The 108595-nt window shown below is 41.1% G+C and overlaps 1 protein-coding gene across 5 annotated transcripts; it reads right to left on the reverse strand.

Moving 5' to 3' along the window:
- Window positions 1–22540: 22540 nt before the first annotated feature.
- CC2D2A (coiled-coil and C2 domain containing 2A) lies at window positions 22541–97291 on the reverse strand. 5 transcript variants are annotated; one of them, XM_075569188.1, is made up of 37 exons: window positions 97188–97291; window positions 96281–96492; window positions 92610–92690; window positions 91649–91724; window positions 91112–91203; window positions 90414–90515; window positions 81863–81961; window positions 80452–80616; window positions 78638–78791; window positions 78140–78276; window positions 75966–76097; window positions 74931–75140; window positions 70975–71081; window positions 65831–65971; window positions 64598–64754; window positions 63850–64076; window positions 62017–62194; window positions 60564–60720; window positions 60131–60278; window positions 58396–58534; window positions 52421–52624; window positions 52017–52109; window positions 50953–51044; window positions 45244–45411; window positions 44482–44587; window positions 43927–44036; window positions 42819–42915; window positions 40748–40846; window positions 40133–40309; window positions 32120–32323; window positions 31488–31577; window positions 30541–30654; window positions 29117–29251; window positions 27198–27320; window positions 26951–27009; window positions 26616–26793; window positions 22541–24811 (listed from the first exon to the last, which is right to left on the reverse strand). In XM_075569188.1, exons 2-37 carry the CDS (start codon window positions 96320–96322, stop codon window positions 24623–24625), a joined length of 4782 nt encoding a protein of 1593 aa, XP_075425303.1. In that variant the 5' UTR covers window positions 96323–96492; window positions 97188–97291; the 3' UTR covers window positions 22541–24622. The 5 variants fall into 5 exon arrangements, with proteins under 5 accessions (XP_075425303.1, XP_075425312.1, XP_075425296.1 ...); XM_075569197.1 differs by having other exon boundaries at window positions 63850–64067; window positions 81863–81964; XM_075569181.1 differs by having other exon boundaries at window positions 63850–64073; window positions 81863–81964.
- Between the last annotated feature and the right edge of the window lie 11304 nt (window positions 97292–108595).

The following is a 108595-nucleotide window of genomic DNA, read 5'->3' on the forward strand; positions in this document are numbered from 1 at the left end:
GTTTCTGTTACCATTTTTAAATACAGATGTGCGGAAGAGTCTTTCAGATAAACACCCACATAAGATCTAAATGATGTATTCCTACTGTCCCCTGATAATCTGTACATTTCCATTTGTGGCTAGTGCACTTTTGTGGCCAATGCTATTCTGTTAACTTGCAGTCCCATTTAGGCAAAGACTACATGGGTAATCCAAGAACAGTTAACTCTGGATATTATGGCTCCCTCGCGGGGATTGTTGGTGCCGTTATATCAAACATTCCGTTATATATTGAGAGTTCATTTTATAAGGGGGTATAAATAAAAAATGGACGTCAGTGCTGCCAGTTTAATAAAAAAATTGAAAAATAAAGAACTTGCATATGTAACATAAATAAAACATAATGTAAAACTGCACTATATAAAACAACATTGTACTTGTACATTGTAGTTCTTCATTTCTCTCCAGTCTTTACTATGTCAATGTTAGGAGCCATTGTTGAGGGGTGCGCAAGTTACTGTATGCTACAAAACGTGTTTTACTGCCAGAGCTGTGACATTTTGATTTGTGATTACCCATTTCGACATGTGCCATTAGATAGATATTGCCGTTATATCCAGAGTTTACTGTCTCTTCCTTAGAAATACATTTTTCTTAATGTGAAGTTTTACTTCTGTGGGGAAAAAATGCTATAAAAAAAAAGCTGTGTGTGCTGTGCATGCGCATAGTAAGTGAAACTTCTTTGACTTTTGTCACAGAAATTGTGTTTGTGATGTTTTAATTAAAAATCAAAATACAATTTCTTTGACAAAACGCAAATAAATTTGGACTTAGAATGTGTGTGCTCGGCACACATCCCCTGTATTTGCTATTTGCACTAAGCGTGAATTCCTCGTGCGTGTGACTGTGTGTGTGCGTGTGACTTTGTGACCCCATCCTGCACCTCGCATATGCCCCTGCACCTCGCATCACCCCCCTGCACCTCGCATCACCCCCCTGCACCTCGCATCACCCCCTGCACCTCGCATCACCCCCCTGCACCTCGCATCACCCCCCTGCACCTCGCATCAAACCCTGCACCTCGCATCACCCCCCCTGCATCTCACATCACCCCCCCTGCATCTCACATCACCCCCCTTCACCTCCTCACATCACCCCCTTCACCTCCTCACATCACCCCCCTTCACCTCCTTACATCACCCCCCTTCACCTCCTCACCTGCACCTCCCCTCACCCCCTGCACCTGCGAGCACGGCGGCAGAGCAGTGTGGTAGGAGGAGGGATGGGCACAGGTTGTGTTGTCCCGCAGTGCCGGGGATCAGGGCAGGGAGGACGGCACATACGGCGAGGAGGCCCATGTGAGTGTGACGCCCCCCCCCCCCGGGGAAGAACACCATGATGCCGGTGGGGGGGTGTGGGGGGAGGAATAGAGGGGGTAATTGGGGGGAGAGGGGTGGGGGAAGGTTGAGACGCGGCCGCACCGGGCCCGCCGTATGCGTGGGAAGCAGCGCGCTCAAACTCCCCCGCTTCCCACGTTACCCGAGCAGGAGCGCACGATAATGTCTGCGCACATGCGCGTCACATGCTGACAGCGCAGCGGCCGTCATGATCCCGGGGTTCCTCTTCTCCTCCAGCACCGGCGGCACTCAGTCAGCGGGACTCGGGGAAGGGGAAGCATGAGGCAGGAGAGAGGCTGAGCAGCGGCTCCTCTCACAGCCGGAGGACTTGCGGGGCTTCCGCCATCTTGGTACACCCACAGTACCGGAAGCTCTGCGCACGTCTTTGGGTAACGGCGGTCGTTAGGAGCTGCGCCGGCGGCTGTTGCCGCCTCCGCTGCTTGTCACAGCGGGTGGGGGGGGAGGGGGAGTCACGTCACTTCCGTTTCATTTTCGTCTCCTTCGCTCCAGTTTTGCCCCATGAGAATAGGTGCCACTAAAGAAGTTTCACTTCAAAAAACCCTCAAGTATTAGGATACTGTGGAAACATGAAATATATCTGCTATTATTGGAATTTGATAGTAACTGAAACTGCCACTAAGCCTCCTCATACAATGTGTGCTTCCATACAGGAAAGTTTCCCATCCTCCATTTGTCTTGTTTGCCAACTTCTCTCTTGATCTAAGTGAGAGGCACATCTTGCTTATCTAAATAAGTTACGTAAAGCACATGATGGTGAGATGAGACTTATTTTTGTTTTATTTACTACTTTTTTTTTTTTTTTTTTTCAAAAATAGAGGTACAAAAAAAAGAAAAAAGGATGTGGGGGAAATATGATACAGTATTACATATAATCTGGTGATAACACAATAGGAAGGGGAGGTATTAGGGGAAGGTGACAGCATTTGAAACAATATAACATAGTGTGCAATTGGTTAAATACAACATAGATCACTCTGTTAAAGATATTCTAATCTAAATATGGGGATATACCTGCATGTCGCAACCAAGGAGCCCAAGTCTCAGAAAATTGTGAAGTCGAACCGTTCAGGTAGGCTGAGAGTTTTTCTATATAGACTATATGCCAGATGTTATTGTTTATTTGGCTTAAAGATGGGGGAACAGATTGTTTCCAATTCTTGGCGATTGTGCACCTAGTAGCGTTTAAAATTTGGGAAACTACATTTATTTATTTTTTAATTAATTGGCCATTGGTTTTCCATATATATATATATATATATATATATATATATATATATATATATATATATATACTGTCATTAAGGTTATGGTGGGTAAAAAAAGTGACAAAAACCCTCCACAGTAAAGCATAAAGCAACTGTAAATATTACTGTATGTTCATTTGCATGTCTTAGACAGGGTTGCAGACCTGTCTAAGACATGCAAATGAACATACAGTAATATTTACAGTTGCTGTATATATATATATATATATATATATATATATATACATATACATATACATATACATATACATATACATACATACATATATACACACATACATATATACACACACACACACTGAATCCTGTGAGACTGTAATTCCTAGGATCCTGTGTGTTAGGGCAAACACTTCCCTCCATGTTTGTTGAATTTTTGGACATGACCAAAATATATGCAGTATATTCCTCGTTTCACCACAACCACGCCAACATAATGGGGAAACACCTGGGAGAAAAGAGTTTAACCTAGGAGTCATATACCATCTAAATATTACATTTGAAATATTCTCCTTAATCACAACACAATGAATTTTTGGAGGCGGCTTCCCAGAAATCTTTCCAGATACCAAGGTCCAAACTGGTGTTCAACTAGTTTTTCCCAAGATATATAATTATCGGGGGTTTGGCTATTTTTGACGGGGAGTCAGACTATGGTGTTTTCTGGATATAATGCCCTTTGTAAGGGGCTGGTGTAGACACCAATCCTTGTATAAGGTTAAAATATGGGATCGGTTTGGTTTGTAGATGGATAAGATAGTGTCTAACCTGAAGAAATCTGAAAAATTCAGAGGAGGGAATATTGTCATTTGTTATTAGCGAGGCAAATAGAGGAACTTTACCTTGGATAAGAATATCATTCACTCTTAAGAGCCCTTTTGGACCCAGGGGTTAAATTGCTGGTTACCTGTGTACAAAGGGAGAGAGGGGTTGCATAAGGGATAGGATACCAGTTAATTGGAACCTAGATTTAAGGGAGTCCCAGAGATTACAGGCAAAAGATATTACCAAGTTCTTGTAAATCTCAACTGGTCTAGATTTTTTTTATTAAACCGAAGGAGATTCTTAATTTTAAATGGGGAGCAAATCAATTCTTCTAGTTTGACCCATCTTTTGTCAGTTGGGTTTGAATGCCAGCTAATTAATTGCCCTAATTGTGCAGCTCTGTAATACTTTTGTAGGTTTGGGAGGGCTAAGCCTCCCTCTAACTTAGGTTTATAAAGGATGTCTTTGCTGGGACGTCTATTTTGCCATACAAATTTCAGTATTTTCTTTTGAATATTATTGAGATCTTTCTGGCAAATTTTAACTGGGAGAGTTTGGAAGAGGTAAAGTAGTCTAGGTAAAATATTCATTTTAATAATGGCTATCCTCCCAAACAGGATATTATATATGGATTCCAATTGCCAGATCTTTTGCAATTTGGTCGGGGGGAAAAAAAGGTTAAAATTTGTATTATATAGAGTTGAATAATCTTTTGTTATTTGGACCCCATGGTATTTAATATGGTTCGAGTTCAACTTGAAATCAAAATTAAGTTAGAGTAGTTTTACCATATCTTTGGGAAAATTTAGACTAAGGGCCATAGATTTGGAATGATTAATTTTGTATCCTGAAAGGGAAACAAATTTCGATAAAACTTGGAAAAGATTAGGGAGTGAAGTAAGAGGATTTGAAAGCGTCAATAGTATATCATCCGCAAAAAGAGGTATCTTGAATTCCTCCTTTCCAACAGGAATACTCGTAATATCGGGATTCATTCTTATCTGGTAGGCTAATGGTTCTATGGCCAAAGCAAACAACAAGGGGGACAGTGGACACCCCTGTATGGCTCCATTTAATATTGTAAAAGGATCAAAGAGTTTTGTTTTCACTATGGCCGTTGGGACAGAGTATAGCATGTTTATGCTATTTAAAATTTTGGTTGTGTATCATCTGAAAGTGTGGCCGTCATAAACTGCCAATCCAATATATCAAACGCTTTTTCTGCGTCCCATGAAAGTAATAAAGATGGGCATGTGGTTGGTTTCGCCACATGTATTAAATTCACTGTTCTCCTTGTATTATCAAGGGCTTGTCTGCTCAAGACAAAACACACCTGATTCGGATGGACCAATCTTGGAAGAATACCATTTAGTCTAGTGGCCAAAATGTTTGCGTAGAGTTTAAGATCTGTGTTTAACAGGGAAATAGGTCTGTAGCTAGAGCACATCGGGTCTTTCCCTTCTTTTGGGATTACCACTATGGTTGCTTGTAGCATATCTCTAGGTGGAGAGAGGCCGAGAAGCATCTCATAAAATATCTTGGTTAAATGTGGAAGTAGTATTGTGGAAAATTTCTTATAGTAAAGATTTGAAAATCCATCCGGACCAGGGGCTTTCCCAATTTTCAAGAATGTAATAGCCTCCAAAATTTCAAGGGGCTCTATAGATTTTTCAAGATTTATTATATCATTCAGTTCCAATGTGGGGAGTCGGCATTCTATTAAAAAGTGCTGAATCTTTTTTGCTCTTTTATTTTTAGCTGAATCTCCCACTGGGCAGGTAAATTGTAAAGAGATGTATAATATTCTTTAAAAGCATCACTTATAGTTTTGAGGCTGAGATAAAAAATCCATTTTTGGTGTAAATATTATGGATTTTAGCTTTTACTTGTTTTTGCTTTAACTTACATGCCAGCATTCTATCTGCCTTGTTACTTTTTTGTAGTATTTCTGTTGAGTCCATCTTATAGCTCTTTCTGCTTTTGTCACCAACAAAAGATTTAGTTGGCCCCTTCCTAAAATTATTTGCCTATAGTTTTTCTGTGAGGGGGTTGTTTTATGGATAGATTCTAGTTCTGATCATTTTTGTGTTGGTGTTTCGATTTTGTTTTGTTCTTTCTTTTTTCGAGATGCCAGAGCAATCAGCTTACCTCTAATCACTGTATTATGGGCCTCCCAGAGGGTAAAAGAGGAAACCTCGTGGTGTTATTTATTTCAAAATATTGGACCAGTTCCTCTTCCATTAATTGAAGATTGTGGGTTTGACAGTAGAGATTCGTTTAAAGACCACAACCTTGTTTTATTTTTGGTTGTGAGGCCTCCCAGTTTAGTTAGAAGTGTAGAATGGTCTGACCAAGCAAAGGGGGCAATTATTGCTGAGGAAATATCACTAATTTGTTGATCTATTAAGATATAGTCTATTCGTGAATAACTGTTATGGGGATGAAAAAAAAAAGATGTCTTTTACCTTATTGTTCATTAATCTCCAGGAGTCTAGCAACATCAGATCCTTGGTCATGGATACAAGTCCACAAGTGGAGGGAACTATCTTTTGTGGTGGTAGAAGACTGGGGAACTTATCTAGGTTTGGGTCCATTATTGCGTTTAAATCTCCTGCCAGAATTAAAAAGCCTTTCTGGATAGAATATATAAAATTTGTTAGCTCCTGGAAAAAGGATTCTTTATATTCATTGGGGGCATAGATATTAACTATTGCTAGATGGGTAGAGTCCAGTGATCCTGTAATGATTAAAATTCTCCCAGGAAGGTCGCTTTTAATTTTGTCTACTTTGAAATTTAAAATTTTATGGAAGTGTAGCCACACCATTTTTTTTTTGTAGAGATGATGAGTGATTAGAAGATAATCACTACTAAACTGCAATGATTGATCCTTTTTCAGATGTTTCTTGTAACAAAATGATATCTCTTGCTAGTCTTTTAGCCTCCGAGAGTGCAATTCATCTCTTACGGGGGAACGGGGGGTGTTGTTTAGGCCCTTGGTATTATGAGAAATTATATTAGTCGGCATGGTGGTGTTTGAGAGGTTTATAATACAGGTGAACAGAGTGATAACTTATGTATAACAGAGAAATCAGTGTATCAACTTTCATAAACAGTCTGGAATGAGAACATATACATTGACAAATACACATTGTTATTCAGTAGTGACAAATGCTTATAAAACTGAATGTGTGGAGAGTGTGGGCATAGTAGGGTTGGGTGAAAAGATGACTGGTTTCCAAACTATGTTTGGGGGAACCAACCATAAGTCCCGTGGTGTGAGTCTATTGCAGTCACAGGGTAAGTGAACATTGGGTGGTGGAGGGAGAGAGAGAAATCAACAGCCAAATGCTGCAGTGCTCCTTTGTTTGGGAGCTAAACCTTCAGGAAGAAGAAAAAAAAACACCCCAAAAAATACAGGGTAGATTTTATGGGTGGTCGTACACATCAGGAAATAAAAAAAAAAAAAAGAGGGGGGGGGGGGGGGGGGAAAATAACATCATAACTATTTAAATCACCTTATCCTTAATTTTTCACACATTGAGTAGATCAGGCTGGCAGCCAGTGTTCGGCTATCTCAAAATCTATAGTCTATGGGGAAGAAAAACAACAAAAAACCGTGTAAAAGATATACATAAGATATTGGGAAAACAGTTCTGAGATAAACAACATATCGACCTGAGACCTATATCCAGAACATACCTCTGCCTGGAAAACAGTTTTGGGTTAGACCATCATATACTAACCGCTCCAAGCTTTCAACTTAGATCAAACTGACTGTCAAACCCTAGTTATCGCGAAACCTATCATTAACTGCGAAAAACAGTTTTGTAGCCTGTAATATTAATCTAAAACATTTCACAGCATGGGAAACTATCTTCGGCAGTTTCTTATAAACAGTCCATATTTGAGAATGGTTCAAGTCGTCAGGTGGACTCCAGATGTCGCAACATTTAGTTAATGTTAAAATACATTTCTGGAGTGGGCAGCATGTCCAGTTACAACTTAGAACACCGCTCAGCTAGCATGCCAAATGAAAGAGTAGCTTAATGAGTAGCCAGCACTAATTTTTCAAGTGGGCTGGGTCTTTGCTCGCCGTGTAGTTGGGGGTCTTCACCCATGTCGAGTGCTGTGATTTAGGAGAGACTGGTCTGCTGGGAGGCTTCCAGGTCCTCTGGCTCAAGTAGACCCAATGATCTCGGTTTCTCTTCGCCCTCATCTGGTGAGAGAATAGGCATTGTTTCTTGGTAGGTAAACTATTTTGCATGGAAACCAAGTCCACGATGTGGTCTCCTATAGATGCTATCCTCTCTGATACTGTGACGAATACTCTGTATCCCGGAGTGGAAGGAGCTTTTGATGTCTTGAACAAATGCCAGCATTTCTTTGCGAGTAAGCGGGGCATCTGTCTCTTCAGAGTCTGGTTATGCGTCTTTGCCTGCGATAGACGCTTGATCTTTGGCTCCTGTATTTTGTTTTTTAAAGAAGAGGGAGGCCTCACACGGGACCACCTGTTTTTTGTTGTTGTGGCATGTTTGTTGTTAGTCGTCAAATTTTTGTCTATAATTAGAGCCAGGTTTGTTTGGGTGATGTAAAAAAAAAAAAAAATTAAGTTGAAATAAGCCCCCTCATTCCTGAGGTGTTTTACACACACACACACACACACACACACACTCTCTGTCTCTCTGTCTCTCTCTCCTTGCTTTTGATTGAGCCTTTGTTCCTTGGTATTTTGGTCTTCCCTCTCTCATCAGGGCTGTCCTTATAAATTGGCTACTGGGCCCAGAGCAATTTATAAGAGATATTGGGGCTCAAGATAAGGTTTAGTTGGAGGAGAGGGAAAGATCCTTGTTTGCACTTTCTCTCACCTCGTTGTTTGCAGCCAGTATCTTTCTCTTTCCTGTGCAGTTGCAGCGAGCTGAGCGGGTGGACCAAGATGGCCGCCAGCCTCCCCTCAGCAGGGCTGCACTGACCGGCGCCCTCCTTCCCCCGGGATGGATCTCCCCCTCTCCGAAGCTCCCGGGTCACAAGGGGAAGCACCCGCTCCGGCTCTGCTGCACATCTGTTTAACAAATTTGGCGAGTTTGAAATTTGGGTCTTATGAAAAATTATTGTAACATTGAGGCGATGAATAGGGTGCAAGTGTGTTTTATTGCTGTTGGAAAGATCAAGGCAGTTTTATAGAGGGAGAAGCTGCGTGGTTTGTCTTGATTGGGTGTGGGATGGAAAAAAGGTTTAGAAAAGGCTTTACCTGGGTTAATGAGCGTCCATTGAATGATGGTGAAGGGTGTGTGTATAGAAAGCAACAGTGCACTTATTTGTGCTGTGTTGCATCAGGATTTTTTCTTTTTAATCCTTATTAAAAGTTTTGCTTAGCAGTGTACGTTTTAAGCAAAACTTTACTGCCTCAGAAACGCAGTAGGCTGCAGCTACATGCTCATTTACAAAATGTAATTAAGTCAAATAAAATGTTGTTTTATGCAACATTTTAATTGATGAAGGCGTAACAGTGTAGAATTACATTCTAGACGACATACCTGTGTTTAGTCATATTTAAGATGATTACTATTGTGTATACATTTGTATATTAATCATGTAACCATCATAAGGTTGTGAAGTTTAATTTAAGTTGTGGTATAGGTGTCCATTTTTATGGCCTTCCTGGAACCATGTCTGTTTATAGGTTAAAACAGGGGTGCGCAAAGTGGGGGACGTGGCCCCCGGAGGGAGGGGAGGAGAATTTCCAAGGGGGTGCGGTGGCTACAGAGGTCCTGTGCTCACCCCCAAGGCATTTAAATTAAATGCCGGGGGACCGCGCAAGGCCTCTGCAGCTTCTCCTACCTGATCTTCGGCGATGATGACTCTTAAGGGGTTGCGTTGCCATGGCAACGTGACATCACATGACCCCGCGGCATCATTTGATGCTGGAGGAGGGGGGGGGGGGGGCACAGGGAGGCAAGCAGGAATGGTGAGGGAGGGGGCACAGGGTAAAAACTTTGCTCACCCCTGGGTTTAAAGACATCTTGTACATTGTCAGAGAGTCTGAGATGTTTGCAAAACATGAGTTTGTACTGCTCATGCCAAGCTAGCTCCTGCTTGGTATAGGTAATATAATTCACTAACGCTTTCTAATAAAGATGGGTGATGTTTTGAGCTAAGGGATTAGTGCTGGCAGAGTAATGGAAAAGTGTTGGAGAAATCACTAAAAACCCATGTTTCCACTGACTTTTTTTCTTCAAGTGTTGGGCTCCTTGAACACTCCTTGTTTTTCTTTTAAGATTTCCTAGTATCAAGCGGCCGTGTACCAACTGTTAAGAACTAACATGGTTGTCATGAAAGGCACATCTGTGAGCACATGACTTGTATATGTGATCAGGGTTAATACACAGAGATTCCTAGCTTTTAACCCCTGCATTGTCCCTCAAATGGATAATGTTTGCTTTCAAGCCGTCACACTATAGAGAGTAGAAAAGAAGCGTGTGCTCCAGATACTCAAATGTATTGACAAAATACAGTATTAAAAATTCACAGGGCTAGAATGTGCACATGCATAAGAAAACATCACATCACTGATAACTGACACCAAATGATATTACATAAAACCCACGATATGTCAGTCCTCCAATACAAGAGAGCAGACAGATCACCCTATATTAGGAAGAATGTGTTCAATGGATAATAAGTTCAAAGATAGATACCCCTCAATGGGAGGGAAACAAAATGTTCCTTGATATATAGTTGATATTAGAACCTCTTAAGTTCACTGCTGTCTTAATGATCCAAAGTAATAATCGCCTCACTTACCAGCGTTTCAAAAGGAGTGGCAGTTTTAAAAGTGCTGCTGGTTTTCCACGGGTAGTAATGGTGTGAATAACATTTGGTGATTCAAAGGTGGTATAACAGTTCAATAATATTGTATTTTATCAATAAATCTGTCTGGAGCAAGCGCTTCTTTTCTTCTCTATATACTTTAAATTTGGATTTGGTCATCCATAGAAGCAGCTTAGACTTCATTATTAATTCCATCCTCATATATACTTGTATTCAGATTAATATCAGCATCCTGAAAAATGTAATTCACTAGATCACATTTATTATCGTCATGCACATTCATTATTTATATCAAGCACCGATTTCCCCCCCTTTTTTTTGTTTGCTATATTTCTATCTGCCACCACCAAACCGATATCAAGATGTACAAAATATGTTAACACACAAATCTATTGTAGCAAAATGTGTCTGAACATTAATCACTCTTCAAAATGTGCAAAGTTCAATCAGTCGAAAAGACAATATAAAGAATGCTTAAGTTACAGGGAAAAAAGGTTGTAAAAAAAAAAAACAGTACAATATAAATAAAAAAGGGAAAATATGAAAATCTAATTTACATTATAGCATAACATTGGTCAGATTCCTTCAGAGAGGATTTAAGTTGGAAATATGGAAATTCAGGTGTGCCATAGCCAAACACACCCTCTATAGGGAATTTCTGATTAATATTCCCAAATGCTAAGCTTGTACCCTAAACGTCTCTTGCATTGCAAACAGCATAAGGCCACTTTCTGGGCGTAAGCCCTTAACAATCGTGGTCTAGCATTCAATTCGCCAGATTGCAAACGTTACAAAGATATGCTTGTAATTCTTGTGACTAATATCAGATCCGTGATATTTTATATTTAGTAAACTTACACAAATTTTGAGACCGTCTTTGTGACCACACCCTCTGGCATTCCCAGACACTTTCAGGAATCTCTTAAAATTATATTAAAAGATTTTGTTTGTCCACTGTCAGAAATGACTTGTTACCCCCCCCCCCCCCCCCCCCCCAATTTCCTAAAACCAGACATTGGCCTCCGATAACTTCAGTTCTAGACAAACACATAAAAACCAGGAAGGGTCAGTGGCCTGACCTGCAATAAAAATAATTGTTTTGGTTTTGTTTGTTTTTTAAGGCCAAGGTGTGCAGCGCACAGCAAAAGATGATAAGAGCAGGTCTTGCAGTAAAATTCCTTTATTGGTAAGTCATCTGGATGTGGGACAGCAGCAAACTTCAACGCGTTTCGTTCTGGGGAACTTTTTCAAGAAGTGCTGTATGCTATATTGTTGCAGGTTTAAATACAGCTGCCCGCCGAGTTTTCGCGCCCAAAACTGACGTCATCCGCATAGTCAGGCCATGATTCATGCGTGTCGCGCGCCGGAGCTGTTGTGAACGTCTGCAGTCCAAGCCGCACTATCCACGCTTGGCACGTCATGACGTCATGGCCTGTATTGAGACCAATGGGGTGCGTTCGTGCCGCGCATGCGCCGCGCGCCGAGTCACTCTGGGAGCCTCTGCAGTACCCAGCCGCGCTCATCAATGCCGTGCGCCTCTCTGGATGGCCCCACGTTGAGAGCATGCCTCTGGGGACTGCGTGTGCCTCCCTCCTGCTCCCCGTATTGGCACATGCGCAGACGCTTCCTCTAGCTACCAGAGCATTGAGGGACCAAAAAGTGTAAGAGATACTAACATGGGTACCATTAAATGATTAGATTAAATCACTACGGGCCACTAAAAAATCACTAGGCAGGCAGCTGCACATAAAGATGCACAGAAAATGTATAAATTTTATATTTAACAAAACTATTCACTAAACAATTTCTATAAATATTTACAAAAAACTTCATAAAAATATATAAACAATACTTTAAGGAAAAAGAATAATATAGACAAAAAGATATAAGTAAACATATATGGTGAAAACATAATCTAACGCTACTATGTGTTTGAACAAATATTATAGTATAAGGATTATTTTTATTATTTAAAAAGTCTAGAGAAATTAAAAACAAGTTAAAAAGGTATAATTTGGTCTTGTACCTATATCTGAAGGGCAGCAAGATGCTTGCTCCTATATGTGAGATGGAGTTTACATATTATTGAGTAGATACCTTTGTTTATATATGTAGTGTGGAGTACTATGTAGTAGGCATATGGATTTTTTAAATGAAATATTTTTACCTATTTGGCATTGTTACAGTACTATGGTTACATGCATGTTGGTATAGATGAATATGTAATTTATAACAAATTGTTAGGTACATATTCATTTTAGGAGACACCAGATTACATTGATAACAGTAAATGTACTCAATTAGACATGTCAACTCCTTTAGTACAGATAAGTCAAATAGTCCAAGGTTTGGCTGGATACAAGTGGGGGTAATAAAGCAAAAGGCAATAGGCTGTTGGTATTTATTGTGTATATATAAATTGTACATATTTTTTTTTTTTTTTTTCTCTATCTTAGATATTAAAATATATATACTCTGAATGATCTCATTTAAGGAAATGATTGAGGTTCCATTCCACATTCATCCCATCTGGATGTCTAGTTTTTAAAGTGAAGATCCAATAGGATTCTCTACAGTCTAGAGCCTTTACAACATTTCCCCCTCTTTCTTTTTTCATTATCTTTTCAATACCCATAAAAGAGAAGCTATTTATGCCTCCCTGTCTGCATTCCGTAAAATGCTTAGACACAGGATGGTTAATATCTTGTTTTCGAATCAATCTGCAGTGTTCCTGCATCCTTGTTTTCAGGGCCCTTGTGGTCCTTCCGACATATCTCTTCCCACAACCACAAGTGATAAGATATATCACAAATGTGGTATTACAGTTTATAAAGCTATATATGGTATAGCATTTATGTGGGTTGTGGGAAAAGACATGTCGAGCAGGTTTCATGAAGTTGCACATATTGCACTGATTGCATCTAAAGGATCCTTTTGTGGAGAAACTTTCTGGATCTTTCAATGGTGTTGATATCACGCTTGGTGATAGAAATGTGGCCAATGTCTTAGCTCTTCTATATACAAATTTTGGGCCTTCCTCTGTATATCCACGAAGTATGGGATCCATTTTTAATAATTCCCAATATTTATTAACAATTTTATTTACATGATAACTGGATCTATTAAATTGGGAAATGAATAAAGGACAGATCCCATCTTCATTGGCCTGTCTTTTCTTACTATTCTTGTTGCGAGAACCATCCCTCATTCTGGATCCAGAGGGTAATACAGTTTCACGTTCAATTTCCGTGACTTCCTGCAAGGTCGTTTGGAGGGTCTCCCGGTCATATCCCCGCTCAATGAATTTTTTGGTCAGTTCCCCAGACTGAGTGATGAAATCGCTGTGAGTTGAGCAATTTCTCTTGAGTCTGAGGTACTGACCCTTGGGTATTCCCTTGATTACAGATCTGGGGTGACAGCTGTCCGCTCTAAGAAATGAATTTCTCGAATTAAGTTTCTTATATATGTCGGATTGTATTTTTTGGTCAATATCTATGTAAAAGAGAATGTCCAGGTAGCTTATGTGATGTGAATGATAATTGACAGTAAGGTGAATATCTAGATTATTATCATTTAAGTACTCAATAAATTCTAATAGAGTGTCTGTGGTCCCGTGCCAAATAAAAATAAGGTCATCAATAAAACGTTTATAAAAGATGATGTTGTGCCTATAGGTGTTCGTGCTACTATAAATAAAGTTATTCTCCCACCACCCCATAAAAAGGTTGGCATAGGAGGGGGCAAAACTTGTCCCCATTGCCGTACCCCGAAGTTGCAAATAAAATTCGTGCTCAAAAAGAAAATAATTGTGAGTGAGTAAAAAAAGAATTGATTCCATAATGAACGTGGTTGTGAGTATAGAGCTACCTGGACATTCTATAAAGTGGCGGACAGCCGTCATGCCCAGATCGTGTTGTATGATTGTGTATAAGGAGACCACATCCATTGAAACCCACAAATAATCTTGATCCCATGTGATTTTTTGCATTTTGGTGAGTAGGTCCCCTGAATCCAAAATGAAGGAGGGCAATGCCCTTACAAAGGGCTGCAGATATTCATTAACATATTGAGACAGACCATCTCCCAAAGATCCAATACTGGAGACTATCGGCCGACCAGGAGGGTTGACCAAAGTCTTGTGGATCTTTGGGAGATGGTGGTATATGGGAATAACAGGATGGAGGTTAGTAATAAAATCTGCTTCTGTTTTGGTCAAGACATGTGTGGCCGTCCCCAGATCTATCAGCTCAAGAAGTTCCTTCAGAAAATCGTTCGTGGGGTCCCGGGGCAATACAGAGTAGGAAGACACATCTCCAAGTTGGCGAAATGCTTCCTTGAAGTAGTCAACCCTACTCTGCACTACCACCGCCCCCCCTTTGTCTGCATTCTTAATGACTAGCATGGGGTTGTCCTGCAAAGTCTTGATAGCTATTCTTTCATCCTTGCTTAAATTGTCATACCTTGAGTGGGTGAAGGAAAACCCCTGAGCCAACAGTCTGAGATCACGGACCACCAGGTTCTCAAACATGCTAAGATATGGACCTTTAGCAAACGTGGGGTAAAACACGGACTTATCTTTAAGTTTGGACCCCCAGTCTCCTATTGTGTATGTTTGTGTGTCGTCTAATGTGTTACCCTGGATAAAAAGGTCTTCCATATCTCTGAGAGTGCATTCATCTCTAAAGGAGTCAAGGATTCCTAAAGGGGGATTGGAAAGAGGGTTAATGACATTACAACTGGATATATCATGTTCTTCATATGGAGTTGTCACATTTTGAGAATCACCTCCCTTATTCTGGTTATGGAAGAATTTTTTTAGCGTAAGCTTGCGTACAAACTTATGAACGTCTATCACTACACCGAAGAGGTCAATCTCCATAGTAGGAGCATATTTTAGTCCTTTATTTAATAGTGAAATCTCAGCATGCGACAACTCCATACCTGAAATGTTAATGACATTATTAGAGTCAGTTAATAATTCTTTTTCCTCTTGTTTGCTCTTTTTCCTCCCATGTCTTTTCTTCCCCCCCCTCCTTGTCCTCTTTCGTCTCTCCTGAACATTTGATAGTTTTTTGACTGTTGGTCGGTTTGATAAGTGTCATTCTGTTTGGTAGATGATGATTCCCCCCGAGAGGTGGTGCTTTCTGATGGGCGTCTCTCCTCTCTGGATTGGACAATATTCCCTCGTTGTGTATTATTTGATCTATTTTCCATGTCCATAAATGATACAGAGTGTGAGGCGGTTTCCACATCAGATAGTTCAGAATCTGCACTTTGATAATCAAAATTACTTGTTTTGAGAATGGATTTACTGGGAGTTGATCTGCGTGGTTGATTATTAGATGTGTCTCGAAAAGAACGGTCAAAAACAGGACCTGTTCTCTGCCAATTGTATATCTGGTTTTTCTCGTAGTCTATTCTATCACGATCATATTTACTTTGTTTACGAATCATTATTTCTCTCTCAGCATCCTCCACAGTTTTAGCCAAAATTTGATCATATTTAGAAAAGCCCTCAATGTCCTTAAATTTCCGCAGTTTATCCTGTAGTTCTTTAATCTGTGTGTCTAAAGTTGTTTTCTCTTTGATCTTATGTTGCAATATTAATTCCATTAGGCCAAAGGAACAAGTGTTTAATGTAATTATCCACTGTTCCTCAAATGTTTTATCTGGAAAGCCAAAAGTTGGCGCTTTCTTCATTCTCAGGCCTCTGGGAATTCTCTTAGTTTTCAGGTAGTTTTCTGTGGCAACAATATCCCACCATATCCGGGTTTTATATATCAAAAGTCTTTCTAGTCTTTGAAAATACATTTTCAGATCACAAATATCATTAGTGTCCGTTTCAACCACGTTATCAAACACACGGAGGGCTTTCTTCCTTCTACATGAGTCATCTCCACAATTAAAAGTGTAAGCTGTAGGTAAGTTAGTTTCCTGTACATCCTCCATATCATCCATTATAGGTTCTCACAGCCAGATTATAATATAGTCCATAAAATAGATAAGCAATGCACAGACCTGCTCTTGTTTAAATGTATATAATTGTATTCTTCAAATCACATTTCTTCAGTAAAAAGCCAATCCATCAAGCACGAGCAACCATAAGTTGTTTGTTTTTTAAGACAACTTGCAACTAAAACCAACTGTCCCAGTTTATTAAAATAATGGCTATTTTGATGGTCTTATGACAATGATGTATGTACTGGAACATCACTAATTATAATGAATCTGGAATTATTTATGCAGAAGGGAATTGTCAGATTAATTAATCCCCTCCACCCAGGGCATTAATAGTTGTAATAACTTGTTCTTATGGGATTGCTACTATATGCCACATGTATGTTTTTCTGTTGCCATTATTAATCTATCCGTATGATTGTCATGCCTTGTACTTATGCACCTCTCTCTGCCTTGCCATCCAGCCTCCCATAGATCCTCTGTGCCTGTGGTCCCACCCCTGCCTCCACTCCCACTGAACTAGCTTGTCCCTTCCCTGGTGCTCGCTCAAATATTACATACTTTGAACAGAATGCATCCTCTGGAGCTGAACCATGCTATTTTCCAGGGACACCAAGATGCTTAGCAGTTTAGATACTGGGTTTAAAATCCCCCCCCCCCCCCCATGGGAAATAATATGGACAAACTAGGAACTTTGTTTCAAATAGCCCTCCACAAATAGCAATATATGTGTCATAGTGTGAAGTGCATCAAATTTATCAATCAAATATTACAATAGTGGCTACTACAGATCAGCTAGATATCAAAACAAATAAATCCCTAGCAGATGATTTCAAAAACCTATGTTAAAGCACACACAGATATACACACTAATAAAAGTGATACTGATTCAAATAGTGGGGGAAGATTGTGGAGCCTAAAAACGTGCTCAAATACCAAAGCATGAAACTGGCGAGTGAATATAAAAATAGAAACTGGATCAGATAAATACTCTTAAAAGGTATCAATCAATGGTGCATAAACTATACTGCTGAAACCCTCAGAGGAACTGTTCCCAAAGTTCTTCCAACACGTAAAAATGTGTCAAAATCAGGAGCGCTGATTCCTGAGGAAGCTGACAAGTGAAACACGTTGAGTCTGGTAGTAGAGGGAGACCCAGTTCAGTCGCGCAGAAGGCATTGAGCACAGGACTGGAAGTGTCCATGAGCGCATCGCATGGGATGCTGAAACATGCAGAGGCGAAGCCCATCTACTCTACAAAGGATCCCTGCTTACAGATTTTTCTGTTACTAGTTTTAAAGAATGTCCACCATGTGAGTGTGCATTCTGTTTTAACTTGATATATAAATTATTCTTTTATACCATCTGCACTATTGTGTTCCCGTAAGATCTACCTGCTGACTAGACCAATCACACTGCTGCTGCCACACATTGGGATATTTTTGAAGTGAAACTTCCTTAGTGGCACCTCATTCAAACTGGGGCAAAAAAGAATTGTGGAGACAGAAATGAAACGGATGTGACGTCAGTGCTGGCAGTTGAGGCCGGGCTGTGTTCTGGCTTAGCCCGACCCCAACACTGACATCACACCCGCTCCACAAATCAGATGCCGCTCCTAATGGCCCACGCTCCCCCCACACGGCTGCAGACATATCAGCGCTGCTCCTAACGCTACTATACGTCCCAGTGACGTCAGGCGCTGGTGGGGGAACTCCGTCAGCTGTCTGAAGCTGCTCCGGTCCCACCGCTGTTATTCCTCTTATGTCAGAAGCACTAGGGCAGGTGAATGGGAGTGATGCGCTACAGGCTATGCTCAATGATAACCCGACGATAACCAAGTCCCCCTGCCCCCGGACCAAACACTCATGGCCCCGGCTTTGCCGCGGGGCTGGACACTTCCACGACGACTGCCACGGCGCCGCTGTTCCGCCGCCATGCCGCGCGCCACGCATGCGCAGAAGTGGCTGGCAGCGGCGCCGTTCCCCGCCCCACTGCCATGCCGCGCGCCACGCATGCGCAGAAGCGGCTGGCAGCGGCGCCTGGGAATAGGGTGGTTTGAGCGCGCCGCCGGGGGGGGTGGGGAAGGGGGGAGCTTGAGCGCGCCGCCGGTTTGTGGGGAAGGGGGGAGCTTGAGCGCGCCGCTGGGTTGTGGGGAAGGGGGGAGCTTGAGCGCGCCGCCGGGGGGTGGGGAAGGGGGGAGCTTGAGCGCACCGCCGGGGGGTGGGGGGGGTATCTGCTCAGAAGACTCAGACTGAGCCCCCCGGGTCCGCAGCTCCGTCGGGGGTGGGGGGAGTCAGGAGAGAGGGGGCAGGACACAGACAGAGAGACATACGGTACACACAGAGAGATACACATACACTGACAGACACGCACACACTGACATACACACATTGACTGACACACACATTGACTGACACATACACACAATGACACACACACACACACTTACTCTGACGCACACACACACACTGACTGACACACACACTTACTCTGACGCACGCACACACTCTGACGCACGCGCACACACTCTGACGCACGCGCACACACTCTGACGCACGCACGCGCACACACTGACGCACGCACACACTCTGACACACACTGACACACGCACGCACACCCCAGTGATGTACCGAACACCGCCCCTGAATGATGTGCCTATTCCTTCCCCCCCACTGTGAGCTCCCCCACCCGCTCAACATTCATGATGCTGGTACTGCTGCCAATAAACACATACACACACACACTGACGCATGCACACTTTGACGCACGCACACTTTGACGCACACACACTGACTCACACATACGCACACACACTGACTGACACACATACGCACGCACACTTTGACGCACACACACTCACTGACCGACACAGAGAGACATTCACACAACACAGAGAGAGAGAGAGACATACACTGACACACACACACACACACACTGACCGGTACAGATACATACACTGACAGACACACACACACAAACAAACACATACATACTCACTGACTGACACACTGACACATGTGTGCCGAGCACGTGCGTTATAAGTCAGTTTCTGTGACAAAAGTCAAAGAAGTTTCACTTACTATGCGCGTGCACAGCACACACAGCTTTTTTTTTTATTTGTGGGGGAAATGTGTGTAGTTAAACTTGTCCAGACTGAGACCACCAACCACACTAAGAACGTATTACAATGCACTCCCCTGTTTTCAAAGAAACAATGTTTTCCAAATCTCACAAGTTCAACGGCCAATAGGAAGCTGCAACATCATTGATTGCAGCTTTCTACTGGATGATAACGGTGGCCATGTTTCCTCCGAGGGGCATGTTCACCAGTATGAATCTCAGCCACCAGGGGCTCCCCAAATTTAAGAGTAGCACACACCAGAGAAACCCCATATTCCAATTATGTAAAAAAAAAAAAATTTGATTTGATGGTATTGCTGCTTTAATGGTTTTATATTTAAAAATACAATCTGAATGAAGACTTGTTTTGTCATGCTATGGTGTATAAATTCACAAAAATTAAAAAGTTAGTACAACTTGTATTACTGAAAAAGGTCAGCTGGTCAATTTTTCCATGAACTTTATGTGCCATATTTTCTTAATAATCTGGGACAGAGTTGGAGGCGGCGGTTTCCAATTGGCTGCTATGCAGCATCTGGTGGCAGCTAGAATCTGTGCAATCAATTTTTGTTGCACCTTAGACCAATACTGGATGTTTCTATTAAGAAGCACTTCCCAAGGGGATAATTGGAGGTTAGTGCCTAGGGGGTGGAGTTCACCAGTAGATTAACCGGTTGCCACATGTTGGTCACCTGAGGACAGGTCCACCAGATGTGTAACATTGACCTCAGCTGCCACATCCCCTAAAACAGTGGAGAGGCCGAGGGGTAGATCTTATGAAGTCTATAGATGGTACCTATACCCAACCAAAGGACCTTGTACCCACAATGAGAGAGTACAGGACAGCACTAGGGGACCTGTTCTTTACCAGGAGCCAAAGAATAGACTATTGGAGTCGGAGCTGTCACTTACCTCTCTTTATCCACCCAAACTTTAATGTCATTTCGAACATGCCAGAGAGTAAGCTGGGCCATTTGGGGCGCCCTATAGTATGACAAACCATGGGATGGCCAATACCCCCATCTCCTTGGGACAAACCAAGATCTCCCTTCGAACTCTAGATTTTTTTTTTCTATTTGCCCATATGAAGCAAGATGTTTTACGAAATAGGTATAGTATCTTTGGGAGGAGATCCATTTTAATTGTCTGGATCGTCCAGTCAATGGGATTGCATATTTTGTCCAGGTTTCCATGCTTTTTATCATAGTTTTAATTGATTGTGGGTAGTTGGCTTTATATGGGGGCCTTTACCATCATAATGATGTTTATACATAAATATTTACGAGAAGTTTTCCTCCATTTAAACTCAAAATTACTTTTACGTTTTATCATCTCTTGTGAGTTGTTTAGGGCTAATGCTTCAGATTTATTATTGATCTGGAGGCCCGATAATGCTTCAAAATTTTATAATATCTTAAAGACATTGGGGAGAGAAGTCAGGGGGTCAGTGAAGGTCAGAATGATGTCAGCAAAAAGCGCTGTTTTGTGGGCTTGGACATCTACCTTGACTGCCGACTTGTGTTCATCAACTCTCATAAGTGCCGCTAGGGGATATATATCTATATAGTGAAGAGCAGCAGTAACAGAGGGCCTCCCTGCCTAGTTCCTCCCCTTATGGGTATCACCTCAGATCTGAAGCCAGCACTGTTTATCTCAGCCGTAGGATGACTATAGAGGCTTTCAATTGAAGTCAAAAAGCTGTTTGGTACACCAAATGATTTCAGGATTTGGAAAAGGAAGCTCAAATCCAATGTCTAATGCCACGTCCAAGGCTAGGATTACAGTAGAGCGACCGGTGGAGTTGGCCGAATGAATCAGGTTGATTAAGCGTCTTGTAATATCTGAAGCCTATCTTTGTGGCACAAACTGGGCGAGCCATACTAGGAAGGAATCGACTTAGTCTATTGGACATGATTTTTGGATAACATTTTGATGTTAGTGTGTATTAGTGATATTGACCTTTTATTTTCACTCCAAGGGATCTTTCCCTTCTTTTGGGATCAGGACTATATTGGTCTTGGGCATTTCCTTAGTAGTAGGGGCACCTTTCAGAACCTCATTACAGAAATCTACAATATGGGGAGCTAGTATTTTTAGCAAACTTCTTATAATAGGGGTTAGAATAACCACCTGGACCTTGGGTTTTGTTTGGTTTTAATCCCTCTATTACCTCAACTATGAATGGTTCATTTAGGACTTTCTGGGTTGCACTGCCTAATTTGACTAGAGCAATAGCGCTCAATGTGTCCTTCAATAGTTCTTGGTTTATATGTTCTTGTACGGGGCCACTTACAAAATGTTTGGAATTAATCCAGTTTGAGCTCAGAGTTTGAAATTAAATCCCCAGAGCTCTGCCAGATATTATTCAGCTTGTTGGCTAGCATACCATCAGCTTAATTCCCATTTTCATAGAACCTTTTGAGGAATCCAGCTCATTGCTTTTTCTGTGGCTTCTATCAAACCTAGATTAAGTTTCCCTCTAACTTCCATGATCTGTATCAGGAGTTTATGTGCCATCTCAAGCCGATTTAATTGGGCCAACAGGAGGTTTATTTTTCAAACCAGAGCCTTTTTCTGTTTGCCACTATCAGAATCCCTCTAATGGTAGCCTGGTGTGCGATCTACAACAGGGAGGATGAGATCCCAGGGGTGCTATTTGTCTTAAAATAGTGACATCATTCCCCTCGCCTGTTTGGGTCCAGCAGTAGGGCTTTGACTGGTCGGTCAGGCGGGCCTGTTATGGGCACCAGCTCGCCCTGATTTTACTCGAACTATAATTAGGAGCTACAAGTCTAGGAGCGGTGTTTAATTTTAGTAGGGTGAGGCCCTGTAGCACTGAGTAGTCACATCCACCCTGTCTGAAGGCAGGCAGACGCCCACACGCCATTACCCGCTCATCACTAGTTAGTGATTAAATTAAGGTTATAACGCCCCTCTGGTGGTGTCTTGGCTAGTACCATTATCGTGTGCGTGTGCGTGTGCGTGTGCATACACATCCACAGACATCATGCGATCTAATAAACATAATATGCTGGAACAGCTTTATGAGCTATGCTGACCCCTCGTGCTCCTTTAACCACTTTACTGTCGGAGTAGCCAGAAACTTTGTGATGTAGGGCACTTCTATTTCCTCTGGCAGCGAGGGGCCTCATTTTGATAAAACAAAAAGACCTTATTTAAGAACAAAAAGAAAAACACCGTAGTCAAACTGCATTTAAACTTTTCTTTATATCCAATGCCAATCTCCTATAAATATATGAAAATATAAAACCGCATTCCAATAAATACAATTGTACATGATTTAGCAAAAGCACACAGTAATTACATTTATTATATACAGTTCTACAAAAAGGTTACCCACAATCTCACCCCCTAGCTGTCAAACATATCACGGTGCCTCTAGTAGTCAGGGGATCATTAGTTATGTTAAATAAGTTAATTATATGGGTAACATCATACTAGAAAAATATACAATATTGTGATGTGGTGTGAGGTGTGCACACACAAAAGCAGCATTGTAATAGAAAATTAAAGCTTACAATTTTATAAATAAGTTTCATCTAGATTAAATATTAATGTGCAAATGTATGCACTTTATCCCCATAAAGAACATTTTGTCAGCATCTCTCCTAATTCATAGCTTCTCCTTAACGTCACACACCTAACCTCAGAAGTGATTTGAATTATTGGGTTAATATGCTTCCAAACCTTTTTTGAAAGGCATCAAATCATGTAAATATATTTGTGATGATATGGAAGGGTGTGGTACTGTGGTACATAAGAGCACACTGAACAAGTGGTGGTGATGGGTGAAGGAGCTGCAATGCCGTTCTGTCTTTCTTGATAGCGAAAGGGCATTCATAGATTAGAACTTGTATTGTCCCACTTTGGTAAGAAATTATTTGTCAGTTAATCTTTTTTGATCCAGCCCAAGTTCCATGTAATTAGATTTATAAACATCCCACCCAGTAAAAGAACCAGTTAGCAGATATTTTCCTTATAAGCCAAGAAGACAATGACTCAGCCCTGAACATATTTGAAACTGAAAGGAGATCCAACTGGGTTGTATTTATCTGAATTAAGGAACGTAATTGATCTTGGGAAAATATTGTAAGTACTTAATGAGAAAGAAAGTGTGTTCTTATATGTGGCAGATCTAGTTATGGATCTTTGGAAGAGGGTGGATAATTTGCATAAGTTTCTGGTATGTCTTCCAAGCAGACCAAGAATAGAGTTTTGCAGGCACAGGTTAGGAGATGGGATTAGGGAAATAAACCTATCCAAGGTCCTGAACTGGCAGTTCATTAAATAGGCTCGTTCACTGCTGACTTCTAACAGCAAAGGGATCAAAATAGTTGGAAAACCATTTAACAAGCAATTTGAGCAACACTCCCCTTATTTTATGTAAAACCGCTGCAGGAAAAGTAGGATTACTAGTGTTTTATAATGATAATGGCTTGCCACAGGCACAGACTTATCTGGGGGAAGGGCTTAAATGAGATTGCTTAGATCAGGGGTGCTCAACTCCAGTGCTCAAGCCACCCAGGTCAGCTTTACAGGATATCCCTGCTTCAGCACTGGTGGCTCAATCAGAGGCTCCATCTTTGACTGAGCCTCCGATTAAACCACCTGTGCTGCAGGTCGGATATCCTGAAGACCTTACCTGTTTGGTGGAGGGGGAACTTGAGGACTGGAGTTGGGCACCCCTGGCTTAGGTAGCTACAGTTAAATTAGAACATTTAGTGACCATCGCCCACACATGGGCCAGGTGCCCAGTGGGTGCGCCACACACCACAGCCCTCTATGGGGTGTGTACACACACACACACACATACATATATAAATAAAGCGTGGTGATGTGTACGCTGGCAGGGGACAAGAATTCAATCCTATGGTAGCAAAAAACAAATATTTTTAAAAAATCGCCTGCTTGGATTCTGCTTTAAGAGTTGGGGGAATAAAAATGTGCCAGACTGGCACCGTTCCCTCTTTATTTTTTTATGAGCTAATTAAGTCCAACATGTTTAGGTGGCATTAACTGATCTGCATTAAACTTAAGAAAAACGTTTCACACATTTCATACACAAGACCTTCACTCTGCTTTATGGAGCATATTGCGTCACCTACATGTCTATCCACCTTCCGTACTGCACACGGCCAGATAATTCAGCTACGAAAAGCTTACAGATGCAAACCCAAATATAAACAATAGATTTTTTTTTGGCAACGTTAATAATCCATATTATAGCGACCTCCATTTGAGTCACTACGTGGTTGTCTTCAATTTCCAGTTCATCGGTTTCGGATAAGTGACGCAACGTAGATCCACACTGAAAGGATGCTTTTTGGATAGGGGTGAACATACACGGCCAGTGCAAATTCTACATTGGGCACCTCACTGTTGTGAACTCCTGTGCTGTACATAGCCTCTATGAGAGGTCTCACCTCCGAGAATGCCATATGGATAGGAAATCCAGAACACTGGAAGAAAAGACCATTACTCATCATTACACAATACAGATGGTCCTCGGTTATCCGCCGGAATCCATCCTGCAAATCACCGGATTGCAGATCCAATGTTAATCTGCGGCGGTGAGTGTCTGAGAATCCGTTCCGACGTCAGATAACGTGTTCAGCGGAATACATTATCTGGCGTCGGATAATCCGTTCGATCGATAACGGACCGTCGGATAGCGAGAACCACCTTCATAGATATTTAGTAAAACAACTTTACATAATGCATATGACAAGAAATTGCACTGTGTGGTGTTTTAGTCATTTTCCTGCTTAAAACAAGAAGTAGGTGAAAGAGAATTCAATTCTTAAAAAAGGAACAATTCATGCTCATTCGGGGCGTGTGTGCACAAAAAAAAAAAAAGTGTTTTTTTTCCCCCTGAAAATTAAATTAGACCTGCTGGCGCACGTATTGAAAATGTATTGGACCGCAAAGGGTTAAACATACACACACATTTTTAAAGTGCAACTTGGATTGTCCATTTATATTGGTAATTTCTCTTTGTAGTACTTTCAATTGATAGAAGTGTTTAGATAATGAAATACAAATGTAATTCACATCACACACCCTTTTCGATCTACAAAAAATATCAGTTGTACCAAGCACACATTTAATGACTGTGAAGGAGCTTATATTTAGGAAAACATGCCTTAAGCCTGTTCTTGTGTCACCATGCTATATTACCAGTTTTTGGTACTTTTTGTGTGCCGGATCTTTTGGAGCTGTAGAGCAGTATTCTTTATTTTTTATGTTTTTCATGTGCATATTCACAGCTCCATTTACTATTTACTCTATTTTATATACAATATAAATCAGTAAAATAATTTCTCTCTAAATTGCTGGATCTCTCAGTATTTTCTTTTTGAGTGTGGGTAATGCTGCTCAATAAGAAATACGATTTCTCTCAAACCATACGGCAGTTTCCAAACGTAAAAATAAATCTATGACGCTTGTTCTGTCTACAGTTTAGTTCTCGTCCTGTTTTTGTCTGTTGCCTTAGCAAACCCCTGCCCCTCTCCACCCCTCAGGCTTTGGGACGTTCCCTTTCTCCCTGTCCCTTGGTCCAGTCCAAACTATTTCCTTCCAGCTCTGTGTTGCAGTTCTTTCTTTTTAGAGATTGCTGCCTCTGCTTAGCTTTCCCCAACTGTTCTCCCTGTGAGAGCTTTTTTCTTACCTATTACTTATTACTTATTTATTTATATACATCCCCAAAACATTTTCTCTTTTTTATTCCGGTTTATGTTCTTTGAATTTCTGGTGGTTTTATTATAAGACATTTTGTATAGAGGAAGGAATTGAGTCAACTGCCTGCCTCAACTCATTAGCCAAAGTAAGCCTGGGACAGAACATTACTTTTTGAAAACTTACTATTTAGCTTATGAACATTAGTCCAAATGATATCCGTGGTGGCATACACTACGTGAAACATATTTGCAATAAGGAACTCAAGATATTTTTCTTATCAGATAAACTGGATGCAAATTTGTCACAATTTAACGATACAATTGTATTTTTTTTCAACCGACCTGTAGGTCACATATTGTACTGTGAACCACTATAGTTTTCTGCCTTGGAGAAATATTTATGTTATGCTGCTAAATATCAAGTATTGTTTACGTCATAATTTGGTGCCTCATAAAATAAAATAACCGGTATTGTGCATTTTCTAAAAGTTGCTTTGTGACCTGAACGCACCCAAATCTCCCCTCGTGGGTTAATATTCTCCACATGAACTTATTGGTTACTGAAATGCATAGAACGTGGGCTCACCCTATAATCCCCAAGCTGTCTCTGTAGTTCTGCGCGGTGATCGTCTTCTACTTCTTTGCCTTGGTTCTGCTCCAGAATTGGTAAGAATTGCCGGAGTGTGGACGTACAGTATCTATTCCAACGAGTAGGGTGTCTTGGTCTCCACTCCATGATTTTCTCTTTAAGCATCTTCTCAATCCTACACAAAATCGTCGGGGGTAAATACAGGTAAACCCTATGCAAAGAGCATTTTGTATGAAACAGTTTTGTTGCACAAAATATATTCTGAATGATAACTGGGTAATTCTGCAATGTATCAATCAATACCAATGCATAAGTTATTATTTGTGCCTTACCGGTCTTGAAGTTCCATAGCGGTAGTCTTGTCTGCACGTTGATAAATTAATTCTTCTGGCTATAAAATGTATACAAAAATATATCAAATGTAAGATCATCTGGTTAAACTATAAAAAAAACTTTTAGAAAGTGGGCAATATCGGTTATTAGAAATATCAAGTTCTAAAGAGGGGAGAGAGATTCATTATAACAAATCTACGGATTAAAAGAATAATAAGATGATCAATAAGACAATATATGGAATACCTGCACGCTTGCAAGTCCAGGATTCGGATAACTTCGTGAGAAGAATGGTTTCCAAAGTTTAGGTCTGTTTATATCAAAGCTCATGCTCATTGGTGAATCGTATTGTTGAATGTTAAACCAGATCTTAAAAAAACAAAAACAAAACAATCGTAAAGGAAGCATCAGAAATAAATACAACAGATATATGTTTTAAGTTTACATGGTTAGAAGATGAGACACAAATGCACTCCAATTTCTATTCCATTGCTCTGTAAGTGCTCAAACACTTGCATTGATCATGCTATATTGGACTGTTCGCATTTTGTACAAGACAAGGCACCACGTCCCTGATACAGTTGTATAGTATTGTTGCACTATAGAGCTGTAATGGGCCTATTCCAGGGAGCAAAGTTCTAAAGCGGATGAATGTATAAAATCATGGCTGAGATATACTGTACTTGACAGAGTTGTGGCATATGGCGTATACTATACAGTACGTGCTTGGAATGCTAAAAAAAAAAAAAAGAGACCCAAAAGTCTGCAAGAAAGATAAACAAGGTGAAGGATGTTACAACGATGTATGCCAAGAGGTACACAAAAACTCAGTGGCATAATACTGGCAGCCAGTGCTGTCTGATCACGTATAAGTGGGGGAACCTAGCAGGAAGCAAGGTATTCATTAGGTGTTAACAGCAGAAAAAAAGCTAATCTAGAGCAATATTATTTCTGCATGTCACCTTGGCAGAATAAAATTCTGTCACAAATTGTATATGGCCTGCAATATAAAAACAAACTTTCCAAGAATTGATAATTGGCATAAAACATGAACACCATGGAAGAAAGGAGGCAACAGAGATAGGATGGAACATGTCAAACACATATTTTATTAAGACACAGGACTGAAGCATGGAAAGGGGAATGGTAAGAAGGTGGCACTGTAGGTTCCTGGGAAAGATGAGCATTAGCTTAGGAAGAAGAAAAGGCTGGGTGGGGCAAGCTGCCTTTATCAGACATTGATTTCAATGGTAGAGGAGGAAAACGGTGTGTGTATTATAGGCTAAAAAGAAAGTAAATCATTGAAATCTGCTCTCTGATCGCGCAGGAATAACCGAAATTTTATAAAACCACTTAACATTGTGATTAGAGATCAATCTGAAAAAAAAGGAACAAAGCAATGAAAACCAAAATGACTTTTTTTTAATAGAAAATAGTTATATCAAGTCTTCACCGTAACATATTAAACATAAAATATGTATTTAAATACTTTAAGTTGGAACCTGGGTGATCCGACTGATTGCTTCCCACCTACACCACCTACACCCTTCTTTTTCCCCTCATGCTGTTACTGTACCTCCCACCTGCACTCTTCCTCCTCCTACTCCTCCTCCTCCTCCTCACACCCCCAGACGCTCTGTCATGCAGCACACGAAATTTAGCCTACAATAATAAATTTGGCTCAGGACAGGGCATTACCTTGGCTTTGCCTCAGGCCTTTCAACTCCTCCACAGAGCCATTAATAGCCAGGTAATACACTGTCCTCGATTACTTAGGCAATAATGTATTTTTTCTTTCATTTTTGTTCAAAATAAATAAAAGGCCTCATGTAAACTTACAGTACATCACTTTCTGCTATACTTCATGCAGTTACATTTGTTAAATTTATTTTACTATTTCTTCATGTTACACCAAATTACTTTGATGGTGTAATATAGTTTGGTGTAAGACCGCGCACTCACTAAGTTTCATCTCTGGAGCACCAATTTACAGGTTGCCTTTGTATCCTTGCAGACTGTAAATAACTAGCTACATTGGAAGAATACAAAGAAGTCTAGAACACCTAAAAATGTCGCAAGTTCAGAGTTTCCATTACAGATCATACTCGTCAGTACAGGATCTCTGATGCCAATGTTATTGGGAGAAATAAAGGCAGCATACTTACATTGTCAGCATTGATCAAACAGCCAACACTTTGCAATGGGCAAAAACTATCATATTGGCTGTAAAACCGTCCATTACTGGGATTCCATATAATGTAGTGGTTCTGCTCCAACGTGAGCACATGTGAAGTTGGTCCCTAAAAGGGATTACAAAAAGGAATATTTCTACATCATGCAAGCTGCTTCCCTGGGAGAATTCAATGGGTTTCCTCAAAAAAATAAAAAAAATCTTACAGGCACATAAAGTAACAGTATTTACGGTCTTAAGGGATTGTTTTCCAGAATTGTATTTACTTGCAGATTTGATCATACTTGCAAAAAGTTCCAACTGTGAATATGTTTGATACGGTCATTGGAAGTGTGTGTCATGTTTTAGAGGTTTATATAATATATATCTATATTTTATATTAAATGTCTATTGGACAGCTCAAATTAATTGTTAATTATTTCATTACCATCATCTCACAGAACGTTAAAGATTACGGGGAAAGATCAGCAACTAAAAATATCACTTGTGAGCATAGTCACATGTCTGACCGGTCTGCAACCCTGCCTTTCCCCATTATCTCTTAACATACAGTGCTCCAATTCAGCTAGGGATTCTGGGAAATAGCATGCAAATGAGGACCCGGTGCCACCTTTTCCTTCAAATCCAATTTAACATGGACCCCTATAAGCTTATGCTTGCTGCATTACACAGCTTTTCAGGACAGCGTGGGTTAAAGAAATGCATGGCGAGTGCACATACTCACAGCTGCCTTTTGGGTTTCATCAGTGTGAGGCTGTGATGTTTCAACCACACAAGTTATGGTGGGTTAAAAAAATAAATAAAGAGACAAATCACAGAGAGGATCTCTGACAGACAATTGGGACACGATTATACATCCTGTTTTTGAAAACGCTCATACATTGTTGGCAGATTGTTATATTGCACCAACATGCAGCTGGACATACAGCACAGATACAAACATTCCGTGGAACAATAATCTTTAATGCACAATAGAACAGGTCTGTTCTACAGGGGTGAATAAGGCTACTACAACTCTGGCAGAAATTATAACATAGGAGACGTACGTTTTCTACTGTGTCTGATGCATTTAGCCACCTACATTGTCATTACAAAAAGGTAACATTACATTTGGATCATGAACACTTGGTTAAAATGATTACCAACAGTGCTCCTTTTTCTCTGAACAAGACATGCCTACTGTAAAAGGGGTTAATGTGCTCAAATTAATTTATACACTTGTATATAAATCATGGTATATCATCACAAAAGTGATATATAATAAGCTATGCCACCAACAGATATTTCCTTAACTGCAGCATTGGCAAGAAGTAGGGGACCAACCCAAGGAGTAATCTATTCTGTGAACTGCACAGGATTTAATCATTGCTCATGTTAATCTGAAGAACAGAACTTTACCTCAGGAATAGCATTTCCAATGATGAGCCATGCCTTCTTCCCCATGGCCAAAAAATAATTGCACAACAGGACAGCGTGTTCTTCTTCATCTCCAGACAAAAGGTCAAGGAATTGCTGAACAAACAAACAGGAACACAGTTATTTCCGAAGTCAGCCACTTGTGTATCAGACACTTTCTTTGTATTTCGTGAAGCAAAAGGCATACGTTTTCATTATCTTTCCCATTTATTCAAATACATTTTACTCTGAATGTCAATGTATTGGAATAAATGTAAACTATTCAGTTAGAGCGCCATATTTAGTTAGCAGTGTTGCACCATCAGATGCCTTACAGAGCTGGAATACACCTTATGGACCATTCCCTTCATAGTGCTGTAAAATGTGTCTTCTGGTGCCAGAAGGTAACTTAGGAAGTATCACTGCTTACTAAATATGACCCGTGTTCCATCACAAGGGTACACAAGTGGGCAATCTACAGAAGTCTGAGACAGGCCAATAATCCTACATGTAGTATTTATGTGAGCAGTGATGATGTCAGAATAAAGTTACATCAGTAAGACACTTTGTAGGTTGCGATACCCTTTAATGCTTTTTTGGGCAGTAAACATAGTATTTATGTAGACATTAGCTGAAATGCAAAAGGCCATTATTAGCGGCATTAGTCTCTCTCCTTAACCTTTTACATAAACTTGAATTATTTTCATAATGTCTAGCATTTTTATTAGATCACTGAATAGGAAGCTACAGAAAAAAAACGCTCTCTCCCTCCTCCCCCCACCCCCCCCAAATAATTTTGATATTCATATGCCGATTGACACCACATGAAAATATGGGACAGTGACTTTTTCCTAAGGTTTGCTTTCATGTTTCTCGCTCTTACTGTGCACTTTCTTTTATCCATACAAGTAAATAGTAGATTAGAATAAATGGACAAAGCTTTTACTTACATCTGATGTACTCCATAAATTACAAATTCCAGCAAACGACACATTGTCCGGCAAGAAAGGAATCAGCGAGACGTAGCGAGCGACAAGCTCCTGCCGTTAAAAAGACAGTAAAACAGATACGAAATGTACAGAAGTAGTTTACACCGACTGAAAGCTGCACAAAGTACATATCGTTTGTCCAGACCTTTGTCTGTGCCCCAAATTCTTCAATTATAGAGTGCTAGCTGTGAGGTTGATTGTACAACCAATAGCAATGATCAGGGTTATAAAGTCAATGTAACAAGTATTTTCCATTTCTAAATGAATCAGATAGCAAAGCGCATTTTGTACTGTATTTCCAATCCCGTTATATTTTGCCTTTGAACTCTGTCCTCCAGCAGAGTTCATTGACAATTAAATGTTGGTCCTTGCTATGATGGCCTCCGCAACTGACGCAGACCATGTCAAATCCTTTTTTGAGTTTGCGTTTTCGCTGTACACGTTTCTCTTATGGATCTAACATGTCTGGTAACATTCTGTGTTATCCAATTGAAACTAGAGAAAATGCAAGGAAGTTTCAAGGCGCTTCGATTCATTTTGTGAGCCAAAGTAATACAATGAAGCCAGTTTTAAAATGTTTGGCATATACTTACAGTAGCTGCTTGTGTATTATTTGGATGTTCATCAAGAAACTCTTGTGGGGGGTTCAAGGACTTTATGTATCTAGTGACAAAAACAGTTGTTCCGTTGATATCCGTTACAGTGGTCAGGCACTGCCGGTTTGAAAACTTTAGGGCGGCTTCACTTTGGTACTTCTCTGCAGCCTGAAGCAACTTGTCATCTTCACGGCTGTCAAACTTTAGGGGCAAAAATAGAAGTTAGAATATTAACGATTCTAAAACCAGCCCTCTTCCATTCCCAGTTTATTACACTTGCAGAACACATAATGGCACTGGGCATGGCCTTTGTGTTTGCATCAAAAATAATCATAGAATTGAACACCCAAACCTAAATAGATATACACCTTATAATTGTTCTTCCATAGCCATATTAACCTAGATTATTTGATACAGTCAATGTTGTTCTGTGTGTGTACCTACACTAAACAGATCACAGTCGAATTGTTGGTGGTTGCAGTAGACAGAAATACAATGGCCTGCCCAAGGGTCCCAAGTTGCAGAGACTATGATATAAAGCAGCCTTATGTACTTCATAGGTGTGATATTTAAGCCAAAAAGCTTAACTGTCCAATTTACAATAACATACATCAGAAAACACAGAGCATTACTACTTTAGTTTGGGCTAGTAAAAGACGCATTCCTAAAAACAGGAAATTAAAGAAGCGTGTAGCAATTCCAAGGTTGCAGTGATTAGGGCAAAAGACAGGGGGGTGCCCAATGCTACATCGGTGATTAGGGCAGAAATATAGATCCATTTTGCTTTATATGCAAAAAAAAAAAAGGCGATGAAACAAAGAGGTGATCAGTTTAAATTGGGAGGCCTGTAGCCTCCCTCAAAAGATGTAATTTCTCCAGAGATCATACAGATAGTCATTGAAAACGTAGGAAGTGATATTCTATAGGTTCACGATTGTCTATACCATCGAGCCGGCAGCGGGTGCCTTCCCTACAGGCGCTACCATCTATCCATGCGCGGACACTCACCACCCTGCTGTACAATTTGGCAAATATCTCTTTCCGTGAAAACCAAGACCATTTCGTGATGTGTATGGGAATCTTGTAACAATGTATCTCTTATAATGCAACACTCATCTCCCTATGTGGGGGTGGGGGGGGGGGAGGTGAAAATTAAACTTTGGGGCCTTTGAAAATGTCAGCAAAATAAAAATGGCACAACATTTCTCAATACATAAACAATAAAACAGACTGGGCTTCAGGTAAAGCATATTTGTCTGTGCATTGTTTTTCTTGTGTTGATAAACTTTAGATGTAATAATTATACCGATGTAATGTAGACATTTAAAAAAAAAAAAAAAATTCCACATGATTTCTCTCTCCAGGACGCACTGCAGACGTGTCCTCCGTTTATACACAGGATAAAACACTTTAAGCAATGCAGTTGTATACTATATATCGATTTTACCAAGGCTTCTTCCATCAAATCACCATGACATCATCACTTTGTTGAATTGACACTGAAGATTTGAATAAGTCTAAGTATATTTCTAGGAAATTCCTCCAGCAGCAGCAGGAAGGGTAGCGCAGCACAGCCGTAGACAAACAGGGTGTAGACGTAGGTGGTGACTAAAAAAAGTTTTATTTAAACAGACATGTGTAGCTGATGGATCCTCTGACGCGTTTCAGCCCTCAGGCCTTTGTCTACGTCTACACCCTGTTTGTCTATGGCTGTGCTGCGCTACCCTTCCTGCTGCTGCTGGAGGAATTTCCTTGCTGTCTACTGCCGTCATGCACGCCTGGTAACCAGTGCACATGGAGGAGATCACCGCTGGTCAGGTGACAGCCGTGCGCGATGCCGCAATCACGCCGGGAGTAGCGGTGCCACATCCACAACAAGCATCTTACCTGAGGCACGATATCGGGCATTTCCCCACCTCATCTACACCGGAGGAGATCACCGCCGGTCACTTGACCGCCCCACGTGACGATCCAGTCACGAAAGGGTTGGCGGTGCTACATTTACATCACTGCTACGGAAGATTCAATCCACGGCGTTCACTCTCCTAAACCGTGAGTTTTAAAGCAACCATTGGTGCCCAGAGCTGGGCCAGTTGCCATCTGATAACTAAGGTCTAAATACATTATGCAACGGTTACTTTACTCATTCTGATGCACCTGATAGGATATACCTGTGTATCCGTTTCTACTAAGTATATTTCTAAATGGCTGTATCAGAGGCAAACATCAGTGCCAAGACTAATAAACAGTAATAATATTTTGGCGAAGCACAAACTGCAAAATCCAAAACCCATTATGGTTTTTTTTTTTTTTTTTTTAAATAACCATTTTTTCCCCCCCAACCCAGATCGCACCTGCCAAGGCGGACACAGAATAACCACATGATCAGCCAATGTTTTATCCAAATTTTTGCAGTTCTGCTCTCCAAATGAGCTCTACATAAACATCCTGTACTGTTGCAAGTCCTGAACAAGACCTGGCAAATTCTCTCAATCTTACAGAACAAAAAGCTCTGTATTAGATCAAAGCGTACATATATCCCAGATCTGTGGACAATAAATAAAACAAGGAACTAACAAGTATGTGAATGCGGTGAAGGCCTTTTCAACTATTAAATCAATTTAATGCTTGCCTTATTGATAAAAAACTGTTTGTGCAAGCAGTGCAATTATGGTACCGAATGTGCTTATGTATCTTGTGTAGAGTATTAAACCACATTTGACAGCCTCAAGGTAAACGAAATCCCATAAGATATGAGACACAATGACAAGATGTCCGTGGTGACAAAGGCACAGGTTGTTCTGTAGACAAGTTTGAATCCACAAGAAAATCTGCTAAAGAGCAAATAAAGAATGAGCACACCAGGAGTTGTGGCACAGTTATTCAGCAATGAAGGCAGTCTGGATTCTCTCGGCCGGAGATAAATCAAATGGGCCAGCAATAAAATATGCTTAAGACTAAGAAGTGAGAGTTCTTCTCTATTAGAAAAAGACATTTGTTTTCGCCCACCTCCTCCCCAATTGTATTTTCTGTACCTCTCATACCTCCCCCCACAAAAAGCAACTCAATAAACATCAAATTAAAAAAAAGAAAGCATGAGAATATGATTTGGTGAGGGCTGTTACCGATCCTATTGCAGAGGCTTGGCATCCGTTTAGTGGCAGAAACTTAGGACGTTTCATTAAATGAAACACACACACACTTTAAATGTAACATTTTCATGACAAGCAAATGTTTGAGATTTACATTTTTATCCGTCTTTTGTTGATCAGGTTGTCAATCATTAAAATTGTAGTCATTATGATGCAATCATTACGCACACAGTTAAACGGAAGGATTGGACATGTATAATTTATAGATTTTTCACAAGATAGAAATAATGAAGACATTTAATACTATCCTAGCTCCTGTTTCTAGTTTCAAATATTTAGGCATATGGTTTGACTCCCATTTAACATTTGGGTTGCACATTGATACCCAAAACCTGTCAAACTAGGTGTACTACAGTATATACTGTAGGAACAAATCCTCCCTAAGGCCTGGGACCCGCTGCGCTCGTTGGCGCGGGCGGCAATGTAGCGAGTTCCCCACCAGCAGGGGAATCCATACGAGCCGGTCCCGGTCCCCACTGGCTGCACAGCTGACTACACGCTGTGGCGCGTCAGCCGCTAGGAGACACAACAGAATGGTGTTTCCTAGCGTTGACGCGTCACGTGGTGTGGCTGTGAGCCAATGGGGAGGGGAGGCTGCGGGAGGAGGAGAGGCTTCGGGGAGCGGGGAGAAGTGTGGAGTGAAAGCAGCGTGAGTGCCTGCCTGTGTGTGTGTGTGTGTGTGTGTGTGTATGTGTGTGTGTGTGTATGTGTGTGCCTGTCTGTGTGCGTGCCTGTCTCTGTCTGTGTCTGTGTGTGTATGAGTGCGTGCGTGCCTGTCTCTGTCTGTGTGTGTGTGTGTGTGTGTGTGTGTATGTATGTATGTATGTATGAGTGCCTGCGTGTGTGTGTTTTTTTTACTTACCTGCAGCCCGTGGCAGCCCGTGCAGGGAGGGGGGGGAAGAGTAGCGGGTCCCTCCGCTCAAGCCACGCCCCCCCTCCCTGTCAATCCTCCCACTCCCGCCCACCTCCCGCTCCGGCCCCTCACGTCATGGCCGCGCCCCCTCACGTCATGGCCGCGCCCCCCCCCCGACCCGTTTGGCCACGCCCCCCCGCTCCGAGAAAAGTATCCTGTAGACCGCAGATCGCGGTACAGCGAGTTGCACGCGCCGCCGGCAAGCAAGCCAGCCGTGCGGACGCGTGCAACGGGACCTTAGCCTAAGCCTGCTGGTCAGAAAGTGCATCGCACAGCAGATGCTGTTGCCAATTATAGGCTAAGCTAAGGGAACATAGTTTATGGCTCGGCACTACAAACTCACCCTGGCAAACTTTAAACCCTCTACAACTCAATATGCCATTTTGATCTCCAATGCAACTACAACACACATCACTGCAAAATGCTCAAATAACTAGATTGGTCATCACTTGAGTCTGGGCGCAAAGTTCATCTTTCTTGTCTTGCCTTCAAATACTTTCTGGGCAAGCTACCCGTCTATCTGAACAAGCTCCTCACCCCCACCACATGCAGCACTTATCTGAGATCTGACTCCAAAAGACTGTTCATGGTCCCAAGGTTCAGTAAAGTATCCGGACGCTCCTCCTCTTACCGTGCACCCCACAACTGGAACAACCTACCGAAGACTCTCACAGCCGCCACAAAACTAAGTTCTTTCAAAACTAAAGCGGTCTCACATTTTAAACCTGGTCTGTAACTGTTACATGCGCCTATAATTTATATTATCTTTAACTGCGCATGCAATGTCTTGTATATCATGTATACACCGTTCACTTAATGTAACAATGTATTTGTCATCTTAACTCGATGCCCAGGACATACTTGAAAATGAGAGGTAACTCAATGTATTACTTCCTGGTAAAACATTTTATAAATATGTAGCCGAGCTCCCCGCTTACCTCTGCAGCGGGCGGGGGAGCTATCGGATTTTCTGGGTGCCGCCGGAGCTGCGGACGGACCCAGCTGGGAGCAGGGAGCCCCTCCGGTGTTGCGGAGTACTGGCGGCGGCCATCTTTGTGCGCATGCGTAGTGCGATCCTCGCGCATGCGCATATAGTTAGGAGTTGCGGTGGCCATTACCAGACTCCGCAAGGGACTACAGTTCCCAGCAGCCCCAGGGGCTGCTCACCACATGCAGAAAGATGAGGGAGTTGATTAGTAACATGCTCACCACATGGCAGACCGCATCCAATAGGGCTGTAGGAATCCTGAGAAGGAGATTGTTAAATTTGGCGCACTAGGGACCGCGTGCCAGTCGGAGGAGGGACCCCAACGGAGCAGGTAGTGTCCAGGGAGAAGTGCTCCCCTGGACTAGGCTAGATTGCTGCATAGTCCCAACTAGGCCCGACCACCATAGCTTGTGGTTGCTGCAGGGAAGGCCCCAAGATAGGGACGCTTCCCTAGTAGCTGCCAAGTGTAATTGCACCGGTGACGGACACCACGCGGTGCGTGCATCCTGTGGTCTGGGACCAGACCATAGGCACATTATCATAGACTTTAATAAGTGACACCCTCCCGTTGGAGCTCCCACAAGAGGCGGACACATCCAGCGGAGAGAGAGTATCCGGTAGACAGCGTCGTGGGATCATGATGCGGCCTGCGGTTCCCATCTTTCATATAACCTGGTCTGGACGGAGATCAGGAAGTTACCAACGTGCACCAAGGGCCACATACACAGTGGGTAGCGCTACTCCACACACTTTGGGTGGGCTTGGTTTTGCGGACACCGGGTGGTTAGGTGCCCAGGGATCCCTCAGTACTTTGGGGGGGATCCACCAGGGTGGTGTTACTGTGGTGTGGGTATTGCATTGTGTTATAACCGTGGTTATATGATGCTTTATGCGTGTCATTAAAGATAATTTTACTATACCAGTGTGTGTATACTTATTGCTGATTTTATTGGGTCTTGTGAGGGGTTATCCAGCTGTGCTAGGATCCCTCCCAGGTGTAGGCGCTGTCAGAGACAATGAAATCACCCAGGCTCCCAGTTGCCGAGGATCAGGCCTCCTGTACACCAGACAGGTATCCAGCACACGTAGTTCCCTTCGACACGGGGAAAAGGGCTACAAATAAATAAAATAATTTACTTTTAGGGTGATTGAACCTAAGTGAGCCAACTACACAGATAAAATACGTCTTTTAAAAATTTCTAACAGTATACTTGTGTCACACCCATTCACTATCTCTATGGGAAATAACGGTAATTACAGTACAGGTGCTACTGTTGACTTACAGAAGGCCTGAGAAGCTCATGGGGAGCCTGGGGTGACGGTGTGTTCTCTCTCTCTGGTGCAGCGCTTCCACCTATGGAAGCGGGATGGCTCCTCATAGGAACACGTATACATTTATGGTATACCCCAATAATACAACACAACAGGATTACATAATAACTCCTTTACTTCTGTGGTCCCACAGTAGGCCCAAATATTACCCACAGTCACTATATACAATAACAATAATAACAATAGAAATGCCCTGGTGCTTGGGCACCTATACCCTGGTGTCCAGCAAGCAGCCCTTCCCAATGTGTGTATGAGGGCAGCACTACCCTCCCCCTTGCGTTGGTGCACAGGTACCTTCCTGGTTGCGGCCTAACCAGGGAGTACTCCAGACAAGCTGCGGTCAGTGACTGGGTCCCACGGAGCGGGGTCTCCGACAGCAGCCCCTCACGCCTCACACCCGGATGCTGCACGAGGCTGCTGCTACTGAATAACACCTCGGCTGCGATCCCTCACTACAGGGAGATCCCATATGATATGGCCAGCCCTGCACACTCCACTACAGTGAGGGGACTGCCTGGGGCCTACAGGTGTATGTCCTTGGCCTGGTCCATGAGCTTGCTAGCTCCCCGGACACTACCTCACTCCAGCAGGCTCTGGATCAACTGCCACTAACGATCCTCTATCCCGAGGAGGAACTCCTGCTTCTTAGAACCTCTCCTCCTGGCGGCGCCAGCCCCAAGATGGCCACCACACCACACATCACAATAGGCTGAGTGGCTGCGCCAACCACAACATGACCGCCGCAACTTTGCTGCTTCTCTTGAGCAATGGAGCTGATCTCCTCCTCTTCTCCCCCCCCCCAGGAGGTAAGAAGGGGGATCCCTGCTACACAAGTATATACAACAATACGTGGGTTTGTGTGTACGACTATTCATGTGGGAATGTACCTGTGCAAATCAATGTATATCACTACATTTAACAGTGTGCCTGGGATTAGAGGATCATTGCTTTGCTGTAGCCATCAATGTCTGTTCAACACACTGATTAGCTGGAACAACCCAAACCCTTCACACTCCTCAGCTTATGTTTATACACAAACGTCAAAATTATTATTTAAAAATAGATATAGGCGTCTGAATCTTTAAATAAAAGTGTAATTCACCTAGATTTAATTATCTAAATACATCACTACCATTGGGTTATTTTGGTCCTACAAGTGAATGTACTTTTTAAAAGTATGGTATTGTAGCATTATATTTACCTTGTTTTGCAACAATACTAATGTTTAGGATGAAAACCCTTAAAATCAGTGTTTCCCCAACCTAAGGGGACCAAGAGATTTACAAAGGGGGCCCATAGTGACAGATAGAAGGGGCAGAAAGTTATAGGAAGGGGTGAATGGTAGCGTTCCCTGCATCAATAACCCAATGAATATACGGTACATATTCTTCCAAATAATCAATATTCTTTTAAATGGGACAGCAAATCTTGAATATCTTTTTTTAGTGCATTGCATGCAAAATGGGGACTCCATGGCAAAACAAATGCTTTTTTGGGGGTGTTTAGAAAGACTAGGAATGCCTTCCCTAAAACTTGTAATATATTAAATGAGTGAATATTGTACATCTTAAATCAATTGTGTGTTACACAAAATACAATACACATACAACAATGGACTAATGTACCTTTTCTCTGACGGATTCTCCGGGTACAAGCTGAGGTTCAATGGTGATAAAAAGTGTTAAGAACGAGCCTTGGCTTAGACTTCGAACTGCATCATATCCACCTTCATTGCCCACATTACGCTGCTTACTGTAGCCCAGGAGTACCGGGGGAGTTTCTATCCGAAAAGTCCCATCAATCTGAAGAATAGGAATTAATAATGGTAAAAAGACCATTGTGGAAAAAATAATAAAATAAACCCGCAGCACTAACTATTATAGCAAGCACATTTAAAGGGCAATCCATAAGAAGGTTTAAGAAACTGGACCATTTGCAGTACTTTACCGATACAAATATACATAGCAAAAAATTAAAAAAGGGAAAGAATAGAAATTACATTGTTACTTTAAATATGTACATGTATAAAAATAGTAACTGAAAAAGCAAATGCTTGTAAATCTGGGGCCTCTCCTGAGCTTCATGTGCAGAGAAACCTTAGCAAACATTACATCGCGGACCCTTCCGGCAGCCAAGGTGTTCATGTTCATCCCAATGTTTGGCCGATTTAAGAATCCATGCAGAGTGCTTTTAGATGAAGGTTATTAATAAGTGTGTCGTAATGGGCCACCATGACATACCCGTGCCTGAAAGTAGATGGTAGTAAATGGAATTCGTACAGATCCCAGCCAGTGTCTCTCTACTCGCGTATGGATTCCACTTCCTCTCTCCCGGTCATCCTATGGAGTATTGATAAAGTATAGATTCAGAAGAGGAGATAAATTGTATGCGCCAGAGTAACGTCTCCACAGTATGATTGGTCCCAAAGTGGAACGTGTATATCTGGTAGAGTTCAACGCTCAACCTAAAATCAATACTCCGATGAAACTAGAATAATATCTGATAAGTACCTAATTTTCTCGTATTCTCTGTCGTAAACCAAGATCTACTGTTGAGATTTTATCAAATTCAAACAACATTTTTAGGTGTGGCCTTAATTACAGCAGCTATAAGGGACGTTGCCTCTTCCCATTGTTTTGTTTTAATAAATTCAACAGTTGCCTTTAAGGCTATGTAATTATCTAAGCTGCCAAATCGACCCATTGTCCCGTGAGATCCTGCTTCCCCCGGGCACCCAATATGGCTGCCATTAAAAAATAAAAATAAAATTAAAAATAAAGAGTACGTGCTGTGCTTTTCTAAATAGTTGCTATAACAACCCAAAGGAAGCTGAATACATTAACATTAATTAAAGAGCGCATAAAGAGTGGGGAAAAAATTCAGTACAGTTTATCCAATACTACACAACTGATTAAAACAAAAAAACCCCCCACAAAAACAGGATTTTTAAGGTAATTCTCCTTCAAGTATCTTCACAACAAAAGTGTGGGTGTGCGTGGTGGGTGTGCGTGCGTGGTGGGCGTGTGTGCGTGGTGGGTGTGCGTGCGTGCGTGCGTGGTGGGTGTGCGTGCGTGGTGGGTGTGCGTGCGTGGTGGGTGTGCGTGCGTGGTGGGTGTGCGTGCGTGGTGGGTGTGCATGCGTGGTGGGTGTGCGTGGTGTAAAGGAGATTTATCTTCACTTTTCATATACTTTTTCCTGGCAATAAGAAAAATAATTATCTTTAAAATGATTTATGTTTCATGTTAATCACCAACACCGTCCAACCGGTTCTAGCGTGGAAAACATGTATATTAACCTGGAAAAAACATTATTTTACTCACCAGTTACAGTTATTTATGGAGAGTAAAAAAGTGACCAAATCCTGTACTGTAGTGTGCATCAAATACAAATACTACTTCTGAACACATTAACATGTCCGACGGGTCCATAAACCTGTCTTTCCCCATAATCAAGCAGTGCAAAATGCTTCCACTGCAGCCAGGGATTCTGGGTAATGACATGCAAATGAGCACTCACAGCGAGTCACTTTTTGCTTCTTATCCATTTTAAATATGGACCGCTATAAGCTTAGACCTGTCGTATTAGACAGCTTTTTCAGCACAGCTTCGGTTAAAGAAGTGCACCTTTTAGACTATTATTTTACTAAACATTATTTGCTTCATCAAGAATTCTTCACCTGTGAACATGTTAACGTTGGCATGATTATATACACATTTGATCATGTCCATGGTTATATTTAAGAATTACAATATTTTGGGGCCTTCTGGCACAGCAAATGATCGTTACATGCTGTATGAAAACATGTTTACAATTATGGTTAAAATTATTATTTTTTGCAGGCCCCGTGGAGCTTACAATCTATTTTTTTGGCGCCTGAGGCACAGGGAGATAAAGTGACTTGCCCAAGGTCACAAGGAGCCGACACCGGGAATTGAACCAGGCTCCCCTTCTTCAAACTCAGTGCCAGTCAGTGTCTTTAGTCACCGAGCTGCTCCTTCTCACATAACAATTCAGTTTTGTAACAATTATTTTGTTTTAATTACAAACAGTGCTAGCATTGTGGTATTCCTAGCCTGTCTGGACAGTATGGATGAATTGGGTGAGTTCTCAACTTGTCTTTTTCCAACAAGTATTTATTAGCTTTCCCTCAAAGATGTTGCATAAGTATATGTAGTAGTAAAAAATAAATAAAAAGAAAAGGTTTAATTCTGTGCAACATTAGAATAAATATTTTAAACTGGTACTGTGTATGAAAAGTGTAGAGAACGGTTATACACCAAAAAAATAAATAAATAAATAAACACCACGTACTTCTAAAATATCATAGGTAACTTCATCAAAGACATTGATAAACACGTCATCCTTTACGGACTGCAAGCTGGCTGTGCTGTAGTCACCGTTGGGAGCTCTACCAGGATAGGATTGAACAAGGTTTATTATGCAGAAACAAATGTGCAACAAACTATGCAACAGTTTTATTGGAACATCGCAATATAATACTGTACTCAAAGATTCAGGCAATACTCCTCTTACGGTGAAAAAAAACCCACTCTAACATTTGTACGGTAAACTGTTTTGTTCAGGTATTTCTTGTACCTAGGTTTAACCTTTAGGTGAGACATCCATTATATATTATCACCGCCCCCTACTTTTTTTTAAAACTTTTTTTTTTAACTTGTATATTGGAATGCACTGAACAATGTAATTATTCAATTGTAATGACTATTTTTCGTTAACAAATGTTCACAACTGTTAGAACAAATGTTAGAACAATATAAAAACAATAGATTTGATTTATTTAACATTAATAGATACTGCCATCTAAAACAAGCACAGTACTACTGGAATGCTCAGGCAGAAGTCAAATCTGTTTATTACTAGAATTCTTGGAAAGGAAAATGTATCAGTTGATCAATTTCTATTCCACCAAACTAAAACAGCGCCTATTACAAAATTAGTATTTTTTTTTCACTATGTGGATAAGTTTGAGATACAGGTAACTAAAAAACGTTATGCATTCAGAAAGTCATGTCTTTATTACCAATTTAATATAATATAGACATGGAGTAATACAACAATTACAGCCACTGCTCACATGAGAACCTATGTAGTGCTGACGGGGCCTGTAACGCATCACAAATGGCAGAGTGATGCAATTTAGCACCCTCTATACGTGACGAAAATAAAGACTCATGAGTATTGTTGAAAGGTAATAATAATTTATAAAAATGGAATAAAAATACTGTATTATTCATAAACTATTTCCCTTTGTTTGCAATTTGACTACAAATCTCAGAACATGTTAAAAAACTGGAGGTTCCCTTCTATAACATTCAAGTGCATCCAAGTCATTATTCATACATTGTATCCAAGTTGTTGCATTTACAATAGGAAGTGTATATGCATATCTTACTCCTACCTAAACGGCAGCTCAAGTTCTTCATTCCAGTTTGGGTTTGGTCCATCTGCTGTCGAGGTCTGACATACCGTACGCTGGAAAGACACTTCTACAAAAGGTCGGACTAATACCTGGTGGGATTAAAATAAAAATCATTTTTATAATGTACTGTATGCAATGGAACAGTTAAGCGACAAAGGTAAATGGAGGGGAGTTCTAGCAGCATCTGGGAACAATGAGAAAAAAGTAGTATGCTAGTATTGGTGAGGTCTTATGTTATTGCAGACTGAGCATTTGGTCTCCTCTCTGTCACTAGATTTACATTAGGAATTATTTCAGGTCATAAATGAACCTGTGGAAAGGGTAATGTCGTACTATGAAACATTCCTAGTCTAATGTTACTCCTTCAAAAATCTGTCAGTTTGAATTGCATCGTATTATCTGACCACAAATGACCGACATGTGCATCTCTCACACTGTTCCTGTAATTAAACTTCAGCTAGTACACAGTTTTTCCATGTAATAAAAACCACACATAATATAACAACGTCTAGTTTCGAGCTCTCAACCTCACACCTGGTTAATGGCCCACTCAGGAGTCTGCGTCTGGTCTTGAGGCGATGCGGATGTTGTAAACATTTCATTAACGGATCGTGCGGACCTGGAGGCTTGCGCTGGTTTGCTAAAAAAAGGAATTTTTTTTTTCAAATCAACTCATTACTAATGAGCCAAAAATACTCATTACTACAAGTATTGTCATTAGAGCTGTTACAATGCAAAACAGTTCCATTTCCATTTAGAAACTGCACGGGCTAAAAGTAGAAAAGTGCAAAAGGCACACGCATAGCAACTCTACACATACGGTTGTGACCTTTATTGGTAAGCTGGTTCTGCCAGTTCACAAGGAGAAAGATGGACTGATAGAAGACAGACGAGAGTAGGGCGTAGGAGTAGATTTTATTGTCAAAATAATGCTGGTGATCTCTTCTGGCGCTACAGGTTCATAGTTTTAGAACAGTTCCTCCCCGAAAAAATGACCTATCTTGCAAGTGAGCCAAATGAGAGGCCCTTTATACCAGATTCATGTAGGAGGGCTTAAAGCACAGCATGCTCATGTTCTTGTGTAAAGAAATATACTTTATTGCATCAACGTTTCAGTACATGGCGATCTTTACTGTACTGTGCGTTATGTTTGAATGTTCACATTAAATTAAGCTTGCACGACAAAAACATGCAACGAATATTATATCATATCTGGGGATAACTTTATGATGAAACCTGCAATCCCGTTTTATTTAATCACACAGGAACTTGCTGACATCAGTTTGGGACACTTACCTGGCTGCTGGTTTTCTAACAGGAATGTCATAAGCTCGAATGACGTTTACCAGCACTTTAATGTCTCCATTAGACAAATTCTGTGCCGTAACCTTTTTCCGCTCTTTCCGCCTCGGCTTCAGGGGTCGCTTTGATTCAGCCAGTTTGAAGAGGTCCATTCCTAGAACTCTGACATATTAAAGTAATACCTGTGTTAGTAGAGAGGAGTGTGCGCTCTTGCTTCAAAATGTTATTTTACCAACACAACTATACTAGATATTTTAACTACACTATAGTCCTCAGTGAAGTTTTCCTGAAATGCCTGGGAAAATGGTTTAATTTTTTTGGTTATTCGATGTGATAGCACAATGTTCTTCCTAGAGGTTACTGTATATTACAGAACGTATTCGCCATGAAACAAACATTTTACAGAGAAAAAGCACTGTGTACATAATAGAAGCATTGGTCCAAAATTGGAGTTATGGTTATTAGCTAATTATATTGTTATGTTGGTTACATACAATATAAATCTTCCATCTTAATGTCAAATGAAACCTCATTCCAGATCTCTTTGAAGTCTAGTTTTAGGGCACTGCTCAAAATACCCTCTAGCTCACATCAGACCTCATTTCCAATACGATTTCCATAAAACTTCAATGAGGACTACATATATCTTTACAACTGGTGCTAGAACAGCTAGAGGAAACAATAGCCCTGCCATAAAGTGGAAAACAATGGAGAATAAAAAAAAAATGTTGGAGTGGTGATGAAGAACTGAACAATGATCTATAGCAAAATGTGGGACTCCACCTTCACAGTAAAGGTAGAAAGGAAATTAAAATCGACAGGATGAGGACATACTTTCAGAGATAGTATTTGTATGTCTGTGCTTGTTTGTAGTGGTCTCACTTAGAACGGTGTATTTGTGTTGCACCAAAGTAACACTTATTCATGTACAGTAACACCTATACAGGGAGATCTACCTCACACTATAAATTCTGGGAGTACAAACTTTTCTACAACTTGTTACAAGCGCAAGTACAGTCTACAGAGAATACAGTATTACTACATCTAAAATCTATCATGTAGTAATGAGGAGTGTGTGAAATAGCAGCTTGGAAAAAGCTCAAAGATGGCTCTTTTATAAATATATATTGTTATATTTGTTTCCTTATTTCACATAGCCAATTCAGGATATTTGTTTGCAAGTACATTAATGTAAAAAGAAAAGAAAATCAAAACGCAAAGACTTATTTGAATTTCTTTGTCTCATTCAAGTAACATACTGTATGGTATATACCAAACCGGGTTGTAGTTTGGGGCAGCACCTCAGGACTGACTGTAAAGCTTGCAACACACTATTTTAAACCTACTAATCAAATATCCAGCAGATTAACCTGCCCTTTTCGGTGGCCTAAATCATCATCACTGCACTTGCTGAACAACATGATTAATATTTCAACTTTATGGAGAGGGATTTGTTTATATGTATATGAAATACAAAGGCAATAACCAAGAGGCAAGTTTTGGATTAGACCCCGAGTGTCTTATGTTGGAAAGCAACAGTTTGGTCAATGTTCCATGATTTAGTATGTGACGAGCTGGCGCGCTCATGTTAAACTTTATGGCAGTCAGTAAAAACTCTTGGTTTATTGCCACTGCATCAAATGAAAAGCAGAACCATAATAATCAGCAATGACATACCCAGAGCCACCAGAACTTAGTAGACAAGGCAAAGCAGAAGAAGAGTATAAATATCAATGAATAAAAACAGTAAGTAAGCAGCTATAGTGTTAATGGCATAGCATGTAATGCTACAAACATGGAACAGGAATGGACTTTTCCAATTCTGTAAACACACACACACACACACAAAAACGGTGTTATCCCATAATACACATTCCAGCTTCCACTCAGGTGGAAGGGCCTGAAAAGGGTTTTATAGCATAGCACCACTTGGTAAATAAATTTATTTTATTAATCAGAGTTAGAAGAAACACAATGTGAAGTATTTGGCACATTCCATAATTACAAAAAAAAAAAAAAAAATACATGATTTAACTCAATTGGCTTTCTTGGAAACATTTAATCATCCTAAAAAACATGTTACTTGTAGGGTTGCCAGGTGGCTTCTCCAAAAATACTGGACACAATAGTGAAAGTTGCGATGCGCACGCACGCACGCACACACACACACCTCCTTGGCCTCAACCCCAGGCTCCTGACACCTCTTCCTGATTGGCTCCATTACCCATCAGCAGCCAATCAGGATGGACGAAGCTGCCCAGCCCCCTAGCAGCAGCCCTGCTCTCTCTCTGCTTGGGAAAATCCCACGGCCCCCCAAGCCAGTCAGGTCACTATGTCTAGAGAGTTAATACCAGTATACACATACACGTCCAGAGAAATAATACCGGTATACACATACACGTCCAGAGAAATAATACCGGTATACACATACACGTCCAGAGAAATAATACCGGTATACACATACATGTCCAGAGAGGCAATACCGGACACACATACAGTACATGTCCAGTATCAGCTCTCATTTTGTACTGGACAGAGCATCCAAATACAGGGCTGTCCAGCTCAATACTTGACACCAGGTAACCGTAAAACGTATGTGCTTCATGTGTAAAAATGAATACGCACATAATTAGTATAAACAAAATGGGGCAGAGAGAAAAAAAATAAAAATAAAGTAAAATTAATAAATCAGACGAAGAACAAAAACGACTTTGTGCAACACCAAGAACTCCAAATATTATAACATGAAGAAACTCAAAATGTAACTTTTAATACTACTAACCACAAGAGACTAGCACGCACATACACACGCACCACTTTATATGTGATCCTCACACAAAGTATATAATGAAAGTCTAAATTCATACTAAAAAGGAAGGAAGGAAGGTTCTACTGTAGACTGCTGTGGGAGCCATAGCAGTAATTAAACCTTACAAATCCCAATTGGGTTAGTTGCTTGATGTATATAATATCTGGATTTTGCTACAAGGGGTAACTATGAAACGGGATAAAAAAGTAGCTACAATTAAAAATATATAACCAGCTGAGAGAGCAGCTCACACAAGGCAGATGGTTACTCTGGTTGGTAACTGAACTGCCCATAACAAAAGTAACTCACAAGTAGTAATATTGGTTGCATTGAATAGTGCAAAACAGAATATAGTAGAGCATCCTTGTATGGTCTTTAAATATGTACCCTACACTACCTCTCTCTAAATAGAATAGACCAGTGTTTCCCAACTCCAGTCCTCGGGGAACCCCAACAGGTCAGGTCTTAAGGATATCCCTGCTCCAGCACAGGTGGCTTAGTCAAAATGACTGAGCCGCTGATTGACCCACCTGTGCTGGAGCAGGGATATCCTTAAGACCTGACCTGTTGGGGTTCCCCGAGGACTGGAGTTGGGAAACACACTTGTTTATATTGTTAGTCCCTCCCAGGACAAAAGTGAACCAAGGACAGAGGCATGTTTAAATAGATTACATTTAGCCGATTAACACATCAGAAACAAGAGTTATTAAAAGTATTTTTACACAATTTCTTAAAATAAAAAAAAATAAAAACCCTTAACATTTCCGTGGTAAACGCTTTTACATTTTCACAATCCTTATCCAATATATTTAAAGAGGCGGTTTGTCCATTCTTAAGTATGTTTCTTTTTGTTTTGAAAAGGCTTAATCTGTCTAATGTTAGGTTTATAAACATAATAATAAGTGGCTACGCATTAATTCAGCGGACTAAAAGGAAAACATTACATTTTATGTTAGCCAAGTAAAATGTTACTTTCATGGTAATTTAATTTTTAAAGAAGCAGATTACACCAAATTGTATTTATTTTGCACCAGCTACTGTGTATCTTTGTGAGGGGACAGTCCCCTTTAGACTAAGGGCGCGATTAGTGTCAGAGACAGCGCGTGTGTACACACACACGGCGCACACAACTGACCTCTTTTCTAGGAGGCCGCACAGAGAGTGCGCGACCGTGTGTGTGATGAAGCGAATTGCGCGATTCAAGAAGACAAAGAATTTTGTCTTTGTTGCGTGACGGATGGGTTACGTGCGCGGTTCAGCCAATGACGGTGAACCGCGGACCTTGGAGCACGTGACATCACGCACGCCTGTCGCTCGCACGAAACCTGCACCGTGGCAACTATAAAATGCGGCCTAAGTTTCATGCTACCATTATTTCGGCGTCCCTTGTTAATGAAAGTGCCACATGCAAAACCGGCACTCCAAAAAAAATCTATTTAAAAGTCCATAATGCAGACGTTTCAGTCCTAAATTTGGACCTTCATCAGTGCTCAAAAACACAACTGTACAAAAGCCCTGATGACTGTCTACATTTAGGACTGAAATGCCGCAATTATGGACCTTTAAATTGCTGCAATAAATATATTTGTTTATGAGCGCCTAGTTTGTATAAGGTAATTTGGTTAATTTCTTTTATTGAATGGTGTAGGACCCTCGACTTTCCAACTGGAGGAACATTTATTGTTCTTTTTTCTCCTTTACATGAATACCTTGTATTAGTATGTGCCAGGTCATACATTGGTGGTGTTTGCTTTATGTTAACGAGCCAGTACACAGGTCCAAAACTACAGATGTAGACCGACTTCCTTTCCCCAGAGGGGAAAAAAGAAATAATAAGACTATCACACATTGGACTTCTCGCTGTGTTAAGCCCCCACAACTTTCCATGGCAGCGGGAACAGAAATCTGTACAGTATGTTAGACTATTTTTTGTGAATTTGTGAATATTTCCAGGAAAGGTTTGTAAACCAAGTAATCTGACGTGTGGGGCGAGTATTGCTGCCCTTCTCTATTTATTCTCTCTCCCACCAATGTATGCACACACTTTCTATGAAAACAAAGGGAAATTGTCCAAAATAAGAGAGTTACATTCGGTCCAACTTGGAAATACATCTCTAGAAAAATAAAATTGTAATCTCTACTGGGCGGGGATTTATTTTGTTTGTTACAGAACTTTTAAAATAAAAATAATAATTTGTATGGCAGTACGAAGCCTTGTGTTATGTCACACATGGTAAATGTATATACAATCTCAGATATTTAGCTCTTACAAATGACATTTACAATACAAAAAAAAAAAATAGATGTGGCTCCGTTTAACTTTCTGTTTCAACTGATAAAATACTGATAAGAAACACACATTATTTGAGCATAAACTCAAACCAATAATGACAAGTTAATTTTTTTTATAACACAAAGTGTTTTTTATAACAATGTGTTTTTTATTTATAACGCTGTTTTTTTCTTAATTTAGTTGAACTGGAAAAGGGGTGGTCAGGTGAGTCACGAGGACCCTCTGGTTGCCAGTAAATTAAGCTTTACATTCTGGACAGGTTATGGCACAAGACTAAAAGTATGGCCACCAGTCACCAACAGAAAGCATGACATTGCGACTTTCCATTAGCCACTTTAGGCACATTTAATGTTAATTTACCAGCAACCGAGTGTTCCACGAAAAGGAAGACCACGAGCCACTAACTAAGGCAAGTACAAATATCCCAACACCCCAAAAAAACACACACACAAAAAAAAACCCAACACATTACACAGCACAGAGGGAGTTGTGAAAAATGTCAAACCCAAAGAGGATTATGAGATTATGGTTAATAATATAGGATTACTAATAGTTGGATAAGGAAGCATGTCGATTTACAATTTAGTTCTATTGTTCTTACCCAAGGCTTGGAATCCCCTCTTCAACAACCAAGTCGGAAAGAATAAAATGATGTTTTGCTACCAGGAACCGATTTATCACCGATTCTCTAACCTGTTCACAAAACAGAATGAATGCCAACATCTAGAAAAGAAGTCCTTGCCAAACACAGAAAACTTGTTATTTCGAGCTTAGTACATTTATATACTTACATAATATTATTAGAAGAAATGCGGTGTGCAATATATAGTAAATGCATTTTTTAACCAACAAACCAAGTGAAAATGGCTGTGTCTGCACGAAAATGAGATTAAATATTTAAGCATAAACTTGTCTAAGACACATCTCCCCAGGTGCGCTTTTTACTGGCTGCTATAAATATCCCCTCTAACTAGAATGAACATTTTATTTTGTATTGTCACATCCAGCAGATAAATAAGATCAGTGTCAGAACTACCATATGGGCAGCCGGATCGGCTGCACCAGGGCTCGCCACCTTTAGTCGGCGCCCATCCTCCCCGTGCTGGTACGCTGTTGCGGAATGCACCTTTAGCAGCCGTCACATTTCGGCAATTTAAAGGCCCTTCCTCTCTCAACAACCTCTCTCCAGGTCCTACCTGTGGTGCAGGGCCTTTCCTGGTGGCAGTGGGAGCCCATTCAGGTTGTACTAACACGGATGTTAGGCCCCACCGGAGTTTGGGTTTCCTCCATCACCACACAAGGAACTGCTCCACAGGTAGGGCCCTGGGAAGAGATGGGGGGGGGGCTTTCTATTTTCTCTTTTTCTTACTTGCACCAGGGTCCACCGGTGACTAGCTGCACCCCTGATCAGGATACACATTTAGTGCATGGGCTATGGGTTTTAAGATGTCTTCCAGCACAGGAAAGTTTTGTATGGGGTAGCACTGCTCAGTAAACATGGCTCTTTATGGCCCATTCATTACAATTGGGTGAAACATGTAACAGAGTAGCACCTGTATGTACATATGGGCCTATGCACTTGTGTGGCCATCTTATTTTCCCACAGCATAGCATTAAGGAATATACTGTACATACATTATATGCATCACTACGACCAATTCTCACCTTCTGAAGATACTTGGCAACTAAGGCCCGGTGGGCATCTAAATGACTCTCTGAGCGGCTTACATCTTGTTCACGCAATCTCATCTCATATTCCTTCACGGGGGAAAAAAAAAAACACATTTCAAATATGTTATTCAAATGTGTTGGGAAAATACTGTATACACGCATGGACACACGCATGGACGCGCTCACGAGGCTTCCAAGTGCCAGCATCTCCTCCTGCTATCACGTGAGGCCGCATCACCATGACAACACAACATAGGAGGAGGAGCAGATTCCGGCTCTGGAGATGGCAAGAGGCCACACCACTCCAACTGCACAGAGCCCCACCAAACACCAAGTCGGCCCTTCACAAGCACGTTATGTTTAAATATATATACACACACTACAGTCTTCTTACCAACCTGGAAGATGCTTTCATGGATTTCACGATCCTTTATGGGTATGTGCTTATAATTACGGAACTCTGCTACCTCCTGGTTGCGAAGCTGTAAAAGTCTAAACCTTTTTGATCTGCCCATTTCTCCATCTGACACAAAATCAAACTCCTTTTGCAACTGCTCAAGCCGGAAGAACTCCGGAAAGTTATCATCTCCACTGCTTACAATCTAAAATAAATTAAAAAAAGGAGAGAACACAATTCACTGTAAGAAAAAGAATAGGACATTTGCATTAGGTATTTCCCCACCCCCCCCTTTTAAGAATATTTATTAAAAAATCGATACGTTATGGCTGACCTGGCTTTCATCTCATCTTGAGCATCCAAGTTATAATACAAATGGGGCCAATTGGTTATACACCAATGTAGCAAATATAAACAACCACCTGAAAACGGCACATAATTTCACGTAATACAAATCTGACTGTCACTGTACATTAGAAAACAAAAAAACAAGGGGAGCGCAGTCAGAATAATGTCACTATAATAAGGACTTGGGAAATTAGAGGTAGACTGGTTACTAATAGCCAGACTTACCTAGCACCACCTTAGTGCACAAGGGTTCTGCTGATCCACAGTCAATGCACTTAGGGTAGTGCAGCTTACTTAGGAATGTGTGTGTGAGAGAATATAAAATATATATTTATGACACATATACTCACACGGGCTTGTGTGAGTACTGGTGCATCAGTAGGTTCGTTATCTTCTGATAGGCTGATATTGTCACCACCCCTTATCCGTAAGGTTCCTCCACGGGCTTGGATGAAGGTCGGCGTCACGGTGAATCTCTTGGTGTGGATTCTTCTCACCTGATGTCAGTAGCAACTCACCCCAAGTTGTTTATAAACAGAGAGTTGACGTTGGGAGTATTAAAAAATGGATCTACTTACCAAGGGATCAGAGGGCAGACCAGCTAGTATTATAGCCAGACTACCTCACCACCTCCAATACAGCACAAGTGTTCAAGTAGAACCACAGTAAGTGCTGTACTTGGGGTGGACCGTAAAGCAGAAAGACGGGTTGGGGATAAAGAATATATATATAATAAATACTCACACGGGCCTGTGCGAGTACAGACACATAGGACGATCCTTTGCTTATGTTGAAGTGAAGAATACACTCCTCAGCTGTGTATGGCCCCTTGTAATCCAGTCCCAGATATAAACTCTCCCCAGAGTGTTTAACAAACAAAGGTAGAAATAGAGAATAAAGTTCCAAATGTAATAAAATATAACAAATAAATCAATCACTTACACCTAAAAAAACCCCTTATTGGCTGTGGTAAAGTTCGTGGGGCTCTTTCTGTCCAGGCGCACACTCCTTCCGCGTCCGGGCAGTGCTCAACACACACAGACTGGAACACAACTCCACCTTCTCTACGGTGGCCTCGGAGGTCCAAAAAACTTCTGATGGGCGGAGCAACGCGTTTCGCTTTGTGAAAAAGCTTCCTCAGGCTCTCAATGATGTAGCGTCCTATCTGGGTCTTAAATACCCTCTTGGCAGTCAGTTTAGCACATGATCCTCAGCACCGGGCTGTCAGTAACCATGGTTATTAAACACAGAGTCCCGTGATTAGATGCGCTGTGTAGACCCAAATAGGGGAAAACCCTTTATTAGCCCCTTGTCAGCCCCGTTAACAAGGGCAATGTATTAGCATTAAGCAAACATAAAAATTCATAATAATGTCGCCTCAATAGCATTTATGCCTAATAAAACCATACGAGTCTTCCAAAATACAACATTTTTTTAAATGCCTAGTGACCTAATCAAATGCATCAAAGCTAAAAAGGGGTCATATCACTAGTGACTAGTGTATCGAGGCATCGAATGCATCCCACAAGACATCAGAGGAGGCGTTAGGGTGATCAAACTCAGCCGCATGGAAACATACTGGATACACAGGCTTAAGACTATGACTCCACAAGGTCTCGACGTGGATATTGACCTGGGGGCCTTTATATAAAACCACAGGCTTATGGTGTACATACACCATTGACACTCAGCCCTTCCAATAATCTATTTCTGCTTTCTTTATAGTGACCTGGTGTTACCACAATCGTCCAATATTAGATATATTTCAGTTGCTTTAGTGTGAAATTGCATTGGTACTATCAACCACTCCAACCCTTACCCACCACACACAACCCCCCCTCCCCCTTACCCAACCCTCCCCCCTTTTTACCCTAAAGGCGAGCATCATTCTCCCTGGCTGTGAGTGTAGTATGGGAGCAATTACAATATTAATGTGTATTTAATGTGTTAATTTGAATGTAAGACCAAAGAGGTCAAATTGATTCCAAGATTCTTTTGCTATTATTGTTGTATCATGTATGATACCTTAGAGGTCTTATATTCAATATTTTTACTAAGGATGCCACCTAAAGAGTGGTTGTTAGGATTCAGTATGATAGCTGTTTTAGGTCATTTGCCATTATTTAATGGGAGAAGGCCATAGGCTGGGTAGCAATGCTCTCCCATACCTATTGATGACACTAGGTGGCGCCACGAGCCTAGTATTGGAGATTCTCCATACACCAAGCCTAATATTAATTTTTCAATAGAGGTGGAGGTTTTATATCTGTTTTATTATTACTCATGAAGAGTAGTATTATTTAACTGCAGTAACAGAATGATTACGGGTTGGGAAGGTATTGGATGCCCCTACTGTTATATAGGACAAGACCCCTTTTTAGCTTTGATGCATTTTTTTTTTAGCTCTGATGCATTTGATTAGGTCACTAGGCATTTAAAAAAAATTGTATGTTGGAAGACTCGTATGTTTTTATTAGGCATAAATGCTATTGAGGTGACATTATGAATTTCTATGTTGCTAATGTATTGCTAATACATTGCTCTTGTTTACGGGGCGGACAAAGGGCTAATGAAGGGTTTTCTACAATTTGGGTCTACACAGCACATCTAATCACGGGACTCTGTGTTTAATAACCATGGTTACAGACAGCCCGGCGCTGCGGATCATGTGCTAAACTGACTGCCAAGAGGGTATTTAAGACCCAGATAGGACGCTACATCATTGAGAGCCTGAGGAAGCTTTTTCACAAAGCGAAACGCGTTCCGCCCATCAGAAGTTTTTGGACTTCCGGGGCCACCATAGTGAAGGAGTTCCAGCCTGTGCGTGTCAAGCACTGCCCGGACGCGGAAGGAGTGTGCGCCTGGACAGAACGAGCCCGACAAACGTTAACACAACCAACAAGGTTTTTGTTTTTTTATATATAAAAGGTGTAAGTCACTTTTTATTTGTTATATTTTATTAAATTTGGAATGTTATTCTTTATCTATACCTGTGTTTGTTATACACTCTGGGGAGAGTTTATATCTGGGACCGGATTACAAGGGGCCATACACAGCTGATGAGCAAAGCAAAAGGATTGTCCTATGTGCCTGTACTCACACAGGCCAGTGCGAGTATTTATTATATATATTCTTTATCCCCAACCAAGTCTTTCTGCTTTAGGGTCCACCCCAAGACGAGCACTTACTGTGGTTCTACTTGAACACTTGTGCTGTATTGGAGGTGGTGAGGTAGTCTGGCTATAATACTAGCTGGTCTGCCCTCTGATCCCTTGGTAAGTAGATCCATTTTTTAATACTCACAACGTCCACTCTGTTTATAAACAACTTGGGGTGAGTTGCTACTGACATCAGGTGAGAAGAATCCACACCAAGAGATTAACTGTGACGCCGACCTTCATCCAAGCAAGGAAGGAACCAAATCGGGGGTGCCCGCGCTGACAGTATCCCGTGGAGGAACCATACGGGATAATGAGCGGTGACAATATCAGCCTAAATATCAGAATAAATAACCTACTGATGCACCAGTACTCACACAAGCCCGTGTGAGTATATATGTCATAACTATATATTTTATATTCTCTCACCCACCCATTCCTAAGTAAGCTGCACTACCCTAAGTGCATTGACTGTGGTTCAGCAGAACCCTTGTGCACTAAGGTGGTGCTAGGTAAGTCTGGCTATTAGTAACCAGTCTACCTCCAATTTTCCAAGTCCTTATTCTAGTGACATTCTGACTGCGCTTTTGTTTTCTATGTCATTTGTTTGGGGTACAAGGAAAAGTCCCCCATAGGGTTCGTGCAGTGGACAGTGGACCTTGTAAGCGTGCACGATAATTGTGATTCACACAAGGGTCCTCTGCTTATGGTAATATTTTTATTATATCACCAGTAGCTTGAGAGTGCGCCCAGGTACTTTCTGTCGCTGTTGACACGCGACGCTGTGAGACAATCACAGTGCGGCCTAAAGCTGTGACATCATAGCCACGACTCCTAGCTGCGCGTGTCACTGCTTGCCCTATAGACACTAAACGTGTGCGCCACGTGCACCATATTACAAGCCTTAGATGTCTCACCTTCCTCTGGTAGGTGAAATAAGGCTTTGAGAGAGGGAGAAAAACACCGTTAAATAAGCAAATGTGCCGTCTCCTAAACTGCCATTTCTCTGCTCCAGCTTTATTATCCCTACCACAGGGTGGCGAGATTTACCGACAGCCAATTTCTGGGCGATCTACAGACACACAGCTTAATAAATAGCCCATACACATGTCATTGCGTGAGTTTAACATCTTTGCATACATTTTCTGCATAAAAAAAAAAAAGTTTCTCAGGTTGGATAAGCAGTAAGGGCTTAACAACTAAACAGAGAGGCAAATATGTGCAAACAAAATGGCCCCTGTCCCCCTGAGGTACTCGTTGTTGCTCCTGACATTATCCATAGATCAGCAGGTACAGCCACTGACTGCAGAAAATGGTTGTCGTTACTATACCCGGTTTATTTTATTCCTATTAAACAATTACATTGATTTTATTTCCTAAATCATCCATCATTCTATGGGTTTACTTTCTTCCCATTTTCTTATCAAGGTATCTAGGCTCCACCCATTTGGATATGCATTTGTTTATCCATAGGTGTTTAGAGTGCATATTATTTGGAGCTTTTTGAATCTCTCCCTCCATATGGGAGGTGCGAGATACCTTGTGTGCAACTTTTATCACCATAGTTTATTTATAAGAAGTGCCCACATATTCCCCACCGCAGTATAATATGGGAACAGAATGATAGACATGACATTAACGGAATGATATTACTTATTTTATCTTTAACTGCAATGTCTTCATAATGTATAACCCTGTTCACCTGGTGTACCCATGTATTGTAACCATGTATCTGTCATCATAACTCGCGCCCAGGACATACTGTACTTGAAAACGAGAGGGAACTCTCAATGTATTACTTCTTGGTAAAATATTTTAAATAAATAAATATACCAAAGAAGAAACAAGCACAAATCACATACAAAAAGATTACATATCACAGCTTAAGGAACAGGCCCAATTGTGTTTACCCAGTCAGAATGACAAATTGTTTTCAAAATAACTACTATTCAAAAGTTATATTACATAAAATTATGCTAAATGTTTTTGATGTAATCAAATATAACACATTCGTTAAAACAAATATACCAATTACAAAATGTTAATTAATCCTAGTGCTTTAGCAGGTGCCTCTGGCGCTCAAGTGGTTGCAGGCAGACACAGAATAGATGGCAACTTCAATAACCGAATGAGTTGGGACTGGAACTTAGATCGGGTCTCATCTGTAGGCGTGTGTCTGTGTGTCTGTGTGTCTGTGTGTCTGTGTGTCTGTGTGTCTGTGTGTCTGTGTGTCTGTGTGTCTGTGTGTCTGTGTGTCTGTGTGTCTGTGTGTCTGTGTGTCTGTGTGTCTGTGTGTCTGTGTGTCTGTGTGTCTGTGTATAAAAGCGGGGCCTCCAGGAATTCGCCTTTTGTTAGATGTATTCTCTTTATGAGGAATACAAATAGAGATCACATTATTTAAATATACTCTGATAAATCTGGTCCTGGTTTTACCCAGAAGCCTTTGATAAACCCCCTTACTATGCCTTACCCGTATAAGCTGCATGAGAGCTGCATTGTTGGGATCATTGGGATCAAGCTTTGATTCTGCTGCCCATTTCGCCAATTTCTTCATGTCTGTTAAGCCAGATGCTCCAATAGACGCAATAGCATCAATTTTATTCAATGCCCTAAGACAGGAAACGGGATCAAATTAAGCTGAAGAATATATTATATATACACTCACACTCACTATATAAATGCATATATACATACTGAAACCATGTTTTCGCAATATGTATAATTCAAACGTATTTTCAGTAATATTGGTATACTAAACCATTAATAGGGAGTTCTTATAATGAAAGCTGCCATGTTAAAAACATGACAAAATATACATCAGTTGGTTACCATATTTGTCTTGCGACATATTTTTAAAGATGAGCAAATTTCCTGTTCAACCTTCACACATTACTCACTTCTGATTTACTAAACGGAACAGATCACAGAGAATCCATAGGTGTCACTGATGGCAGTGTTGGCGCAGAAGATCACAACATAATGGACCAGAGGGGAATATATTATATACGGTATTACACACAGACACCAACAACTATTCCCCTGACCACCACATCATCATGGGAACACACGCACTGGGCGTGTAGAGAACCCCAATGTAATAATCAAAGATATAATTTCTAGGGTAACCTTAAAAACCATTATAATGTTGCTCTGTGATTTGTTTATGGGGATTACGTCAGTAAACCCATATCTATGACCCTCAGGAATGACCACCCTCATCACTGCATTAACCATTGCAAGTGCTGAAGGATTGGTGAATACATGGGCACGTCTTTGCAGAATTAAAGACACTGTTACCTTTGATTGGTAGGGACATGGTCTCCCCCTTCTTTTAAGGGTACCGCTTTTTTTAGGGATAAACTGTTTGGGGTGGGGCTGCCAAAATACAAACATATTTGGATTATTTCCTACAATTTTTTTTTTTACAACCGCTAAAAGTGAACCATTTGTTTGTCTACTTAGAAAATAAAACTTGTGCGGGTGCTTGGTTTAGTCACGTCAAAAATGTTGTCACACCAAACTTTTTGTTTGCAAAAACATTTACTAAACCAAAAATTGTATTAAAAAGGGTATTGAAAGTTTTTTCCCCCTAAAATTACCAATGGTTTATCTGGTATGTGACATGGCTCCCCTAACCAGATCCCAGCAATGTTTGAAACATAAAATATGATCTAGGATTTTCATACTAATAGGATTGGGTAATGTGTCAAAATACCTACAAAAAGACCCCCCCAAAAAATTGTAACTCAGAATGTACTCAATTTTATTTCCCAGGATACAATAAAAAAAAAAAAAAAGTGACAGAAACCGTATCTTGATTTTTTTTTTTTTTTTTACTTTTTTGAAAGATTTAGAACAAGGTCCAGAAACGATATCAAATACTCCAAAAAAGACATTACCTATTAGCTGGGGTAAGCATCGACCACACAATAGCAGCAAGAGAAAAGTGCCCAAAATTGGCGAATGTTAAACATTTAAGTTACTACCGGAAGAGAGTAAAAAACTCAAGGAAAGTTTCATACATTCATAATGGTACCTTACTAAACACCGTAACATATTAATTTACAATTATAAGGAAATAAAAAGCTCCGTGAGAATCAAAAGGTTTAATATATTAAAGACGGACAATGATCACACTGATCCTATACCATTAATGTGTGATTTGCCCGTTACCTTTCTCAAAAGTAATGGTGCCAGTGCAGTACCTGGGAATGCCACTATTTTGCTGTGACATGGGAGGGACCAAAGGCACGCCATTCTCTCCGACAGCCCAAGAAACGCAGTACGACACTTTCCCAGACGTCATTAAAACCATCTTATTGCTGCCATCAGCCTCAAATGAAAACGGAACGTCTACAGTAAAAGATATTAGGAGAACCAAATGATTTTGAATACTGACAATTAGGAAGATGGTTTACAGCTATACAACAGATATGACAAATGGATTGCCCAAATGAATTAACATGCAATAAATATATTGCGCCAAACCAGATTAACAAAATTGTCAAGTAGATCGAATTGGCCAACGTTCAAATTGTAGAAAAATTCAAGAATCTTTCACCATAGAGTATAGTATAACAAAAGTAACAATCCATGTAGACTGTACAACCAATTGGTTGTTGTATGTACAGTACGTACCGCTGCCAACACCTTCGTGATCATACATCACTCGCTGGTTGCTGCTGAACTCGATTTCCTCAACAGGGGCTCTTCCGGTCAACACTGTGGTCTCCGGGATTGGAATAAATGCTTCTGCCAATAATGTAACGCCACCATGTCCAACGGTCTCAAATATCTGCAAGAAAATATTGTACAAAAAAGGGACTGCGGTAAAACTTGTGTTATATACACAAAAAGTCACTGAAGGTTATATACGGATATCTTCAAAAAAGTTTCTGTAAACACTTCAGGCAGTTTTAAAGGCAAAGGTTACAAGAATTAAAGCTGAAAAAGAAATGGTGATTATCTGGCAAGGTTTACAAATGTATTGCATTTTGAACACAAACAGGAGCAGCAATGTTTTAAGACATAGTTCTAAATAACCCTTTAAAATACTCTGCAGTCAAAGAGGAACTGTTCAGTTGTATATACTGTACAGTAGTGTCTTCCTTTGCATTCCCAGGTTAAGAGCAGTCCTGCAATTTTGTAACCGCCCTACTTCACTGCTCAAATGCAACACTGTGCCTAGAGAAAGATCATTTCAACCTTTAATTGGACCAACTTCAGTCATACAAGGTTGTTTTGTGCATAAGCTTCAGTGTCGGTGAGGTCTCTTCATCAGACGTGCAGTCTCTAAGGTTTACGAACAAGACAAACGTGTTCCACTGATATGCTGATCCAGTAAACAGTATCACAAGCTCACAAAGTATCTTACGCTTTCTGGGACATATACTGTACGGCTTCAAGCACACTTCAATGACCCACTGAGCGAGAGAAATCCCCCCCCCCCCCACCTTTCTGTAAGCACCCAAATAATTGCAGTACACCCTGTTTCTAACACCATGCAACAATGAATAGAGGAACCCCAACTACTGGAAAAATCTCTCATTGCTACATTCAAATGTATTGTCTCAAAGAGGAATTTCAGGAGATTGGAAGTTTTAAACAATTCTCAACATCATCATACTAAAAGACCATGTATATTAAGCATCGCAGATCTCCAAGTGATGCAAATGGCACAATTTTCAATGTGTGTTATTTTTTTCACGGTGCCTTGTGCCAATTTTACTTCGGTTGTGTCATTTAGTAATTTTTTTTGGGGTGGTTTCAATGTAGTTAGTGGAGGACTTGCTTGGAGGAGCAATAGTACAGAAAGAAAAACAATTGCTCCGTGTCAGAGAAAAGAGCGCCATAAGAGCCATATCGCCCAATTAATCAAAGTTTGCTTAAAGGGAGAAGTACAACTAAAACTTGTGTTCAAACATAAACCAGTCATTGCATAATAACAAACTTCGTATAAACGCTGCATTTAAACACTACTGATGGACGCCGTCTACAATATTTCGCTGTTCACTGCAGGTCAATATGCTACCAAAAGGATTAACTTCTATTGCACGATAACATTTCCATTGTTCTACACTTTGTACTGTACCTGCATCTTAATGCTCTCGGGCCAATTAAATATCTGCAAATTAAAAATTTGTCCCAGGTGAATTCTGAAGTCGGACCCCAAACGACTGGTCACAGTTCTTGAAACTTCTTTATTGTTAAAAAGTATCTTTAGGAACATAGAATGCTTCGGTATGTCGCCACGTCTCAATACTTCTACTCTGGAAGTGTATATAAAAAAAATATAATCATAAATAATAGATTTGACCTTCAAATCATTAGTTCAAAGAATTTAACCCCAACCAAAATCAGAAATTGCATATAGGAAAGAATGAGTCCACTCTGCAGAGTTCGGATTTCCAGGCCCATATGTATCAAAGTACCAAAAGTTAGGACGTCAAACTTTTTCCGATTTTCCCTGTTGTAGAATGAAATATATTTTTTAATTAACTCTCCGATATTTAACGCAGTTGACGAAAATCTCAGTGCAGAGAATGTTTCTGAAGATAAAAGCGAAAAGAATAAATTTGATGTATGCTATATGTAATCACTATGTCTGATCCTTCACTATTTCTTCCTATTGTTTCCTGCAAACCCACCCCAAAAGCAAATCGTGCCAAAATAGTTTGGATCATTGATATTGCGAGATGCATGTTCAATATGCTTCACGACTAAATGGAAAGTGAACTCAGAAGGTGGCAATTTAGAAAGTTTTTAAAACCAGACAGAACATGAAACAGACAGAGCCCAGTGCTACATCCAATGAAACTTATACACGGTACAGTGTGTGTGTGTGTGTGTGTGTGTGTGTGTGTGTGTGTGTGTGTGTGTGTGTGTGTGTGTGTGTGTATATATATATATATATATATATATATATATATATCTTTTGAATAAAATGGTTTTTAAGTTTAACTCTTTGGCCAAAGACTTAGAACTATACAACTAATTGACAGATTTATTATAAAATCATTCTTCCTGGCAATGCACAGGGTATTAAGAATTTATATTAATGTTGTGTAACCTTGAGATGTGGTCTGCCGTGTAGGGGCTCAAGGGCTTACAACACTTTGGCCAAAGCGTTAAACTAAAAGACCATTTTATTCAAAAGATATCTATATTTATATATATATATATATATATATATATATATATATATATTTAGGCACTGTACCGTGTATAAGTTTCATTGGATGTAGCACTGAGCTCTGTCTGTCTATGTTTCATGTTCTGTCTCTGGTTTTAAATATATATTGCCATGCTCAGTAGCACTCCTCTGTGATACACACATATATATATATGTTGTGGTTATTTTGAGGGTTCAATATGAGCTTGTAAGTGTCCTGTATAATTTAGAAAGTTTGCCAATATTATGTATTTCTATGAGAAAAAAAAGCCCTGGCTGTTTTTAGTGAGGGTGACGATAAGCGAAACTGGAGTTCCAGGATCTACAAAGGTCTACTCGGTCTGGGCAGCATGTGTCATTGGATAGCAGCATGTGGAGAGGAACCCGGTGTGCAGAGCCATAGAGAACATGTTAATCATGTACTGTTTATTTATTTATTTTTAACATAGTATGTTTATGGCGCACATTTAAGAGGTTGTTTATCTTAACCCTGTGAAAAAGTTAAGATTGTATGAATCATACAAAGACTGTTTGAAGAAAAAATATAAACCATCTTCAGTGTAATGTCCCTTGAGATATACTGTCCAAGGTCAGGAGAGCAGACACTGAGATTCAAACCAAGTTCACCCGCTTCAAAGGCAGCGTTCTTGCCACCCAGCTACTTCTTCAGCATCGAAGGTGGTAATGTCACCAACTGTATCTAGAATACCACTTTATAGTTGCCACTGGGATTCATTCAAAACCCATACTTACCTTGGGCACATATCATTAGTAGTCACACTTCCCGATGGGCTTAACTCTGGTATCAATACAGGCTCTCCAGGTCTCCTCCTGATGTTACCAGCTTTTGCCCGAACTTGTTGCTCAACATCTTCTCCGTTAATCATTGCAGGGGGTGAGGGCTTGATGGGTTCCTCTCCAAAATTAGGAATGTCTTCTACATTTTCAAGATCAAGACTCTTCTTTTTCTTCTTCATCTTCTATTTTCAGTGTCAATTATACCACACCCATTAGTAACACCAAGGAAAATAGATATATATTCAACCTCATCAGAAATAAAGCATGTCCTTGACAGTTTATTAAATAACATGGACTAATGTTTGTTGCATAATTGTTCTTCATCTTAAAATACCGATCTATTGGCAGGAATCTAATGAACTGCAGCCAGTACTCCACCATTAATCATATTCTAGACTTGAAATAGAACATATGCCACAGTCGAATACCATCTTGATTAAATGTGTTCCAAAAAGGACTCCACTGCAAATATGGCTTATGCAGTGTACATAAACATATTTTAGTATTAAACATGGTGAGGCAAGGTAAAAGGTGTTGAATGTTACATGTACCATTAAACAAACTTTGTTTCCCCCAAACCAAATTAATTATATCCTCCAAGTTAAAAAAATAAAAAATAAATAAAAAAACACCACACACACACACACACACACACACACACACACACACACACACACGTTATTTGCAGGAAAAACAAGCATACCTGTGCCCTTTTCCATGCCTTCCACTGTTGAAGATCAATTTTGTATTGTTTTGTATTCTTTTCATAGTCTTCCAAATATTCTTCCATTAGTTCATGTATCTCGGCCTGAATTTCTACTTCAAATTCTTCTTCATCAACTTTCCTATTAACTTCTTCCCTTAACACACAGACAAAATATGCACTTTACTGTATGTATTGCCTGTACAATGTAAGACTCCTAGGAGCACGGAGAGCCTCTGTTTTGAAAAATGCAAGACTAAAGCCATTTATTTTTACTGTCCTTTAACATACATGTTCTGCATATGTAGGGTCATGGGGTGGGTAAGTGATATGTAGATGTAGAAATTTGTTTTAAAATCATAGGTACACAAAGGATATGGCGTGTAAAAAAGTTACAAATACCTTCACCATACAGCAAAGAAAAACACTTATGGAGGCCATGAACATGTCTCAGTCAGGCCCACAAACCTGCGTTTCTCCATTGTCACACAGCATACAATGCTTCCACTGCAGCCAGGGATTCTGGGTAATGACATGCAATGGAGCCCGCAGTGTCACACTTTGCTTCTTATCCATTTTAACATGGATCTCCATAAGCTTATGCCTCCTGTTTACACTGATTTAGCACAGCCGGGGTTAAAGACGCACATGGCCAGAAACTTACTCAGACAGTTTAAAGGGGATCCATGTTAAAATGGATAAGAGCCAAAAAGTTATATCCTGCGAGTGCTCATTTGCATGTCATTACTCGGTATCTGTGGCTGCAGTGGAACCTTTGTATGCTGAGTGACAATGGGGAAAGGAAAGGTTGTGGACCTGTCAGACATGTGATTGTCCTCAGAAGGGTTTATTCTTAATCCAAGAAATAGAACAGAGCAATACAAAAAAATCAAAAGTAATACTCATTGCACACAATGCCTTTAAGCCCATCTTGCACAAGAGAAATGGATACTTAAAATCAGAACTCGCGCATCAATCTACTACACAACTGTTTCACTGTGTGGCATATGCATTTCAATACACTAAATAGCCATTGTTTATTGGAATTATGGGAAATCCTTTGCAAGTGTCCTTTGGTTAAATATGGCAACTTGTGTTATTTAAAGTTAAATAACATTGTACCCACCATTCATGATCACATTTTCTCACTTTGCTTTATTGCCATCCATGTGTAGGCCATACAGTTACATTTCCCAACAATAAGTCAACAAAATAAATCTCATCACAACATACTTTCGCAAATAGAGCTTCATGGGCGTGTTTGTAAACTTCTGAAAGTCACGGAGGGACTTTATTTCTTTCCACACTTTTAGGATGCTCTTAAGAAGCATGCGATCTTTTTCTTGCTCCGTGTCGCGAATTCTCCTGGTTTGCCTAAAAACCACAAATAAGCATTAAAAATATTAATATACATGTTGCATGTGTGTATATGTAAAATAAATATTTACATTGTTAATGCACTGTTAATGGATTGCGAGCAGATTACAATAAAAGCACTCAATAGTTGCAGATTCAAACCATTCTCTCGGACCTTCTCTGCTTAGAATTGTTGTAGATAAATAATAGATCCTGAAGGTGAAATGGAACAGCGTGATAACCAAAAGGAAAATAGACAACACGCATTTAGCAAATCCGGCACTGTCCACCAGAAATCAAACTAAATTGTTTTCTACAGTCCTGTACCATGCTTAGAACAACTGTTTATTCATAGACTCAATCAAGCATAATAAAGTTTAACTCAACGCCAAAGTCAATCACAAACAAAAAAAACCACACGTGTGTTATAGCTCTTTGGCTAGAAGGTTGGCTATATTATGTTAGTAATAACTCATAATTTGTTAGTGTTATGGAGTAAATGAAAAACATATAGGGGTTATTTACCAGAGTCTACCCGGCTGCAAAAATTACGATAAAACCAATGCAAAAAAAAAGAACTACATATATCAAATGGGATTTTTTTTCCTTTGATAAATCTTAAGCAAATCTTTTGCAGCCAGGAAGTCTTTAGAAAATAGCCCTTATTAAATGAGAGATGTTTCCCATAAAGATCTTGCTTTTTTCCCCCGAGTTGCATAACTCCAATTACTCATTTCTCTCGAGCACATTAATAAATTACAAGTGCTTATTAAACCCATACATAACGGAAACCATGCCGTCTCCCATATGTCAGAGTTCACCCTCTCAAACAAACAAACACTTACTATGAGGTAATGCAAATGAATTGAGGCCTTATAGGGCCGTGCAGGCATGAAAATATTTTCTTGGCTGTACATACACCAAAATGAATACAAAAGAACAAGAAACCTAGTTTCACAGCACTCAATCACTGAATGATATGTGAATTAAAAAAATAGTTTAAGGTCAACTAATGAATATAAAATTAAGGGTATTAAAATCAAACAACATTTATAGTGACTGACCATAGTAATAGTACTATATAAGTACTTGTACTACATACACCATGTGGAACTACTTCAATGGGCCATCCCAATGTTGAAAGCAGATGTTATCCCCATTACTAGCTTCGATAATGGGTCCCTTAAAAACAAAGTTATATACTGAATAGGAAAGCATGATTCAAATGAATACAATGTCATACATTTTTTGTATATGCCATATGTTAAAACCAGAATCTTGTTTTTCCCCTCTGCAACATAGAAATGAATACCACACACGTAGCAAGCTTTTTAATGAGACTTAAACATACAGCAGTAGTGTACTCAACTCAAACTATGCTACAGTGAACATTAGATGATCCCACATCCCAGAGACCGAGACACTGAACTCTAAAGGGATAAAAAACAGTCAGGATGCAGATGTACCCCCAATACCAGCTGGGTCTTTTCATCTTTACTGCACTATAGCTGCATACTGTCCCAGGTCTCCTATGCAGGAGTGATGACACCACCTACAGGATCTTGGGCAAGCATGCAAAACCCCGTGATTCAGGAGTCCTGAAGAAACCTCAGATGAGGAGAAACGTGTTGGATGACTAAGAGGGAAGCTCCACACAGCACAACCCGTCTATCCCGAGCCATCGCGAGAGTTCCCGCGAACCCGGAAGTGTGGGAGACGAAAGACGGGACTGCTCCAGTGTACCGATCAGAGAGACCGCTTCGGGATCTTCGTCGGTGGCGTAGATAATAGATCAAACTGCGCATTATACTTTGAAACCATGTGAGTGGATTTTGCACTATTTTACTGCAGATAAAAGTTTGCGGTACAGTCTACACTATGTTTGTTCTTCTTTTGTATTGAATTGTTGCAAGCGGTGAAGACACCTCCATAAGCTGCATACAGTATCACTGCTGCTGCTGTATGGGAGAAAACTGCAACACAGATAGCTTTACATACACCTTAACACAGATTAATCTGTGAGTATAAAATTCATTGGATGAATGAAGTTTGGATTTCATAATTTCAGTTCAAGACATATTGCACTATTTGTATATGTTTTTCTATTTTACATGATATTGCGCTCCCTGATCATCTTGGACATGGGGGTGGATACTGGCTGAGTCACATTCAGTTGATGTGATGCCTGTCCGTATCAGACCTGCACAGTTATGGGGCAGGGTTACAAGCCCAACCCCCCAGGGTATATACTGGCACGCTCCCAGAAGTCAGGGTGTCTCTTTCCTCCCCCTTTGGAGTGATAATATATACCCTATATCCCACAAGGGGATACAGGAGGAGCACCAGAAGGGAGCTTAGATTGGTCTCAAGCCTTAAATTAACCTTCCAGAGAATGGGACTACTGTAAGTTCTGGAATAAGAAATAAACATCTGTTGAACCATATGCTTGTGTGATTCACTGCCTTGGAATAAAAGAAGTGTCAGCATGGACCATCCTGTAGATACAGGATCCTCGCTGACTGAAGGCGCTGCCAACGGAGAATGAAGTACCATGAAACCCTGTCCTGATTATCCCCACACCATTGCGGAGCAACTCAGAGCTTTCTGTATTACCAACAGGTATGCACAGCACTAGGAAACATACAGGTAGCGACCCATTCTCACATAGGGTGGGGGTAAAGGTGCTACATATGTTTCAGATTTAAACACACTGCTAATCCAAATGAATACCAATAAGCATTTTTTTCTATAGCAGGGCAAACGCAGGAATATCAAACATAAAAGATTTCCAAGAATCTGTGTTTCATGGAGATCGGTGGAAGTGTGACCCGCAAGACAGGAGGAGAGAGAGAGGAGGTAGATAAATAAAAATCAATAATACAGCATAAGTGAGGGGGGAGGGGGGTGGAGGAGGCTATTAGACAAATAGCTTTAGAATATTTATTTTTAAGTGATGTAATTTGTTTGAAATAATTTTTTCATGTGTCCCGGTTTTTCCATTTAGAAATCTGGTCACTATTTAGAAATGAGTGAAAATGTAAGCAGCTACAAAAGAAAGAAAAGATATTGGTGTGTGCACACGCGCAACACACTGTACAATACTAATCATTGCGCCTACACCAACACATTAAGTTTTACTTAAGCTTTGCTTTTTCTAGAATATATTTTACGGACAATGTATGTTATATTGTGCATGGGTGTTTAATCAGTTTTCACAACAATCAGCACATATTTCTCTTGTACCTCTTCCAATCGTTCCCTGGTCTTACTTTACTCCTTCCCAACCCCCCCCCAAAAAAAGGAAATAAAGAAAAAGTACATTAAATAGGTCTTTTGAAAAATTGAGCAAATGCTGCACACCAAAAACTAAAATCTACAGTATGATACTTCTGGTTCCACGGACAGCCTGCCAATAATCCAGAGTGAATCCAAAGTAAAGATGAAACATCAGAGCACTACGGGGTTTTCATTGTGCAAGATTTATTGTGCCAAATAGAAACCACGTTTCGGCCTGTAGCTGGCCTTGCTCAAGTGAAAGTGGCCACTTCCACTTGATCAAGGCCAGCTACAGGCCAAAACGTTGGATTAAATAGGTCTTCACAAAACTGGGAGGATAAGCTGGCCATAGAATTAGTAATGAGAGTGATTCACATGCAGTGCTGTCAGGTATAATAGCCTTCTGTTCATGCCAGAAAGAGAGAAGCAGAGAGCAAGCCATCCTGGGGTTCCCCTTGGGCTATACGTACTGTACGTGGGCATGCTGCATGGGGTGCACGAGATTTAGAGAACATGTAAAGGAATGCAAGGTAATTTACAGCTTTAGGTTCCACTTCATGCAGATTGCAAACCTGTACAAGTTCATCTATACTCCCGCTACAAATTCAAAACGAAGGAAGACCGTCATTTTAATCTTGAAAGGTCATTAATTTACGAGTAGCTTTCACAAACCACTTGCAAGAACATTCAGTCCTGCGTAATCCCAATAAAGCCCTTGAAAGCACATAAAAATAAAAAAAAAGACCAATGCAAGCGGCAAACCACACTACGGAATACACAATACATGTTTTTGTAGTTTCTAGTTTGGTTATGTTACCAAGGGGAGGATATCTGGTTTCAGCAATTACAGAGGGGCAGTGAGCAGCAAGTCAAATGTAGCCACTCCGTGAATAAAAATCAATCAAATTACTTTCTAGAGCAATTACAAGTACCACAGAATATACAATACACCGGATTTTGTGAGGAGCTTATAACAGAGTCTGGCCTGAAATATTGACTTAACTGCTTGTACCTTTTTATGGTGTAACCCAAGCATAAAATGGCGGGAAAAGCTATATACATTCTGAAAAGTACTATAAGATTGATGTGTTTGTACATAGCCAAGTTTGTGCAGTGTTGTGGATAGGAGAATTAAAAGGCACCATGTTAGAGTTTTGCTTGGTGCTTAAGGTACAGATAAATAAAGTGACTTGTGCAAGGTTGGAAGGACTGAAGACTTGAACTAGGTTCTCACAAAGTGGGAGATGCATGGTGAAATTAGGATATATTCATGAGAAGTAGCGTTACACAGTAGTTATTTCATCGTGTGGGTTCTAGTGCATCAGTGTCAGAATCTTTAATGCATGAGAAATCTGTAATGCTATTTCTGTGTAAGATACTGAGGGATCCTGCAGACCTCAAGAGGTTGAACAGATCATTAGTTTGCCTAATTAGTAGCGCACTAGTTTTTTTTTAATGCAAAGTAGAACACTGCTAAGCACAATACATGTTTATTTTATTTCAGCTGTGACATAGTCAAAATGTAAGAAACTTGATTAGAAACAGTTCTAAGTTTGTATTTCGGACACCTCCCTCCCCCCAGTACTGCGCCTTTTAACTACAAATGGTCACTTCATCATAGGGGCACAGGACTGATTAATTGATACTTAAAACCATTTTACAACTTCATATACTGTATATGAATTTTAAATGTCAACACATTGCCAGGGATTTTTATTTATTTATTTTTTTAAATAAGTAATTACCTTATTTCCATTTTATATTCAGATATACTCTGTTCCGTGACTGTGCTGGAGCCATAAGGGGTACCATTTTCATAAATGTTCTGTACAGCATTCCTCAGAGCATGCAGCTTTAAAAAAAAAAAAACACACAAGGAAACAGCAATAAAGCATTAAGTATGTATTATTTAATTAATGAAAAATAAAAAAAAACAGACATGCTACAAATCCATTTGGTGGAAGAAATTAATTTTATCTATACATATTTTATTTTAAATATCTTGAACTTTCAATAATATAGAACGAACAAAAAAAAAAAAAAAAAGTATAAAAAGGTTCTGTCCTCTGTCAGAGCGGTGCTATTTTCAGCCCCAGAGACCCTTCTCCTGTTGCAGGAGATGTGTTTAGTTTACTTCCTGGAATTGCAGAGATGGTGCCTGCAGTTATCCAAATGGGAAGCCACAACTTCAAGTAGGCAGGATTGGTTTGTACATTTTAACTCGGACATCCCTTTTACTTTGTCAACATAGGAGGTGTTTCAAATACAGTACATAGGTGATTTGTATTTGTCAGTTCAAGAAAAAGTTTTTTTTGCTGCTGAGAAGCCAACTGACTCAGTCAGTCCAATGGCTGCGAAATAACTGCGGGATGGACATTTTAAATCCTTCCGTTTGCATAATGGAAGGTAAACAACCAAAAAAATCTACTTATAACAATGTTTCTCTCAAAAACAGCCAAATTTATTCCAAGATGACCATATAAACTGCCAAGAGGTAACCAACCAATATACCTAGCAATGTTGACATTGAACGTCTTTGGCACACACAGAATTTAGGACTCTGCAGGGTTATGGCACCCAGTCATAATGGGACAAAAAATTAAATCTAAAAGTCACAACTGGTCACCTTACTTTCTTTTTAGCCTCCTCATTTGGCCTCCACCAATGGACCAATTCCAGCACCCACAAGGATGGTCACTACTTAGAGCAGCGGTGCGCAAAGTGGGGGTCAAGATTCGTTGCGGGGGGCGCGACGTTTACAGGGGCCACGCACGCTTCCTGAAGGCATTTAAATGAATTCCGGGCGAGCTGCAAGGCCTCTAAACTTCTCCTTACCTTGATTGAGATGGCTCCTGGTGATGCGGCACCATCATGTGACATGGCGTGCCATGGCAATGTGACGTCATGATGCCAGGACATCCGAGTCAAGGCAAGCGGGGGGGGGGGGATTGGGGGGTGCGAGGAGAGGGAGACAGCCAGCAGGGGAGTGCAGGAGGAAAAGATTGCGCTCCTCTGACTTGGAGGAATCAGAAAGGGAACAGTTTTTAGTAAGACCAGTTCTATCAGCACCACCACTCATTCCCCTCACCCGTCTCCTACCGAAACCTTTGCTCTATTGTCATCTACCCTAAACTTCTCTCTCGCTTTCCTCTGGAACTGACAAACTTGTTAACTTTTATAACTCTATCCTCTCCTCCACTCTATCGATATGCCCCTTCGACACCGACACATACATTCCTCTAGCCCGCAGCCGTGCCTAAATTCACAAACATGCTTCCTTCGCACTGGCGCCTCTGAACACCTATGGATGAAATCTCACTCTGGCTGATTTTCTGCACTATACATTTCTCTTCTCCTGTTTTAACTCTGCTGTCTAAGGCCAAACACCACCACTTTTCCTCATTCAACAAAACCTACAAATCCAATCCATGCCATCTAATCTCTGTATTTGACTCCCTCCTTAGATTTTCTCCTCCCACCTAGCATTTGCTGACTACTTTAAAGACAAGGTGGACGCTATACACAAGGAGTTTCCTTCTTTCCCTTCCCCATAATCTCTGCTTCTACAAACCCGACTCGTTTACAGAGTTGGAAGTTTCTAAGCTGATCTCTTCTCCCTCTACCACATGCCCTCTCAATTCTATATACTCACATCTCATCAGAACTCTTACTCCTGTCTTAGTCCCCACATCTTAAATCCCTCCCTATCCTCTGGCATTTCCAGCCCCCTCTTCCTTTAAGCATGCAGTGGTCACACGTATTAAAAAATTAAATAATAATGAGAGAAAGAGAGAGAGAGTAGAAAGTGTCATCTCCATGGAGGTTCCCCACACTCACTTCATCACTAAGAATGAAGCAATCAAGACAGCAAAGGGTAATGCAAAAATATATCATTTTACCAGAGTGATAGGGGAATTTTTTTTCCTAAGGATCAACTGAATTGAAATGTATGTATAAATCATTTAGCATGTATTCCACTGTCTCGTGTCCTGCTTAAGGAATTGAAGGGTTCCTGTGTGTTCCTATCGCACCATTCTTATATTTTCTCTGGTTTCTCCTATGAGAATCAGTAGTGCTGTCTGCTATATTGATTACTATAGCTTCCAAAACGCTAGAACATCCTCGAGTTCTCCCATATGATCAACTTTCTTAATTCCCATGCCCTATTAGACCCTTTACAATCTGGCTTTCGTACAGTACAGCTCACTCAGACTGCTTACTAAAGTAGCCAATGATCTAGATGAAGCAAAAGTCACTTTTCCCCCCACTACTCCTACTCTCCCTCTCAGCTGGCTTTGATACCGTTGATTATTATTCTTCATATTCTAAAATGCTCTTGGTATCAGCAACAAAGCTCAATCCTGGTTCTCATCTTGCCTCTTCCATCACACATTTTGTCTTCATCTTCTATTTGTCTTGGTGTAACTCAAGGCTGTCCTGGGACCTCTCCTTTTCTCACTCTCTACACTATCACTTGGTGACCTCATCAACTCTTTTGGCCTGAGAAATCATCTCTATGCAGAAAATATGCAGGTATATCTATCCACCCTTACCCTCACACATGCAATCCAGTTCCAAGTCACTGGTTGCCTCCTGGCCATATCCTTGTGGATGGCAATCCACCGCATTAAACTTAATAGGTCTAAAACTGAGCTCCTCATGTTTGCCTTTAAATCTTTCCTAATATCCCCTTTTTCCATCACAGTAAATGGTACTACCATCTAGCTTGTCGCGAAAGCACTTAGGAGTAACATTTGACTCTTCACTTTCCTTCTCCTTTCACTTCCATGGCAAAAATGTGACGCTTCTTCCTCCATAATATTGCCAAGATCTTCCCTTTCCTCTGGCAATTTACTGCTAAAACGCCCATGCATGCCTTTATCCTCTCCCATCTCGATTATTGTAATATACTGCCAACAGGTCTCCCAGCTTTCTCCTATGCAATCTTTTCACAATTCAGTTGCTAGAATAATTTCACTCTCTCCCAAAACAGTCTCTGCTCATCTTCTTAAATCCCTCCCCTGGCTTCCCATCAAATTTCACATCACCTACAAAGTTCTCACCCTTACCTTTTAAGGCTCTCCACTCATCTGCTCCTTCCTACATGTCGGCTTTAAGCTCTCGTTATGTCCCTGCTGGTCTTCTGCGCTCTACCCATAACTGTTTCCTCTCCACCCCTTTCACCATAAAGCCTTTTCCCTCACTGCATCTTACATATGGAACTCCCTCACACTCTGTATACGCCAAGCAACCCGTCTTCCCACCTTTAAGATAAACCTTAACACCCACCTCTTAAATTAAGCATTCCAATAGCCTGGACTCATGGCTACGGTCCCACAACCACAGTCACTCCTACCAACCATTGTTGTCAAACGCTGCCAACTGCACTCACCTGCGGTCTCGAAGTGTCCCAACACACCACTTAGATTGTAAGTTCTCTGGGGCAGGGAATTACGTTTCCATAGTCTTATTTTGTTGCATTTATTGGATTATAATTGTCTACACTGTATTGATGCTTTGTAAAGCACGGAGTACACGGTGGGTGCTATATAGTAATACTTGCTGAAATTTCCAATTGCCAATGTAAAGAATTGAGGGCATTTGTGTGTATGGCCTCTTAATATTGTAAACACCCTCCTAACGTAAAGTAAGAACTACAATTCAAAGATATTTATCCAGTACATCAATGAAAGTCACATACCTTGTCCGTAAGTAGACTGGAAACGTTTTTTTGTCTCCTTCCAAGGTATTGATCATACAGTTGTGCCAGTTTTGAAGCTAGAACATGTTCACGACTAAAAAGTGGATGGTGAGTAAATATTAATCCAGAAACATCAATATCCAATTGAAACTGCCCATGAAGGTCTCCAGATCCAACAGTGTACTGGTTGGCATCCTTCGGCTGAATTGCCTTTAGAAAGACAAAATGGAGCAATGTAAACTAATATACACTACATATGGAGTTTGTCTCGCTTACTCATTCTTCTCTCCTGCAGAGACCACCACAAACATGTACTTCTGCCGACCACCATTAGATATAAGATAAATGCAGGTCTGACACGTCAAACTGTAGAGCAAAGTGTTTACTAACTTGCTAAAAAAAAAAAAAAAAAGTGTCATGGTAGTTTATTTTTGTTGAACCGGTCATGTTCCACAAGTTTCTTGTGATAAAATGTAATTTATGGTAAAGGTACCTATAAAATGGCAGATAACTCTATACAACTAGCCTATAGGAGAAATGATGGGGGAAGCCATTTCTCGGCCAACTCTAAACCTGTTCCATGCTTTGAAAGACTACAGGAAGATAACTACAAGCAATATAGGTTAATACTTAATGTGCCATCACAAGACCAGGTTCCTGCATTAAAAAGAAATGAGTGAACCATACAGCTGAAGAAAAATACAACACACTTTATGGTGCTGTTATCAAGAGGATCTAATTGGCAAAGAACTTGACACAGGGGGCATCTAATCAAAATTCAAGGTGACAATACAAGTTATAAAATCACCGAATTTAGTTTGAGAAAACTAAAATGTTCATTGCTGTTTCATGTTGGGAATCAATGGCCCCACAATGACGGTCCATGAGAGTTTAGGGTCCTCAGCCTTTGACTTTATGAATGTTGTAGTTTTACTACAAGACTCAACACAAATCCATATTTCCAGCTCTTCTCTTTGTGATCGCATGTTATTGTTTGCTTCATTTTATTACAGACGATATTCAAAGACCTCATACCTTTACATATATAGTTTCCAGTGCCGGATCCACTCCTTCATGCAGAAAAATTATTGGAGGTCTTGTAGACGACTGCTTTATGGGATTGGCTAGGGCTAAAACTTTGCCATCATCGCCAAACCATTTCTTCCCCTGAGAATGAGAAAGTGAAGTCTCAATTATGGACTAATGCATTTATCTATACTACCATAGTACTAGTTAATCTGGTTTTCAGCTCTTAAAATTATTAATATATAATAAATTATACTGGACACCTAACAAGCTCCTATTGTACCCCCAAAATAACCACAACATATATATAAGCATATGAGTGTCACAGAGGAGTGCTACTGAGCATGGCAATATATATTTAAAACCAGAGACAGAACATAAAACACAGACAAAGCTCAGTTTTAGCACATCCAGTGAAACTCATACCCGGTACAGTGCCTAAATATATATGTATAAATATCTATTAAGTAAAATGGTCTTTTAGTTTGACATTTTTGGCCAAAATTGTTGTAAGCCCCTGAGCCAACTTCACGGCAGACCACAATTCAGGGGTCCCTAACGCTAATATAAATTCTTAGTAACCTGTATAATAACAGGAAGAATGATTTATAGTAAATCTGTCAATATTAGTTGCAAAGTTCTAAGTCTGATTGAAGCCTTTATTAACCTGTACATTACCAGGAAAAGCACTGTGTATTAGAGTTGTCACAACCATCCTGCAAGCAAACAAGTTCCCCTGTGTGGAAGATGCTATGGAGTGAGCCCTTAACCATTTAAATGTGGGAGGGGGTGAGCTTCAATTAAGTAGGAGGTTGCCACCCTCCAAACAGCCAAGACTAGCTGAAACACAATTGTAAAATTGCCATGCTCAGTAGCACTCCTCTGTGACACTCATATGTTTATATATATGTTGTGGTTATTTTGGGAGTTCAATAGGAGCTTGTTAGGTGTCCAGTATATTTTACAATTGTGTTTCAGCTAGTCTTGGCTGTTTGGAGGGTGGCAACCTCCTACTTAATTGAAGCTCACCCCCTCCCACATTTAAATGGTTAAGGGCTTACTCCATAGCATCTTCCACACAGGGGAACCTGTTTGCTTGCAGGATGGTTGTGACAACTCTAATACAGAGTGCTTTTCCTGGTAATGTACAGGTTAATAAAGGCTTCAATCAGACTTAGAACTTTGCAACTAATATTGACAGATTTACTATAAATCATTCTTCCTGTTATTATACAGGTTACTAAGAATTTATATTAGCGTTAGGGACCCCTGAATTGTGGTCTGCCGTGAAGTTGGCTCAGGGGCTTACAACAATTTTGGCCAAAAATGTCAAACTAAAAGATCATTTTACTTAATAGATATTTATACATATATATTTAGGCACTGTACCGTGTATGAGTTTCACTGGATGTGCTAAAACTGAGCTTTGTCTGTGTTTTATGTTCTGTCTCTGGTTTTAAATATATAATAAATTATACAACTAATATCAAATACTACTACTAATAAGTATAAATACTACTAATAGTAAATAATAAGTATAAATACAGTACTACCAATAATATAGTATAAGTACTAAGAATACAATAACTACTACCAAGTATAAATACTAATACAAGTACTAATAATAATTTAGATATATATATATTTTTCCTATAGAAAAACGGAAGCGTATTTCATTTCTGATAACCCTATAAACAGAATCTAAGGGTTTGCATCGACATGGCACCAAGGGATTTTTATGGAACTCGCAGAATCACACAAAGGAAATCTATCAATATGCTAGGGGTAGTAACAAGACTGCATCATAGTATGGATGTGTATTTTTGAGATGCTTGCTACTTTAGTCACTTCCAAGAATAGCCTGCAATGCAAGCAGCAGAGGGGTATAAAAGAAAGGTTTATTTTGAGTATTACATGTATGGTACAATGAAGCAATGCAGGTGAATGTGTAATATAGTGAGAGGCAAAAGGTGGCTTAGAGAAAATGTTCAATTTATCAAACATTGGGACAAAGCGGTTGGACCATATTTTACAAAGATTTGTACAATATACAGGCTATTAAACATAAAAGATAAATAATTATTTTTGATTCTAACAAAGTGTACAGTACGTCAGTATATTAAAAAAATAAATAAAAAAGTAATGGTATTCGGTATCACCATTACATTTTATACTAAAATTACCTCATCTTGCTGCAGTATCCTATTCTCTAATATGTTCTGATTAGATATGGATATTTTGGGCCTCTCGCCAATGTACAGGCCCTCGTCTTCCAGGTATCTGGGCTGCATGTTTTCAGGCACCTTTTGAGACGTTAGCACTATTGAGAGAGAAATATTGAACGTCTGGTTGAAACTGCATTGAAGGTGGAGGTGATTAACTGGTTGAAAAATAAATTACAAAATTAATAGAAGGTTTATATGTAATTTTTTCCCTCCGTCTTCATACTGCCACCTAAAGCAGAATATTTTCTCCGGAACAAGTGGACAAACCCAGTGTTTGGCAGCACAAAAAGGTCCTACTCAGAGCTATGAAGCAGTTCAAATCCTACAATGCAATGGGAAGACCGTTTCACTTCATATTGTGTAGGTGCCATAAATGCATAAAGAACCATAAGAAATTGCTGCTGAAAATGTAGAAAGAGGGAAAAAAAAAAAAAGGGAAGATTGCTGAATGATTACCCGGTCGAATACTTGGGATAAAAAGGATGTCTTTTTCCTCTTGCAGTCGAGCATGATATCCTTCATATTCAGCAGGTAATAGCTCTATAAAATCGCGCGCCGTTTGGTCTATGACAAATAGATCATCTTCAGGAACAAGGAATTCCTCTTCACCCTGCAATATAAACACAGGGAGAAAAATGATCTGATGTAGTAGTTCTCAAAGTGTGGTCCCAAAAGACTTTAAAAACACCCACGTCAAGTAGCTCACGCTAGCTAAACAGAATTAGGCGAACGCAGACCTGCCCCTATAACAAAATTAATCAATAACACTATAGAACTTTTAATACCTTATGGAACATGCTGCCAGGGAAAAGGGAATTGGCCATACATTTATGGAAAAAATACAGAAACCCTGCACTCCTCCCAAATTGGCTTGCAATTAGATAACTTTAATATTTTTATTCTGAGTCGGAGCATGTGCAAAAGTTACTTTTCACCAAGGAACTAAACCCCTCACAATTTCTTTCATAATGTCAAGTGCAATTTTATTTCTGTTTTTTATTTTTTTATTTATTTATTGAACCCTTTTAGGCCCTTGCACATATTTTACATGTTCCCTTGTTGTTCGGTCCAAGGGTGCTAGAGATGTAGTTAGCCTGTCTGATGCCGCTGCCATGACACTGAAGGATTAATGTTGCAAAGGGTCCCATTCATATGCATGTACCCCAGGCAGCTCCATCGCGCCAGGCAGTCTCTGGTGCTGAGAACTTTTACTGGGTTTGTCTGCGGCAACAAGGACAGCACGTCTTGCCACATCTGTACCGTCTTTCGAAACAAATATATTTAGTCCATAGGACAATAAGAATGATATATTTAGTGTAGGTACCTACATTAATGGCGGTTACCTTGACAGGGGTAAGCAGGCTGAAATCATATTTTGATAAAAAGATGGAACTAAATGAGCTCTCTCCAGCAGTCTGTGCAATTGTCCATCGCAACGAATGGCAGATTTTTTAATACAGAATTTCTTAAATGCATGTCCACATATAGTTCTGAGGTATTTGTCGATGAGGATAACTATAGCACTGCTCTGAAGTTTTCCTGTTCTTTAAGCAGCATGGAAAGAGTTTTGCAATGATTTTCTCGGCTTCTTCCAGATCTTCTTTCAAGATTTCAGTTGTAATTCCATCTTCCCCAGGAGCCTTCCCATGCTTCATGGATTTTTTTTTGCTTTTGCCACTTCTGAAAGGACTCATAGTACGTAATTGTTGGTTTCTTCTCCCTTATCCTCTGATGGATAATGTGGTATCTGTGTTCACGTGCAATTTCATGTAGAAGTCCTCAACTCTCTTTAGAAGTGCACAGTCTTGTTTGAGTGCAATGAATTGCGGCTTTGTCTCCTTTAAGCTTTTGTTATCTTCAATAATCGTCCTCGCCGTATTAGAGTAAAATGTTCTTACATCTTCAGTTATATGTTCGAGGACTGTTCTGCACAGCTTTGCAGATCCAATTCTTATTCTTGCGTCATTTATTGTCGACTTCTCATAGTTCCCTCAGATATTTTCTTATTTTGTCAAAGATTCCTCCATTTTTTTCTGCGCTTTTAATGACAATCTTCATAATAATTTGTTAAAATGCATTTGAGCAAATATAAATTTAAAAAAATATAGTTTATATTTCATAATATATGAATGGACCACTATTTCTGAAACCAATTATTTTGCCAATATTGCTATGTCAAAGAGCTCCACACCTGTATTCTCATTTATATTAAATCCAGCAACTTCAAAACCTGTAGTTACAGTTTAACACACACTTTAATCTTTTCCCACCTCCTGGTCCTGCTGAGGGCTTGCAGATGATTCTACTTCTTCCGCTTCTTTTTGGGCCCCTTCAAGAGTTGTCTTGTTCTTTTCTTCGGCCAATTCTGGTTCTAGGTGAAAGCTAAACGTAAAGAAATTGAAGGCTTCTTCAGCAGTGGGAAATCCATCCTGGACCTGAGCAAAAAAGAGATTAAATGATTAAAGTCAATGTTAATTTAGTGTTATGTCCATATATTAGGAAGGTTGTCAAACTCCTGAGGCAAAGTGAAGGGTGGCTAGGAAAAAAATCCTAGGAATAATCAATAACATAATAGCTTCACTCGACACACACACACACACACACACACACACACACAGCTTTAAGGATTTTGTATATTTATATTTTGTATATTCATATTATGTCAAGAGTTCAAACTGTAATACTATCACCTATGCTAGATAGGCTAATCTTATCTTGCCTATTATATACATAATCAAACTTGGCCTAGCACCAGCCCGGAAGAGGACATTTGGCGAAATTTTTTGGCAGTAGACAACTATCACAAGGTGTCATAGTTTAATGATTAAGTAATTTTGAATTATTCATTGTCAGTGTGTGTTAGAAATATTGCTGCGATAAGGTCGTTAACACCGGGTCACCACTGGCGAAGTGGTCAACAAATAAAATTAGTGTTAAACACCACTGCTAATTTTGTTATTTATCAAGCACTTACATTTTTGGTTATGTAAATATGAAGGGGGAATTTTTTCCCCCCATTTGTAGATATTTTACCAGCCATTCTGTAGAATAATCCAGAATCTAACATTTGAAAAGCTCACCCAATAACATAATATTAAACAGTATTATTTGTATGTGAGGGCTATTGGGGTGTGACAATTTAAAAAAAATACATTGTACAAACCTCAAGTCCCCAACGGTCTTCTACTGAATGCCCGTTGTGCGGTGTATTGGATACGCTTGCCAACCAGTGAATTCTGGATTTGTTTATGTTCGGAAAATGGGCAGAATATGTGGTGCTAATCTTCCATCAAATGGTATGTTTGTTTGGAAGGCAATGTATGACCTACACCTTCTGGTTTAAGCTTTCCACATGAGCATAGGTGATCAATTAATTGCAGTTTGTCAACTGTGGAAATCAAAGTTCTTTCCCCAAAAATATGAGAGGCAGAAGGAGTTGAGCTAAATAGAAAAGTTAAATAATGGATTGTTAGCGCAAGACCTACCCTTTGGGGATTACCTCGGCGCAGCAATATGCTTATGTTTTGACCAAAAGATCAACTCTTATTAAGAAATATGAAAAGGGTTAATGATATTGTATTGCACACTTAATACAGCATGTTAAACAGGATTAAAAGATAAAAACACAGTTACGGCATTTGTACAGTAGAATGTTTTTAGCCATAAAGTGGAGACTCTTACTTGTGGTTTTCTCTGTATTGTCTTGACAGCATCATGGAATCTTACTCTTGATGTCAATTGTGCCTCGACTTCTGTGACCCTCTGTATAGGGTCTACTCTCTGCTGCATTAAAGGAAAATGGATATATAAAAAAAATACATTGCTTCAATTTATAGTAGTGTTGTAGCATTAAGTCAACATTGTCAGATACCCCAGTTAACATCTTATTCATCTGAATGGGATATACTTGTAAAACCAATCTCTATACGCCTGGAAAAAGGAGTATGGGTTATTTTGTATAGTAGAATTAAAAAAAAAAATAATGGTATTTATAGAAAACCACCTTGTGTTATTGCCATAATCAGCAAGTTATACTTGGTTTATTATCAAAGCACTTCAGGAAAAGGAAGATAGCAGTGTCCCTTGTATGAGCATCAATAAAAGAAAAGAGCACACGGCCACTCATAGTATAGTATATCTAGGATTGTTTTTGTATACAAAGGATAAGTATTGGACGTACAACAAGATAAAATTAAAAACGCAATAAGAATGAAGACTCCGCCTGTCAGTGTGCACCCTACACGTTTTACTCGGATTTTGAGCTGCCTAAGGGAGGTCATTAACCCCATTTTCCTCTGTTATCTCTCTATACTACTTGAGCCTGCAAATCACAGAGTACATCACCAACCTGTTTCTAGTCTACAAATGTTAGAAAAAGGCTTGATTTCTCACATCACGAGTGGGTAATTTATATTGTGTTGAATAATTTCATATCTCTATTTAGCTGAGCTATTGTTTCATGTTCCTTAAGTCAAGTTGTACTTTGGATTTTTACTGCTCTGTATTGTGTATGTTTGGAAACATCCTTTGAAATGATTGCGGCTTCTCGAAGGTTGTTTGCATACCAAGTAGTATCTTTTTTTCCTTTTAATCTCACCAAAAAAACCTCTTGTTTTAATATACCACGTATACTGGGTATTATCAGAGAAACACACACACACACACACACACACACACACCTCAGTGATTACTTTGCACGTGTTTTGAGTTGTCAACTACGTCAAACATTTAAAATACCTGGCAAAATTAAATACTGGTCTAATGCAGAAGCAATAAAATGTATCTTACATGGCTAAAACCAGAGACAGAACATGAAACACAGAGAGAGCTTAGTGCACATCCAGTGAAATTTATACACGGTACAGTGCCTAAATATATATGTATAGATATCTATTAAATAAAATGGTCTTTTAGTTTAACATTTTGACCAAAGTGTTGTAAGCCCCTGAGCCACTACACGGCAGACCACATCTCAAGGGTCCCTAACACTAATATAAATTCTTAATAACCTGTCCATTACCAGGAAGAATGATTTATAATAAATGTTGTGGTTATTTTGGGGGTTCAATATGAGCTTGTAGGTGTCCTGTATGTTTTACAATTCTTGTCCAGCTGGTCTTAGCTGATTGGAGGGTGGCAACCTCCTACCTAATTGAAGCTTACCCCCTCCCACATTTACATGGTTAAAAGCTCACTCCATAGCATCTCCCACTCTCAGGGGAACTTGCTTGCTTGCAGTATGATTGTGACAAATCTAATAGAGTGTTTTTCCTGGTAATGTACAGGTTAATAAAAGCTTCAATCAGACTTAGAACTATGCAACTAATTTTGACAGATTTATTATAAATCATTCTTCCTGGTAATGCACAGGTTATTAAGAATTTATATTAGTGTTAGGGACCCTTGAGATTTGGTCTGCCGTGTAGTGGCTCAGGGGCTTACAACACTTTGGTCAAAATGTTAAACTAAAAGACCATTTTATTTAATAGATATCTATACATAAATATTTAGGCATGGTACCGTTAATAAGTGTAGCCCCCTGTAAACAGCTCAGGCTATACCTAAGAAATGGAAACAAAAGAAACAGCGCACAACGCCAAATAGTGAAGCAAGTATTGCTATATATTAGTAATTACAGGGTAATAAATCTGCGTACATCAAAACAGTGGAATAGGTGCATTTAGTGTGTTTCACACAAGTTACCACTCAGCAACTGTTGTCAGAAGAGTCTGGAGCTTGCTTCTCTCAGCGGGGGCGCTACGTTGGTTCAGGAGCAGGATTAATGTCCAAAACCCCTCATCCAGCAGTACATCGCTCCCAAGGGGATTTCCCTTTACAGCAACCAGGCTCCGTTGCAGGTATTGGTGCTTGGTGGGACCGCTCCAACGGATCTGCTCGCTGAGCTACACGAGCTGCACCAGACGGCTTGGAAGCGCGAGCGGTCCCACCAAGCACCAATACCTGCAACGGAGCCTGGTTGCTGTAAAGGGAAATCCCCTTGGGAGCGATGTACTGCTGGATGAGGGGTTTTGGACATTAATCCTGCTCCTGAACTAACGTAGCGCCCCCGCTGAGAGAAGCAAGCTCCAGACTCTTCTGACAACAGTTGCTGAGTGGTAACTTGTGTGAAACACACTAAATGCACCTATTCCACTGTTTTGATGTACGCAGATTTATTACCCTGTAATTACTAATATATAGCAATACTTGCTTCACTATTTGGCGTTGTGCGCTGTTTCTTTTGTTTCCATTTCTTAGAGTGTGGGGGGTGCTGAGCCACCCCCTGTGTTTATAGCAGCAGACGCCTCTACCAATACACGGTTATGTGATATCATTTCTTCTTATATACACCCTCACTGTGGTTATTGTGATTTATTTCTTGTTCACTTATCTATGTGGTTTAGTCACTGCACTTTATTTATATTCCATATTCTGGGTTAGATAGTAGCGCACAGTATTTTCTCTGTTTTTTACTGCTCAGGCTATACCTATCTTCCTTCTACTGTGGTAAGTCCTGTTAAGATCAGGCGCCAGTAATCATTATGGGTTTTCCCCCTTTATAGCCCTAACCTGGGTGGTAGATGCAGGCCTGGACTCGGCTGCAGGCGTGAGCAAGAGGGGAGGTTCTGCTGACACCATGAGGGGAGGGGCTAGCTCTATATTTAGCAGCCCACTCCGGTGAGTGAGGAGTTGTTCTTCGTCCTTGCTGTGTGCCGTGTTCCTCTCTTATTGATGGTTCTTCAAGAGACAGAGTAACTTAAGAAGAGTCAAGTGAGCAGTGATACCAAGAGTCTAGAGCTGCTGAGTATTAGGCCATGAGCCACGAATCCTGCAGAACGGTCCGAGGAGTATCAGGAGGCTACGGGCTCCCCGGCGCAGCATGCCGGTTGAGAGCGAGAGGAACCAAATTGATCAGCATCTATAAGTAGAGCTGATAGAATTATAGACTGGTGGACCAATGCCCTCACCCCGATGCCAGGGGTGATGGGGAGAGAATTCAGGATCCACCTCGAGGCTAACCTCGGGGGTGGGCCACGGGCTATTGCAACCCTAGCTCATACCATCCTGTCGGCGGAGTGACTTGGAGGGAAGGAGAGGAGGAGGTCGTGGGAGTTGAGCGGGTTGTACCTCGCTCGGGCGATTGTATTGTGGCTGCTGAAAGCCTTATCGTTGGGATATCGTTGCTCTGTCAAATAAAGAGACTGTTCTGCACCCGTAAAAGACTGTGTGTGATTTGGAGAGTATAACCCTGGGACCTGAGGGGTTCTTCTATACCGGTCCTGTCCCATTACCCTGGGAGTATAGAAGATGGAGGCGCTGCACCACTAAGATATCATGGAGGCTATCACCCCAGAAGCCCGGTCCTGGCTCCCCCACAACACCGCAGGAAGCTCAGGCCCTCCTGTTCCTCACAGGTACGCACCACACGCATGTAACCAGCGCCCATGCACCCCTCACACTCCCGTAGAGGCTGGGGGGGGGGAACAGGGTTACATTTGGAGGCGCTGCTGAGAGATGGATATCTATCAGAACAGGACCGGCTTATAGTGAGGCGGGACAGACTAAGATGCACTCTCCCGGCAAGTGATGTTAAGCAGGTAGCGTGAGGCAACTGGGGGGGTCATAGTGGTAACCAATCCGGGGACCATGGCCCAGAGCCGCGTTACGGTGGGGTGTATAGTTAGAGCTGATCAAGTCCCTTGAGGCGGGTAGCGTCAGTCACTGGGGGGGTCAGCCTGTTAACCAGACCAGGGACCATAGCCCAGGGCCCCGCAATAGTGGCCAACAGCAGGAGACGCCCGTAACCTAGACAAGAGGTACCTTAGCTATCACCCGCACCACAGAGCACTTGCAAGTAGAAATGGGGAGTACAGTGCATAGGAGAGAAGTTCCGTTGAGCCTGGGGTACCAGCCACCTCAATTTAGTGGGCCACATACAGTATGAAGATGCAGAGTCCACTTTTGGAGGGAAAGCATGATCTAGGTACGAGATGCCAGTTAGACATGGAGAGTAGGCACAGGCACATTTGGGGGGTGTATCCAAGATGGCGGCCATCTCTACATGTGCTACGTGGAGTAGGAGAGGCGAGCTAAAATGGCGGTTCCCGCTGAGCCTGGAGCAAGCACGTGAGATTTGCAAAAGGACTGTGAGACAGTTGTGGCGGGAGATGTGAAGGAGTCTGGCGCCAAACCCAGATTCCTTGCAGGAGGAGCTGAGTGGCGCGAAAGCCGAAAGGCCACGTCATGCTGACAAGGAAACGACCCCGCCTCTGGATTCCACCAGAGGGAGGGGGTCCACCCAGAGCCAATCAGGAAGGTCCTCCCCGCGAAGGGAGGGACCGGAGACCTGAGCGAGGAGCGTAACTTTTGTCTGGCATTCAAGGAGCTGGAAAATTGTGTTGTCTTCCCTCTGAACGAATGTCAGAAATAAGCACCTCCATTCACCAAGTACCTGGAGGCCTACTGGTCGTGGCCGTAGCGGAGCATGAATATGTTCGGTGCTTGTGTGTGCACTGCGGACTACCCGGCGCGGTACAGAGTACCAAGGCCCGATGTGCCAAGTCTGGCACGTTTTACTTGTGGCCAACCGAGCTGCGGGATTTGTTCGGCACTCCACGGGGTGCCTCTCCAGGAACTTTGACGGAGGTGGCGGACGACCAAGAAAAGACTGCTCTGGGTCCCGGTATACCATATCGTCAGGAACCAAGGCTCAGCTAGTTATTGAACTAAGCAAGCTGGCCACCCATAACTCAGCTAGTTATTGAACTAAGCAAGCTGGCCACTGGCTACCGCAGTGGGGGGGTCATAGCGAGCGAGGACATTTTGTACCTATATCCACTGGTTGTATCGCTGAAGAACCAGGTGACTCCCCAGCGGAGTCACCGATAGTGATTTCTTCTTCGGAGGAGGAAGAGATGGGTGTAATATCGGTGGCGATGCGCCTACCGGCGAACTACCCCAAAGGCATCAAAAGAGAACAGACAAGTCCGGGGACCATCCGACGACGAACGCTGGTGCGGCCGGGAGCCCGTACGAGTCCCACCGCCGTGGTGACTCCCAGTGCAACGGAGACCGAGACGATCCTAGCGGAGCCAGATGTCAGCAAAAAGCAGCGGAGTGGTAAGGAGACCCCACCACCCCCTTACTCCCGCCAGGCACAGACCACACTCACGGTGAACGAGAAAGAGAGGCTTGAGGCCTACTTGTTCGATCGTGTACCGGAGTTGCCACCGCCACCCCCGCCGGTCCTCGACGCATGGCCGGTGCGTGACCCTGGGGCGGATGGGAGCTCTGCAGGCGACTCGGATAATCTCAGTCCCGGTTCCACTGAAAGAAAGACCAGTCTTAGGGGAGTGTTCTCCTCTCAGAGCATAGACGGCGCCATTGCCCTGGCTATTCTACAGAGTCGAGGTCCCTCCCGAGAGACCCAAAGCCTGAGGGGGAGTGCTGCTAAGAAAAAGTTCATTGGGTGGGGTGTTACCTGTTTGCTGGACAATGTTCTGGATGTTTCTCCTACTCCGGCCCTTAGCCCCCCTGCCCCGGCCACTGCCCCATCACGAGTGGTGCCACCGGGACCTACCAGGGATAAATTATGTAAAAACCCCAAATACTCCAAGGACTTGCGGGATTGGGAACTGAGTGATGAGGGATCTGAAGGGGAGATACCATATTCAAGCGTTATACCTGTACCTAACCCTGTACCGTTTTGTCCTACAGCTAGAGAGAAAGCCCGTGGGTCACCTACTCCAGCAGAGGCTGGGTCCTCCCAACCAGTGGTGCATAAGATGAATCCTACCCGGTACATAAATGCCAAGGGAAGGAGAGATTGCTCGCGATCTACTGATGCGGGTACGTCCGGGGTATCATCACAGGTAGAGTCGGATGTAGAGCGCACTAGTCAGGCCACTGCTTACGAACACCGCGATAAATGGTTAGCGCCTTTGTTCACCGGGTACCATGAAGGGATGGATCGTACGCGATTCTTATTGATTAAGAACGATGTGGTAGACCATTGGTGGGCGGCTGGTTCTTTCACTCCGAAGGAGATGGGGGATGAGTTAGATCACGATTGAGGGAGATAGAGCAGAAACGTATTGTACCTCAAGGCCCCAGTATATTGTATGATGAAGTAGCCCCTGAGGAGCCATTGTTTTGGGTACTGCCAAGCAGGGCAGGGCACCGCATGCTTACCAAGCCTTGTCGAGCTGACTGGGCCATAGTTGCTAGATACCGTCAGTCACATGGTTATGAATATCCCTACGTGCCGGAGCCCATCATGAGAGAGGTTGAGGATAACCGAGACAGTTGGCTTAGGGAGGCAGTTCAAGAGTACCTACGGACCAAGTACGGTCGGGCGGGGTATCACAATGAAGATAAGATTAGTGAGCTAGTGCGTATATGGAGCATCAGCAGGTGTATTTACATGCACGGTGTTACATACAGGCCTGAGCATGGGCCGGTTCAGTCGTTCGCTGTGACTGTCACTGACCACAATGGGCGACGGGTAAGGAAGCCTGATCCAAGGCACTATCTGTAGGGTTCTCCATGTTGGGAGTATCCGGATTGTACTTACAATTACTACCTCATTATGCATGTATTATGATTGTTGTGTGCTGTTTCCCAGGTGGTTCGTCGCAGGATGGTACTGCTAAAGATAGGTCCAAGTGGGGACCATTGGATTCCACCATAGGGAGAGTGTAGCCCTCTGTAAACAGCTCAGGCAATACCTATCTTCCTTCTACTGCGGTAAGTCCTGTTAAGATCAGGCGTCAGTAATCATTAAGGGTTTTCCCCCTTTATAGCCCTAACCTGGGTGGTAGACGCAGGCCTGGACTCTGCTGCAGACGTGAGCAAGAGGGGAGGTTCTGCTGACACCATGAAGGGAGGGGCTAGCTCTATATTTAGCAGCCCACTCCGGTGAGTGAGTTGTTGTTCTTCGTCCTTGCTGTGTGCCGTGTTCCTCTCTTATTGATGGTTCTTCAAGAGACAGAGTAACTTAAGAAGAGTTCGAGTGAGCAGTGATACCAAGAGTCTAGAGCTGCTGAGTATTAGGCCGTGAGCCACGAATCCTGCGAAACGGTCCAAGGAGTATCAGGAGGCTACGGGCTCCCCGGTGCAGCATGCCGGTTGAGAGCGAGAGGAACCAAACTGATCAGCGTCTATAAATAGAGCTGATAAAATTATAGACTGGTGGACCAATGCCCTCACCCCGATGCCAGGGGTGATGGGGAGAGAATTCAGGACCCATCTCGAGGCTAACCTCGGGGGTGGGCCACGGGGTATTGCAGCCCTAGCTCAGACCAGCCTGTCGGCAGAGTGACTTGAAGGGAAGGAGAGGAGAGGTCGTGGGAGTTGAGCGGGTTGTACCTCGCTTGGGCGATTGTATTGTAGCTGCTGAAAGCCTTATCGTTGGGATATCGTTGCTCTGTCAAATAAAGAGACTGTTCTGCACCCGTAAAAGACTGTGTGTGATTTGGAGAGTATAACCCTGGGACCTGAGGGGTTCTTCTATACCGGTCCTGTCCCATTACCCTGGAAGTATAGAAGATGGAGGCGCTGCACCACTAAGATATCATGGAGGCTATCACCCCAGAAGCCCGTTCCTGGCTCCCCCACAACACCGCGGGAAGCTCAGGCCCTCCTGTTCCTCACAGGTACGCACCACACCACATGTAACCAGCCCCCATGCACCCCTCACACTACCGTAGAGGCTGGGGGGATGGGGGTGGGGTGGGGGGGGAAACAGGGTTACATAAGTTTCACTGGATGTGCACTGAGCTCTGTCTGTGTTTCATGTTCTGTCTCTGGTTTTAAATATATATTGCCATGCTCAGTAGCACTCCTCTGCGACACTTATATGCTTATATATGTTGTGGTTATTTTGGGGGTTCGATATGAGCTTGTAGGTGTCCTGTATGTTTTAAATGGCTAACCAACAGATTATGGCTTGGAACTAATCTTACAGCTAAAACAGCACCCATTAAAAAAGTGTAATACTACATACTTATAATTTGATGAGGATATCAAGGTCCCACTAAGGGGACCTCGATACTATATGAGCTTAGAGCATCAATTTAGCAATAATTCAAAGAAGCACAATGATTATTAGTACAAAGACACAATATACAGGTCTTCAATGGGATCAAAGTTCTCAAAAGAAAGATCCAAGTTTGGAGTAGTACAAGGTTCTATTGCTTGGTGACTAGAATACTGTAGCTTCTGCTTTACTCACCTCTTCATCAAACCTCGTCACTGTATCCGTGTCTCTGAATCGAGTTAAGCTTCTTGTTGTGAGACTTGGGGTCTCTTGCTGCAGTACACTTTCTGCTTTAGACTACACACAAAGTTGAGAGAAGACACTTGCGGTAAGTAGAAAGCTTGGCATTTTCACAGCAATAGCATCACTTTCTGTAGGACCTGGATTTTTGGACTCAGTTATGAATACAGAACTTTATTTACCCTTTTTCAAGCAATAACAAAAAATGGAGTTCTTTAAGACATAAATTTTATTGGGCCTGAAGTGTGTTCAATATGAAAGCCGAAATAATCCCAAATCCCCTTACCTAGATATAGTAAGGGAAGAGTGTAGGATTTAACTATTGAATATGGATTACAGTTATGTAAATAATGTTGAAAAACCACTTTATATTGCGCTTTTCATCCAATGGGTCTCAATGCACTTAGTTACAAAAAGGATTATGAAAACGTTAAAACCTTGGCTTTCTTGCAGTGAATTGCAGGCTCACCCATCAGTGAGGGGGTTAAAAAATAAACAAAGGATAACCGTACTAGCGTCACATGCAAAAACGATGTAGTGGTGGTAGGCATATTTAAGCCCACTCTGAAGGCCATTGTATTATGATCCAAAAAGACATAACTCCATGTTATTTCCCCCCCAAATGTCAAACTACAGTGACAAATTGTCCTCACCCTTCCAGCTTTTAATTTCTCTCTCATCCGCTCCCTCATGGATGTCTCTGCAAAGTTGCGCCTTGAAGTCGGGGCAATTATTGGAGGCAAACCTGAAACAGCAGATTTGGTTCAGAAAACAATTGGAATCCATCCACATTTTCATATAGTTAACATGTATTGTTGAAATGGGATGTAGTAGAATATTTAATAAATAATTGTAATCTTGTATTGTATACACTGTTCTATACGTGGATGAAATGCTTTGAAAGTGACACATATACATATACACATGCATACGACTGAAGAAGTCTTTCCACCTGCATAGGCTTTTATAATTGGCTATATAAAATATGGCCACTAACCTCTCACACTTTATACAAACCGTAGTTTGTAACAGAAAGGCAAGTATACTCTATATAAACCTCCTGTTTTCCAGCACACTGCCTTTGTTATGTTCTTGCATTGAGCATTGCCCCTTCTGATTGGTTCCTTTCAATAAAGAAGGTTGAACAGATGCTAAAGATTTGTGGTCAAAATCAAAATGCTAATCCTTACTCCGTTGTCCTCGAATAACAGTTGACAGGTCTTCCGCTGGTTCTTCAGCTTGTACATCTGCAGCATGATCCAACAGCTGATAAAGAAAACCATCAATCAGTAATAGAGGAATCAACAAATCTACTCATCGGTCTTGATATTTTCAGTAGACCGATTTCTCATAGATGAAAAAAAAAAAAAAACTATAAACAAAAAAAAGTGAAGAGAGATAAAAGCCAAAGCGGAACTATTTTTTGTGTGCATTTGTTTTGAAATATAGAAATTGATGGCAGATGCCTACCTTACCAGGCTTCCTGTCTGTTGTCTCAGATCATATTAGATCCATGGCTTTTGACATATTTGGAATGGACATCTGTATCCCAAGCATGTTTGAATTCCCTGACTGTATTAGCCTCTACCACAACAGCGCCTCACCCCACACCCACCAATCAGGCTACCAACACCTGCTCGCATACACAGTGTCCAGATCAAGACTTCAGCACTCGGCGAGCCCAACACCACCATTTCCGTGAAGTACTTCCTCACATTTCCCTTTCGCCCGTCACCTTCCGAGCGTGGCCTCTTATTCTAGCACTGTCTCTGAAATACGCCTCCCTCCTGTACCTTGATACTCTTGATATATTTTAAAGTTTCAAAACAGCCATCTCTCCTCCAGTCCATACAGCCCCAGGTCCTTTAGTACTTCTTTTTGCATCATTTGTTTAGGAATATAAAACGTTCACCACATTTGTTTCTTTCTATATGTTTGATCATATAGAAAGAAGTGGATTGAAGTGCATATAATTATTAGGAGTGTTGTTTTGAGAGAAGGTGGTCATTAGGATTGTCACAAAACACTATACAGATGGAGTCTACAATACTTTTATGTGCAGCATATGATGGTCTATCCAGCAATAAGCGATACAAAAAGGTGAAAACAAAGCCAACCCTTGTAGCCAAGAGAGAAAAGTGAGAAACATACTGCTTTCTTTCTTCGCTGCCGTTGCACTTTCAAAGTCTTTTTCAAATGTTCCACCTGAGCGTCGTCATTATCCACAAACTCCTGGGGATAAAAAAAAACAGGAAATATATATTGAAGCAGCAGTCTCTGCAGATCGACTTTTTATTTTTATTTTTTAAGTGATCTCAACTCGGCTTTGAAAAAACAACATTTTTTATTTCAGCAATCTGATACTCTAAGGCAGGGGGGCGCAAAATTTTTTCCCTGCGCCCCCCTGCCGGCTGTCCCCTCACTCCCGCGCCCCCCCCAACCCCAACTTACCCTCGCACCGGCGTAATGACGTCACGTTGCCATAGCAACGTGACGTCACATGACCTCGCAGCGTTATTTTGACGCCGCGTTGCCATGGCGACGCCGGGAGGAAGCCGCCGGAGCCACGGGTAAGTATGGTTTACAGAGGCCCTGCAGCTCCCCCGGCACTTAATTTAAGTGCCTTCGGGAAGCGCGCGGGGCCTCTGTAAACCCCGCGCCCCCCGTCGGCAGTCTTGCGCCCCCCCTGTGGGTCGCGCCCCACAGATTGCGCACCGCTGCTCTAAGGAGATTTAAATCTTTTGAAATATTAAGTGTCTAGGAGGTGAAATGGGACTTTCCCCCAGAGCTTAGAGAAAGGGGGGGGGGGGTGGAGGGGAGAAAGAGAATAGAACATGATTAGGGAGAGGGAGATACTAACATAGGGGTAACACTCATAAGGGCATCTTGAGGGGAGTGGGGCAGGGTTGCTGCTTTAAAACCATTAATAGTTGGGTTGGTGCTCTGAACATCAGTAATAATGATATAATAAAGAAGAGCGGGCACTCTGCAGGTGTGGTGGAAAACAAGTGCACACGCGTGCCTGCCATTCTCAGGAAGTACTGCATGTGATCCACTTGCCAACATATATTGGTTCTGCAATGACCTGAAATTGCGGTCATGAGAAATTTGTCCATTGTGTGTGTTGGTATTTTTCCAATTCAAGATATTGTTCCTAGCATTCCAAGTTTAGGCCTGAAAGTTTAACAGTGACCAGCTCAATCACAGAAAGCCCTGAAGATTTTCATGTACACTGCATTGTAAAAGGCAAATTTGGTGTTCATACCCAAGTGAGAAATAATGCAACATGGCTGCAGTTATCTGGCAGGGAGTGTTGAACATAACTATTCTCCTAGAAAAAGTACTGTATTTAATTGTTCAAAACTGTTAGATACTCACTGGATAATCTGTGTAAGCAGCACAGACATAACTGATGTATACAACAAAAGACAGGGGTGCCCAATGCTACATCCAATTGACAAAACATATAGTGTATGGTAATAAGTATAAAGTACAAATACTTCAATAATAAAATTATTTTACTTAGTTAAACCCTTTGGCCAAAGCGTCATAAGCCTGCATATCAACGTCAAGGTATAACCAAATTTGCAGGTCCTAACACTAAACCGTGAACCTTTCCTTTTACCTCTGTATGAGGGGAAACAACCTCAGTGGGTCTTGTCCATACAGCAAAATGAGAGAACCTCCCAAGTTAAAAAGGTGGGGAGGGGTGAGCTCTGGGAGGGAGGGAGGGAGAGAGGGACCGAGGGACCGAGGGACCTCCAAACTGTTGCCAGCTAGAAATTAAATGAACACACACATTCCCAGTAAGCTCAAACTCTAAATACCATATATATTCTTTTGTCAATTGAATGTAGCATTGGGCACCCCTGTCTTTTGTTGTGTAACTGATGTATAGTTATAAAAACAAACTTAGTTTTTTTTTTTTTGTTTTTTTTCCCAGGTAGGGTGGAAAAGGGCCAGATATTTAGGACCCATTAAAGTAAAATTGGCATTTATTTCAAATGCATACGTACTGTACTTCCAGTTTATTTGGGGCAAAGTAGGACTTGGATTTAAACTCCCATCCCCTCCATTTTTCCTTTTTCTATACATTGCAACCTCAGTCCTGCAAACCCTCTGCCCTTTCCCAAATATTGAACCTTTTATTGTACAGGAAAAATAATAATAATAATATCCAATATGGCCAACAGGGCCAGTCAGAATACTTGATTTAAAAAACAAGTCATATTTACTAAGCAGCCTTCTGCAGCAAGAAGCCTGCTGCTGGAACATACCTTATATGGATTGCAATAGATGCCTTAAGGTAGGGGTGTGCAAATTGGGGGGCGCAGCGGTTGCAGAGGCCCTGCGCTCTTCCCCAAGGCATTCAAATTAAATGCCGGGGGCCGCATGAGGCCTCTGCCACTTCACTTGCCATCATTCAGTCAGCTTCGGCGACACGGCATCAAATGACACTGCGGGGGGAGGGGGTCACGTGCCATCACATGACCCTGGGGCTTCATTTGCCACTTCAGGAGCAGGTAAGGGGGTGCGAGCCGGGTGGGGAGAGGCGGCAGGGGGCGCATGGCAAGAGGTTTGCGCAGCCCTGCCTTAAGGCACGGGTGCTCAACTTCAGTTCAGCCCCCCCCCCACACCTCCAAAAAAAAAAAAGGAGGTCAGGTTTTCAGGATATCCCTGCTTCAGCACAAGTGGGACAATCAGAGGCTCAGTCAAAGACTGGGCCTCTGAGCCACCTGTGCAGAAGCAGGGACAGATTGAGGCACCTGTGCAGAAGCAGGGATATCCTGAAAACCTGACCTGTTGGGGGTGGCTTGAGGACTAAAGTCGCGCACCCCTGGTATAAGGCATCCTCTTGCAACCCATAAAAGGTCTGTCCCTGCAGCAGGCATCTTATGGCAGAAGACTAATTAGTTAACATGGGTCCAACATCTGAAAACAGCATGGTTCAGATGTGGGGGGGGGGGGGGGGGGGGGCTCCTCAGGTTAGATGGCAAAATAAATAAATGTAACCAGCATGCATACTGTATGTGCTGTAAATATGTAAGGGCAGCTTTACCGTATGTACTCCTGCTGTGTGTCTGTGGGGAAGGGCACACAGTGCGATCTGTCCTTAGAAACAGCAAAGCACAGTTGGTTTCTATTAGGTTAGCGCTTAGCAACCCCCAAGTACAGAAGCTCCAGTGACAACTACCACAGGCTGCAAAGAACAACAAATGCAACAATTCAACCCCATCACTGCCACAAGGGGTAACTGGCAGTGAAGGGGTGAAAACAGCATTTGAGTGAGAGGGGAGGGGGCGGGGCATTTATATTTTTATATTAATAGGAACGAGTCTATTGTTAACACTTTAAAGAAACATATTTAAATAGGAAATTAAAATCACAATGGTGTCAGGGTTGTTTAAAAGGTAACAAAATATTCCTGTATGAACTATTAGTGCGTTAGCCCCATCCCTGCAATAATAAAACGTAAATGATTCATATGCCGAGATACAGTTTGAGGACTACAAAAGGTGTCTCTGTCACATGTTACAATGTGTCTCTGGCCAATAGTGCTGGGATAGTCACAGTCATTGAATGGTGTGAACCCAGAGACACACTGTAACCTCACCTTTTGTAGTCCTCACACTGTATCTCAGCATATGAATCATTTACTATCATTACTTGTATGTCACTGATGTAACGTTTTATTATTGCACGAATATATATATATACAAACTTTAAAAAAAAAATATATATATATATATATATATAACGCTGTACTTAATGTTAAAACTGCATCCAAGTAATTTAATCATAATATTTTAAAAAGCACTAACCTCCATCATCACCATCCGCCGTTTCTCTTCACTACCCCTCATTGTAGCAGGTGACCGGTCTGTATAGGTGATCGGAGACCACTCAGACTATGGCACACCCAGAGCATCATGGTGTAAATGACCCAGTACTCGCAGCTGCTCTCATTGCCTGGAGTTTGGGCCGATCTGAAGAAGGGTCCCACATGCTATTTCCTCATCATGTATACATGGAGCTGACAAAACAAACACAGAAATGCCAATAAACACCATTTCTGCGGCATATCCACGTGTGTAAGAAGGAGTGAAAGCACCTAAAGAAGAAAGAACAACCCCTTCAGCCCCACAGGGGATTACAAGGCATTTCCTCTGGCGCTGACGGGGTTAACCCCACTGCTGCTGGAGGAATGTGCAATTCACTGCAGTTCCCTCTAGCAGTGAATGTTACATTTCCCATTGTAACTGCATAGAAACGAAATAAAGGGACAACGCGCTGATAGTTATACCCGGGCATGTGAATATGTGAATGACCCCGTCTCATGCAATAGACAAGTGATGGCTGAGAGAAAGCAGAGCTGCTACAAGAACATCACTTGGGATCTCAGTGACCCAGAGATAACAGCGAGTGTTTGGCTGGAGAGTCAAATGAGAAGACAACGCGCAAGGAAGTCTGATCTGAAAGCACTGAGCAGGAAACAGATACTAAGTAGCACGGGGTGGTGTGTGTGTGTGTGTGTGTGTGTGTGTGTGTGTGTGTGTGTGTGTGTGTGTGTGTGTGTGTGTGTGTGTGTGTGTGTGTGTGTGTGTGTGTGTGTGTGTGTGTGTGTGTGTGTGTGTGTGTGTGTGTGTGTGTGTGTGTGTGTGTGTGTGTGTGTGTGTGTGTGTGTGTGTGTGTGTGTGTGTGTGTGTCAGCCTGTTCCCAAGAACTTACCTGTATAGCGAGATCAGGCCACTCACAGAGCATAAACAAACAGTATGTAACTGCAGGCAGCAGCCATTGCATGGGGAAGAAACACCCACTCCCAGCATTCCTGCTGCTGCTGCATCATGTGCCTGCAGGGCTGCGCTAAGCACTCCTCCTGCATTTAACTGCTTGCTTGCTGGCATTCTCTGGGTGAGAAGACAGAAAGATGAATACAATTGGACTAACAAGCAAGGAAAGCAAATCATCGACATACATGTCTTTTAGATCTGTATCGATGTTTTAGAGGATTATTTCCTATTTCTTTTTTATTCTTAAAATTGTATTACCAGTACTGTGCATGATTTTCATTTATTTATTTATTTTTTTAACACAGGTCTTTTGGGCATTATCTTGAACAAGAGCGAAAAGAAATAGATCAGAGAGGAACTACCAATGATGTGCCCCCAAATTTCAGCAACATTTTCAAACGCATAGGCAAATAACCTAATGTTAACCCAGTGCTAATCCTTAAATAATGTAGGGTTCTTTTCCTGGGTGTTTGTGCTGATCATTTGCAAATGAGGCGTTCCCCCTAACATGACATATCCACTGAAGGCCACTTCATGGGAATGCATGGAAATAACGTTAGCTTGCTTAGGTCATACCGGGGGTGCCTGCTACGTCCAGACCTTGAAATATAGGTTTTGCTAGAGTAGAGGATAGACCAATATATAGCAATTGGCACTTTAACAAAGAAGAGACTCTCTCTCTCAAAACCCATATTTCAGGTTCTATAGGGAGGTAATGCCACCTTTAAGTAAGATATGAATTAATGTTAGATTATTTGAAGCTAACGCAATGCCGCGCTAATACTGAGGTAAACAATGGTATTTTGTTATTTATTGGCTGAATCACCAGGTCGCTCACCCGGAGTATTCCTAAATTATGGGTATACAGGTATGTAAGAGATTGCAAGGTGCATAGGGTAATTAATGTATATATTATTAACAAGATTGATCCAAGAAGGATCAGAAAGAGACCCCAAAAGTTGCACTTGTGCCAGTGTATATATTGTATGAAATAGAGATTAAAAATATTCCTGAGATGTAATATCTCATAGAGGCAAGTCTATTGACTAATGGATCAGCATTTTAAAATAAAGTTATACAATTGTATTACATAAATCAAATATTACAGTGTGATAAATATATACAGTGATTTCTTAAAATCGTGGTGCGGAGACACTGTCTAGTATATAGGATAGTATAGACACAACTATTGATATAATAATAGTTGGAAGATGCCTATCTCAATATTAACCAGTTAATATCCTATTATTTAAATAATAGCTAGGCACATGTAAAAAATCTATACAGAGTCTGTCTGCAAGGTATTTCATTTCTTGCCATTCTCTCTCAGTATCAGAGTAGTGTGTCAAAACACCAAGAGACAAAATAACAAGTTGTGATAAGATATTAACAACATGTTAATAGGTGTATAGCCTGACGTGAATCAATGTACATGATGACAGAGGTAGTATACATTGTTTCCATGTTGGAAGTACATTCACTCTGTATAGACAACGTAATGGTTAGTTTCCCAGTCTGGGAAAGTCTGCTATGGTGCATAGGCGTTATGATTAATCTATCGTTATTTTTGGTTAACATTAGGTTAAATAGCCTGATGGAGCCAAGTGCATCTGGGCCAGTGTGAAATAATGTAACAAATGTTGCTGAAATTGTGAGACACATCATTGGTAGTTCCGTTCTGATCTATTTCTTTTGGATCTTGTTCAAGATAATTCAAAAAAGGACCTGTGTTTAAAAAAAAAAAAATGATGTACGTAATACAAATACAAATATCCCTTGTGAGCACATTCACATGTCTCAGACAAGTCTGCAACCCTGCGTTTCCCCATTATCTCTTAGCATACAGTGCTTCCACTGCAGCCAGGGATTCTGGGAAATTAAATGCAAATGAGCACACCATGTCACCTTTTGCTTCTTATCCATTTTAACATGGACCCCTGTAAGCTTATGCCTGCCACAATACACAAATTAAACGCAAATTGCGCTGAAAAATACCTGTGCCAGGCTGCGTCTATGTAGTCCTATTCGTAGCGCTATTTTTTAATATGTCTGCATCTGTCTTTAACGAGATGAGGAATTTATTGAACGAGTTGGTGGAGTCCGTGTGAAGTTACATTAGCATATTGGCGACGGTGCTAAGACATGTGCGGCTTGCGTTACCTTTTCCCACGGTTTTCGTCATTGTTTTTCTCCGTCACCTTGAATGTGGCGTAAATCTCTTCTTTTTTTTTTTTTGCGCAGCATGCACTACATTCTGCAACCGTGGAAATACAACGTAATAAATATGTCATATTTCAGACAGAAATACATGCGAATCTTTTGATGCCAATGCGCCATTGCAGACCAATTTCCTGATACACAGACCCTTGTATGTATATCACAATATATGTTAAGAGGGTTCCACAGTTCCTAAAAAGTTGAGAATCCCTGTATTATGGCATTAATGACAATATCCCGGCTTGCAGGAACTATTTTTTGGGTGGGGGTGCTGTACGTATGAAATCAGTAACATGAATACATTACCATATTGTAAAAATGTATAAACCCAGTTGGGTCTGCAGCTCCCCCTCCCCTCCCCCTAGTTCCATTCCCCATGACATTACCTCATTAAGCTTTAGTAGTTATTTTGGATGTGTTTATTTGTGTGAATCAAACGCTTTCAAAATGGACATGGTGCAATTCGGTAAATTATTCCTGACTCGGGGCCATCCCACTGAACCCCACACTTACAGAGGCCCCACGCTCTTTCCCACAACTGTTAAACTGATTGCCAGGGGAGAGCGCGGGCCTTCTGTAAGTACCTCTTACCTCCCATTCGGCTTCTTCTCCGGCATCGCCTCATCTCTGCGACGTACCTGCATCATATTGCCATGGCAAAGTGATGTTACGACGCCATACCATGACAACATGACGCCCCTACATCATATGACGCGCGATGTCGCTGAGATGAGGAGTAGAAGCAGATGCTGGAGCAGGTAACAGGCCCTGCACTCGCACCCGGCTCCGAGCCACGCTAACTTAAAGACGGCTCTGATTTCCTGTATTTTTCTTTGAGCAGGATTATGTTAGCCACACAGTATACAGCATTTTTTATCGCCCATATTTTACAAAAAGAACATTAGCTTTACTTTGCTAGTGACAAAAACGTATTATAAATTTATTGCAACTTGGCTTCCACTCTATTTTTCACCATGGAAACAACTAAAATGTACTGTCCAGCTGTTCCTTTTCTCCCCTAATTACACACAATAGCTAAAGTAAGTGTAAACACTTGAGGGATGTAGGGAGTTCATAACACCATTTTGTGACTTTGATGTCATGCCTGAAGAAAACACTTGAGCAGTCCAACAAGCTTGCATTTAAAAACTATATAATAATGCTGTTAAATGTTTCATCTTCAACTAAACATTTGTAATTCGTCAGTTGATAAGTGTCTGTAACCCCCTTTGGGATTACTATATTCAATTTCAAGGTTAAATGCTTTAAAGGGTTAACACTATGGGCTTAGAAAGAGTAAGGCCCCTCTCACATCACATGGTACAAGAGCAACCACTCTTGCTGTAGGCATGGTGACCCGTGATGTCACTAAGGGATATATATATAGTGAAGCTAGAAGATTCTAGCGTCAGGTCCCTGGATGAGTCAGAGAGGAGGAATCTCATTGTAAATAGAGTAAGTCATGTTTATGTGTAGAGCTATGTATTTAAGGATGTCTGTCATCTTTATTATTTTATAGTTAGGGAACTTTCCCATTATAGTCATAGCTCATAGCAGTGGTCCGAAGTTATTTGTCTGCTCTGAAAGAGCATGGTACACTGGGAGGAATCCTTTGAAATAAAGGGTTCCGGAGCACCGCAGGATTAGCCCATACTGACCAGTTTTAAATGCGAACCCATTCTGATGCTTTGGGATAAAGAAGATACTCCTCAGAGTAATGGGATATGTATCTGTGACGATGGAAGTATCTCTACCATGGGTCCTGGTGGAAAGGAGGCAAATCCAAATGCAGAGACAGTTAATACCACACAGATTAAGTGCTAAGGGTACCAAGTAATATCCTTAATTGGACAGAGGTGAGAGCTGCCTGGGGATGAATCCCAAGTACAACTGTATTAGCCACGCATTATTGTCTGAAGAGAAGATGTCCATATATGTGAAACCTAATCAAAGGAATAAAGCTCTTGTTTGTAGCAATAAAGTTCCTGGTGCCCTTCATTATCACCTTCTATCATACACACCCAGCCAGCACAGATACCAGCACCATGAGAAGGTAATTAGCGACACTGACCACTGGCTATAAGACACCTCAATATAGCACTCTTTTTGAGCTGGGTAAAGAGGGGTTACATGTTTGCTTCAAGGATGCTTGTATAATGCTTTTCTGTAATGCAGCATACATTATTAGCGACCAGTTTATTACAATTATCAAGCAAAATAATGTACAAAATACCCATTAGAGTTTCATTGTACTGTAAATCAACATTTTATATGTATGTAATTTCTGATTAACATAGTTTCCACATAAAATAACTACAGGCATACCCCGCATTAACTTACGCAATGGGACCGGAGCATGTATGTAAAGTGAAAATGTACTTAAAGTGAAACACTCCCTTTTTTCTTAGTAGACAAAATCTCCCTTTCTTGTCAAGCTCGCATGTAAGCAGTCCTTTCATTTAACATCGCATAACTAGGTCCAAAAATAAACCTAGACTGTAGCAGAGGGGTCGTCTAAGAGATTTAGTTATTAATAGCAAATTGTAATTTTCTTCATCTGTTAGGAAGATATGAACAAACATATGTAGTCTACATACAATCTACTCTTTCATTAATCCAATTGCTTCTTTCCCTAGCTCAGACATACTGGGACAGTGACAGTAAAGGATAATATTGTGGGCTACATTTGAAGATGTCTACATTTCAAGGGATCTTGATTCTTAATGCACAGTTGTTAGTTCTGAACTTCTTTGAATAACCCACTAGGAGAAGCCAAAGCTCTGCCTGTTTGCAATTTGCAATCCCTTTTAAAATGTCATTCTGACTCTAGCGTAATATGTAGCTGGTGTACTGTATGTGTCTGTGTGCCGGAGTTAAGGAGCATTGAGAAACACTGGGGCCTTCTTGGGTCATGTATAAGGGACACTTTTGGAGCAAAACTAGCTTTGTGTTATCTTGAGTCTCTATGGGCCACATCCACAAAGTTCTGTGAAGTCAGGGCTCTCAGCATCATGTTATCAACATCAGTAACAGATGTTATGTTTCCTGAGGTGAACGCCAATCCACCAAGCTAATTATATGCAAAAACAATGGCCATTAGTAATCTTATTAGCATAGGCTTAATGTTATGTTAAGTTACTGCTGCCTTGCTTTAGCTTCACATATAAAGGAGGAAGATAGATGTGAAGAGACACATGCACACAAAGGAGCACACCTGAGATACTTGGGCTATATGCTATAGCCCCTTAGCCTACCTCCCATATATCTCATATATCTCAGGCGTGCTCTTTATTTTGTGCATGTGTCTCTCCATATGTTGCTTGAGGGGATAGATTCCACCTGTATTTAGTAATGACCTTAGTAATGCATTGTTAGATCCCTGTGTTATTGATAATGGGGCTCTGTAGATATGTGTTGTTAGAGGGAGCACCCCCTTTGCATATCATTAGCACTAATGGCTGTAATGGCTGGAAACAGCACTTAACACTACAGCACTTAACTTGGAAGATACCTGTTAGCACTTAAGTTAATGCTTCATTAAGTCAATAACAGGGCTTGGTGCATCTGAGCCTTTGTGGCAGTTTTTCAAAAGACTTTGCTCCATGTTTGCTCTGTGGGCCTTAGTTTGAGGTTTTTGAAGTGTGAATAAGAGTTCGGAATGAAATATATGTTGCACATAATATAGAAAGATATATAAAATTCTGCATGTGTGCATCTCTCTTTCACCTTTTTACTACATCAAATAAATCCACAAGGCCTGAGGCAGCATAAACTTCTCTGCATATAACAGGGTAATCACATGTGAAAAAGCACAGAAAATGTTGATTTGATGCATGGCCTCATTTTCTGTTATGGTAATGAAAGATTATATAATGAAACGCATTCTGCAAATTAACAGAACCTTACAAGAGAAACCATACACCGTTATGTAGCAATAAAAGTGTAGCGAATTTATCATGTAGATAAGTTTATTGGTCTTTATCTCATGTTTAATTGATCAATTAAGTATAACACCAAATGTAGAACATATGTTTCAATACATACTTCACATTATTCAGACTAACGTTTCCATATAAATTGGAAATACTTATACGAAACAAATATGTACAACCTGTTTATTGACAAATGTATTTTATTGCATATTCTATTTAACGGTAATGTACAATACAAATGACGTTATTGATGAAAGATAATATTGTCTCTATATGTATATGTTTTCTTTTCTATTTATACGAAAAGACAATATCTACAGCATTTTATTACATTGCATTTTAGAGACTCAGAAAGCACAGTTTACCCAGCTCATTCTTTAACTTTAAAGATGACAATTGCCAACATCAAAAGGAAAAAATGGACCAGTTGTTTAAGAAAGGAAAAAGATAATTTGGGGTCTTTTTCTATAGCTGCCTATGGGGCACATTGACTTCAATGTGAATTTGTGATGAACGGCCTGATCGCTCGCTTCAGCAGATATAGAATAAGCCGCTAACGCTTCTATTCAATATGCTACAGTATGATGCCACTTTCCAGTATTGGAGAAGAGTTTAGCTGCATTCAACTGCATAGGATTAGAATCAAATCTTCTCCAGCACATGGCTATTGTACTGCATATTGAATTGAGGCCTGTGACATGAGGACTTGTGATTGGATAAGTGTGCTCTTTAGATGTATAATGACACATGAAACACTTCCACAGAAAACCACCAACATTGTGTGCTCTACTTGTACAGTACCATAAAAACACCCATCGCATGGATAATAAACCCCCCAGAGACAGATAGTGTGATACATTTTATTGAACTCACAACTGGTTTATTGTATACAAGCTTTCAAAACTCACAGCGTACTTCTTCAGGTCCGGTAGTTGTTCAGTGTTCAGAATGACGTCTCTCTGTTGTAATCGTAACCCGTTGAACTCCGAAATGTTTATTATCTTAGTCTTTTTGAACAACTTCCATATCTCCGAGCTACAATATCAAGTTTGAAAGCTTGTATCCTGTAAACATTTTAATGGTCCAATTTTCATGTGAAATAATGTATCCATACTGCTTCTAATCTAATCTCTTGTCAGTGGGAAATAGTACAGTAGCAATACATGAATCTTTAAACCATGACAAAAAACTTGTCAGATTTAAAGCTAATTGATACCAGAAAAATTACTTTGTGTTACAGATGGAGCCTGACGCTTCCGCCTGGCGCTTCCCACGGTTAAACGCCAGCCACACCGTGCAGTGCAGGTACGGAGATTTAATGGCCCATTGGATTAACACAGTGGGGGTCTCTGCGTTAGAATAGGACTCTCCAGTGTGAATCCTACCGGGCTTCACCTGTCTGTAAGAGACGCACAGTAAGCATGAGACTGAATCGGTCTTCCACAGACAGGTAAAGCCCGGTAGGATTCACCCATTCAAAGGACCCCCACTATGTTAATCTGATGGGACATTACAGCGGCTATGCACAGTGTTGCCGAATGTTCTAGGATTTCCCTCAAATGCTGGCACCATAAGGAAAGGCTGCATCTGTATTATACATTTTAAAAGTAGAATGAATGTAATATACTGTTGCTGTTAGCACTTCACCATTACATTGATAGGCCCACTGCTGAGTATGATGCCCGTTGCACGATAGTTAAAGTAAGTCTGTTCATGTTCGTAGGGTTCAGTTTCAATGAGATTTTTGCAATGTTTTACTAAGGGTGTTTTTTTCAAGGGTAGTCTCTTGCTATGATATTATTAGGTAGAAAAGTGGCTGCCGCTCACCTTAAAGAGTTATTAACAATGTACTGGTAATGAAAGGATAGGGTGCATACGGGATGGGTAGTTAACTAGAATACGGTGAAAGATCACAGAGGTGACCTAAAAGACTCCTATTTGCACTCGCTAGACCAAATTGCTAGGCTAGGAAAAATTCAATCCTCGGAGTTGCCCCCATAGCCATACAAAAACAATTATAAAATCACATTTATTAAACATATATACAATGAACCTTTTGTCTAAAACACCACTATGTGGCTCCAGGATAACACAGAGAAAGTGGGGGTTGGGGAATAAGTGCTAATAAAGTTTATCCAAAACATGGGAGACTATATTTGTGTACAGGATAGTATGTGAAGTGTCTATACACTCCTTGAGAGACTTCCCACCATAATCCACTATTGGTATACTTAAGGCAAATATCCTATATGGTGTGGGCAGGAGTCCTGGCGTGGAGAGGGTTGCTGAGTAGTGGTAAGTCCCTTATGTCAATGTTGCTAAGGGATATATATTCTCCTTAGGTGGCGTCCCTATATGCAGTATGCAGACGGTGTGGTGCTGGTGCCCCAAAACTACTTGTCCCTCTGCGTTCCTGTTTCAGGTGCAGGTGCTGCCAAATTGTACCGTTGTAGTGTGCTAGTTATAGGCTCATCACTCGGTCCCTAAGGTAACAGTCAGGGCGTCACTGTGTACAGTGTGGCGCCGCTATCTCTCAAAGCAGATCAGTCTCGCTGCTTTACATTTGTTCTGCCATTGGTAATGTCCAAGGGCAGACACTGGTGAATATACCACTATCAGCTCCCTTATGTACTTATACGACCTGATAGCCTCTCAGTGCTGTTGGCTTCCCGCTTCCTAGTTCTCTGTGTTTCCGGATGACGTCACCGGAAGTGCGTCATCACGTACCGACGCACGTTTCACGCTCGTAGGCGCTTCGTCAGGGTAATGGGAGTGACTTCTCTAGTCTCCTCCCTGCTGTAAGTACTGGTTGGTTGGGGGCGTATGACGCTTCTAAACCAATCCAGAGAGTGTTCCAATAGGAGGACAGATGTGTCTAATCTCCGTTAAGGAGTGTGTGGATTAGTTGTCCGGCTATTTGTTATTCATGTTGCCTTGGCAACTTGTCTGAATAAGGGAATGAGATACTAAGGTTCTCATAAGGAGCGGGAATGATTGTACATGATCCGCACGGCATGCAATGTATGGATGCTGTGGCGAACTGATGTAACGGGTATGGATGGTCAAGAGGATGGCTGCTGCTGCAATAAAGAGATGACTTACATGTATGGTTTGAACAATTTGCTGTCCTGTAACCTGTATGTCTGTTTGGTGTGTACTAATCACCATACTGTATAACAGTCATCAGTGGGTATAGACTTGAGTGATAATAGTAATCCACTGGTGTATATCGGTGGTGTAGGAATGTATGCCTATACTAAAATCCGCCTCTAAAGTCAATATGGACGTACTGAGCTTAAGACTCTATTTATCTAGAGCTCCGTCCGTGTCCTATTGTGTCATCTCTCTGTAATATGGGGGTGTAGTTGGTTGTGTGACCACCTATATTGGTTACTAGTTACATCTGTAGTCGCAGCCCTAGAATTACCATCCTCACATGAATCCATCAATGGGGCAGAATTTGAGTGGTCCCTACAGGAATGCTGAGTAAATGTATCCCTCGTTAAGGCCTCCTGGTTGTAGAGTCTGCAGCGTGAATATCCATTGACACTCACGCTGCATCAGACGCCTATCCCAGTTACCTTTTCGAGGACCCCAGGGTATATGTTCTATCCCACAGAAGGTCAGGAATTTGGGGTCACCATTATGTTCACTTAGAACATGACGGGCAACAGGGGTATCTTTGCTGTTTCTGATACACCCCAGATGTTCTAGGACCCTCACCTTTAGGGCCCTATGGGTCTTTCCTACATAGCGTGCCCCACATCTGCACGTGATGAGGTATATGACCCCTTCAGACAGACAGTTAATGTGGTTCTTGATGACATAGGTACTACTTGATGGGTTAGGGATGGTTTTGGTTACTTTCATTTTTGCGCCCTCCTGCATGTCATCGTTGGTGAATCTCTAAGGACCTGTTTCAAATCAGCATCGCTAGTAAGGATGTGCCAGTGTTTATTGAAGATCTTTCTCAGATCCTGCCACTGGTTGTTATATGTCCCAATATATCGTATAGTTTTGCCAGTTTGTGTTAGTGGGCGCTGTCTGTCTACTAGAAGCTGAGCTCGAGGTGTATCGATTGCCCTCTTTTTAGCCTTGCGTACATTGTTTTTTGAGTAACCCCGGCTAATGAATCTAGCAGTCATATCATCAGCTTGTCTTCTAAATTCCTCTGCGGTTGAACAGTTCCTTCGTAACCTTAGGAACTGTCCCGTAGGGATGTTATGGATGATATGTTTTGGATGGTGGCTGTCAGCCCTTAGGAGACTGTTTGTCGCTGTTTCTTTTCTGTAGATGGTTGTAACAAGTCTACCGTCTTTCTGTTTGCTGATGGTCAAGTCAAGGAAGTTCAGGGTGGTGTCATCTATGTTGGAGGTAAGTCTTAAGTTGTGGTCATTGTTATTCAACTTATCAATGAATTGTTTAAGGAGGGGTGTGGGGCCTTTCCATAGGAGGATGATGTCGTCAATATAGCGCCCCCACCATTCTACATACCTTGTGTACTCCTCCAGGGCTTCGCTGAAGACCACTGTTTCCTCCCACCAGCCTAGGTACAAATTGGCATAGGTGGGGGCACAAGTGGTCCCCATAGCGGTGCCCTGGATTTGGTGGTAGAATTTCTGGTTAAAAGTGAAATAATTCTTAGTGAGTACAAAATCCAATAATTGGATTAGAAATTCATTGTGTTTATTATAGTTGTTACCTCGTTGTTTAAGAAAGTGAGTTATAGCTTTCAAACCAACGGCGTGAGGGATACTTGTATAAAGTCCCTCAACGTCTAGACCCACAAGCAATGTGTCTGCACTGACAGTAACATCCTCAAGACGTAGAAGGACGTCTTTGGTGTCCCTTAGGAATGACGGTAGGGAGTTCACAAAAGGTCTCAGCTCAGCTTCTAGTAGACAGACAGCGCCCACTAACACAAACTGGCAAAACTATACGATATATTGGGACATACACTGGCGACACACTTTATTCGAGCTCGGCTAGTCCCACGAATTCGGGTATACCCGGGTGTATTGAGGTTTGTGACTGTTTTCTGCCCGAGTGCATTGAGGTATTTTCCAGGCAGGGATTGAAGCATTTTATTCCCGCTGGCTGCAATACTGCACAGTATATATATATATAAAGCATTACAATTCATGAATTTATGCCATCTGGTAGACACGCGAAGCATTGCAGCCTATTAAATCCTAAT

The sequence above is a fragment of the Ascaphus truei genome, chromosome 1, assembly GCF_040206685.1.
Source record: "Ascaphus truei isolate aAscTru1 chromosome 1, aAscTru1.hap1, whole genome shotgun sequence".
Taxonomy (NCBI): domain Eukaryota; kingdom Metazoa; phylum Chordata; class Amphibia; order Anura; family Ascaphidae; genus Ascaphus; species Ascaphus truei.

Coding starts and splice junctions, on each gene's coding strand:
- CC2D2A (XM_075569165.1), bottom strand. CDS start 96,322: ATGAGGGGTAGTGAAGAGAAACGGCGGATGGTGATGATGGAG. Junction 75,141..75,965: donor TGGAAACTATATATGTAAAG/GTATGAGGTCTT, acceptor GTCTTTCTAAAG/GCAATTCAGCCGAAGGATGC. Junction 65,972..70,974: donor GAATATAAAATGGAAATAAG/GTAATTACTTAT, acceptor TGTGGTTTTTAG/GCAAACCAGGAGAATTCGCG.